At 36.6% G+C, this 109139-nt stretch overlaps 4 protein-coding genes across 10 annotated transcripts; 2 read left to right on the top strand and 2 right to left on the bottom strand.

Annotated features, from left to right (window-relative positions):
* Positions 1 to 1297: 1297 nt before the first annotated feature.
* On the bottom strand, positions 1298 to 14017 carry LOC139151702 (transmembrane protein 130-like). The gene is made up of 7 exons (XM_070724662.1): positions 13792 to 14017; positions 10064 to 10375; positions 9016 to 9200; positions 7290 to 7425; positions 5718 to 5802; positions 4514 to 4734; positions 1298 to 3947 (listed from the first exon to the last, which is right to left on the bottom strand). The coding sequence occupies exons 1-7, from the start codon at positions 13877 to 13879 to the stop codon at positions 3685 to 3687; spliced, it is 1290 nt and encodes a 429-aa protein (XP_070580763.1). The 5' UTR covers positions 13880 to 14017; the 3' UTR covers positions 1298 to 3684.
* A 1442-nt stretch (positions 14018 to 15459) lies between these two features.
* On the top strand, positions 15460 to 24355 carry LOC139151701 (leucine-rich repeat-containing protein 14-like). Of its 4 annotated transcripts, none has more exons than XM_070724658.1 (5): positions 15460 to 15610; positions 17616 to 18089; positions 19060 to 19200; positions 20493 to 20665; positions 21945 to 24355. In XM_070724658.1, the coding sequence occupies exons 2-5, from the start codon at positions 17669 to 17671 to the stop codon at positions 22722 to 22724; spliced, it is 1515 nt and encodes a 504-aa protein (XP_070580759.1). In that variant the 5' UTR covers positions 15460 to 15610; positions 17616 to 17668; the 3' UTR covers positions 22725 to 24355. The 4 variants fall into 4 exon arrangements, with proteins under 4 accessions (XP_070580759.1, XP_070580758.1, XP_070580762.1 ...); XM_070724657.1 differs by having other exon boundaries at positions 15473 to 15800; XM_070724661.1 differs by having other exon boundaries at positions 15481 to 15610; positions 17619 to 18089.
* Positions 24356 to 26640: 2285 nt separating this feature from the next.
* Positions 26641 to 30485, bottom strand: LOC139151700 (dynein axonemal light chain 4-like). The gene is made up of 3 exons (XM_070724656.1): positions 30243 to 30485; positions 29168 to 29251; positions 26641 to 28114 (listed from the first exon to the last, which is right to left on the bottom strand). The coding sequence occupies exons 1-3, from the start codon at positions 30318 to 30320 to the stop codon at positions 27950 to 27952; spliced, it is 327 nt and encodes a 108-aa protein (XP_070580757.1). The 5' UTR covers positions 30321 to 30485; the 3' UTR covers positions 26641 to 27949.
* Positions 30486 to 33737: 3252 nt separating this feature from the next.
* LOC139151699 (endonuclease V-like) lies at positions 33738 to 103242 on the top strand. 4 transcript variants are annotated; one of them, XM_070724653.1, is made up of 9 exons: positions 33740 to 34507; positions 35291 to 35462; positions 36027 to 36161; positions 36507 to 36546; positions 43052 to 43164; positions 43906 to 43974; positions 58030 to 58158; positions 82911 to 82982; positions 102738 to 103242. In XM_070724653.1, exons 1-9 carry the CDS (start codon positions 34404 to 34406, stop codon positions 102801 to 102803), a joined length of 900 nt encoding a protein of 299 aa, XP_070580754.1. In that variant the 5' UTR covers positions 33740 to 34403; the 3' UTR covers positions 102804 to 103242. The 4 variants fall into 4 exon arrangements, with proteins under 4 accessions (XP_070580756.1, XP_070580753.1, XP_070580754.1 ...); XM_070724655.1 differs by lacking the exons at positions 82911 to 82982; positions 102738 to 103242 and adding an exon at positions 58536 to 58914 and having other exon boundaries at positions 33738 to 34003; XM_070724652.1 differs by lacking the exons at positions 82911 to 82982; positions 102738 to 103242 and adding an exon at positions 58536 to 58910 and having other exon boundaries at positions 33739 to 34507.
* Positions 103243 to 109139: the final 5897 nt, after the last annotated feature.

Below are 109139 nucleotides of genomic sequence, written 5' to 3'. Positions count from 1 at the left end.
TCTTCATTTTTCCTGTCTATTTGTCATATTAGTTAACCCTTTGAGTGCTGTAACTTTTCCCTCCAAAATTTTAGTGCAACATTTTACCAAATTTTATGAATTTTTATGTAATTATTTTAATAATTTTGGACCAAATGGAAATCACCTTTCCTTGGCTACAGTTCTTTATCAAAATTTTGGCAAAAATCTGAAAAAAAATTGACAGAGGTATATTCTGTAAAGGTGACAAAAATTGACTTTGGCACTCAAAGGGTTAAATAGTCAGATGTGGTGACATAGTCTGTAAGTTTTTCTGATACTTGCAAATACAAAAGAAAAACAAACCACAAGCTGTGTCAATGCAGCTGATTATTACTAAGACCAAATAAAAAATATGTTTCCCGTAACATGAATCTGAAAATTTCGGCAGGTAGATCGCAGGAAATCTTTTAAAATTTTTTGCTGGCTGAGACCAATAAAATGTGGTAAAATTTAGAGAATTTAGTCAAAATATTTTTAAAATGCAAAAAAATGCAAAAAGGTTTGCGGGCTTTTCTCGGGTAGGTAATGTTACGTGAAACACACATTTTTTATTTGGTCTAAGGCAATGGATGCTTTCCTTCATAGTCAATTGAAGGCTCAGTGTTTATTCTACTGCATAGGTTGGTCATTACCATTTATACCAGATATTATGTAGCCAGGAGAATGCTGGGAGCTGGCAAATGATATTCATTAGCTGAATTCTGCGGCAGTGACAGAACATATTATGTAATATGTAATAATAATAAAGGATATTTATTGTGCGCCTAATCTCGCAGAGCTCTAGGCGCATGGCTACAAAAGAACTCTCATCAGTGTGTGAGATTTAAAAAGGTGTGTTTTAAGAGTAGAACGAAATGATGCTAAAGATATCAAAACTGACAAGCTCTCCCTCTCAACTTTAACATAATAACACAAAATTCAGCATTGATGAGGCACATACATGTATTAGGTATGGAAATTGAGGTTGAAAATGAATCAATGATATCCATTAACCTATTAGACAGAAAAATCCGTCACTCGAGGACACTCTCTTCGCGCCCCCCCCCCCCTTTAACAGAGAGCGCCCTCAAGCGACAGATTTTTCGCTCTGTAAACCAATCTGTTTTGACAACAGTATCTGATGGGAGACATGTCTGAATCAGCAACTGTGTAGATTGGTTTAATCATTTCTCTTATCAGCCACACAGTGTGTAGTATACAATGTGCCAGCCTGCAGACAGAACCGGCTTTGAGCCTGTCAAGTGACCGTAACTAGCTTCAATAAATTACTGAGTAATTACAGGTGTACATGCATTTTATTATTCATGGGGAAATATAATCTCCTCTCTTATATAGACATTGCTAAAACAATACTAAAAGTTAAAAATACACATTTGCTATGAAATGTGCATTTTGGAAATTGCATACCACTGTTTGCTAAATGGAGCAGAAAGACTAGAATCCAACACTTTTCCATATTTTTAAATAAATATCACTTGTGTAATCGAGGAACATTGAAACATGTTACAGAGGATCATGGTAAGCTATATTATACAAAGTTTAGAGTACTTTCCTGAACATTCTGATGTAACCTCTGTGTAATAGTACAAGCCATGATATATACGGCAATTTTACATTAGGTACCACTGGTATATGGTTCCTGCAATCGTAGAACCAGTTTTTAACACACTATGATTGTTTGTAGTACTTGCACATGTGTACAGATATTGTTCAAGGCGAAGCCAAAGCCCCTTTAAGGTAGTACATGTCTTGAAAGTGAAAGGCCTTAAGTTTGCTAAAACTTCCTTCACTGAAACTTTTCACCGTATTCTTCCCAATATTTGAAATTCAAAATGGCTTCCATCCCTGTGTGAACTCCATGGGAAAAAATAACATTTACAATTTTCGAAAAATTAAAACGGTGAACATTTTTCCTACTCAAAGAGCTTAAAATAAGCCTTAACAAGTGGTAGATCTGTGAAGTATTTTAAAACTTTTCAAAAATCTGTCTGTGAGGCGTGTTCTACCTTAAAGCAAAGATTTCTTTATCAAATTCATGATTTCAGCAACCTGCTGCATAAATGTAAATATATTTTTCTTGAATTTCCCACACAATTGAGAAGGACAGCTGTGAACACTTGATCCGCATTCATTACATGGAGATCACAAGAAACAAATCCCACTTCCTGGAATGTTGAAATTTCAGGAACCACTCTCCCTTTTCCTGGAATGTTGAAATTAGCAGGATGAGTCACTAACAGTATGCTCTTGAAGAATATCCCTCCAATTTTTACTGCCTCATTTTTTAAATTATGTACTGTTGAAAGATCAAGCTATAGTAATTCAAAAATTTACACATCTGGCATTCTCTGAAAACCATCCAAGACCAACTGTATATGTATACTTATAGTCCATAGACACTCTTCCGTTCCAATGTCTATAATCAGACACACATCTCTGCATGTGTGTATTTATATAGTAGTGATGAAAATCTAAGTAAAAATTCTTGTGTACTTTATAAACAGCGAGGCCAACTTTTTATCAACCTATATTTAGGTCTCAAAGAGAAAATAAAAAATTTTTCTGCCCCAAAATGGCTATGCTAAATATAGATTCATTCTTCCTGAAATAGCATTTTCAGAATGATATGAGCGGCAAGTTTGTTACAAAGGGTTTACTAAAAGCAATCCCATTTTTGACCGAGTCCAAAGGTATAACTTCTATGCTTTTGCAAATTTTATTTACAGTACAAAAGCTACATAGTTTAATTTGATTAAACTTGGAAGAATAAGTTTTTTTGCAATCGGCTCCTGCTTACAAATCCACTTTGTTATGGAATCATGTCATATTAAGTAACAAAAAACATGGTGGCCCTAATGTTATGCAAGTGATGAAACCTTTGAGATATTCATCTGCACACATGAATGTATGTATACATGTGATTACACAGTCTGCTTTTCAAAATGTACGATATAGTCATCCAGAATAAATATTTAGTGTATCAGACTCTGATACATCAGGATATGTTATATATTATAGCCCAAACAAGAGACTATGTGAATGAGGGTAGGTGACCATTTGCACGGCATCAGGAGGGCAAATTGTCTACCTCGAGGGTACATAGTCACTTCTGGGCTATATTTTTATTACATGCCTCATTTTATTACATACGTTATCAACAAGCTACCATTGAATCCTATGGAGCGCACCACATTTGATATACGAGGCATGTAATAAATCCATCCCTACAGAGACATACCACTATGTGGCAGATATGTACTGCTCTGATGCCAGCTTTACTACCATCTTTTTAGTATGCAAAATACTTTGTTGGAAAAATTGCATGGGCAAGTTCAACCGCAATTATTTCACATTCTGGGATGGTTAAAATTTATAGAAGAGTATTGACTTCAACAAAAGCCTTGTTTTCCATAAACTTCACATTCAAATGCCGTACTGTGTCACTGGGGATACAGAAATGCTGATTCACTCCCACAAAGCATCTGTGTAAAGGGTGCCACCAACAGTCCAAATGCCTAGTGATATCAAAGTCACTAAAAATAGCGCCCTCAATCACTGAATATACTTATATTGTCTTGGGTAAATGTTGCTCTTGTGACCGCACCGGAAGAGCAATACCCTCTCTTTAAATCATGTAACCCTTTGGTAGCATCCTAGATCCACTCAGCAGAGGCTTCTTTTCAGAGGTCTTTTGACCTTCTCTGTCGGTGCAGAAAAGCAAACCACTGACGGTAGATTACTTCTATAGGTTGTGTTGCTGTTAGTCCGCTCCCTGAAGTCAAAGTCAGCCACCTCAACTGGCTGCAGTCTCCTAGCTCGCACGATTTGGTGGAAAGCGAATGCTGCTACAATGATGCCCCCGAGAGTTGTGAGTACGGCAAGTGATGTCAACGATACGGTCACTGCTGGTGATGGCGGCGCCGGCACTGAACGAATGAAATAGAGTGATACAGCAAATGAGCTGATGTGTCATAAACCTATCATTGCCAGTTTTCATATCCCCAACATTCTTGAAGCCCTTTTCATAAAATATTTTGGCATATCTCTACTGTTTTAATTGAAGACAAAGCTGAAACTGAACTAAGGATGTTAAATAAGTGGTTACGTTAAAGTATAAATTTGTACAACTGAGAAAGCTACACTCAGTGTTACCATTGTTTATATTGTTTGATGGTGAGAGATTTCTGTCCCTTATACTTGACAAATGTTTACAAAAAAGCTACGACAATTCCTTTGAAAAGAAAACTGATCTCCTACGGTAGCTCAGGAGGTATTACACTTATGTGCAGCATGGGGATGGAGCATACATGTAGTCGAAGTCGTAGTCGTAAACCCTGGCCTCTATATGACAGCTGCTACAGTCATTGACTGTGAGGAGTTTGTGGAGCGAAAAAAATCTGCACACAAGAATGAGTTGTAGAAGGATAATTGTAGGATAACACACCAAGAAGCTTTAAACCCTGGTACTTCGAATAGAAGGAAAGTTCTTTACCGTCTTTGACACTGATATCCAGCAGCGTTACATCCTCACTGATGTCACTGTATGCCCTGATACCAAAGCAGTGTTGCCCGGTGGTGTTGAAGTCTAGTTCAACGTCGTACCGACAATCGTCGAGCAAGGTTATCTCTTGGCACACATCACTTACACTCTCATTGAGACTAATTTCGCAGCCACTGTCTGCGCGGAAGTACCAGCACAGCATTATGGGTAAACTGTTGGTATAAAAACGAACAGAGGTGATAATACAACAAAACGTTGATAAAACACTGGGGGCAATGGATAAATTAAATATGCATATGGCAAAGGAAAGTCACTGCGTTTGCCCTAAATGAGAATTTAGAAATGCACAAACCCATATATGAGATGGGTATGATTTGGGAGGTTCACCAAAACATGGTAAATTGCTGAAATAGGCTTTGGGAAGTTAAAACCACTGGTGGGGTTTTTATTTTAGATTTCAAAAATCTAGATGGTGATTTGAGTATCATGATTTCAAGTGTGATTGTAGTACTCATAGTATAATGCAAATTTGCACACAATACTTGACATTCTCCGTAGACCAGTAGAAGTTCTACTTAACAAAATGAAAATGAATTTGTGCACGATAATTGACAAAGACCCTCTCCAACAAAACAACAAGAAAATAAATTTGCACATTAATAATTGACATTCACCGTAGACCCTTCTACTGAACAAAATGCAAATGAATTTGTGCACAGTAATTGACATAGCCCTGGCTCTTCTAAGGAAGATTTATTTCTTTTATGTTACTCTTGAACTTGTGTCTATTCACAACCTTTTTGAGAAGATGCCAGAATTTATGAGAAATTACTCCACCATATCAGCCCTATACGAGCACCAGTACGTGTTATATGCAAATATTTTCTCAGACAAAGATAGAACTTCTTTACGTCAATATTGTGGCTATTTAGCTCAGCATGCAACATGTTCCATGTTTTCTCATACAAATTTTTCGTTTGTGCTTGAGTCCAAAAATTATTCTTTGTTCGTTGAAATGTACAGTTTCACAAAGATCAGTGCTGTCACGGAGCAGTTATCCCCGCTAAATTCTAGTAACCATTCAGCATGACACATCCACTACAGAGTTCAGGGCCGCTGCATTTACCAGAAAATCTCCAAATATCTTATCAGACACCCGTCCTTTATCAGTAGCTGTCAAAGTAACACCACTCACCTCCCATTGCACGTCAATGTGTAATTTGACCTTTGTCCCAATGTCACCTCTGACCTTCCATTTATGGTGAAATCGGTGATTGGATCTACAATGTAAACATAAAACAGTATTGATTAATATAATTGACGTAACAATACATGGTTCTGATAAAAGGACAAGGACAGTCTTTCAAAAGTTTATCTTCCCAACTTGCTTTGGTTTTTAATCTGTCGCACAAATTTTTACTCCTGTTTGCCATAAATTTATAATCATTCCAGAGGTCCAGTCATGGTTATAGACAATGCTGAATTTCAGCAAGCTGGATTTTCTATGTTGTACAGAAATGTAAAAATTGATTTTTTAATCTTTTGTAAAGTAAAATAAACAATGTTTTGGTACTACCGTGCAAGGCTACCTTTAGAGTGAAACATGAAAAGCAAGATTTATGATCTTTATACAAACTTTAAAACTGTTTTTTTTTTGTACAAACGTAATCTACAAGATTGCTGGGGTACCAGAAAGAAAACATCCTACACACTACTTAAATGCCTGCTTTTATGAATAATAAAAAAAATTGAATTCCAAAGCATCCAGCTTAGGTCAGCTGATCTTTTCTTTGTACAACAATTACTTTTGACTTTGGTGGCTACTTTCCTCATTTCATCAGTAACAAAAAATCTGGAACTAATTTTTTTGTTGGCTGTGACACTTGTCTTGTACTTGTCAGTCATTCAGTAGCTATCCGCAGAATTATAATTTGTACTTTGGTTACCAAATGACAGATTCTGGATCACTAAATATCACAAGTTAAGGCACCACCCCCTATGTGCTTTCAACTGTTGAGTTGGACAAACATTTGGAGAAATGGGTCAGGGGGGAAGGACTTTCTGAGTATCTTATTCAGGAAAGTGACCTGTTGTTGTTGACACTACGAAAGACAGGCAACACATGCTCTGACATCAGCCAGATTACAGTACCGATATCTCCTGATAACCTAAAACCTTAAATTGACAATGGTCAAAGTTTGCCTTGTCACACAGAGGAATCGATAGTGTTTCAAGTGTTTACATGTAGGTTACAAATAGCATGTCCTTCACTGTTTTGGAGTATGATGTCTACGTGAGCCACCTTTCGTGTTGGTTAATTATGCATATTCTAGGGACTATTTTTAACTTCTTTTTGCCTTGTTCTCTGTGAACGGGTTAAGCCTTCTCAATGAAGTAATTTGTTGGAAATTCTAATTCATTATTTACTGAGCCAATCGCATTATCTTACAAAAACAAGGTCAGCCTTGACAATGTTATTGCATACACAGCAGATCAACAGTGACTGTTAATAGAACTTATCTCATTCTTTTGGCATCTACCGGTAGTAGAGATAATCCAACCCTTTCACTTTCTATTGACCATTAAGTTGGTCAGCCTTATCTATTGAAAACAATCGGATTGTTCCAAAACTATTACGGCGGATAAAAAACATAAATTTTTGCAAGGAAAGTGTGCAACTTTAATGTAAGTTCTTTATTCATTTGGATCTTGAGCATTCTTATTCAATGAAAAACATCAGAATGTTCCAAATCTATTTCTTACATACCCATAAGCCGTATAGTTTGTTCAAACTGTCCGGTCTTTACATCAAAGCTGCCATAATCCTGGTATGGAACCAGTGCTGTGAGGTTTACCTTGACTTTGTAAATAGCTGCCTCTCCGTAACTATGAACTGTATGTTTCTAAAACAGAACATGACAATTATTAACCTTCACAATCCTGGATTTCCTTTGCAAAAGGTCATGAATGTAACAAGAGACCATTGGCATTGCAGTTTTTGCTTATAAGTATCGTCATACATGTAGGTAATGGTTTCACATCCACAGATCCCTGTGACTGGACCCTCATTATTGAAAACACTGGGTTAGGGCTACATCATCATGGTCAAAGGCTTAAACCATCAGGATATGGGTGTGGGTAGATACGTCACTCTCATCCTGATATGCCATGATTATTACTATGACAAATACCAGCTACATTTAGGAAACTTTATATATCACTCCTGTTCATTTAAGTCCATGAGGCTTTGACAACAAATATTTTTCATTTGAGACAAAATAATTTGTTTGTTGAATTAATTTGATACAGGATCAAAAGTCAACTTCAGATTATTAATTTTCGATTAAGTTGGCTTAAAATGGGAACATCTTCAACTTAAATCTAATGTAAGGGACCTTGGTAGAGGTTGATACGCGTGAGAAGAATTTTCTTTTCCCAAATCTACATGTAGATATTTGAATATCTATAATATTCAATAAGACGCCAAGAAATAAGTTTTGTTTCAGTGTTGTCATGTTTATCACTTTGAACAATTCATAATACGGTGTTACTAAAATGAGTAGACTGAATGCTTGGAGCTTTTCCTTTCATGCCTGTGAAATGCTTCAAAAGGAAGCAAAACTATTCATCTGTAACTGAAAACCACAATATTGAGGAAGTCTCATACCACTGTGGTTTGGGGCAGGGGAAGGAAAAAGGAACTTGTGTCAGTGCACCAGTATGGCACGGTAAGGTGCGTACTACTATGGTTAGAAGAAAAATAAAATAACAAAAATGAAAATTGTGTCATTGCATCAAAAAGAAACAGTGTTTTTTCCCTTGACTAACTTTGCCTTTCCTGTACATGTTAAGGTAAACAAGAATATCTTGCAGAAGATTGAATGCAAAATCCAAATATACATGCAGGATGTTCTTTCTGATCTTTCCATAAATAGTAAGCACAGCACTTTGTTGCGTGGTTTACAAGTCATTCCATATCTGTGATAACTGATGAGGACGTGTACGACAAATGAGCATGTGAGAATAAATCAAATCTCAATGTTTCAAAATATCACCATTCATGGGCACAATCACAGATCTGTGAGTGTCATATATGCAGCTGAACACTTAAAAAAATTGTTAGAACTAATTTGGGAGAATAGGATATTGTAATAATGATGGTTTAATCAGCAAATTTAAGTTAATCTTTTTTTTGCAAATCACTTGTTTTCACGGGTAATTTGTAATATTGCAACTTTTAGCAATAGGGTACCTAATACTTTAATTTGAATAATTTAAAGATCCTATTCTCCGAAATTAGTTCCAATTGAGTTAAAATTACAACAATTTTTATCTTCCACTCAAACATTAGCAATACTAAACCTTTTAAAACAGTCACATTTTGCTATGACCAAAGTTACAGCACATTTGGGTTCCTGTATAGCCCAGTTTAGGGTGACATGGTTTCATTGATTCTGCTTTCTCTGTCAGGCTATTTCTAGTCTCACACTTACTTGAGTTGTGTTCTTTGAGATTCTATTGCCAAAGTCCCATGTAAATGACAGGTTTGCATCTCTGAAGTACTGGCTGGGATCATAAATCTCAGCGATGAATTCTATCTCTTGATTGGTAGCAAATGATCTGGGTTTGCTTGAACTCACATTCTTCTGGACTGCTGCCAGACCACCATTGATGTATTCTGTCAAGAGGCAGGAACCATTAAGTGGTTATCTCTGGCTGTAAAATCAGCAGGGGGAGTCACCTGTAGTTTGACCATTTTTTAACCAAGCTGCCCTTATCTCCAAGCGACAATGGAATGAGCAACAGTCTCTTAGCGTAACAGTCGAATTTCATCTATAACGTCGGAGGCAGATTTCAAACATATGAAATCTACAAGAGTTTCATGACAGTTTTGCAACAGCTCATGTTACAGACAAGTAAAGAATTCCAAAAGTCTTGAATTTTAAGTATGTTTCTCTATCGATCACCAGCGTAGCTATAAAACTGATATTGTCAAAGAAACTCCTGTTTGTATAAGTGGTAACCAAGTCTAGAGTATGATAAACAACACACAATTGGTCGTTTGATTGACAGTGACCTTGCTTTTACATTTCTATATTATCCCTTTTCATCCCTGCCATAGGATGATGTGTGTTCATAAAGTACACGTATATCAATATCTAACATACCATGTGAACACTAAGTTATGAAGTCTGAAGAATACATCAGTGCCATTGGACCATAACTGAATATCTTATGCTAGTGAGGTCATGTCTGTTTTGTTACAGTATTTGGTTCTCAAGACACCGTCTGATTAAAGCTGGTGTATGACCATACAAAAATAATTTTGTTATTCTAAAAAGAACAAATAAATCTGGCAAGATGGTATGTGTTCACATTATCTTTCATATATGGAAATATATCTGAAATGATAGTCAATGATAGTAGAGGGGGCCTAGATAAGATTCACTGATCATTGACTTACAGGGTAGAAACATTTTAAATCTTGTCTAGAGAAAAAACACTTCCTAATGATGAAACAAGGGATGCTTGATACAGTACCTGTAATCTCAAATGACGTATCTGCAGATGCCACTTTGCCTGCATACTTGAACACATCAACTTTCATTTTGTGAGAGCCAATGTCATATCTTCTGTCATTGTACTTTTCTGTGAGATTTGTGTACACATTTGCATGCTGCCATTTTCTCTTCTTTCTTGGTATATCTTCTTTCCACATGTACAGATAGTTGTCTTCCTCAACAACATGGCCATCAGGCAGGATCAGTGCAGCATAGAATGTGGTGCTGGCGCCCAGTATGGTGGGGCTGTCATTCTTGAGGACAAGGGTGGGTGACTCTTCCTTGGAGGTTGCTATGGGGGAAACAGACATACATGTACATGTAACATCATTTTAAGGTGATACGCACCTTGGGGACAGATATTGGGACTCTCAAATTTTTCCCAATACTTTTCTGGTCAAAAGCTTGTGGGGTTTGTTCCAAGTTCTTGGGGTAAGAAACTTTTCACTGCTGTAGTTTTTCGAAAATCAAAATCATGTTTTCCCATAGAGTTAACACAGGGTTGGTGGCCATCTTTAATTTCAAACATCAGTACATTGTAAATGTTAGGCAATTTGTTACCTCACATTCCAAACTTTTCATGATGACCCCTGATATTTATTCTTGATTTGGTAAGAAAACAGTTGAAAGTTTCGTTGAGGAAAGTTTTGAGTAAAAAAATTCACTTTCACTATCTTTCACTTTCCTTACCTAACTTGACCAAAGTATACAATACAACAAAATGTGATCTTAAAAAGCATTCCTAAAACTGAAGAAGTGAGGGGCTGACTCTATGAGCTGCATTTAAGTTTCAGGGGACCTATATTTGAAAGTTGTCATCTTTGTATGCTTATACCAAAGAGCAATTAGCATCGTATAGGTTCTCCTTCAAATCTTCAAGAAACTAGCAAGAAACATGTACATGTACTCCTGTCATATTCTTCCATGCCATTATGATCACAATTTTCCCCATAATGGGGAAAAATTTAGTCATAATTGCTGCATTATTGCTAAACCATACACATCTAAAATTTATTGGTTCTGGTCTAATTAGTAATTGATTGCATGGAAGGACACCAAGTTTTCTTCAATCTGATCAGCAACATTTGAGAAAATGGCGCCAAAACAGACACCAAGACAGACAGACAGATTGAGAGATGCATAGCATGACAGCATCAAATCTTTTATGTGCACATGAGAGCTAAAACAGCAGACAAATCTGGCACCAGCTAGAAAGCTGTTGAAAAATTCATCAGGTGACAGCATTTTCATGAAAATTCATATCCACTAATTACTATCCTCATTTGCACAATGGCAAATCTCTGATGGCTGACCAAGCTGTTTTGTTTGTTCATTGAAAAGAACACTTTATGTTTAAACAGCTGATCAAGTTCAACTGTTGTTTAATTTGTCCAAGTTGTTTGATTTGTTCCTTGAAAAGACCACTTTATGTTAAAAACAGCATGTACTTATACTAGTGAAAATAGACATTTTCTTAGCATTGAAGGACTTCACTTCGTCTGGGAAGATAGTACTGGTACTACAAATATGAAAAACTCAACATCCAATTGGCACAGACATTTCATTTTTGCCTGCATTTGAGTCCTGATCTGTATGTCCACTGATGGTCTAAAGGCCAGGACAGTTTATAGTAAATGACTTTGGTGATACATGTAAAATGACCTTCATGATTTCGCAATGGCTGAAACTAACACAAATCATTCAGAACTATATTCAAGGAATACAAATCATGGAAAGGAAAGCATGATAAATAACCCCTAAAATACAAGGCATGATGTATTTAATTGCTACTGCTGTATTACAAGAAGAAAATTGTCCATTACTAAAACTGGAAATATCAGATATCAAAAGCAAGAGAACATTCAAAAGAGAAAATAAAGGGTAAAGACATGGAAACGGAGTCGTGTCACTGATTTGGTAAAGGAGATTGGATATTCCTGCATATGTCAGACCTGAATTATATAGCCCCATTAACCTAAAAGTGAACAGACCCCTCAGATAAAAGTATACAAAAAAAGTATACAAAAATATTGGAAAGTATAATATTTAATGTCACAGCTATTAAACAAATTGAATACTATATTCGTGCACTCAAGATGGAAGCCTGTGCAATGAGCTTTGTATGTTATAATATATTTATGTTCACAAAGTGAAATGACAAGTTTCAAGGATCACAATGGGACTGCAATGACATCTGTGATTAGTGAACACAATAGTCCAATACAGTTTAATGGCCTGAAACCAGTGATAATCTGGACGTGTGTGATTAAAGTTTGAAAAGAAGCCATACACTCTGGAACGGTTCCAAAATGCAATTTCCAAATTGGAATCATTCCATTCCAAGTTTTTAATCATATGCAAAGTACCGGTACTCCATTCAAAAAAGGAAGACAGTTACAAATTCTAAAACGACCATAAACAATAGTCTCATTAAAACTACTTGTGCAACTTGCAAAAAAATTTGCATGATGCATTTACAATAAGGTGTGGCAGAACAGATGAAGTTCACATACTAAATTTCCTTCTGCTACCACCGCACAAAATTGTGGTGTTATGTATTGAAAGTTGATTGGCAGAGAGATCCTGGGCTATTTTTTTCTTAATTCAACCTAGAATGTTTAGCCTGACAAGTAAAAACTGCAATAAATGACAAAGAGTTGTTTGAATTTTGATAGCAAAACTCAAAATGAAACTTTTACCTGTAGGTTCACAGATTTAATCTGAGCTGAGCTAGAGTGTTTAGTAGTCCTTATCATTAGATCATGGAGGTAGCAGTGAATACCTCCATGATTAGATGAAAGTGATGATCATAAGATGTGTAATCTATCAATGAACTGTGTGGGATGGGACCACCAACAATCAGATAACTACAGATAAGTATGAATTTAGTACGTGAACATCTGTTCTGACACATCTTATTGTACAGATAGCTAAACTAATATATGGTAAGACTGTCACACTATAGTGACACTAATTTTACATTATACGTTACTAACATATAAATACTGCCCTTGACACTGTCAGCTACACACCCTGATAACAAATGGTAACATCTATTTATTGTGTCAACACGCGTATTATTATTGTAAACCGAAACCTGAGCTGGTCACGTTGAAACGCGTGCCTACACAACGTGACGACGCGGAATCTACAACGGTGATTTACTGTGCTGTGCATAGACAATCTGACCTTGACAATATCATTTCACTCGGCCTTCACTTTCTAGTGTTGAAAATTCTACTGCCTATTTCGATAGCAGCACTACATTTCATGAGAAAAAAGTTCCACATCACAGTAGGAGCCCGCCAAAGCGTACAATACGGGCATATCAGACTTAATAACTTACATGTATAAGTCTAGACATGGAGGTAGTAGAGAGAAGGAATAACAGACGTGAGAAAGAGGAAGTATGTATGCAGTGCATTCAATTTCAACTAGAAGCTACTAGGTGACAATGTTATAGATTTTCCCGAACGGAACCGAGGACGCTTGTCCAACATTGCCCGTGTCGGTGTATTTCCTTCGGGCTATTATGGAAGGTAGAAGCGAAACTTCGCTTTTACCCCCCTGATAATTAAGGTTTTTCCGCCTGCCAGGATGGTTGACAAATCGCCGTCACCTTTCCAACTTTATTGTTATGAGAACTGTAACATGAATAAACTATGCACCGTTGCACACGCAAGCACACATGCATATTGTAAACATTACCTGTCTTGTACTTCGTCGTGCATTCTGCTGCGAGAATCTGAACAAATAAGATGACCAACAAGGAGATTACATTGTTCGCCGATATCATCTTTTCAGCTGGCCAGACTATAACATTACCCTGATTTCTTCCGCCACCATGTCAAAACCGATTTATAAGGTCGCAGACTCCGAACATACATGCAATGTCTTCTTCAGACCAAAGTAGCAGTGCATGGTGATGCTGAAGTTAGACTCGGTTTCGGATTCGGTTTCGGATTCAGTTTCGGATTCGTTTCGGATTCGAGTGACTGAAAGAAATTTTAGATTTTCAGCCGATTAAGTTATACTGTGGAATACTTTATTTTCACTTGGAATTTTATTTTCACTACCTTCGCCGGACCTGTTTTTCTGCTACAATAAAATCCAATCAGACTAGACAAAGTGAAAATAAGACAGTGAAACAACGAAAATCTGTTTTTCAGCTGAAATAAATTCCAGTGAAAATAAAATAGTCTTCAGTACTTTCGTATGAAAAGCTAAATACTTGTCGTCAAGAACAAGTTTTTACTGGATTACCTACCGGCATATGTAGTATATATTTTAAAGTATAAATTGTGTGCATATTTTCACAAAATGGTAATAAATTGACATTACAGAAAACTTCGAAGCACTTTAATTCGGAATTGAAAGGAAGTGTCGAGCAAGGACAACGACATTTACAAAAACATTTATACTTTAATTTTTTTATATGTCACATGGTATAATGCTAATGTGCTGTATTACTTTGCTGTTTTGGTTGATGTGTTCTGCATAGATTTCATTTTAAATGTACCATACCAAACTGGACTAAACTATCATTAATATGTTGTATAATAAAGATTGCATTGAATGCATTTCTTTGTATTGTGCGAAGTACTGTTAGCTTGAATAGTCTAAACTGCACAATACCAATAATTGCTCATGAGTTGTAACTTTTGACTAATTTTCCAGCAGTTTTGTCTGGTGTATTCATGCACTATAGTTTCTGCTCTACTGCCTAAAGTTTTTTGTATTTTAAACTGTATAAATTATGATTATGTGCGAAACATTTATGTCATGAAATATATACTACATGTGCAGTAAGGTGATCTCCTTGTGTATATCAACTTTAAGGTTTAACTGTCCGTTTCGGGTACCAGAAACCAGAATTAATGTTCGCAAGTACTCTTTCATTCCATGTGCTCTGTCCACTTTTAACGAAATTGCAAAATATAATCCAAATATTGATATTTTTGACAGATTTAGTCTTTTTAAAAATAGCGTAAAGAATTATTTTTATACATGATCTCGTTTGTGAATCGCAATTGTCTGTTTTTATTGTATATATTGTTTTTATTGTTTATTTTGTGTGATTGTGCTTGTATTTCTTTTTATGTCGAGCGGAGCCTGTAATTGGATTTTATTCCTATTGGTCTTCCGAATAATAAATAAATAAATAAATAAATAGATAAATATCAGTAGTTATCATATTTTCGAAAAAATAATAACATAAGCTGGAAATATACAACTATTCTCAGTGATTCGAATCCGAAACCGAATCCGAAACCGAATCCGAAACCGAATCCGAAACTGAGTCCAACTTCAGCATCGTCAGTGCATGCACATCTCTGTAGATATGCACATATTTCCTCGCGAGGGCGCTGGCTTCCTGTGTCATGTGATCAGTCAGGTGACTGTTCTAAATGCAAAATTTAGCTTCGCGTACGAAATCAGTCGAGATTGTTTTTTCTCTCGATCTCTCGCACTCGTAATAGTATGCCCTGTTCAAACAACATGTAAAGATCATGTTTTAAGTTGTTAGGTAAGCTTAAATGTTTGTAAACCTGCGAAATAGAGCCGAATTTTTTATCTTGCATTTCGAAGGCCGATGATAATGGAAACTAACATTTTGAGGAAGTTGGCCTACTGAACAAGGTCAGTGCAATCGGCCATACCGACGCTGAGTCACCAACTGGCGGAAGCTGTCCGAAGTCGTCATCGAGATAATCACGGTATTTATAAGGCATACACGGGCAGTTGACGTTCACCGGTACCACCTAAATACGAAAGAACGTACTCAAATACTCAACAGATACTATTTTTCACGGTACACGGCTTGTCAACAACATGGCCACACATATTCTCTGTTCACTTCGAGGACACACGTCACAATACATTAGTAGGACCAGGAGATCTTGAGAAAAATGTGAAAATTAACCGCTGAACGCCGTAGCTTCCTGTTGTTGTTTATCCCCGAGTTTTCTTTAGTAATTGTTCACCGTTTATAAGGTAGACAGGCGCTTGAGACCTAACCATGGATGTACAGTTCCTCCACCAGATTGTGCTCCATGTTCTAACAGGGGTCAATGTCTCACTGGAGATGCATTAAAGTGCCCTTGCGAAATGTGCTTATCACATGCATGAGATATACAATGTGTGGGAAAGTCGAACTTTGCAGCTTATGCCACTATACTATAGCTGAATTCAGTGGGGGTCCATTTTGCTAACCGTCTACCCAAGTAGCAGCGTTGTTAGCTGAGTGTCTTAGCTATGCTGATGGTTTTCTGATGGTTCTGTCTCTTATATGCTGATTTTAACTTTGATGGCTCTTTGCTGCCATCATGAGGGGAAGAAGACAGTAAACCAGTCGGTAAACCACCAGCACAGCTAAAGGCCCACAGCTACAGTGTTGTTTGCGCATCAAAATTTTGGTCACTGTCTTTTTTCTAGGGTTTGTTCTCTGATGTTGCAATTGTATTGGTCACAATCCCTTAATAGGGACTGTGTTTTGGTGGAGGCTCATGTGGGACTGCCTAAACAAAACAAGCTTTGGAAATGGTACGTCTGTGCTAGAGGTGTCACAGTATCTCTGCAAATTTAAACCATGGGACACAGTGGGTTCAAAAAGGAAATATGTTTCCTAACAAATGAAATCACTGTTTATAGTGAAAGAACAAGACGATGATCACTGTTTTGGCACTAAAGAAGTTCAGTGTGGTATTTTGAGGAATTTTTTGTCCTTTTTGAGAACAAACAGGCAATTTCAAGAACAATTCTGAGTCTCCCATGCCTCAATACCTGGATACTGTGATACACGCAAAAGTGCGTGCTTTATTTGTGGTGGGACATTGTGACCCCTTTCACACACAGAACTGAAGTGTTCAGTATGAGTTACAAAGTGGACTTTGGACCACTGGTCTTGTTATCTCTGGTGTGCTGACACCAATCTACTTTGTAACCATAGAATTGGCTAAAATCTGCTGAGTTCAAATCTGCAGGAACTGTACATGACTGACTTGAAGGCTTCATTATCATTTCAGAGTAACCACAGACAGTCTTGCTTACTGCTATCTATGGTGTGACACAGATATAACAAGGACGCAGCTTCCACAACCAGAGAACTCCACAAAAACTTAAAAATTGTACTCCTGTCACAAACATAGGAAAACGGTCTAACTCTTAGTCATAGGAATCTTGATAAAATATCCAAGTGTTATCTGGAAAATAACATGTGGTAAAGGTGTTTTCTGCATTTTGCAGCTTCTACAAGTCTTGCAAAAACATCGTCAACTTATGAAAATCTTTGGCCTGGTGCTGCCAGGAGAAAGGTTCAATACACAGTCATTTACTGTGTTTTCTTGATCAGTCATTAGAGTAACTTAGTTTAAAACAGTTATTTTGTATTGTGACTCTTTAGGATCAGGAATAACCATCCCCTCATGGCCAAACTGTATTTTTGTCATACAGAAATTTAAGGTCATGATTGATTTTACAGTATGATTTTAACATGTGTATCGGCACTAATAAATATCCCATTCCTTTTATAGCAGCTAATTTGGAAGATGTATCCGTGTGGCTAACTTCAGGAAATGTAATAACCATGAATGTCTTGAAGAGTTTGGATGACGTAGACTATAGGGGCAACACCCACTGTGGCTGTGCCCACAGATGTACCTACTATGCAAAGAGTTTGTTGGACATCAGCGCTTCAGTTTTGGTCAGAAATCTGCCGGCCATAGAATATGCAGTTACATTCATGCCGGCTGAATTATACGAGCCTCTGATGCGGGCTTGTGTGCTCGGCAGCCATCTGCTGGCGTCCAGGGAATTGGTGTGGAACTGGCCGTTCCGGGTGATGAATTTCAAGAACCTGCTTCCAGCCGACAACCCGGTGTGCCGCCAGAAACTGAAGTACGCTTTCCGGGAATATGAGAAGTGCATAGGGTCCATCATCATTAGGACCATTGGAGATTTGAAAAACGAGAAACTTAAACTTGTTGACCTTCGAGACTTTGATCTAGGTGTGTAAAGGAAGGCATATTACCCCTCATATTTGCTCATTTTTGACATTTTCAAGTGCATTCAAGAACCAATTAGCCCAAGGGTGGAAGTAGGACACACTTAAGCTGGAAATGCATGAAATACATGTAGCCCAGTATTTGAGTTAAATGACTTTTAATTGTGAGACAAGACAAAGTGTACTTATGTGATCAGTAGCAAATCAAAGCTTTATTATTAAATGAAGTTCAGGGAATTACTAAAAGTAGAGCTTTAGTATTGAAGTTTATAAGAGTATACATGCAGTGTTGCAGCCAGGATGCACCCTTGCGACAATTTCCCCAAAATGGAACCCCTTGTCCTGCATTGTTGCGCACTGTGGGTCACCTTGGGCGCACTCATGAGTCGACTGTGTTCAGTGGGCGTAGTCTGCTAGTAATATCTGTTACTGATGATGGCCCTTTGTTTTCTGTGATTATTTTGAGGCTTATATTTACGTATTTTCGAAGCTGTGATTAAAAGTAACTAAAACTTTGCACTTGGTGGTAGTCCCACTGAACCCTGATTGGAGGCAGATACGGTCTACTGTTACAATTGCTAAAAAATAAAGCATATCGACGTGGTCCCAGTAGCTTGTATTTTGTTTTGAGAAACTACTTTATAATAAAATAATACAAAATTTGATGGACAACTGACACATTTTGTCCCTTAAACATGCAAAATGTCCCCAAAAATAACGATAATGTGACACAGTGTCCCCTGTTTTAAAATTCCTGGCTGCAACACTGATACATGTACTCTCAAAAGATGCATTTTGATACAAAACCATCATCAAGAAATGTTGATGTTTTAATCATTTGGTGTTCCATTTCCATGATGATTAATTACCCAGTTATATTCCAAAAATATTGCTCACTTATGAGATGCGAACATCGACTCCTACAGCGATTCACTAAACTGCGATTTATGAACGCTATCCATATTTTCCTTCAGATCAACGAATGACAAATGTGATTGGCCTGATCGCGGCAAAGCCATTGTTGGAGCGTGATCAGGTTGAAGGCAGGGACCGACTCATAACCTTGGCAGAGAAAGCCATACGGCTTCAGCCTTTGTCCGAACCACCTGCTGAAGGTACGAGCTATTTCAGAGTTTGTTTCTCATTCACAGCAGAAGAATGCATCCCAGAGATTTTAAAAGTGAAGCGTACTGTAAAAGTAACAAAAACATTGCTAGGACATTGATGTAACCCAAACCGGAAAGCTCTATCTTGTGTTCTCGTATCATAGTGTCTGTCATTCTCCAGGAATCTTTCATTAATGACAGACCTTTTGTCAGAGTGTCCCAATAATTGTCTGGGTCCAGAACTTATGTAGAGTATCCGTCATCTCTATGTTCTTCTCCTTAGAGTGACAGTTGATTTAAATGGGAAGTTACATGACCATGGGCACACAATAGGGGGATTACTGATGACGTAGCCATTTGTATAGACTGGGCGGGAGTTTTTGAATTTTCATAGCATCGCTTTGACCATATGAGAAATTTGAATAGTCATGATGGGCACTTTTGCGACATATGCAAATTGTGGTACAAGGAACACATTTGAAAACATACGTGTTCTCCGACAACTTACGGAACATTTTTTCAGTTTATTTTCGACTCAAGTTTAGTCGCTATATTATATTCACAGACATCATATGCAAGATTCAGTGGCAATGAACGCCTGAAACATAGCAAAATTATGGGATTCAGGGACCAAACACTGCACGTCCGATCAGTAGTGTGGCTTTTTTTACATTTGCATAGATTTACGATAATCAGGCTTTTATAGGGGAAGTTCCTGTTTAAAGCCCCAATAGCTGCCAATTTTATCCAATTTTTTCATGATTTTATTTTTAAACCACAGTTGGTTTGTGTTAATGTGCTGATTGAAGGACTTGCCGGATAGAAGTATCACTGCTCGCAGATTTGGACCATGCCTACATGTTTTAACGGGTTAAACAATAAACGGGTGCCGCACTCATAAAATGGTGCCCCACGGAAAAGTACAAAAAAGCAGTATTTCCTGTACATACATGTTGTGATCATAAAAGGAACAAGCCTGATGCCATTTACCTGAATGCACAGCACACGTTGGTCAACATTTTGTTGCAGTAATCTTTATTTTCTTTGTCACATCATTAGTTTTTGAAAATGGCGGGAAATCTAAAATGATGGCATTATTTCGAAATTCTAGATGGCAGCCATTCTCTATTCCGAAAAGCTATCTTTTGAATCTCACAATAGGAAAGAAACAGCACAATTATCTTCCATGTCTGTTCCAAAGTCACTCTACCCAAGCTGTGGTGGAGTAAGTCGGGTAATAATTAGATGGTTTTGATTCCTGTAAGTCAGCGCTGATGTCACTGTTTTGTTCATTTCAACAGATCCTCTGATACTTCATGTGGACTGTGTAGTTGAACAGGACAACGTGGACGTTGTCACCGTGGCGATGGCCGTACACAGAGTGTCTCCCATTAGCATGAAGTGCTGTAAATTAGTTGCTAAGCACATCGGGTTCATGAAGCTGATTGGTATTCTCAGGTCCTTGGATCCAGACGTAAGTATTTCCCAAACATTTTACACCAAGCAACGATAGTTGATGAAGAAAGAGGATGAAAATTTGACCAGAGTATGCATATGTCTGTGGTCTGATCATGAGGTAGTGAGCTTAGTATAGTACCACATCAAAATTAAAACTATGGTTGCTTTGTCTTCAATGTAAGGGTAGGATAAGGAATTTGAATGGTCAGAGATAGGACCGAATTCAGTTCATAATCCAGCATACATATACGTATATTTAATACCACAGGTTTCTACGTATACTTTGTGTGCACTATCAAATTTTTTGTTTTAGAGTCGTGTTAGTGTCTGTAAGTATTGGAATAACCAATATATTTTATCATCTCAAGGTTTGAGACAAAGATCTGTCACTCGAGGGCGCTCTTACACTCCCCCTCTGAGAGCATTGGATCTTTCAATCTAGCAAGGTTTTCAGTAGATATCTTTTTATTTATAGGCACAAAAAAGTGGGGCAAAGATTCAGCAGGAAAGTTATGAAAACCTTGTGTTCCCTGTGTTATATATCAATTTTATGAAAAAAAATATTGATCAATATTGATTCCCGTAGTTGCAATCTGAGAACAAAAATATGTTTTCTTCTCAAAACACAAAGTTGAAAGTGAGTACTTACTGGGGAGAATATGAGAGGGGTTAACCCTCCTCTCATATGGCAATTTAAAAAAAATTCTTATCTGCTTTGATGCTCTTACGTGGAATCTGAGTAAAACAATTGCACAAAATATGGAAATTATGAGAGTGGGTATACCCCTGTCGTATGTCAATTTTGAAAACAACTTTTACCTATTTTGATGCAGTAAGGTACAATCATTGAACGACAGCTGCTGACAAAATACATATAAAATAAAATGAGTACTTGCTGGGATTTTCAAAAAAACTAATGTTTTGGCCAATGAAGTAGGATGCTACCATAAAAAACAACTGTGGTTACTATTGATATTGCTGTTTCGGTGAAATCCAACATAAGAAAAGTATAGTATTGGCAGATTTTCAAGCAAACAGCTTGTGAAAAACTGAGAACTGATGATACTGGAAGATCCTTTTTGTCTGGCAGCGGTCAAATTGCGTATTTGGTAAAATTATTGTTTCATCCTTACATTTATCATTTATCCAACCATCATAGATATTGTTGATACCAAATTGTGATTCTGAATAAGAGAAATTGATCCATTAAAATGAAAATTTTGAAGTGTGTGAAAGCTTTGCACTATGGTTGGTATTCTTTTCCCTTATTGCAATATACTTTTTCATACTTTTAGTATTGCCAAGGTGTTAATATCACCATGAACAGTCTCCAGTGCACAGGACTCTTGAATATCTTGCCAGACTTGGTCAAACTCAAGAAGCTGAAGGCATTAGGAATCAGCTACAATCTCCTCGACTTCACCAAAGAGGGCGCTGTTTTTCAGAGGGCTGCAGGCGCCCTCAAAAACGCCCTTGCTGGCTTTCATTACTTGAACAGACTGGATCTCAGCAATAATCGCATCGGAGGCTCTCTGAAAAAATTGATCTCAAACATCAAACAGCGTCTTGAATACCTGGATTTAAGCATGTGTTCCTTGACTGATGATGACCTGGAGTACCTGGGTACTTGTGACCGCATTGGGGTGCTCCGAGAACTTGACCTCAGTCGGAATAATCTGTCACGGGAACCGGAACTGCTCTACAAGCTGATCAGGCACATAGAAGGCTCGGTGGAACACCTGTCCCTGAACAGGTGCCAGCTCTTCAAAGTTGATCACCTCGGACATAGGCTGTCTCTGGCTTGTCGCAGTTGTCTGAAGCTGAGGACGATCTCGGTGATGCAGAACAGACTGAAAGAGGACGACTATCTTAATATCATGGAGAAGTGCACATTGATAACATCTGTTGATAATTTGTACATATCCATGCCCGTTGATCACTTTGATGGTGAAGGAAATCTCATCGAAGAAAGGAAAAGACAGTTTTTTGAGAATGTCAAACGGGTCCTCCATGAAAATTCCTCCACAGCGAATCAACACTTCTGTTTGAATATGGATGAACAGGATCAGGACTAGCAGAAAACCTAAGGGAGCTCATTTGCAAGTGAGCTCCACTAGGTCAGATGTTAAAGGTTATATCCATTCACTGTATCAGCAGCTTTGCCATTGGAGCCTTCAGACTTTCAGTTTTGACCAATTCTGAGAAGTTTGAATTTATCTTCACTTTCACATACGTTTTACAATGTTGATACCTTGCAGTGCATTTTATGTTCAAAGAATGAGGATATCATTAGTTCATGTGTAATCTTTATATTAATGTTGTAAAGTTCAGAAAGGTGAACTTTGAAACACAATCCTCCACTGTCTGTGCCCACACCTATGTGAAATACATGTACTCATTTTGATGTGCTAGCACCAAGAAATTTGGAAAATTCACTGGAATGAAGATACTAGGATGTCATTGTTGAACACTGAACATTTCAGATTAATGTAATATACATCCCAAAAGCGAAAGTTAAACTTTTGTGCAAATTTTCCTCACAGAAACTTTCAACCATTCTCTTACTGAATCAAGGATGACATTTGGGGTGACAGTCAAAAATCTGATACTGGAGAAGCACATTACCTGACATTTACAGACAATAGCACTGATCGCAAATGACGTCACTGTTCTCCCTCATTAATATGCATAAATAAATATTTGTCTGCATTTTCCGCGTGAACGAGGAAAATAAAACCTGCTAGCGTTACAATGGTTACTAAAAGTCACGCTAGTTCGTGGTATTTTATGGCTCAGACTACAAGCTGCAACAACAAAGTTTGTCCGAATTTTAGGCAGCGTTGTCTGAAAGTCGCGCGCGCGTGCAGCTATGTTTAGTAACAACCCTGAAATTGCGATCAACGCTAGTGAAATTCAAAAATGGCCGCCATCCCACAGACCCTATAATAATGCTATTGGAAAAATTTGAAAAAATTAAATGTTCGATTTTCAAAAAACTAAAACGATAATAATTTTACTCACTCGATCAGCTTTGAAAAGTGCCCCAACAAGTGGTAGACAAACAAAGTATTGTAAAGACTTGAGTGTCCAAATATCTGCCCTCAATTTTATATCCATGTAGCAATGTGTAGATGCAATGTGTATGGAAATTTTTAAGAAGACTTTACCCAACAATAGGATAGATTTGCTTCTACATGTCAAGAGAGCCATTTGATGGGATTGGTGATATTGACCTCTCCCTCTCCACACTATAACCAGGCAGACAATTTTTTTGTGATTTACAATAACTTGTAGCTATGATAGATGTGAAGAAACATTTCATGAAACATTTCTTTCCAACTAAAATTGTCATTTAACTGACCAATTCCCATTAAATTATCGTTCTGTAATAAGGTTTGTAATCAAGTGGCACATTTACCCACCCCTTCCCAATACATGTTTGCTATGACAACAATGATATATAAGAATTAAGATTTAGTGCAAGAAAATGACAGTACTTTATATTTAAAATTTTGTATTGCACAAGTATCCCTTTATCTTTTGTTTATTCATTCTAAAGAATAGGTTATTGTCAACATTATTTTCATCTACAACTCTAGATTTGTATATTAATCTTCTACAGCCTATTGCAAGGGTAAAGATCTGTGAGAATGCAGATAATGTCTTTGCATTGGAAGTAAAATTAAAATATGTTTCAAAAAGTTTATCAGTGCATCCATGTGTGTGTGTGTGTGCTTGTGTGCTGGTGTGTTGACGGCTCATTTAGATATCATATACAGAGCTATTCACTTTGGCCTGAAGTGACAGATGCAAGTACGTTTAATGGGTGCACTTTGCATGATGCCCACAAGTTTTCTAGATGACGCACACACACACAGATACACACACAGATACACACACAGACACACACACATTTTGTGTTAACCCAAGACAACACAATGTGCAGCTTACACTTGGCAGATAAAGGGAAGCCAAACTTTGTACACAGACACATATGTTGAGCAATACAGCTGAACTGATACACAGTCTGTCACATATTTCATTAATACTTGTGATTTCTGGGGTTTTCCTTTGCCTTCCTTGTTTGTGTAGTCTACCCAATACTGTGTCTGTGTCCAGACAGCAAAAAATCTGAGTTCAGTGTTATTGAAACACCCTGTTAGCCAGTTCTTGGAATGGTCTATCAGATCAAAACAACTTTAAATTTTGCTTGTCTACAAAAAAGCGTATCTAAAATATGTCTGTATCAAACAAATCTTTAAGAAAAGGATGTAAGATACATGCAACTGTCAGAGTCTCTACTGAATATGCCTGTAAGTTACTATGAGCTCTCTGCTTTCTTGTATCTGTCAATACATTAACAAATCTCATTTCACAAATTCCAATTTCACAGGCCTTGTCGATTACTTTCAAGTTTCACCTAACACCAACACCCCCAGTCGAAGACTTGCTACATGTACATCACCACATAGCTCAATATACACGGAGAAGTCTTCTCTTTTGGTATCATTTGGAGGTAAAAAAAACAACTTTGACCACATGATTGTGAATGTCTCCAGAGAACTGCCATTAAAACAAAAACACCATAAATTACTGAGCTTTTCTTTCTTATCATACAATTTTCTATTATTTCTCAATATTTATGAGCATCTGTAGAGTGCCATTGAGAGCTTGCCGCAATAGGTATGACCATGCCACTTTGTGCAAAAGATTTCACCTACACGAACAGCATTCACTTTTCATTCATAGGACTTTTCAATCTTGAGCCACAATTTGATTGTCATGGACAGAAAATGCAGATTTTCATCCTCTACAGAATCATCCAATGCTGAGTACAGTCTGGAATGCCGCAATGTACCGGGGTGTGTATCAGTTAAAACAGCTGCCTGACACTATATGCATGTGTATACATATACTGTAAAATCTTGCAAATAAGTGTGACTTACACAGAGTTTGAAATTAGTGGTACCATATAACATAGTGCTTACTCCAGGATTAGTATTTCCAGCTTTTAATAACGTGAAGAATGATGCGTTATTCACATCTAGGTCAGCTGAGGGCGTGTTTTAATGTTTGTACATATATACACAACATACACCTGTTTTATACAGACAAACACACATGCATTTATACATACATGTACGTATAATATACATACCCATATAAAAATGCATACATGCATAGACATAAAAATATGTACAAAGCGTCTGCTAGATATATAAACATTGTCTCATACCAGAATATTGATAGCACAAATACTGTGATCTGATTGGTTGAGACATGAAAATAACCGTGCTATATTCGCTATGTGGCATGTTTGGAACAGGCATGAGCTCTCCAGGTAGAGAAAATTCCCTTTTAGACATTTCATGCCAAAATTTGAATTTGACATTGTTATATTATAGCGATAAACCACCTCAGCAACGGGTATATCACTCAATTTTGACCAGTCACTCCATATTTGCACTCGCTATCACCTGTGCACATATGTTGTGAAGTGATCAAAATATCGAGGTATACCATCGCTGGGTGTGGTTTACACACATAGTGTTTCATGGGCTGCAGGATTGTAGGATTCCTGTAGGTTAGCCGGCCATTCCCAACTGTTGGCAGCCAGGCAACAATGGAATGAGTAAATTAAACAGGTTTCGAGCAAAGATAAAATCTCATTTGCAGAGAAGTTTTATAGCATTTATTAGTAGCTCACAATTATCCTGGGAAAACCTTTCACAGGTACTAACTATACTATTTTTACCAGCAGCAGGTCAGTTGATGCATTTTCACTGAAAAAATCCAACGGGTCATGATGAAACAGTTCATTTTCATGAAAGCCATAGAATCGAAACCTCTATATGAATTTCAAATCCCTTTGTAATAATACAAGGGGCAAAATCTCCCAACTGTACCGGTATATATACCACTTACAGGCTACATCCATCCACCCATCCATCTATACATACATGTATACACAGCTGCAGGATTGATGAGATATCCAATGATTGAATAAATTTATTTGTTCTTGAATTTGAAAACAACAAATGACAGCATAGGCAGGACAAGGATAATACATAGTCTAATAAGAAGGATCAAGATAATTTGAAAAATTAAAATGTACAAAAAAATCAGGCGTACTAGTCCATCTATTGGATCACACTTACAAAGACAAATACAAGAAAGGACGGTGAGGCTAGCTCCCTAGACAGACTGTGAAACGCTTGTCCCTGGGATACACCAAACTTGAAATGCCATCAAGGCCATAGTATGGCTGCAGTATAGAGACGAAGAATGTTGCTGCTGTTAAAAACATTATCTCTTGCTTTGGTACTTTGAAATGTGGTTGAAAATACATTAAATCAACATGTTATGCCTGGCTGTAGAATATTAAAAAGCACTGTGCTGTGAAGCTGAACGTTGCCCTGATGGTGAGCCCATTAGTCCACATCTTGAAACACATTGGCAAGAGCCAAGTAGGGCATTTTTCTCGAAAAAAATAAACTGGTGTAGAAGTTTGCAGTGAAGGTTAGAAATGCTAGCATACACCTAACAGTATTACATTTGTTGTATGTTGCTTTCAGACATCCCTATTTCTGTGTTTGGTGGTCTAACATCATAAATAAATACAATGGGCTCATACTATAATGTGGTTGTGGAGGGGTAATATCTATACACCAGAATACAGGCTAATTTGATTCTGCTTTTCAAAGATGACAGTTTCATGGTCTCTCTTATCACTGAAAACTCTGTCTATCACAGGAGAGCATATTGCTCTAACATTTGAATGTAATGATAAAATTGTTATTTCCATCCTGCACTGGAATCCCTTACGTCATGAAAGCAAAAATTTAAATGTTTCAAATAAGTCAGTTTTAACCCCTGTCGGCCCATTTCTATACAAAGAAAGTTTGCCAACAATATTGAAAGTAATGGGTTGAACCAAATGTACAGATGAAAAGGGGCAGAGGGGCAAGTGGAACTTCACAAATGATAGTTTCTGACAGACGCACATTTCATCGGTTTTGCTTCAGGAAATAGGTGCTGCAAATAGCTTGTTTTTTATATATACAGTGTAAAAAAATGGTCTGTGACTTCTGATAAACATTAAAACTGCACTTGTCTTATCTCTACTTGCCCAAAATGAAGTAAACAGAAAATTCTTCATCTTGGTCAGCTTGTCAGTTTGTTGTCTGACCACATCAACTTTCGTGTTGACAACCCCTCCCCTCCCTCCCCATACCAAACTTGCCCCTCCCTGGATGAATATTCAAAGTCCTCTTTCAAAAAGCATCAGTTGTACGTGTCCTTATGAGCATTTCCAGACTGTGATAGCAAGGTTACCGCCAAAGAACATATAAATGATATTTTTGACTTCATGTGTAATCTCAAAGCCGTAGCCTTCTCCGACAATGGCATGCCAGGATGAACCGAACTTCTTGTCCATGCTCTCTTTAATCATTTTCGCTGCATTCTGTGCAATGGAGAGTGAGAAAAAAAAGTCTGTCTTAATTCTAAACCATGGAGTATGACATCAATATGGTGATTTCACCATTTATCAGTGATCAGTAAGCATGACAGTCTTTGTACATGACAGCCCCATGAAAATTATGACATCTAATTAAGGAAGCTCTTCGTTTATATAGAAGAGAAGCATGGTTCTTTGAATAAATTGTGAAACAGGATAAAGTTGGCATGTTCTACGACAGTAAAACTCATATTTTCTGTTAATACTATCAGAGAGCAAACTACTCCTCGATGTCACAATAGCATTTCCATTACCGCCATGTTATCATAGATTAGTGTAAATCTTTATATATATTTTCAGTGGCACAATAATGGAATACAATTTTATATCTTTGCTGGAGTGTCAGGTGATGACTAAGGGTACATTTCCCTTCTGTATTACATTTAATGAAAGGAAATGAGCTGATGTGTTCCTTTGAGTCTCTCAATTGCTGAGCAAATTAATCCAACAGATTGACTCATTCAGGCATAACTAAGCTGAACATTCACATCGTTAACCCTAGACAAGTAACACCGTGCACATAACATTGAGATATCATGTGCCTTGAGATGAATTCGCTGGAAGATTGTTGACTCATCCATTGTAGGGATGGATGCATATATACTAATCATCTTTCTCCCCTCAAAAATTGCACATATATGATTGTGAACACCCAACAATAATTCAAATCACAGATTTTAACAAAGTAATTACAGTGGGAACAACATTGAAAGCAAAGGTCTGGCTGATGTAATATTCTTGGTACGATACTGATGGCCTCTAAAAATTGGTTGGCTGCATTAGTTTATATCTAACAAAATAAAACTGCAAATTTCTATACAGTAATGTGAATCACACATCCTACATTTTTTATATAAAACAATAAAGCAGGTCCTATCTCTGTTAACACTTTATAAATCTTCCTAATAACTGATTGAGCGAAATAGCCTAGTCCTGACATGGGATGTCTTTTACTGTCTCCAAATGAACATGACCTTCTCAGATACAATGATAACCTACCTCGTTGTTACTCGCAAACTTTTCACAGGCTGTCACACACAACTCCATCGCCTCCGTACGCATCTCATCATTCATGTCTGAGTGCTGTAACAACAAAAGGATGACATTTTTCATGAGTCAATTGGATGCACACTAAATAACTATATCAACATTTTGCAACTGTGATCTTAAAATATTAAAGTATACACATTTGCAAAACTGAAAATAAAAGTTAAAATCAAAACAACTAGGACATTGCCGTGTTTTAAACACAATGACAAATAATAGATTTAGTCAGATACTACCGAAATCATAACACTCTAAATGAAAATTCTACCATTTGTTAACATTTTTTCTTTTCAAATTGTCAAACAAATATGTTAATTCTGAACTTATGATGATTTTTCATCTATCTTGACTGAAGCACACCTGGAAATTTAAGTAGCTCAATTTAAAGACCATTCTAATGCCAGCTGGCAATTCGTTGCTAAGTGTATGCAGGCTATTACAATGCAAAGGGTTCTTGCAATACTGAAACTGAATAGAAAATACAACTGTAAATTGAAGCATGCTCCATAATCACATTATTCACGTGTAAATGAATTACGCAAGTGAGATAAATTAGGAATGTCCTCAACTTAATACTTTCAGCGCAGGCTTGATCAAGGCAGAGTCACTCAAGGTTACCAACGGTCTACTTGACATAATGCAACGAATTTCTAGGCATTTCAGATCATATCCTTCATGCGGTCCAATCGTTTTATAATGCAAGCATGATTCATAACTGACGTCTTTGTTTGCCGTGCACCTGACTCGTCTGTTTGCTTGTGCAGATGAATCTGCTTCTGTTTCACATCACGTAGTTATAGTAAAGTCACATTCTGACGCCGGGCACGTAGATGGTGATTGTTTGGAAATAACAAAAACGCACTTAAAGAAAGGAATGGATACGATCTTGCAAAGATATCAAAAGCACGTAGCCTTGAGGTGTCTTTGCAAACATTATGGAATAGTTATGATTCTCGAAATGCCTAGCTTTTGAAATTATTTGTCGGTTACGATGTGACATTTAGAACATTCGAAATGCTGACATTACCCTGATAAGCGGATACGTTTGTAGCCTTCTGATGTCGGTTTCCTTTTCTTCCTTCTTGCCCTCTGCTCCTTCTTCCATCTTTCAAATTTTAAATACACACTCTGCAGTATAATATAGGGAAGTTATCTGTGCCTATAAAGGTACTCAAAGTCGTTTGTGTCGACGTCAAATTGTGGCAAGTTCAACGAAAACTTCAGCAAGTCGACGGGTATGCAGCAAAAGGCTTGTTGTTAATGGTAACCATCAAGGACCTTTAACTTAGTCATGAAAGTATAGTATGTGACAATCTTTCTTATTTTTGTTTTGAAAAAATATGGCTTAATTACAATTTGACATTTAAATGTCAATTTCATCATTTCACCTCAATCTTTTAATTTCACGGTAACGCTCCAAGGCAGGAAGAAACGTCGCCATGAAGACAACTTTGATACCTTTTGTCACATCGCTAGAGGTGCCACAGTAAATAAGTTTTTGCGCATGTCCGAAATTGTCAATGGCTGCGACGATGCTGAAGTTATTTTCGTATTCGTTTTCGTATTCGTTTTCGTATTCGTATTCGTATTCGTATTGGAGTCACTGACAAAATTTTTTATTTTTAGTCCAAATTTCGTACGTATTATATAAAAGTTCTGTCTTTACAGAACTTAAAGTGCTTTTTATATGACAATATATCAATACTTCAATATTTGAGAATGTAAGTTGAAAAAGATCCAATCTTTTATATCCTAGATTGAAAGATATCGTTGCTATAATTAGAGGAGAGATTTTAAAAACAAACGGCCAGTACACAGGCACTCCTTAGCTGGGTAGTCTGTTGAATAGATCGATTTTCGGTTCGATCTATCGATCCCGAAGTCGATATGCGCGCCATTGTAACCAAAATACTCACTAGGTTACAGTGGCGGGCATACGACCACGGGATCGATAGATCGAGCCGAAAATCGATCTATTTAGCAGACTACCAAGCTATTAGCGCCTGTGGGCCAGTAGTAGTCTTTGGAGGAAAGATTTTTAAACAAACATCATTTTCGTTTTCGTATTCGTATTCGTTTTCGTATTACATGTAACTTCTATCACAACAACCAATTCTGTTGACATCATTAGTATCGATAATGGAAATTTAGCTGACCCGCCCAATTTGACGAGTTGTAAACTTAAAAGGTAATTTTCTTGTTTTAAACTGATATCTCTGAGAAATTGATCGTCATAACGACAGTGAATGCAGGACTCAACGTTATCGCATGCCCCTAAGTCGATGACATTCTATATTTAGACTGCTGTCGCAAAGAAAATATCATCTCATATGATGTGGGAAAGCGTCATAAAAGAAAACGAGATGAATAAAATGGTATCATAGGCCTATGTCCCGATCGGTACATTTGTTTCCCTAATAAAGATTAAATTAATGTGTGAGCTGTTGTCAAGTCTTTATTTCAGTACGGCCCATCTCTTTTCTTTCCTTGCGTTTGCGTCAACTGTCATTGCCAGAACATGTTGATCAACTTGCGTTATGATAAGATACACCAGAGTGCATGGAATTAATTTGTATCGCGAAATATCGAGAAATACCTGTATTCTATGATAAATAGACTTCAGCTAGTCTAGTAGCTGTCGCAACTGGCTCGATCGGTTTCCGTCATTTGTTACTGTGCGATCCAGTTTTAGTGTTACGCAGTTTGCCCGCTCTTCAACTCCGTTCTGCAGGTCACTCCAAAACTTCCAGCAGTACTATTTTGGGGACCAATCAAGCCGCTAGCCGGTAGATAGCTACTTTTTTCAACAAAAACTCTGAATAGAAATGCAGCAACTATCAACTTTCGATAGATATTTTGTAGGCAAGAGAACAAAACTCAAACGTATATGCGCATTTAATCCTAGCTGTGATATCGAAGCGGTACTTGTGGCGTGTATCGAACTCGCTCGGGTCATTGAGGTCATCGCCACAGTCCCATCCATGGTCTGTTCTCTACTACCTCCATGGTTCTACATAATTGCAGTCGCTACCCGGCAGATTTGCCATGATATTTCAACAAAGTTGCTTGCTATTGAGATCTAGCTGAAAACAAAAACCTTTATGAAACAGGATAATCCAGTACAAGCTTGATGAAATCGATGCTTTGATCTGCTTTCCAAAGGACGATTTCCGGAAATGGTCTAGCCGGTCACATGCCACTAACGCACATATTCATTACGCATGTGAACGCATGAAACATGTTGCAGTTACTGGTTGCTTGTTTTCCCTTGTCAGCTATATTTTGATGACGTTTTATGCTTGGATTGTGATTGGTTCAATTGAAATGATGTGACAGCACTAAAACTGCTTCTGATACTGATACTTGATTGGATTGTAGTAAAATTTATCATTAAATTCATGGGATATTTTGACAGATCATTCAAGATAACATCAGCAGACACATTGGCAGCGCTGTGCAGTGGAGAGAACGCGCTCAAACCTCTGAGTAACTCCGCTCAACGGCATGCTTATTCAATGCGTATTTTGGGGTCGTGGCCTTTCAGGACAATGCTCCGTGAACACTGAGCGAATATATGTTGTATTTGATCACGTATACGGTATGGAGAATGTCTTGAAAAAAATTCAGTCGCAATCTCATAAAATTTGGTCGCCTATGCGACTGAAAATGGTCGCTAGTTTGAGCCCTGATTGAATGTAATACATGAATTATCGGTCGGTCCGTTTTTATGTTATTATTGCTCACATCTTTACTCTGAAAGATACACTACCTATTGTCATTGATTTCTGTTTCTTTCTCCCCTGTAGCAGCACGTACAACTTTGTCGTAACTTGCAATTTTGTAATTTTTGCCTTACCGCACTCCCTGAGTTTTGTAAAGTATTGTATTGTATTGTTATTATAATTTATTTCAGGTCTACGTAGAGCCATATCAAAATCAAGTAAAATACTTGAAATACAAATTGTAAATGGATATGATCATTCTAAAGTGAGTCCAAAAGGATGACCGGATATAACAATTTTCACATTTTTTTATTCAGATGGTTGTCCTGGACAAGTCCCCCGTTCATCATAGCTTTCAACAGTCACCCGTTTTGCAGCGCCTCACAAAAATCTGCCCTCCTCGCAATACAATGGTACAGTCCAGGGCAGCTCCTTTGCATCCGCTCTCACGAGTCCCATTACTTGGCACTGACCACCTGATTTCGGGGTGCATCCAGCTGCCCGGTCAAGAGACATTGGCAAGCGAAGATGCTGCCTTACCAGATCCCAACCGATTTTAAGTATTTTTTTCAAATAAATGAAGTGAACAAAATTCTTTAAAATCTACAAATGCAAATTTATGTAAATTTAACCAAATTTGGCAGATGAAATTACGAATCAAATTATCACAATATTTAAACCTCAGTAAATATCGTATATTGCACGTTTCATACCTGAAACCTGGACTAAAAATAACAATTTCTGTCAGTGACTCCAATACGAATACGAATACGAATACGAAAACGAATACGAAACGAATACGAAAATAACTTCAGCATCGTATGGCTGCGCCCATCCATAAGAGTTAGAATTCTACTGTCAAACATCTCCGTACACGTAAACTTCTCTTCTGCAATCTTCATAACACTACATTATCGTACCATACTCTAGCTTCTCTAATATATGCTCATGAAACAACCCAAAAGTGGTGTTGTTCGCTAATTAACTGACGGCAACAAACACATTCGATCGTGATTGTGGACGGACCTCCCACCACCGCAATCCACATTGTGAGCCTGAGCCCGAGGTAAACATTCGTTATTGTAATTGTGTAGTATACATCATGCGCTGGACTCGATGAGAGTGTGCATGCAGACAAAGTATACCATGGTATCTTTCCCACAGCTGACAGCATCGTGAAGTAATTTGCCGAGGGGAAAAGAGAGTGCTGACATTCATTATACGACATATACATGAAATGTAAACAAACCAATCCAAGAATAACATCGTATAAACCGGCTTTGGAAGTTTGAACTGTACATCTCCAGTTAAAAGTGCAATATACATTATTTCTCTGACAAATACTTGCAGTCACGCTTAGTCCTGTGACATCGAAGGTATCGCATCTAGCACTATACAGCAATCCTTATAGAAACATTCAAATTGATTACACAGTAGTAAGACTACAAGCAAATAAATTGTTTATTATGGCATCAAGTGATGGTTGCAAAATCAAGGACGTACCTGATACTGGTGGTGGAAGTAGAGCAGAAACACTAATAGCTGAGGAGTTGAGAGAGAAATGGGAGAGGTAAGGTTTTGAACAGGAGTTAGGCAATACACATCTTGGAAAGTGACAGTCAGGTCCGGAAGGGGGAAGCAAAAAGCAGAAAAAAGAAAGCCTTTTAGAGTTGCTATCTGATCCTCAGAGAAATATACTACAATGGAAAGAAATATTGGATTATATATCAGTTATCTCTCAAAATTATAACTCTGATATCTCTGTGAAAGTTGTACAAGAAAAAACTAATATTATTGTAGCCACCATTTTTGGAATGGCTTTTATCTTTGGTAGCTCTACTGGAAGGGGGAATTTCCATTGCCTGCAAGGATTGCAGCGTAATTTTTTCACCCAATTTCTGCCCAACTAATCAGTGCAGGTTTGATCGGTTCACCGAAATGAAAGGTATTGAGCATTATGATGAAATTGGGCTATGATGTCCCTTCATCGGCTATGCAGTAATGGTATCGTCTGCCCAGAATTTGATCTTTTTGTAACCTGGTTCAATGAACTGGTGCATTTTGCCAACACATTTGCGATTCCTTATCCAAACTGTTGAGGATACTAATGTAGGGCAGAGTGAAGAAACTGCACGGCTAACCAGGGACTCTGAGAGATTGCTCAGTCCACGGTCCCTCCACAAAACGACCGTTTTGTGGAGGGTTTTGTGGAGGGATGGTGCTCAGTCTATAATGAAATATGAAAGCTTAACTACCCCTTCATCAAAAGGCAGTCTTGTGTTAGACTCAGTTGCTAATACAGTTGAGAGGGGGTCTTAACAATCATAAACAAAATGTTTCTTTATTCTTGCAGAGAACAAAATGAGCTGAAAAGCAAGATGATCAAAGCTAACTCTGAGTCCTGGGAGAGTAGTGATGACTTTGATGGTTTGGAGTACATTGGTGGCGTTGATCTTTCTTTTGTGAAAGGCGATGATGTCAATGCATGTGCTTCCCTTATTGTTTGTTCATATCCAGAGCTGAAGGTGAGAATTATTCTGTGCAGCCAAGCCTTTGTGATGAAACAGATGAGAAACAAGATAAACCAGTTATGCATTTGATTATCTTAGAAGGAACTTTCTCTTGTAGAATGTGTATTACAACTGGTGACAGCTCTTTCATATGTTTCCTTTTTGCCATCACTTTCAAGGGATGAGTTTTAGGTTTGGATGAGACAGGCTATGAACATAAATAGTAAGCAGATGACATTAGCATATTGTAACATTATATACAACTTCTAACTCAAATTCCTTTTCCAGTCTCTCTCTCTCTCTCTCTCTCTCTCTCTCTCTCTCTCTCTCTCTCTCTCTCTCTCTCTCTCAAAGCATTTTGGATAAACGGATGAAATGTTTGGAATGGTCAGCTTGTACTTGTTTGTAACAATGGTACTTCCACAAAATGAGTGCTCATTTGACATCTTCTCTATGGCTCTTTATACAGGACATTGTTTGAGTTGATCACCGAGCCAATCTGATTTGCTGCATAGTCGTATCAAACTAGTGCATATGCCATGATAAACTTATTGTGTAAATTAACGTGTCCATTCCTAGGTTGTCTATTCAGATTGCACCATGGTCCAGTTGACTGCTCCGTATATCCCAGGATTCCTTGCATTCCGAGAGGTAGAGTTTTTAGCAGATTGTGTTCATAGGTTAAGAAAAAAAAAGCCTGAAGTGTCACCCCAGGTGAGTTGTTTCCAATCTATTTTCAGTTTATATGAATTATCATTGCTTGTGAGTGGCTACCAGCCAGTATCATATTTCCTCAAGTGGAAAAGTTTCAGTTACATTGAAGTTCAATTTTTGATTGTCTGATCAAAGTCATTGCCAACATATATCCACAGCTCCTCTATAAGTATGTGCAATGTAGGCCACAATAATCTTTTTGAGGCACAAAAGGCTGTATCGCTGATTAGATCAAACAGCAAGTACATCTTTTCAAATTGTTACAAAGGTAAGTACTGGTATAGCCAGCAATAAGTGAATCAGAGTGAAAGATATGCTTCCTGACCTGAGCATTGTCTGTTACAGGTGATTCTTGTTGATGGCAATGGTTTGCTGCACCCAAAGAGTAAGTTGTACGTCAGTCTTTGTTGCATGTACTAATCATGGCACACTGTATTTCAGTCCACAGAACATGGGGAGGTGCTCACTCTCTGCCAAAAATATCCAAGTGCAAATATTGATGTCATAGTGGGCTGTTGCAAGCTAAACGTGCCTGATTGGGTGTCAAAATCATGAAAAATGAACAACAGTTAACAAACTGGCTACTTATAAAATCAGTTAGGTTAGTCTTTCAGGTACATGTTTTGGGTATTGAAAAGATAGTTTAAATAGTTTGTGAATAGGAATACACGTATTAACATTTGATGGTAGAAGAACTCTTCGGACGGGACAAATTTCCATTGAGAAGCGAAAATGAACCTAAATTAATTATTTTTTATTGTGATTTTGATTAGAATATCTCTGTCTTGGCTGGAACCCATTTTTCAGACAATGTAGATAGCTTCTCATTATGATAAGAATATAATGTAACAATTTTAGGAAGATATATCTACAGGAAATATAAGTGTCACGTTGTTGCATTTGTTCCAATAACACAAAAATGCACATTTGCTAAATCAATCACTGTCAAAAAACTTTAATGCAAGCAGTATTAACAAAAATTAGTGAAAAACCTGTTCAGTATTCATAACAAAGTTATACTGCAATCAGGAAATGTATGGTACAAATACTCTTCGGACGGGACACTCAACTCTTCGGACGGGACAATGAGATGTCTGATGAATGTCAAAGGCACAAAGTTGCCAACTTTTGACATTAGTGTTTATTTTATTTTTAACATTATCTATGTTGTTCTATTCACTGAAATGGGCTCTAAGAGCAGTTATTACAACTCAACTCACACCCTTTAATGGACATTGTGCATGACTATGGCGCGTAATCAAGGCCAATATTCAAACTCCCCATTTTCAACTATACAACTCAACATTCAACATTCAAACTCCCCATTTTCAACTGTACAACTCGACATTCAACATTCAAACTCCCCATTTTCAACTGTACAACTCGACATTCAACATTCAACTCCCCATTTTCAACTATACAACTCGACATTCAACATTCAAACTCCCCATTTTCAACTATACAACTCGACATTCAACATTCAAACTCCCCATTTTCAACTATACAACTCAACATTCAACATTCAAACTCCCCATTTTCAACTATACAACTCAACATTCAACATTCAAACTCCCCATTTTCAACTATAAGCTTACAACTCAATATTCAATTATCGAACTCAACATTTTGGATTCGTATTCCCCATTTTCAACTTGAAATATGGACCAGAAACACTTGTGATGCTATCAAGATTTACCGCCGACCTCCGCCATCACTTAGGCCTAATTCGGTCGCTGTCATGTCGTCTAATCAAGAGCATGCATGCGTGGCTCGCCATGGCTTATTTTAAAATTAACAACTCGCTTGTTAATTTCCACACTATTACAGCCAAAACACAACTCAGACACTAAACTAGCTCTGCATGGCAGGGCTGTGTGTTACCGGCGTTATACGGCCTCCCACCACATGTAGTGGGAGGCCGTATAACGCCGGTAACACACAGCCCTGCAATGCAGAGCTAACACTAAACACACCAAAGCACATACAAGACGAGATGGCTGATGTGTGAAGCCACTTTCCCTTTATTACACCGTGACCACTATGTTCAACATCATGTATTTCACATTGAGCGGCTTGCAGTACGCTCACTACACATTCCAATGCCACTTAACTGTGACAAAAGTCTAACAAGACTCTCACACCTACGTGACACATCTCCCCGTCTGTCGGGCTGGTCAAGGTCAAGTAGCAGCCTAGACAAACTACCACTGACGTGGTCACTAACGAACTCGGTGTCGTCCAAAATTAACTGCGAGGTCACCATATGTTTGGGACCCCCTAACAAAGTGATAAGTAGTTTCATGTAAAATGACACCGACGATTTTTTAAAGTCGTATTTGACTATATGTATGCTTATTTTGGCTTGTGTTCGCTGGCTAGTGGTCTAGGGGGACCTATGACTTCGATAGTTGAAAATGGGGAATACGAATCCAAAATGTTGAGTTCCATAGTTGAAAATGTGGAGTTCGAAAGTTGAATGTGTGGAGTTCGAAAGTTGAAAATTGGGAGTTCGAAAGTTGAAAATGTAGAGTTGTATAGTTGAAAATTGGGAGTTCGAAAGTTGAAAATGTGGAGTTGTATAGTTGAAAATTGTGAGTTCGAAAGTTGAAAATGTGGAGTTGTATAGTTGAAAATGGGGAGTTTGAATGTTGAATGTTGAGTTGTATAGTTGAAAATGGGGAGTTTGAATGTTGAATGTCGAGTTGTATAGTTGAAAATGGGGAGTTTGAATGTTGAATGTCGAGTTGTATACCAGTAGTTGAAAATGGGGAGTTTGAATGTCGAATGTTGAGTTGTATAGTTGAAAACTGCGAGTTCGAATATTGGCCTTGATTACACGCCATACATGATTAACTCATTGAATATTTTAATCATCGGAGAGATCTTCACTATCTATTGGATGAACGTAGGGTATGTACGACGGCGGTGGAGAAATAATCAGTGCGCGGCATTTTTGACATCGTTGTTAACCGATGTGTCTCTTACGTGCACTGTGAATCTAATGACATACATGTATGGTCTCACTTGTGGAGGAAAGGTTGGTGGGAAAATATAGTTCTGCATACATGGGGTAATAAAGTTGGATTGAAAACTTTTGATAAGTGTAAACTTTAGTTTCAGACGTCGTTTGTTTCGTGCGAATAGGATGACGAGTTCAACTTCGATCCATTGCGGAGAACTGGTCAACTGGGACCAAGGCCGACACAAAGTGTCCATACAAGCGAATTTGCGTCGGCCAAAATTTTGTGTCAGCCCGGAACCCCCTTCTTGACGGGACCAAACTATGTCAGCCCTAGGCTGACGCAGCATGTCCACATTGGTTATTTTACTTTGGCCCAGGCCCAACACCCATGCTACACCAAAGTGGTCAATCTGAATGATACATGTTTCAAGTAAACTAAAAGGACCAAAATAATGTCCAAAGTTAGTGGCTTTGTCTCGTTAAGTTGGTTACTGGACATCATCCATACAATAGTTAAGTCATTCAGCAATATTTTGTAACTTTGGATGGGACGCTCAGCTCTGAGTGAGCTCAGCTTTGAGTGAGCTCAGCTCTGAGTGAGCGTGTATTTTGTTTGTGTTATGAGTTCAATAATGTTGCTCTAATTTCAAAATATTTTTCATAACAACAAAGCCATGAAAGTGGCACATCAGAACACCAAAAGTTTTTTCATCTGAAGTTCGAGCAAACAAATACATTGATCAATTCTAGTTATAAAATATGAAAGCAGTAACAACAATTCATCACAGATTATAAATAAGAAAGAGAATGACAATTAGTATTCATTTGACAAAAACCTACAGTATAAGGCAAAGAAATGGCCTTTATATTCACAAGAATCTATCCCTGGTCATTACACTGTGAGTGGAAACGCCTTTTACTCAAAGATTGTCTGCAAATGCCTTTTGAAGGACATAGATGTTATTTTTGATGACGTTTTTAAATATTTCTGTTCTGTAAATCAAATGCATGTCCTTGTCCTGGTTCAGGTTCCCAAATTGTTTTGAAATGCCCAGAGTTCAACTCATTACTTCAGCCAATAAATTTTTTTATTATTTACAATTGAATTAGTCTGGACTAAAATTCAAATATCAACAATAACAATGCTGATATCAGCTGTGTTCACAAGATGAACACTGAACATTTCATAATGCCTCAGGCAAGTGATTAATTTAAGAAAATACAGTTGATATACATGTAACTTTATGAAACCATGCAGGGTATTGTAAAGCTATTACAACAATAGTTTATCCTGAAATGTGATTTATTTCTAAAATTTGGATGAATTTTCTGGTGTTACTTAACATTTTGTATTGTGTGCATTTTGCTCTTCGGACGGGACAGTCTGAATTTTTGAATAAATTTTAATTTTTACAAGGTAGAAACAATGTATAAGGATATTATGTATGCAGCATTATTTATCACTTCATAGTATTTTTTTTCATGGTGAAGTTTTTTGAAATGCATAAACAAAAGCGTATAGGCAACAAAATAAAGTTTCACTCTTCGGACGGGACATTTTTAAATTTCTAAATAATTCTAACCTTGTAGAAACTACAAACAATTCAGCAATCTATAACTATGTTGAATTATTTACCAATGTGCAATTGCTAATTGTGATGATATATTTACAGGGATTGTATCATGGAGAACCAGCTGGTATTCCAACATGTGTCCCGTCCGAAGAGCTCTTCGGACGGGACACATTTTTGTTTCGGAATTTGGTTTCCCTTTTGTAACTCAGGTCTATGTATGTAAATAATTTATATATTACAAACAGCAACTCTTGACATCACTCCGAAGTCAAACCAATTTCTATTCTTATCTCAGTGTTCTTTCTTGGATTTTCAGATAACATTTTTCAATTTGACACCATGTTTCGGAAAAATAGATTGGATTACATTTGCCCTAAAATGAACATGAGAATAGCTCAGGATCAAGGAGTATTTATAAAATTCTAAAAAACATGACTGCTCACCATTGTTCTTGGTTGATGTTCACTCACCATGGTCACAAAGCAAATGAGATCTCACAGATTTTCAAACATGGTTTTTTTTTGTTTTTTGTTACACATTACATACAACATTGCACTTGGGTAATTTGTTGCACACACACAATGAATTCAACAGACCCAGATTTTTTTTTAATGAACACCTTGAACTGTCTAACACAATGGACACAGAAAAAAAAATTGTTCCATATTCCTCAAGTAGGTGACCTTAACAAAAAGTCATGGGAAAACCTCTACAGCTGTTACAACTGAAAAACCCATTTTTGTGACCTTTGAACCTGTACAGGAAAAAAATTAATTACACATTGGCATTTAAATTATCTCCAGTAAAAAATCATAGGAATCCCTAAAAAATAAACCTTCATTTACATTTCAAATAGAATATCAAATAGGGAATTGGACCAAAAACCCACTTTGGCACGTTTAGCTTGCAACAGCCGTAGTCTTTATCATTGGCACCTAATTGTATTTTAGTACACTGTATCTCCGTTCTTATTTAAAGGGGCAGTTGTCAATCACTGGTTCTTGCATTACTCAAAGTTGACATTTGGTGTTTAAATGGTGTTAGCCCTTTGTTTTCTATTGAAATATTTATCAAATTGGTCAATTTACTTTTAGATAAAGCTGATACATGACCTGCCCCTCTAAAGCAGCCATCTCTATTGCATGTCAGTCTTTATGGTAGGGTCCCATCTAGGAGATCATATGCTTGCCCACAGACGGTAGAGAAGCCTACTGTCTATGGCATGTCGTTGTTGTAGATGACCCCATCTGTGCATATTGTATTCAAACTTTTGTTGTGAGTGTCCATCTGGGCACATTATATCTTAGTGTTTGTTTTGCACCCATTGAGGCACATCGTCACTCAGACCGTATCACCACAGTTTTGTACTCATCATGGAAAGACATAATCTCAATCACTGTCATCCTGTCCAATTTTATCATCATTCACATGGATATATTTTGATTGTACCCTTAATTTCTGGTTTGGCCAGAAGTGATCAAAATCTGGAAAAAAGTGGTATCAATGTGCAGTAAATTTGACCATCATGAAAAATGGCAGACCAGAAATGACTTCAGTTTGTAGTTTTATGGATGTGTGAGAACAAGGCAGAGTAATTTGCACAGCATACCGTAAATAAGGTCAGAGCAAAGCAGTTTGAGTGGTTTGGTAGAGTCATTGCCATCTCTTCCCTAGGGAATTTCATTGTTGCATTTTATCTATGGATGGTGGGGAAAATATGGAAGATTTTCATGCAACTCTTTTTGCAGACAAAATAACATACTATAGAGATCAAAATTTCTAACTAATACTAGGCTTGGGTACTTTGTGCATTTAATTATACAAAAGCAGGCAGCATTAATTTCATATTGAAAGTTATGATGTTGTTATTGAATAATGTCTTCCATGTTGAATGAAACATGAGTATATATTTTGTGATGATTTATTGCAGGTCAATGCAGTGTTTTCTTGAACAAAATAACTAGTTTTCACAAGTCTACAGACTGTAAATTCTTTAAAGGAACAAATGTTTCCTCAGAAAATCCTTTCATCATCCCCCCTTCCTTTCCATCTGTTGACAAAAATATTGTAAGGTCTATCAGTCAACAAAGAAGTAATGGAAATATTACAAAAACATGTGAGTGTACACAACATGAGCAAATGATTTTATTGTACATCTTTAAGGTACATGTTTATCAGCTGTGTTACATTGTGCAGGTAGGCTCATGAGCATCATAGTTATAGCGCCCTCTGTAAATCATATCTCATAACTTTTGTTTTTATGAATGTCCTGAAAACAAAAGAATATTCATTTGTAGAGTGTACGTCCACGCCTGGGTATTAAGAGTACTTATTTCTTCCCTTCTGTATGGCAGAGTTTGGTTTAGCATGCCATCTTGGTGTTGTAACAGACATTCCATGCATTGGTGTGGCTAAGAAGTTATTCCAGGTCGATGGTCTCGAGAAGAATTCTACCCATCTTGAAAAGGTATGAATTCCTTGTCACCTTGTGTCATTCATAAAATTTGAGTTCCCTTTAATCTCGCTGTCACCTATTTCCATGTCAAATGAATCTCTTGCTTTATATAGTATGCAATCAAGCTATCTAAATGAGCAAGATGTCGTCATTTAATAATTAATTTATGTAATTATACTTCATATACACAGCAGGAAAACAAACCTCATCGGTGTTTATTGTTTGGTAATGACTGTATAATATTTCACTTTATCCGGAACATCAATGACTTAGTTCATTTGACAGCACTTCCTACATGAATTAAACTTTAACTTTACTCTTAGGTTTATGTTCGGTGATGATTTTTTTTTCCAGAAAAGAAAGTGCTGAAATCAGTTTGACATCCATTGCTCTCTTCTGTTGGCCATAACACATGGACTTGCATAGGATATTGTATGAAAAATTATCAGAAACCATGAAGCTCAGCTTTTTCACACAATGTTTTCAGTGAACATCTGTAAAGTTGAAAAACAAAAGGAAACAAAATACAGAAAGACAGAAAAATGATATGAAATCTGTGCAATTTTAATAAAAATGTAATATTATCATTGTGCTGCAGTTTGTTGTATTTAGGCACACTGTCACACAAATAAGACTTAACCATTATGCAGCAATGAAAGGGTTCAGTAAATGGATCAGTTGTGTGGATCCCAATGCTATTACTTTAGTCAAATGTCACCAGTACTCTCAAGTATTCACCTTGTGTCTCTACAGATTGGTCAACTCAAGAACGGAGGCGATACATTCCCCCTAGTGGGTGATTCTGGTCAAGTTCTTGGAATGGTCAGTGGCTTTGAGCATTTTTTTCGATTCTGACTTTAAATTATCTTAAATGTGATTGTACCTATAAGTGTAGATGCCCAAGTCTCTTTGCTGTAGGCAGTATATCATTCTCGGCAGATCTCAAGGTGAACTCCTGGTTCATATTACACATTCCTTTTCACCACGCAATGTTTTCTGTGACTGAGAATAGTTTTCATTTACTTTGCATAGAAATAATATTAACAGGAGAGTGATTGCATCAGTGGTTGAACACAGATACAAGTGAAATAGATCAGTTAAGAGAAAATTGTTTGTAGCATATCATGATCTTTAATTTAATACTGTTGATTTGGTTATTTTCCGTTGATATACATCAACACGTATCTAATCTTGAATCCAGTCCATTTTTTTGTTCGTTTTTTTTTTTCGCTTTTCCATAGTAGCTATATGGAAACACATAATCGCTCTCTGCAGACTGAACAAGATTGCTGACATGATAGACAAAGCCTATCTCTCTCTTGTTACATTCGTATTGACAGTCTAGACAAGTTGCTGTGTGGTTGAGGAGAGCCAGGAGACTTCTAAAAAACAAATTTTACGACATCAGTGATATGAGGTTTCTGCTTTTCATCTGCTATCTCTCACATCTAATCTTTATTCTTGATGATGAAGTTTAAACAAGGATGTGGAGTAAACATAAAAGTTGATTTATTTGTTGTGGCAAAATTTCGCAGTCCATATGATATGGAGTGTTCAGGAAAGAAAGCTGGACGATAAATGTGTTTCATTATTGTGGGGAAGAATGCCAAATGTAGGCTTTTAGTCTCATTTGCCAGTGTTTCAGTTGCAGTAGAATTCAAATGAATTGGTTTGATTCGAAATGACATTATTGGTTCTTCACTAATATGTTAACCCTTTGAGCGCGAAAGTCAATTTTTTTTGTCTGTATAATATACCCGAGTCAGTTTTTTTCAGATTTTTGCCAAAATTATGATAAGAAAGTGTAGCCAATGAAATGTGATATCCATTTGGTCCAAAATTATCAAAATAATTTCGGAAATATTCATAAAAGTTGGTAAAATGTTGCACTAAAATTTTGGTGGGAAAAATAACAGCACTCAAAGGGTTAATAATGTTGGTGCATATTGTACAAGACTTTCCCAAATTACTCTTTTATCAGAGTTAACTGTCACAGTTCGTGGTCAGATACCGGCATGTTATTTTTATCATTTCCATCACATTATCATTGATGACAAATGGCCAGTTTTTGTCATTCTTCACTGCACACAGTGGTGATTAGAAAATGAGGCAATATCAAGAGCCATTTTCAACAATGTTGTTTTTGATAATGTGTTTGCAGACGGCAGATTTGATTAATTGTCACAGCTGGATGGAAAGCTTTGACTTTTTTCATGAAATCTGATCTGCCTGTGCTACATGCTTACTAATCGATCGTACCATCTCCACCGTCTTGGAAACACTAAATGCATCAAGAGTATCTGTTGGTTCCATTCAAAATTTCTAGGGCCATAAAATGTTTTTGCACATTTTACCATTAAGTCCTCCAATCTAAAAAGGACAATTTCCATCCACTTTGATCCAAAATGAACTCATTAGATGAGCAAAAACAGTTTTAATGATAAATTTCATAAAAATGCTTCAGGCAGTGTGTGCATACTGGATGACCTCAAATGTTGACCCGACTCTTGTAAGCTTGAAATACAACACCAGATTTATATATCCCCATGCTGTAATGATCAGATGGAATCCCTGATTGGGATGTAGCCTTTTTATTGGCATCTGTAATTGCTATAAACGTTTTCCGATGGTGATGTGAATTACATCTAGAAGCCATTATGTGCGGAAGATTTAATCATACCAATTAGCAAATTAGCTTCTGTGGAGCATACCAACTGTGATTCAAAATAGGCCTGCGTGAAAACAGTAGCCATACTTTAGTACTCACTCCAATACTATTCATACCAATAGATAGAAACCATAAAATACCACGTTGCCTTTTTTCTACAACCCTCATTTCTTTCACGGCAACTTATTTTCGAAATAGACAATATCAAAAAGTACACACCCACACAATGAAAGATGTGGTGATTAAATTCAATAAAGCATGTACATTTGTATAAAGAGGGAAAAAAACACTATTTTTCAGTTCATCACTGCGCAGATTACCTCGCCTCTTCACAGCTGCTGAGCGGCTTCTTGTGTTTATCATGACATGTTTTTGATAGTCGTGCAAACATGACATATGAAAAATGCCGCCGTATAGTGTAGAAAGAATCCTAGGATTGTGACTCGATCAATGGAATGGCTCTAGCAAGTCTGAGTATAATGCTTTTGAGTGCAGGCCTTGCCTGTCCTACGTGGTTGGTTGTGATGGTAGAGTTGTTGCAAAATCATGTGTGCAACATTTCTCCAGGCAGCATTTCAAGCAAATTTTATGTGATTGCTATTATTGGTACAGCAAAGTGGCCTGACGTCACTTTTATGATGTTCATCAAAACTTTGGTACTGTCAAAGGAGCATTTGTGTCATTGTTGTACTTGTTACTCAGGAAATTCTTGGTAAAATTTAAGACAAATATTTATTTGTACTTGTATCACTCACAAAAGTATAATGTCCTTCAGAACCTGGCTTAGGACTGTCCCTGACTTATATTGTAGACAATGCATGATGGTAAGTGGCTGTCATTTATATGTGGTAAAAATCTAATTTGTTCCAAAATTTCTTGATTTTTTAATCTATTAATATTTACATTTAGCTCAGAGTGAGCTGGTTGATTGCCAGTGTACCCTGTAAGCTGATTTGATTTACAACTAAGCCACAAGTGATTGCTTATAGTTAGACTCAAGAAAAGTGTATAATTATATAATTGTCATGATTCTGTGTTTAAAGGCCTGTGCGGGCATCAGATTGTCTAGCAGGGAAATCTACTTATTAGATTACAATTTCAATGGAAAACAAAAAGCTATGACACTCCATAATCCACTTATAGACTAAAACAAACTTGATCCCGGGGATCAAGTCCCTGGCCTTTAAAGAAGTTTTCAGAGATTCCAAACTTGTAGTCTTGTATTAAATCAGAAAGCACTATCTGTAATAAATAGCCATGATACAAATCCAATGTTTCAATCCACTTGGTAAATGTTTCGACAATACTGGTATTAAGATAGCAGTAACATGAACTGTCATGTGAGAAAGTTGCATCCTGGGAGTGGCAGGTGACTTTGGTAATTTGTAACATATTTTACAAGTTTTTCAAATCATACCTGTTGTGATATTTGCCCACCTGTCAGTCCTCTGGTGAGAGGTGACATCCCTTCTACTCACTTTACATACTTCCCCAGGGCAATCAAGTCATGTACTATCCGGTGAGACTGTGGCATGCGACTGAATAGCTGTGATGAAATTTTGCATGAATCATGATGCCGAAGGTCAAGTGTAGTCTGATTAGTGTTGCGAAGAATTCCGATGGAATGTCATTTCGGAGGAGAGAATGTGTATGTGCGTAAACAGCAAAAAGTTTATCCCACATATTTCTGATCTAGGGGACTGTGATAAATTAGTATGCAAATTTAAGTTATGCAAATTGTTTTTCTAAGATATTTGCATATTAAGGCTGTAATGTGGATCAAATGTCAAATAAAAGACAGTTTCCACATTCTTGCTCTTTTCCATTTAGTAAATGTCTTAATATTTTGAAGTGTACACAAATTACACATACTTCATTCATATACCATACAGTAAATTCAGTTTTGTAACTGGGAGGCCAACTTCAGTTGATAGTCTTTCAGCTACTGCACACCTTTCTGCTTATTGCAAGTCAGTTCTGTTACTTGACTGTGGCTAGACAGTTAAGTGTGTGATGTTACATCATTGGCAGTAAATGTTATCATGGTGGGAGATGTGCCACTATCAGTACTGTTTGTATATTAACATCTCAAGATCTCCATACAGTAGAGGGGACATGGTGGCATTTGTGCTTATTTTAAGAGGGAGGTAATTCAAACAGCCAGAGGGATTTGCGCAATCGTGCCCTCTAGAGAAAACATCGGCTTTTGTCAATTTCATTCACAAGAGTGTTATCCTAGCATTGTAAATGCAGCTGGCGGTACAGGGTGTGACAGAAACCAAATATTTCAGTGATTGAGAAGGTGTGAAAAGGATGCCCAGTGTCTGATTTAGTGCCTGGGGAAGAGTCTGAGGTCACAGGAAGGAGTATTGTTAAGTTTCAATGATCAAGATGAAAAACAAAATTTCGAATCCATGAAAGGGACAGGATTTATGATACACAGCAATTATGGACTACATTTATTGTTTTCTGAAAGCGATGTCTGGTAATCTGTGCAATCCGATGAGTGTTCTGCTACAAATGATTGAAAGGTTTTTAGCAACTGCAACTAATTTACCAATTGCAACTAGCGGAAAAACATCAACAGCTCTTGGCAAATTCAGCCTCCTCCTTTGTGCTCATTTAGGACACTCTGTCGGGGAGGTTTTTGAAGTCGTAATTTTGTCTGTACAGGGCACTTCAGGCAAGCTAAGTGATCGAGCTAAACATCTATTGTACATGACAATAGTCTTATCAAGACTGTTTGAAACGCCAAAGGAAGATTGCTGTGGTTTTTGAGACTACAGTCAGAAAAAAAGGAGAAACTGTGTCTCTGTGCGGAAGTTTATAATTCCGAACATCTGGTTCCGTGATTTAAGGTAGAATGTGCCTCGGGGACAGATATTCAGACTCTCAAATTTTTACTTCTCTTTCATTACCTACCTCATTTTGGGGCTCATTTTAAAGCTCTTGGAGTAAGCAAAAATGTCACCGTCCAAGTTTTTAGAAAATCAAAAATTATGTTTTTCCTCATAGAGTTAACACAGGAATGGCGGCCATTTTGAATTTTAAACCTTGGTAAATTTTAGGAAATTTGTTTCTCTAGTACCAAACTTTGCACGGTGACCTAATAGTTTAAAGTTTCATTGAGAAAAGTTTGAGGAAAAGTATAAGTCTTTCACTTTCGAGGAGCGTATTTATAAATTAAAAACAAGTGGTCCTAAAGCAACTGTTTCCTCACATAGTCTATTTTGATAAGACTGAAAAGGTTACATTTCACAGTTTTGTGTCCTGTCCAAGATGTAGGAGAGATATTATTTATATCCATAACCTGTGTAATGTGTAAGATGAAGAGAGATAGTGGCAGAAAGACTGAAGAGAGATATCGTGGCTGAAAGACAGTGCATGCAGTGACTGATTCATACAGACAGACACAATAAGAAAACTGACAGGAGAGAGAGAGAGAGAGAGAGAGAGAGAGAGAGAGAGAGAGAGAGAGAGATGTTGAACTGACTGAAGAAATATGACTTCTCTGTGCATAGGCTGATCTGGAACAACTGTAAGTCTCATTACATGATGACATAATACAGACCTCCGTCACGTTTTACAATGTAAAGCAGCGACATCGGTATTTCGCTCTACCCTTGACAACAGTAAATTTAAGTTTTTTAGATCAGCTCTCTGTGCATAGCGTGGACTTAAATGGATCCAACCATAAACCTTATTATGTGATGACTTAATGGAGACCTGCGTCACGTTTCACAATGTAGGGCAGTGACACCCGTATTTCAGCCCCGCCAGAGATAACGATAAATTTCAGTTTTTTTCCGATCCGCCACTCTGTACATATTATGATGAACATTGCGTGAGTGATTCACTTAGCAGCTGGCTTATCTGAATAGAAGCAGATGTCACGCATGTACATACATGTACATGCCCAGCACTTGTGTACACATTCCATTTTGTATAGTCTCCATTGTTGAGATGCCGGGGGAAAAATCATCACATATTTTCATTTATTTTTTTTTCAAAGACTGAGTGATTTCCAGATGTGAAAAGTGGTGAAGTGGTGTGTGTGGTAATCCGTTAATAAGTCAGTCGTGTCATTGTGATGATTGTTAAGTAAAACTACATCCATGTAATTTTGAAATGATAAACTATATTTGCTATCCTGTTTCATATCTGTTAGCTTCATTTTATTGTTGTCATGATGACAAGCTCTGTCAGGATCCTATTCCTGATGAGTCAGGTACCATTGCTGTCATGTCAGTCTCCAGACAATTCATTGATAGAGTAGGCAGTGGACAGCCGTTTGGCACGCACCTACCATGGAGAGGTGCACTTGTCCTCATCGGACAATCGTCTGTAGAAAAATATGAAAAGTTGGCGTCAAACGGAAACTGATATATGAATACGTAGTTTAATTCCCAATGCTTCAGATCCATTCATGTGTATTGCATGCACCTGAACATACACACTGGTACATTATTACATGTATATCTATAGATGACATATACGTCTGTACATACAAGTACATTACATGTAAATAAATATTTTTATTTACTGGTACTGCCTCTTTGTAAACTATAGATACATTTATCTGTAATCGCATGATTTGCACGTGCACCAACCATCTGAGAGAGTGAGTGCCTATGTGTGTCTGCTTATGTTGCAGTATCTGCATGTATATCACACTTTGTCTACCTGTGTGTCTCTGCATGTCTGTATGCATGTTTTTTCCTTTCTTCCCTTCCCCAACACCTGATTATAAAATTCAGTTGGTTGTGTATAACTTTAGCAGCATCCATAACATTTCTGTCCATTTCATGATGTCCATTCTGTGCCGCCCATTTCATCTCGTTCATTTTGCTGTCAAGTCGCAGTAATTACCTGCGAATCCAGAATTTAATATCTTGATAAGAATGGGTCACTACTTCGTTCATGTCAAAACCAAACATGTGACAGCCAACCTCGACTTTCATGATAATTGATATAATTAAGGATATAACCAGATGGCCTTTGACGTGCCTCTTGATATGCATCCTTGCAAAGTGGAATGACATCATCATTCTCCTTCCCAACAGCGGAAAGTTCCTAGGTCTTACCGAAGCCCGGAATGGATCATAAAGGAATAAATTGTGATCTTGATGAATTTTCACACCCGGATGATTTTCCTTATCTGTGTATTTCTGCTTGACAAGAGGAAGTAATTGCTTGAAGTTGGTCTCTTCTCTGTGATCATGTCTGGCCTTTGATGAAGGCCTGGACTATTCTCTAGCTGTTACTGTGTCTATGCTTCGCTGACGTATGCTTTGATTCAGGCTTTTGCCTCTCGCAGCATTTTTTGCCCATGTTGTTAAGTCACGACCCATCCAACTCTGTGAGTCGTTCATTGACTTTGTCACGCGTCGAATTGAGCGTGTTTTCAGCCGTTTGATGAACAACTGATTACTGTGATGGAAAAAAAATATGGTGCTGAGCTAGACAATATTGTCGGTGCTGTCTCAATTTTTGTGTCAAATTAGACTCCATGTGCCCAGGTTTTTATGCAACGATTTAATCCAGAAATGACAACATTAATTGCTTCCACTGAAATATCGTGTATAAAATCTTCCCTTTATACATAACAGCATGTGTTTTGATAGCTTTCCTCACGTGAATTATCAATCCAATAATATTTCAGAAAGTTTATTACAGAACAGATGTTTGCTTAGTGATGTTAGTAAATGTTGGTATTCTGCCAGGGGCCGTCAATCATAAAAACTGACACTTGCATGGCATATGCCTTTATTTTGGTGTAATTTCCTTTACTTCCAAATGATATTCCTTGTTGCAACATTAATTTTGTGATATCCGGGTCGTTCACCTCATATGAAGTTAGCTGGCCTAGATTTGATGCACTCTTTCTAACAATGTTTAACACGCATGCAATTTTGCATACTTCAGTCGTTCAACTCAGGCAGTCCAGCATGTGCTGTTGTAGGCTTATTCTTTCTTTTTATTTCAATGAGTATAAGGTCCTGGACTGGTTTTCTCCACAGAACTCATGGCAGATGAAAAACATATGCAATCAGTAGACAGAGTTAGGGTTGAGGTGACAAGATTTTACCACTAAAAGTGTGTCATCTCAGATTGTCTTAATTTTTGTATTACGTTATCCAATGGCACAATTACACAAATTTCATGATGGACTTTTTCATTCACTATCAATTGACTCAAAGTTTTGTTTATCACACACTTGTTTTACAAAGTAGAAATCACACCTCTCAGACAATACTTTTATGACTTTATACTGCTTTTTTGGGCTTATTTGAATCTCTTCAAGTAAATAAAGTTTTCATCATCTCATTTTTGTGAAAATCTATAGAGTTTAGGACAATGTAACATAGGGATGGCGGCCATTTTGAATTTCATATATCAGTAAATTTATGGTAATTCGTTTCTCTAGTTCCAAAATTTGCACGGTGACCCTTATTTGTATTCTTGACTTTGAAAGAGAATGGCTGAAAGTTTCTGTGTAGAAAGTTTGAGCAAATGTTTGAGTCTTTCAATTTTGAGGTACATACTGCCTTAAAATGTATTTTGTATATGTGTAGGTCAATATATAGTCCTTCCCATACATTTTATTTGATGCATAAAAAACATAGAAGCTCCCTTAGCACTACCAACTTCTGATCTGTATTTTGCAGTGTTTTTGTCGTCTTTGACGTGTACAGTTTCTTCATCAACTCCTAAAATCAAACCAAAATGCTAAGTGTGCAACTTTCCAACACATCATGTAATACAATGTGTTTAATGTCAAGTGTATTTGATGAAGACTGAATTCTAGTCCAGACTAGCATTCACTTAATTCCAACAATGATATTCATATTGAAGCTAATGTATTGTGTTGTCAAGGCTTACTGTACCAGTATACTGATACAGTAGAATTCACCATACTTTTGGGAGATGAATAAATAGTTACATAAAAACAAAAATTTCTGCAAAAGTCACCAAAAATCAACGCTATTGTCCCTTTAAGGGATGATGCGCACCGGTTTTTTTGAATTCGATTTTGATATATTTGGCACTACATCTATATTTAGAATATTAAAGTACAGAAAAAATGCTATCACAGAAAACAGACAAGAATTAATGTGTTTAGAAGATCGACCCAGAGAAGTTTCTTCTGGTTTGAGTTTTTATGATAAGAAACCTTCTGAGAACACTCCAGTTTGTCTGTATTTTGTTCAGTTTTGATTCCTATGCAGTAAAACTTTGATTTTCTGTTTCTTGTAGAGGTCACCTCTGATTTAATATGTCAGTTTTTACTTCTGCGACAATGAATACTGCATATGCGAGAGAGAGAGTATTAAAAGCAATGAAATTTCCTCGTTGCATAATCTACTGCTGTTATTTGTTTAATCTAATGTGACCTGTTCAGAACAGCGACCTTAGTAACCGCTGCACTTTTTGAATTAAACACTTCAAAGTTTTCATCATCTGAGGAACATATGAAAAACGTCAACTTAATAGCGAGTGACAAATATTAAAATGCTATATAAATAGAGCAAGGCTAGAATCAATTTATTCTGCATATAAAAAACACCATTCATCAGGATTAGAATTTTTTTGATGTTTTTGACTTTCATATTTATGCGCTTTTGTGTTTCTTCAGTCAACTATGTGACTTGACAATAATGGCTGGCTATTTCAGATGTCAGTTTGATGCCTGCAATTGTAAACATGTCATGTGACTAGTCATTCTAAAACGATATCATTAGAGAAGAGATTTAAGAACCATTGGTACTCGCAAAGCCATATTTAAAATGTCTCTTGTAGCATCAGCCATTATCATCATGGTTTGGAAGTGTTTACTTACTAAAAAGGAATTTAAGTTGCGTACTACGTATGAGAAATACCTTTTGAATTTCCCATTTAAAAGCTACATACCATGGCAAATATACCCATGCTTGTAACTGAATTTAGATTTAAAAACTGCCTCCATTGTCATTATCTGTTTGTGTCCACAGCAATTAAATTCTTAACAAATAAGTTATTTCTCAAAAGTTTACAATCATTTTTAAAATTCTGTATCTTTTGTAGAGTATTTTGGTGAAAGTAAGGGTGTCAATCACATTTTTAAAAAGAAGTTTTATTATTTTCTCACAGAATTGACACTCAGAATGATAGCCAATTTTGGTAAAAATCTGTGAATATTTTGATAGAATTAACTTTTAAAGTGGTGGCCACTTTGAATTCCAATTTTCTATTAGTGCAAGATGCGAGTATAATGATATTCAAATATGCAGATTACATTAATGAGCATTGTTTCGGTATTAAAATTATATGCTAATGACCCTTAATCAATGTGGAATATTCATGTACCTCGGATCTTGCATTGTATACAGTGTGCGAAATTAAGAGAAAATAGCTTCAGGTCTTAAGGGCCTGCACCAAGCCAAAGCTTCAGGTCCTTACAAAAAACTGCCGGTCCTCAATAAATGCAGTTGTTAACGACCATTAAAAGTCAACTTCTCCACCAATACTATGCTTTTGAATGTTGTAATATTTAATTTTTCATGTCCTTTTATCAATAGAGTCAGTAAGTATTCACTCAAAAGGATTATTGTTCACATAGATTGCAGAATAGTGTAGGTGAATGATCATGAATCATTTATCTACATGATCTGGAATCTGAAAAAGATCACAGCCCTCATCTTCCTCATTGTCATGCGCACACATTTATCAATGTTTTCCACCACGGGGGAGGGGGGACTATGGGACTAACAAGAGAATTTGACATTTTTTTGGCCATGTCAAATCCCAAATCTCGGACTATAACATGATGTCAGACACCCAGGGGCCTGGGAATACAGGCTCATGCACCGGCTACATGTGGCTGATGAAAGCGAGAGAAATGTCTCTCATGACTTCCTATGGGGAATGGTGTTCTCTACATTGCTGTGTACAAATGTAAACTACACCAGGGCATGTGATATTGTGATTTTACACCAGGGCATGTGATATTGTGATTTGAAAATGGTTGGCGAACTGAAAATCACTGAAATTAGCCAACACGAGTGGTAGAAGAGTCAGTGAATAACTTAGTACCTTGGAAACAGTCATAAGTGTATGAATAATTTTTTTATGCAACCATTGATTACTACGTCTTGTTTAAACAGAAGGGAGAAAATCCTTGGTATGGATTACTTTCAACATTTTTAAAAAAATAAATATGCTTAAATGTGGCCTCTGTTGTATTCATGAAGAAACAGATGAAGTTATACTTTTAATTAAAAGGACAAGTATCGTAACTTTTTTCTCGATTATAGAAATTGCAGACAACATGAATGGTAAACACCACTCGCGGAAATGAATGCATATTTTCTGATTGAAAAGTTTTGCCTAAGCGATCGCTGGGTCTCATCGCCCTTTGAAAGCTTAAAGTCATTAAAATGACTCTGAAAAGTTTGACAGACACTCGATACTGCTGAAAACCATCGATAATGATACCGTAAAATCTTAAAGACGTTTTTTTTGCGACATTTAGGCCTACAGCCCAGGATGACGGTGAGTTTTGCATGCCTGTCGTAAAACGGTACAGTTATACATAGAAACAATTTGAAGCCCTACTCTCGGCCTCAGCGAGTATACATAACGGATCGTGCAACTCGATAAAACTGTTATGATAAGGCCGCTCTGTTTTATAAAATGCTACACTTATTATCACGTCGATATATCGTAGTAACAGTCGGCCTTGTGAACTTTGGTTAAAGACCAACGAGCAAGCAAGATGTTCTAGCGGTCCACAAACAAACGCAGCGAAACGTGAACTTGATTGTCGACTGCAAGTAGCACTATTGGGCTGTCGTGTAACATCTGGTCCTTGTATCGGGCGTAGTTCAAAACCATACAGGTAAAAATATACCTCCATGCTCAAAACCAATTATGTTTATTTTAGTCAACAGCACTGTTCTCGTAGTAGGTTTTTGTCTTAAACTCTTCTATGAACCGTTTATGTTTTGAACGCTTCAATGGAAAATCAAAGCAAAGAAAACGGAGTCAGTTTGATAAAATGAAGGGCTGTATTATGTACATTTGTGTACATGTAAATTCCGAACTCTTAAAGTGTAGAACTAGTGAAGTGATACTGGGTGTTGTTGTCATATGACACAGATATGCTACCATTACCAGGGTTACACTTACAAGACGAGTATTATTATCATGTCGTATTATTATAATATTTCATTATTGCACCTAAATCAATTCATTCCATTGCTAGAATCTGGATGCACGGACGTAATTCATAATGATCTGAATTTAATCAGCTGCACCATGCTATGCGCGTCGATCGGAGGGATTAGACTCTTCGTAAATAAATCAATCAATCAATCAATCAAAATGTTATTACTCAACACACACTGACAGAGAGTGTGGTATGGTACATTTCAGATGAAAGAAAAACATGTCCAAAACTGAACACCATCAAATGGATATTAAAATCCAAGTAAATTGAATTGAAGTACACATATAACTCTAACTGTAACCAGCTAACTGTAGGTAGTTACTGCAGGGGTCAGCAAACACCAGAATTCCTTACAAATATAGCAAGGTTCAAAAAATTCTGTTCCATAACTGAACATAGTGATATTTTCATAGTGATAGAAAAATCTGTTCCGCTTTTCTGGCACAAAATTGATCTCTCAGAAATATGACACTTGCATGTGAATAAAAAGTGAAACTCATCATCTATACTATCACATCTCAAGCAAATTCTTTCATTTAAAGGTAAATGAGGTTTACATTTCCTACCAATTTCAACACGCAAATGATTATTCAGTCTATATTGTGTTAAACTTCTACGTAACCCGAAATCTGAAATATCACTTAAATATTTTTCAAAACCAAACTTGGTCTTGAAGATTCTATAAGTGCGCAATTGTTACCACTTCCATTCTCCCTTGAATTATTGAAAAGAGTTCTCTTCCAAGTTTCTAAGCAATGATTTTCATACTCATGTTTTGACTTCTTACATAACTGAGAATAAGAATTTACTCGAAATTCACTGAAAACAAAACTGTGATTGTGACTTCTCAAAACGTGACGAAGAAATTTTGCCCATGGAGAACTGATTTGTATATTTTCTCTACGTGCATTTTTCAAAATATGGTCTCCTGGTAAATTATTTAATCTACACCAATATCTTATCACAGACATATTGAGCCTAATTTTACAAGGGAATCTACCTAGCTAAGATCTAATACCCTCAAAAGGGGTGCGTTTACTTACTCCTAAAATAAACCTGAGATATGATATACAAAGACTTTCAAGGCCGTTATCAACACTTGTAAATACAAAAAAATTCGCCAGACAAAAGTTACTATGTAGCGACATTGTCAAGCCCCACCCGTTCCCCGTCTGGCATATCATAGAGATTGAATTCCCCACTACCAGGACTCGAAGTGCGATCAATATCCCTGTTGCCCGGCTCTCCCACGGTGGAGAACATTGATAGGTGCATGACATTCAAGTCTGAATCATTGAGAGTCAGTGATCATCTGCATCTGTTACAGGTCTTGACGGAGAAATTTTTATCATTTATTCCATATTTCAGTCGGTCATCAGGACCGACATGTTGCTAAAAACTTTCGGCCCGACGAGAAATCTGTCGGTCTCGGACCGTCGGACCGACATTAATTTCGCACACTGATTGTATACCAATTTTTGTAAAACAAAACATTACAGTGTATTATTCCAGTAATGGGTAATTCAAGACAGCCATTGAATTCTGTGACTGATCAATGTTATACATGTCGTCCCAACACATTGCTTTTGATTTGAAGGGTGTTGTGGTACAATTATAATGTGCCCTCAAAAAACAGTATGAGAAACAGCTCAGGATGTTCATATTCAAGGCACATGCTCTATGCGTGAAGAATTTAGGTCTTTAACTCTTTGAGCGCCAAAGTCAATTTTTGTTGAGATATTTGCCAAAATTTTGATAAAGAACTGTAGCTAATGAAATATGATGTCTATTTAGTCCAAAAGTATCCAAAAAATTACAGAAAAATTCTCAAAAACTGGTAAAATGTTGCCCTAAAATTTTGGTAGGAAAAAATTCTGGCATTCAAAGTGTTAATAGAAAGTTCATGAGAAGGTCATACAAAATGCTGACAGTGCAAAAAACTGCACATTTTGAAAAAGGTACAATTTTAAAGAGGATAATTCATTTTCTTATAATGTCTCAGACTCTCAGAAGTTGTAACAAGAGCACCAACCCTGTCTACGTGTCTATCGGCCACCGCATTGCTCTGGAAACTGCTGTGAGATTAGTGCATCGATGCTGCAAGTATAGGATACCCGAGCCAATCAGACAGGTAAGGCAGCAGCGAATTATTTCCAAGTGACTGAAATTCGTGATTGGAAACTAAAATTGTTATAGCCATTGAATTACTGTACATCATCTAGGAATGTGGAATTTCGGTGCAATTATAGAATTAAGTAATTCTTATTATTGAATACACCTAACAGAAAAAAAAATTGCCCTACACTTCAGCCCAATCTTTGTTATCCGTGTACATTTCAGTGATGCAATATTCCATGACAGAATGCATGGCCATGCTTTCGCATAACTTATATAAAATCAATTGCCTCCAAAACTGTACTTTTCGATGACCTGAACACAACATGAATAAATTAAACTGAAAGTGAATCAAGTGATTCAGTAAATGAATTTTTAGTGTTTTCCCGGAAGAATGTGTTTCAAGACGATGAAGATAAGAAATTTTTCACACAAGGAGACATGCACGCGGGCACATCGGTACCATTGCTGGCATTATTCAAGCATACTTTCATGGCAGTAAAGTCTTCAATGCAGATGGCAAAAACAGAGTTCAAGGGTTTTGATTTCCCACTGCGTATCAGTTGAGGCTGGTATATCCCGATGAGAGAAGTTTCCTGTGGGATGCTGTACTAAGGATTCATGTGAGGTGTGAAATAAACAAAACCTTTGAAATTTCCTAATGATTTTCTTTGTATAATGAGGTTCTTTGTAAATTTTATGTTGACGATGCCATGTTTTTTCAATGATTTGATAGATGCAGCTTCTTCACCACTGACTTTATGTCATATTTAGGTATCCAAGTAGTAAAAGGACTTGTGTTTGGCCTATTACTAGAATACTAGAATATTTTTTTTGATTTTTCATTCAGCTGCTTCCTGTTCATTGGTCAAATCACAAAATGGAAACATCTTTGAAATTCAAATGAGTAAATGAAAGTACCAAAGAGAAATTAAAAATGACACGGTGTAAGGCATCATCGTACACGATGTCTGGGATAGAATAATTTAGGCAAAAAATGTTATTTTTGTCGAAAAACATCTGCATCAAGGAACAAGGTCTCTGCATGAGCACTATTCATACCGCCAATGTTAGAATTTATGGAAATTTCTTCAGATTTGCCCAATACCATTTCTTATATCGTGCAAAGCTTCTTACATCACGTGGATACACTTGCAGTTTATGTCAGCGGCACATGGTACATTATGTATGTGCCTGGACAGCAAATCTTGGATAAAAAAGTAAATATAAGGATTAATACCATCCATAGTTTGCAAATGTCAGAGCAATCGCTGTTTCACAAAATGTTCGCGTAATCTCATCCCTCATGGATTCTGATTTTTAATTGAGTATTTTCTCTGTATTCTTGAAACGAGATTTACACTGAGGGGAAAATGAAAATTCAAGTCATCCTCGTACAAAGACTGTATTCAAAGTATCGAAAGTAGAACTGTATGTAGAGCAGATGTGACCTAAATCAGATGATTCTCCAGGCAAGGATGGGATAAAATCTTGGACTGCTTAAAATGCACTGCACAGAGATGTGCAAAACACTCATGAGTCGTGACTTTATTTTGCTTTGTTTCACAGCAGAAAGACATTGGAAATATGCGTTAAAGGGTACAATTATACATAGACATGTATCTCAAACAGAATGCAAAAAATTACTTTCTGAATTTAAATATGTCCAACCATACTATAATTTTCCACACATACACACACATCTAATGAAAATAAAAGATGTCATAGCTTGTTTAGAGTGGTTTTGCTTTATCTGACACTAACTTCAAAATTTACATATGTTATATACATCATCTCATAGTACATAATATTTCAGGTTGTGATACAGTCATTGCTTAAACCAGTGTCATTTCCAGGATCCGTATTAATTGTCACACTGAAAGGAATTGAAGCTCCCTGTGAAACATACTGGGCCTTTCACAATTCTGTGGTACAGGTCTGTGTATCCCTTCACCCTCCATGTGTTTTTCTGGAGGTCCACATTTAGCATAGAAAACAACAGGATCGGACCAAGCCAATTTGGAGAAAGTGTTAAGATGGCACATTGCTGTGTTGGAACTGTGAGATGTGGCAGCAGTGTACACACTGCACTGCAATACAGTGTTGTCTACAAAGGCCTATGACAGAAGCTAAATATTTCTACCATGTACATGTAAGAGTTCTGGAATCTAGAGTAAGAGTTCTGGAATCTATCGTTCACAGTGTGCTGGTTAATTGAAAACTATCATTAACATGTGACGTGTTGTGAAATGCTTTCCAGGTGTTACGTTTCCACATGGGTGCATTCAATAAATGTTGCACATGTCAAAATTAATTTGGAAGCTTAGCTAGGCCAGTACGCTTTGTTGATGTCATATTCTGTATTTTCTAGAAACTTTCACAATCCGAGCACAACAGGCCCTGAAACTCAGCACATGATAAGGCCCTTTATCCATACACGTATAGCGTTTCAGTTTGCTGGTAGTTGTTACCTGTATGGACACTACCAGAAATAACACAACTTAATTATTTCACTTCTGTATCATCAGACCTGCCCCTTTCACGTGACTGAACCCAGGAAAGCACTCTAAATTGACAGGGCCGGCAGCAGCCGGTTGTACTTCACATAATCCTTGGGTAGCTGGATCGAGAGAATGTTATTTCAAGCATGTTTAATAATCTGCCTGCGGATTTCTTGCTCGTGTGCCCCATTTGTAAACTTTCATTAAATGGAAGAGGTAATCACAACAGTTTCCTTCCTTTAGAAGGTCATCTTTTGATCTAGTCCGAGTAGGGTCAGGAAATGTGGGGCAGCTTCCAGCTAATTAAACCCTCTCTTATAGTAACAACAGGAAAACATTTGTCAGGTGTCTTTGAATTTAGTCAGTTTGTTCCTTCAACCTTAAAGGGACAAAGTCGGCCAGTTTTCATGAATTTTGTTTGATACGAGATACTACTTAATTTTACTAATTAATTTACTAATTAATGGTCATGACCATTAACTCATTTTCGCAATGGTTTCATTTAATTTGTTTAAAGGTCGAATATATGCATGGTCACCTGTTCATTCAGTATCTTTCAACATGTCAAACAATATAAGTATCTTGCATCAAACAAAATTCATGAAAAATGGCCGACTTTGTCCCTTTAAGTTGGGCACAGTAAATGTAGCCTTGCAGTGCTAAACAACCATCAAAGATCATTTTGTGAAAAGATTGTGTCAAAAAACATGCTGCTTATATTATTATCTCTGGTCACACTCCATTCTTTAGGTATCAATCAATCAGTCAATCAATAAATTAAATAATCAATCAATTAATGAATCAATCAGATAGCCACAATTTCACCGAGTCCTAGTATTCAATGGTTGTGATTAGTGTTCGATGATTTATGAGCTAATTCACTCTGGAGAATTTGAACTTGAAATTCCAGCTCTGAATTTCTGGCAGCTGTAAAACCTGGTATCAATTTGACAGATTGGGCAAACATACAGTTTTGTAGTTCACAGAGACAAAAGATGGGAGTTTTGGCATTGTTTCTTTCAGATCCCCTGTTCCTACTAGGGTGCTTTATAATTTCACATTATTCAACTGAAAATACTGTGTCTTAATTCTGGTGTACAGGTGCACCCAGGGGTGGAAATGTGAATTTGTTTAAATGATCATATCAGTGTCAAAAATATAACCAGATATGAACTGAATATGCTCACGTGTTTTACAACAGGTTCATTAATAGTAGTACGCTTCACAGAACAATCAGATATCTGTTATAACACTATATGTAGCAGGTTTTATCAACTTCGCACAGTACTCTCAGAGTTTAATCACTGATTACAAAACTTTATTTAATATGCAAATGAGCTATTAATCAACTTGACACTGCTCAATGCTTCATGGGACAATTAGATATCCATCAGATCAACATTTGTAGCATGTTTCATTAAATTTAATGCTGTAATTTTAGAGTTATATCACTAATTATAAAGTTAATTAAATATGCAAATGAGCCCTAAATTAACATGACACTGTTCAATGTTTCATAGCACAAATAAATATTTATCAGATCAATATCTGTAGCACGTTTCACCAAATTTGGTGCCATAATTTCAGAGTTATATACCTAATTACAAAGTTTATTAAATATGCAAATGAACCCTTAATTAACTTCACACTACTAAATGCTTTACAACACAGTTAGATATCTGTCGGATCAGTATATGCAGCAGTTTTCGTCACATTTGATGCTGTTATTTCAGAGTTATAGGACTAATTATAAAACTTCATGAAATATGCAAATGAGCTATTTATTAACTTGACACTGCTCAATGCTTCTCAGTACAATTGGACATTTATTAGATCAACATATGTAGCAAGTTTCATCAAATTTAATGCTGTAATTTTGGAGTAATATCACTAATTACAAAGCTCATTAAATATGCAAATGAACCCTCAATTAACTCCAAACAACTAAATGCTTTACACCACAATTAGATATCTGTAGGATCAGTATCTGCAGCAGATTTTATCACATTGGGTGTAGTTATTATGGAGTTATATGACTAATTACAAAACTTCATAAAATATGCAAATGACCTATTTGTTAACTTGACACTGCCAAATGCTTCTCAGTACAATTAGATATTTATCAGATCAATATCTGTACCCGATTTCACTGACTTAGGTGCCGTAATTTCAGAGTTATATACCTAATTACAACGTTCATTAAATATGCAAATGAACCCTTAATTAACTTCACACTACTAAATGCTTTACACCACAGTTAGATATCAGTCGGATCAGTATCTGCAGCAGATTTCATCACATATGGTGCAGTTATATCGGAGTTATATGACTAATTACAAAACTTCATAAAATATGCAAATGAGCTATTTATTAACTTGACACTGCCCAATGCTTCTAAGTATAATTAGATATATATCAGATCAATATTTGTTGCAAGTATCATCAAGTTTGGTGCAGGAATTTCAGAGTTATGTCACTAATAACAAAAGTTCATTAAATATGCAAATGAGCAGACAATTGACATGACACTCACAGTATCATCATAATGTTGTAAGATTGTCATCTGTGAAAAGTTTCATGAAATTTCGTGCAGTGTTTCTTGATATATGTCTATACTGTCATTACCGTCTCCATAGGGAAACCGTGGAAACAATATTGTAGAACTTCATTAATATGCAAGCCACACTAACCAAAATCTAATCAGTTCTTGCAAGTAGCATATGGTACCTGTCTACCAAATCTGACTTGAATCTGTTCAGGCATTTTTGAGTGATCATGTAAACAGACACACACACACACACACACACACCACACACACACACACACACACACACACACTAACACACACACACAGACAGACAGACAGACAGACATCGCTATGACATTAGCCCACGTGTTCACACGTGAGCAAAAAATGAGGTAAAAAAATTTGAAAATCGTGCAAAGAGCTAAAAATCTGTAACCACAGGCCAGATTTAGTTGAAACTTGATATGCAGGTTCTTGCATGTGAGTTTAGTTAGACTTGTTCAAATTATGGTGAAATTTTGATAGCGGTATTTTTGGGGCAATTTTTCCTGTTTTTGGTCAAAAAATCTTCTCTGAAACAGCTGGTCCCACTGCTTTGAAACTTTGTATGCATTATCCTAGGGTTGGCCTCTGTCAGATTTGTTCAAATTGTGGTGAAATTTTCATAGTTGTATTTTTGGGCAATTTTTCCCACTTTTGGTAAAATCATTTTCTCCCAAATCTTATTGGATTGCTTTGAAACTTGATATTGTTGATAGTAGGGTTGACTTCTGTCAGAGGTGTTAAAATTGTGATGAAAATTTTTTGGGGTAATTTTACAAAATCATTTGCTCTGAACTGCTAGTCCGATTGCTTTGAAACTTAGTATGCATGTGACAAGAGGCAACCTTACATGAGTGTCTTCAAATTGTGGTGAAATTTTTTTGTGTTTTGGGGGCAATTTTGGACATTTGTGGTCAAAAAATCATTTTCTCTGAAATCGCTCGTCCAATTGATATAGATATGCATGCTGTTCCTAAGGGTAAAATTAGCTAGGTATACTCACTGTGACCTGCCGCATCAAACCAAGAGTGAGCCAAGTGTCATTGACACTATGTTTCTCAATCTTTGTCGTATACAAATTAACTTTTCAATCCAGTAAATGCAGAAATTTCAGCCATTTTGATTTTTAAATTTCAGTACTTCCGAAGTACATGTAATGTTGCTTCTCTGATCCAGCATTTGCATGGTGACCCATGACTTTAATTCATGAATATGAAAGAGAACAGTAACAAATGTTCGTACACCAAGTATACACAAAAGTTCAAATTACTCATCTCAAAAGTACTGTAAATGGTATTATTAAACTGTGTACCACTTCTCATTATAACCTTTACAATAATATAGCTGGTAATATTGCATACAATATACAGATTTTTTGTTTTCACAACTGAATTCAAGTCTTGACACCGAGTAGCTTATCACAGCATTCTCACATGCATCCATACTGATAATTAAGTCATGACATTGAAAAAAACCAAAAAAGGTAATAGTAATATGCTGTAGATGTTCAAATACAAGTACAAGGCTTTCAATACTAGGATGCTTTCTTTAAGGTGGAGCTGCATGTTGCCAACACCAATTTTTTTTCAAAGAATTATGTCTCATCTAAGAATACAAGGAAACCCCCTCATACCAATATATTTTCAAACAGTAGAGAATCTAAACTTTAGTATAGTAGCAATAGTTTACTCATAGGATGAAAGGGGATATATATTTGGGGCAAAAAACCTCAATTTTGGTATTAATGATAAAAATTAATTTAAGTCAGAAACTTGATACTATTTTCTGAAATGCAATATTTCACTCGAAACAAGAGTATATGTAGAAAAAAACGACTATTTTATTTCGAATTATCTTGTTTCATTCTAAAATGGCATGGGTTGGAGGACTGACACTCAAAAAGTGATTAAAAACATGATTAGCAAACTTAAAATGCCTCTTTTTCAAAATATAGGAACTTTATTACCAAACAAAATAGTGCTTTTGTAATACAGCATGTGAAGAACATAATGTGAAAATTTCAGAAAATTGGACCCAGCCAGAGTGGAGTTAAATTCTTTGAAAATCTTTAAATTTGGAGAAAAGAGAAGCCAGGAAATCGGGTGATTTGCATACATTTGCATAAATTAACACTTTTTTATCACCCAACTTCTGACTGCTTGACAAGCTAAAAGGTGAACCCAACCAATGTTTTAATCTGGGGTTAACAAATTAATTAAAATTGAATGAATATTTGCAAAAAGGTTATTTTGAGCAAAATACACTGAGTTGGGTGCAGCGCCCCCTTAATATCACTTCTAAAATTGTATGAAAAGTAGCAGCTACTTGGAGATGAATCCATGATATATGATATCAATATCTAAAGTCCAAGCAGACTTATAGTTTGTGTTCTATTTTCGTTGTAAAGATCTGTGAAAGGTCTAAAAAGCTGCTATTAAAGTATTTGATAAGACTTTTTTCAGTTTGTCAATAGAATTCATTTTGTCTTGCCATATGTGTGAAGAAATCCAAATAGAAACAGCAATTATGATCAGTGTTCTTCATACCGTGGAAAAGAGGGAATTAGAACACATTGCCTGTGTCCTTTTTGTTAGTGCTATTGAATCAAATCTTTGTGTAATATTTCTTTACCAGCAGAGATAACAGTCTGAGTGGTCTCTTAGCTTAATTAGGTTCAACGACATTTTTCAGTCGTCTCTCCCCTAAGCTTTGTACTCGCATTCACTGACTTGTAACCAGATCAGAGCTGCATGTCGGATCTTCTACATTCTGATGTGTTGCCTAGCTGTGGCCGAGTTGACGCTACCGCCATCTTGTTTGTAAAAGTCAGTTTTGGAGAATGCATGCGCACAGGCAGATGAAGATGTCGGTCTTTGAAGAATGTTGTTGTGGGTTTCAAGCATACAACATTCCACTGAGGAAAAACAAATTACACATTAGCATTCACAGCTGTAGGCTTGTTCCTGCAATGTCTAGCAGCTACCACCCCTGTGGGCAGTCAGGGACACGATAACAAACTAGTTTCTACATGTCTATTGGAGATAGATATTGTACAAAGTGAGTGAGTTGCCATGTTTCACAGTAATGATTTAAGGTGCAATGATAGAGTGTAGAGGGAATTACATGACAACCTCGAAAAAATTTTGAAAGCTTTGAACATCAACTTGAAAGTCTTCTCTGTTTCATCCTCTGTATCAAATCTGTATGCAAGGTCAATAAGGGCAAAACAAAAGAAATAGGGCCTGACAAAAAAAATATCGATTCTCAATATTTTTCACAGGAAGGTGTCAGAAATTATGAGGAAGGTGTTTTTATATGTTTATTTACAAGGAGGTAAATTTCACTGATAATTTCTTGACATTGGTTGTTGCTTCAAGTTTATATTATTGAATAGAGATGAACATTAATTATGGTTTCAAAGAAATGAATTCGCAGTGTACTATTAAAAACAATGTAAATATCATCACAGATTAAAAACTCTAGAATTTGCAACATGGAATTACCAGCGAGCAATTTTCCAACATTTTCAAAAAAAGTTAAAAATTTGGAAAAGTAGAAGCACTAGGTGAGTCCTAGACCAATACAACTGTCTCTCTATTTTGTCCATGGCTTATCAATACAATATAGTATTGAGCCTGCTGCTCCTATCTTTATAACTCTTCCTCCTCTTGCCAAAAATAATGACAGCTCCCTTAAAACCATAATTTGCAAAATTTGAATCATACTGGTAAGTCATACCGGTACATATAATGGAGCTCAGAGAGAAAATCTCTCATGGGAACACAGCCACTCATAACTAGTGAATAGCTCATCAGTTTGTCTAGTTGAACGATATAATGCACTACTTTTGTATGAGAAAATCAAATTATATTCCCATGAGGTGCATGTATGCATATTTGTCATTTCTGCTGTTTGTTTTTGGCCCTTGTGGGCAGATGCCTAAGGGGGCATATGTGATCTCTCTGTCAATTGGTGTGTCAGTCTGTCTGTCTTCCATCTGTAGACTGAATTAAAAAGATGGAGCTGATAACTCAAAAAAACTACTTGACCAAATAAGATGATAATAGGGATATGAAATATTAGATTGAACATCCAGAAGTGAATGGAGTCTGGCAGGTATACCTCCTATAATTAATAAAAAATTGCGTAAGTGTGTTTAAACATGCAATTAACATTCCTAAATGTTGAAGAATAACATAAGGTTTACAACTATTCCATTACTGTAACAATCTCAATGCAAAGTAGATTGCGACGCCATACAAAATCTCACCTTTCACTTTCAAGTCAAATTGTCAGAATTTCTCTTGATGTCGGATCAAGGTCAACATTAATGTGATTAATCAACGCAAAGTTAACAACTCTATAATTGTAAAAGCGTGTGTTGTGAGAGAGGCAGTGACGCTTTAGTTACTGTCATGGCAACGACAGGCTTAATATGAGGTTTTATGAATAACCACAAGCAGGGAATTCATTTTGAGAATGTTGATCAGCAAAATGTGCAACTTATGAGGAAAGAAGATGAAATAATAGGAGACCATATTTTTAGAAAAGTGTAGAAACTGTGATTAGCCTTGAATGAAACTAGGTTATTGTGTCGAGCCGCGTCATTGATTTGCTTTATTTACAATGTTGACCATGATCAGGTATATGAAAGGCTTAATTTGACTTGCAGATTAATGGCTAACCCGATTCATTCCTTGCAATAATTGGTCATGAGGGACAGACCATTAGATGTTGGGAGGGAAGGCCACTGTTACAAAAATGTTTGCCGAACAAAATAAAAAACGTAAATAGATGTATTTGCAGCCGTGCCTTGCAAGACTTGACGATGATAAAAAGTAGGAATTATCGGTGGAAAAATTTGCATGCTCTGCCAGTTCAAAATATCAGATTCTGCAAAAGCAAAAAAAATAAATGCACCTCCGGTTTGCAAACATCCACTTCCAAGATCCAACTGTTTATCCCTTGTTCATTAGCTTATACATCCCTACAGCTTGACGATTATTTAATTAAAAGTTGCCAGAATGTTCAATAAATAATTCAATATTTGTGGTGCCATTTTTGAATATTTGAATTCCAAGTTTATTTGTACTGTTCTGTTGCTGTTGAAAGCAAGTTAAAATACAAATCAGTGATTTTCTTGAAAGTAGTGAAAAAATCCAGCTAAATTATAAGTAAGTGTTGTAGTAGTAGAACAACTAATATTAATGATATTAGAAAAGGAAATTTCTTTTCTCCATTTACGCGCATAAATATCGAGAGAATATTTCTGTAATGATTACTTGTTTTGCCATGGACAGAAAAAGACCTTTCTTAACTCTTGTAATTATTTTTTCAACTTAAAGTGTATCTCACCTATTTTTGTATGTCTGAACTTAATTGGATTGCATAAAACAATATTCATTATTTCAAAAAGTCCATAACGTTGTAGTGGCAACTACCGTATTTCTATAGTAGTGTATTTCACTGTTAAAGTTGTGAAAAATTCACCCTGTCTCGAAACATCCAAGTTCATATTCGCAGCGTATTGGTCGCATGGCATGACGTCAGAAGTGGCTAACGTTTGAGAACAATCCCCTGAGAACAATAGCAACACATTGGGTACCAACTTTGAGAAGATCTCAGGTAGCTCACTATGCTGAATAGATGTGTGGTTTGGGGCTACAACAAAACAAACCTGGATGGTTTTAGTCTACATTTGTGCTGTTGATTTGGTGGGGACTTAGAGATATTTCCATGAGAGCCCGGCAGGGTTGTGTGTTGAGTGTCAGTGTGATAATACCAGCAGCCGACCCACGCCAAGCTGGCTCAACCGCTGTGTACTGTACAGGAATAGCATGCCCGGACATGGAGCCGACCCACTCAGGATATTCTATGAGCGAGACTCAAGCCTTTCATGATTAGTAGCTCCCTAAACTGCACTACTTGATGAACTGCACTATGTTATAACACCTAAAACACTACAGCTGTAAATCTGTTCATCCACCACACCGACACTGGACGTATTGCGTAATGAAATCAGGCTCGCCAGCTCAGTTAATAAATGCATTGTGTAAACTTTGCACTTTTTTCCCAGGCTCTATATACAGTGGTTTCGGTCTGCTATTCGTATCATTAATTACGAAACTGTAATTAAATATACAGAACCAAGCAACCTTGAGTTCACCGTTTGGCAAGGTCCATTGTGCAGGATACAGCAGGGCCTCGAATAGACAACCAGCAATTTTCAATCAACCTTCCGATGGACTGCATCCTGCTGTCAGTTTCAGGGTTGGGACCCTCTTCAGTTCGTATGCTTGGGTATACAAGAAAAAGCATCCTATGCTCAAATCATGCTCTAAAATGTCCTCTTCCATTAGAAATGTCAACAATGGGATAAGTCAATTTATCGGCGATAAATCAAAACGTGGGTTGGCGGCCATATTGGCTCCGAATATTTCCTGCATCGGTGTCTGACTAGACTAGCCCCAAGTTTGTGGGCATACAAATATCAAAACAGAATGAATTGAAGGACTTTGACTAAAATCAATCGACTGTCACGTTTGTGGTGAGGTGACATTAAAGCAATGTACTCTGGTAGGCTCATTGTTGATCAAGGAGAGGGGGTGTCAACGCAATGGCCTTGGCCTGCTGTTCCGCGCACCGAGAAAAAAAAGCCAAGCGACCTGGGTCAGCCTGGCATGTCAGGTGTTTTTATTTATGTACTCCAGGAAAGTACAGGATCAATTCCACAGGCAACAAGGCCTGATAAAAGTAATATTCTGCTCTAATAACTTTTGTAAAGAACAGGGCAGGTAGGTCAAAAAATTTTCTAGATTTCTTGTGAAGCCGTGGATTGTTTGCGTTGACCTACTGACTCGTCTAGCAGTTGACTGGTCCTGGGAGACATTTCACGCAGAGCGAACTGAGCTGAGGTGAGGCACAAAATCTATCTCACAATATTTCCAATGGAATCATTTTTAGCTCTCATTTGGTATACCAAAGAGAGCTTATCGTATAAGGTGAATCATTTCATTTGCATCTCATTTACATGTCGTCTGTGTGTATGCATGTATGTATGTATGTATGTCTGTTAGTCCGTCCAGATCAAAAACTCCTAAACTACAGCAGCTACCGGCTTAGTATTTGGTGTACAGGTGCACCCAGGGGTGGAGATGTGAATTTGTTCAAATGAACATGTCAGTGTCAAAAATATGCAAATGAGGTAAAAAAGGAAAAATCCTGCAAACTGCTAAAACTCAGTAACCGTTGGTCAGATTTGGTTGAAACTTGGTATGTAGGTTCCTTTAGGTATTCTTAATTAGGTGTGTATAACTGAGGATGATATTTGCGTGTTTGTATTTTTGGGTAATTTTTTCCAGATTTTAGTAAAAAATACTTTTTTTCTGAAACAGCTTGTCCGATTGGTTTGAAAGTTGATATCCATGTTCCTCAGGATGACCTCAGTCAAGTTTGTAAAACTTGTAGTGAATTTTTAGCTACTATAGACTATAGTCTATAGAAGCTATTGGGATGGGTATCCGTCCGGCGTCCGTCGTCAGTCTGTATGTATGTATGTATGTATGTATGTATGTATGTATGTATGTCCGTTTGTGAGGCGTCCGTCCACTCTAATATCTTGAGAACCGCAGTACTTACTGATTTGATATTTGTTGTGTAGATGAAAAATATGATTTTGAGAAACTATTTTTTTTAATTTTTACCTCTCGTGTCTATTTATAGACAGAGAAGGTATTAGAGTTGAAAACCAGTATGCTGGTGTCAACTACTTCCGTCTGTCAATACTTCCGTCTGTCAAGATCCGTTGACGTCATGCCATTGTGATGGGTCATATCATAAACTGGTGGGGTGTTCATTGTTCAGGTTGAGGTGTAGGAGACGATTTTGAGCTGTGACAAAAATCAAATGGGACTTAGCGGCATAGCCAGTGTTAAGCCTTTCTCCAAGGTTTCTTAGTTGACTACTATCTATTACAGACTACTGAGCTGACGTTAGGGGTACTCACTTTGTGTTTGCTCACTCTGTGTGCGCTAGTGTTTGGTACTGAGTTGCGTGGATATCCCCTCATGGCCTCACGTGATATGGGCCTGTTGCATAATCTGCAGATGTTAGCCAGTCGGCATTTTCCTTGCATTTTTTCTCATTTAATTTTGCAAAATATCGGCGAGTATCTCAATATTTCAAGATAACTCTTTCTTGCCAATCGTTTCCTGGAGTTTCAGAGTCATATGAACGAAAATGAGTGAAAGTTTTAGACAGGAAAATCGGACGTCGGCCATGTTCAATGTTTACAGTACAATCAGAAATTTATGTGGAGGAAATATAGTAACTAACAAACACTGTTCATGATGCCCGCCCTCTAGAGGCAGACCTTCCTATATGAAGTACCACATTTGATGCTTGTGGAAAGCTTGACCACACAAAGGAGCCTTTTAACTTTTAGAAAATGACAAATTGAATAAGAAGGTATTCTGAAAATGTCAAAAACTGAGGAAAAATGCGCAAATATTCAAAATAAACAGGTTAACTGACTGGTCAGCTATAAAAAATGAAAATGTTTATGATCAAAAGTTTTTGAGATGCGCACATTTTAACAAATACAGAAATTATTAACATTATAAATATAAGACCAAACTATTTTTTCAGGGATGGGAGAGGTTGGAAATGAGGGGTGAGAGACAAAGACACTCCTATTGCTGCATGTGGATGCAGCCACACCATTTCATTTACAGCATACTTTATATTCACTGTGTTGTGTTCAAGTTCCATATTGTACTGACTGTCATACAAGGATAACATAAGCAAATCAAATCAAATTAGAAAAGGATCAATGCTGTTGTGTGGATTTTGCTGAACATGGCTGATTTTAATATTTCGCCCTATATATTTGGTATCCAGCAAAGGCATATTTTGATGTAAAGTCAAAATTAACACTACATTGCTGACAATATATGTTACCATTTCTGCATGAACTTTTCTTTTTTAATTTAAATTATAGTATAGTAGTACTTCGAACAGATTAACAATTATCGTGATGTCAACCCATAATTTTACATCACAAAGACTGTAATTCTGCCAATTTTTTTATTTTTCAGTGATTTTATAAATTTTGCACTGCACAAGATGATTGAACAAATTGCAATGTTTGAATTTGTAAACTCAAAGAATAAAATCCTTTGGTCACAGATTAAATTATTTTTTGAAAAGAAATTTACTCTTAAACACTTATTTAGCATATATTCTTTACACGGTCATGTATTTCAAGGTAAATATGCCTATCAAAAACAGTAATTTCTTCACTTTCAATTTTTTTTCAATACTATGACAATTATCAGCCATGAGGTTTTACAAACACAATACCAGATAAGCGTTTTTTCATCATTTCCACAGGACTCTTTGGAAAATCCATTTAAAACAGTTAAAAGTGACTTAAAATGATCACTTGGTATACTGGTACATGTAATTTATAGATGCCAGGTTGTGTATTTCACATGCACTCAGGTCAGTAGGGAAGTGCGTCATTACTATGTCTGGATTGTTAATTCTTATTTTTGAATTATTTAACTTTTTTGCACATTGAACTATCTTTAGGCATTTTATACTGTGGGTTAGAATTTTTCTGATTGATATATTTAATCATCTTTTGGGTTCTTTGGGTCCATATCCCACCTCATGCCCCTACATCATCAACTATTTACCAACAACTCCATGCCAACAACCAATTACCTGACCTGGCCACACATTAGAGAAGGTACAGCGTCATTGACGGTATTTTTGATATTGTTGAAATATGCAAATTAATGCCAAAAAGGTGTTTTTGGTAAAAAATCTTCTTCTTCATAACCGCTGGTCAGACAGCTTTGTTATTGGTATACAGGTCCATAGGGGTAACCCAACTTAGACTTGTTCAAATTGTGATGAAATATGCAAATCTGTATTTTTAAGGAATTTTTTGGTCATTTTTGGTCAAAATTTGACTTACATTGTATGTAATTCTTGTACTGTATAAACCCTATCAATTCACCCAGAAAAAAATAATTAATATGATTTTTAAATAATTGAATTAATTAGGAAATCATCAAAGCCAAAATAATTTTAGTGTAGAATTATCAGAAAGTTCAACTTTTTTTGACAGTTCATAGTGAAATGCTTACCATCTTGGAGGATTAAAACATGTAAAGGCAACTTTCCTGAATCCCAACTTTGACATATTCTGAACCATCATTTATTGTGCCCTGTATGTTATCTAAAAGAAATTGCTCAAAATAGTCAATAGAGATAGAGATAGAGATAGAGAAAGTTCTAATTTCCATTTATGGTTGACTTGGTAAGGATAAAATAAAATTACTTTTGAGGAAAAAAATAGAGTGGTCAATTAAAAGAGTGGTCAAAGTGATAGGGTTTTTATGGTAAAGCTGGGCTGTATAAAGATTCCTCATGTGCTATTTATAGCAATTATGCAATCTGTGTAAACAGTGCAATGAAAGTGTAACATGATTCCTTATAATGCTTTTGATGACCTTGAACTTCTTAAGTTTCAAACCTTTATCTCTTCAGTGTGCTTTCTCTGAGTATGTACAGTCTCAACTTATTAAACAGAACTCACAATGTTAATCAAAGATATCCACCTTCTTCATCAATACATGTGTCACAAAAGGTTATTCTCTACATAACACAGCAGAGCTCTGTCAACTGTTGAGTCGCTTTTTTTTTCAAAACCGCTGGTCGGACAGCTTTAATATTTGGTTTACATGTCCCTAGGATGACCTTAGTGAGATAATTTCATACAGTCAGGAAATACTTAATTTTGTATCAATGTCTATAGTAGCTTCAGGGACTTTGGCCCTATGTTTAGTATTTGACATGTAATTTTGGGGCAATTTTCCCTATTTTTGGTCAAAAATTTTTTTCCTCCAAAAACTACTCATCTGATGCCTTTGGTATTTGGTATTCAGGTTCATAAGGTTGATCAAAATGAGATATATTCAAATTCCTATGAAATTTGCAACTTTGTATTTTTTGGGCAATTTTTTCATTTTTGGTCAAAAAATATATTTCTCAAAACTGCTCGTTTGATATCTTTGATGTTTGGTATACAGGTTTGTAAGGTTTATCTTAATATGATATATTGAAATCAGGATGAAATCTGCAATTTTGTATTTTTGGGGCAATTTTTGCTATTTTGGTCAAAAAATTTGTTTTGCAAAATCTTTTTTAATAGCTTTGATATTGAGTTGAAATTTTTCTATGTATGATCTTAATTTAATATGTTCGAATTATATCTTCTTCAATTACATATTTTTGCAGCTATATTTGCCATTTTGGTCTGGCTGACCTGAAGTGTGCTGTCAAAGATTTCCTCCTTCATCAACACGTGTCGCAAAAAGTTATTCTCTACATAACACAAAGGAGCTCTATCAGCTGCCAGGTCGCTTGTTTTAAATTTTCAGAGAAACGTCTTCAATTTCCTATTTTTATGAAGCTTCCTAATTTTTTTATGGAAAAAACTTACAGAAATAGTCCACAGTATTGATTCCATAACTTATTCATGTTGTGTTGATATGAACAAAATTAATAAATATTTGTGAAAAGATTTTCTGATTTTTGGCGATTTTATACCTACAGGAACTAAGAATACATAATGTGGTGATTTTGTGAGCATTTCATATGGTAAACTGTATTTGGTGTTAAAATGTGGTAAAAGAATCATTAGAAAGCACAGCTGAAGGTGATTTTAGCAGGCTTGGTTTCCAACAAATATTCCAAACTTTTTTCAATGTTTGAGAGAGTATCAGGGTTATAATAGCTCTTACACTTCCTGTCATTGTATCTCTTTAAATAAACATTGTTGATATAAAAGGGTGGACCATTTGATATCCTGATGGGGGGATCTGGAAGATTTTCAGGAAAAAAAAGATTCCAAGCAAATGTCAGTGAAAAACGAATCTGCCAGAAAAGGCTTGACTAAAAGAAAAGGTGGAAGAGTGGAAAAAAATACTGTACAGTGGATCAGGTAGAAAATAATGCTACCTCATCAATCTTCAGACCCCCCCAGAATATCAAATGGTCCACCCCAATGTCTTTGTGCACACATTTCACAATGCACTGTATCTCAGTTGAAGATTCCAAGTCAGGTCAGGATTTGAAAGGAATAGTCAAGTTCACCACAGTTAAAATTCTTAAGTTGATCTCAGTGCCATCACCCTTGTGACATATTGTTGTTATAAGTTATTCCAAAAGTGGAAGCACCAGTTGCACTGGAAGAAAACAATGTTTACTTTTCCCTGTAGGGTTTCTGAGTTAATGATTGTATGTTGAAATCTCTCTGTGTATCTGGTGTATGAGCAAAATGTAAACATTGGTTGCATGTTGTTAAGCATTTCAGTCAAGGTTATCTGTTGTTCATGAAAATCAAGAAAAGGTAGCTGCTTGCCTGTATTTGCCAACACATAACTGTCTTGCGTGTTTATTGTCTTAAACATTATCACATACTAAGTAGAAAGAGGACAAGAAACTAATCAAATTGATGTATAATATTCACCCTGAGTGCCTGTATATATAACTATTTTATCATTACATCCAGCTGTTTGTTATATATTTATCACTCTCCATGGGCCAAAGCACACTAAGAAGCCAATGTCATCACAGCCAGTCTGTGTATGTCAGTCTGTCTGTATGTCCATCCATTCACCAGTCTTTCTGTAGACCAAGTTTGTGGAGCTCATAACTGAATAATTTCCATATTAGATGTAGCTAACTTCGGAATGCTTACATGTAGATGGTTATCTATAATCCAATGGAATCTGTAGGCGTTGATAAAAAAATAAGAAAAAAAACGTGATTTTTTCATAATCTGCAATTTATATTGATAAGAGAGTGATTACTTTATTATTTGGTACGTATGATAGGAGGAACAATGTATGCAATAGTTTGATTGAGAAGCATAAAATTTGTATATATGTATTTTTGAATTTTTTTCTGACTTTTTGTCAAAAGTTTCGTTTTTAAGAGTCACATATCAGATACCAGGTATCAAATTTGGATTTTAAGTTCTAAGGATCATTTGATTACCATGTATCAAATATTGATGAAATTTGTATAAGTACATATGAGCGAATTGGAAGACAGAAGTTTGCAGTGCAGCTGGCACACTGTTTTACAAAAAAATTAGCATAGAGCTACATGTATCAATATGTTGTGTTTAAAAGAAGTTTTGGGGTACCATGTTTTGCATGTTTTATGTTTTCAAAAATGCCAAATATGATATTCTTGAAGTCCCTGGTCTAATTGCAAAAGATTGAGAATTGCTGCATATTTTACCTGTGTATTTGTGGTAGATACATGTACATGCTCAACTGTAAAATTATTTGTTCAAATGAAATCAGGGTTACTAAAATGCTACTGAGCAACAAAAGTGAAAACTAAATGTGAATAAACATTGGTCAGATTATCTTGGCAAGGCAGCTAAAATACCACATTGTACAAAAAGTGTTGCATGGAAGTTGCTATGAGTGAATCTAAAAGAAATTATGGTGTACAGATCTTGTATACAACCAGTCTTTCATTTTCAAGATGCAGGACAATATAAGTATATTCATGTAAGTGTCATCTGTATAGTCAGTAAACTTTGCTGCTTAATCCAACAAGATCAGGTTATTAGTTACAAACTCTTACAGCTGTGGATGTAAATATGACAATTTTGTGTGAAAAGAAATGTACCAACTTTGATTTGAAAGGATTTTGTTTTTTTCATTGTCATATTGTATATTTATGGAATTGCTTGTCTGTGAAAGTCAAGTAATGGCTTCTACACAAATCCCTGGTTTGATGCTTTGAAAGTCGGTTAGAATAGCTTTAAAACAGATGTACATATCTGATGCTTCAGGTTTCTTGCTATATGTTTGTGTTTGGAAATTTCCTCATTTGTCTATGTCACTGCAATGCTTGTTTAACTTGGTGGCAGTTTGGGACATACCATTATCATGTAGGTGTGGCAGCTTCATTAACAGTGGAAGGTGAGAAATGCCCATTATTACCTTAGTCTTCGATTGTGCAACTATAGACCGTAGAGAGACCAAATATTGTCTACATATGATTAATTTTATGCATTACAATATTATAAGGGACACGTTTAGTTTGGTATGGCTGATTTTATCACTAGTTATGATGTACTAGGTTGCATGGTATTGTGTAAGTGTGTGTGATCAACAGTTGCAAGTTGCCAACCATTTCATACTTCAATGGACGGTGTATCAAAATTTTTGCAAATGCACTAGACTATGAATATCACAAGATAAGGTACATAGAAGCTATTGAATATCGTGTATACACTCATTCTGGCTTGCCACATGTAACCAAATGCGATCAAAGTGTCATTGACTCTAGTTTTAACAGTAACACCAGACTCTTCATCACTGGCTACCCTCTAAATCCATCATTCCAAACAACATTCTATTGCAGGAGTGATTGTCACTTTCCAAATTATAGACAGAACTTGAGATAGATGCCATTCTGCAATTGTGTGTATAGCTTCTCCGTTCTACACTGAGTCTCACGAACGCCACTTATGACATCACAGAAATGGACGCGTTCCTAATAGAGGTTTTTTGTCAAGCCCCGAACATTTTTCATTCTCACAATGATTTATCAGCAGAAAAATGAAAAATGAAAAAACACACACCATTTAGCTTAGAAACAGTATTGTTATTCATTGACAAAAAATTAAAAAAATGTTTTCAAGGTGACGATTTTTAATAAAATCAAATTTATTGATTAAAATCAAACTCATTTTTTTACCTTGATTTTACTTAAAGTTTTGCTGAAGGAAAAAAGACGCGCAAAATCTTGTAATTATTTTTAGAGTTAATGTTTTTCCTGCATCTTCATGTTCCTGTGCATCTATTCGTTATAACAAAACTACCATATTTGCGGATATTGAAAGCAGACTGGTGGTGTCCACACCTTTGCAAAGGCGTTACCCATAGAATCGTTGGGGGACATGAGAATACCCCACATAATGCATTGTATGCAGCCACAGTAAAGGTTAATTACACTAATTCTCGAGAGAATTAATGTAATTCTTGTCAACACATATACTAGATCACATATACAAAAACTTACATGAACATTGAAAAAGGGCGGATGTGTCATCAAAATATATATCATGGATCTCATTATCTAACCCATGGGGTCAGAAAAGGTCTATAACCTTTGACCTGTATCTTGATTGGTTCATAGTTTTGATAATTTGCATCTTATTCCCATAGATACCACATCCCTTAGAAGAAACTTACATCAGTGTTTTGACACCTGCAGACCTTGCAGAGGAAATTTCTGTTTTGCTTATCTATTCAAAACACCCACTGCTTCAGCAAAGGTAAATAAATTTTCTGATTGGTTGATGGTTTGGAAAATCATTTGAATATAATTCAGATAAAACTGTAAAACAAACTTCCTTCACTGTACATGGGAAATTTCCATCCAACTTATATGTATACACATTCTATCTCTCTTACACATACTAAAGATGCACTAAATACTGTTGGGTGATTGGCTGATAGTTTGATAATCATTTGAATACAATTAGCATAAAAACCATGGCAAAGGAAAACACTCACACTGACGAGGGGAAATTTCGATCAAACTGGTCTGTATGCTTCTTGTATTCCTCCTACTCAAAGTCAAAACAAACAAAAACTGTAGGTTGACTGATTGAGATTTTGGTTATATATCTCCAATTATTTAACATGAAACTGCATCAAATGAAAGTCTCTCACATTTTAAAACCTTGACAAATTTAGTGGCAAAGTAGAAATTTCCATGTAACTGTCTGCACACACAACTGGGTTCATCCCACACAAGGCAACATTGAAAATAAACTTATGCAGGATTTTTTGAATAATACTTTCACAGGTACCTCAGTCACGATATGAATTTTTTTAGATTGATAAACACGATACCATATTTCATAGATTACAGGTAGACATGGACAAAACTGCAAGCACTATTTCATTATTATAATGAATGATGAGAATGTAAATTTAACTCATTATTTACCTTGATTTTTATAAATTTTTGCCTGGACAGCAAAAGACCCTTGCAAAATCTTGTAATTATTTTTAGATATGTTTTTTTCAAATTAATTCATTCTTTGCCTTGATTTTTTTTATCTTTGCTTGGACAGAATAAGACCCTTGCACAATCTTGTGATTATTTTAGACTATGATTTTTTAAAATTAACTCATTTTTTACCTCCCTTGAAGTTCGATATGGTTCTATTTCAAACTGAGGTGTTTGCAAGAGAGGGGGTGTGAGTGGGTGGTGTCAGTTGGGAGGGGGGATGAGGGGGTGAGATGAATAGGCTAGAAAAAAATTGGCAATAGAGTAGTATTTCTAATGATCACTTATATATTCTTTTCAGCCTTTTCCATGGCAGATTTGCAATTATTCTTGTGCATGTCAATTTGAGCTATCTTCGTACATTTTTTACCAAATGAAAACATTTATTGTAATAAATAGTTACTGTAATGTTCACAGTAGTATGCTAACCATTTCAGAAATTATCAATGCATGTATGATCAAATATACACATCATATAGTTGTTAACAGTGAGCTTGTCATTGATATCTTGTCCACTCTCAAAATTACCACTGCATGCAAACAGTGCAGTTCAGTTGTGTTCATGTTGATGGATGGTGCAAGCTGAAAGAAACACGAAAATAAAACGAAATATGTAGGCAGACCTTTTTTGTTAGACATCTAGAATGAGAGACAAACCTGTAACATGTTTTGGCTTTTAATTACCATTTGTTTAGACTGATTTACATTCTCATCATTCACTTTAATAATGACATAGTGCTTGCAGTTTTGTCCATGTCTACCTGTAATCTGTGAATGTTGATAAAAGATTTCATGGCTTTGTAAGACAAACTGCTGGACTCAGCTACAATCTTTACTTTAAGATGCTGTAATTCAAATTTATATTGTATAGTGTTTGTCAATATAAAAAATAAACATTTCATGACTGAGGTACCTGCGAAGAATCCTGCATTTTTGTTTACTTTGATGGTGGCCTTGTGTGGGATGAACACACTCATGCGTCAAGATAGTTAAATGGAAAGTTCTACAATGCCACTAAATTTGTCCAGCTTTATGTGGGGGACTTTCATTTGAGTTTTATGTTAAATAATTGGAGATATGTAACCAAACTCAAAACCAATCACCCTACGTTATTTCCTTCATTTTGACTTTGTGTAGGAGTAACACAAGGATGTTTATAGACCAGTTTGATGGAAATTTCTCTTCGTCAGTGTGAGTGTTTGCCTTTGCCATGGTTTTATGCTCATTATATTCAAATCATTACCAAACTATCAACCAATCACCCAACAGTATTTAGTGCATCTTTAGTATGTGTAGGAGAGATAGGATGTGTATACATATAAATTTGATGGAAATTTCCCCTGTACAGTGAAAGCAGTTTTTTACAGTTTTATGCTAATGATATTCAAATGATTTCCAAACCATGAACCAATTAGAAAATTTATTTACCTTTGCTGAAGCAGTGGGTGTTTTGAACAGATAAGCAAAACAGAAATTTCCTCAGCGAGGTCTGCAGGTATCAAAACACTAATGTAAGTTTCTTCAAAGAGATGTGGTATCTATGGGAATAAGATGCAAATTATCAAAACTATGAACCAATCAAGATACAGGTCAAAGGTTATCGACCTTTTCTGACCCCATGGGTTGAATAATGAGATCCATGATATATATTTTGCTGATATGTCCGCCCTTGTTCAATGTTCATGTAAGTTTTTGTATAAGTGATCTAGTAATGATGTTGATGAGAATTACACAAATTCTCTCGAGAATTAGTGTAATTAACCTTTACTGTGGCAGCATACAATGCATTGTGTGGGGTACTTCTATGTCCCCAACGATTCTGTGGGTAACTCCTTTGCAAAGGTGTGTACACCACCAGTCTGCTTTCAATATCAGCAAATATGTTATTTTTGTTATCGAGAATAGGCACAGAGGAGAATGTAGTTGCTGGTTGATGTCTGCTGTATGTCAAATAAAGTACATTGCCAGTTCTATCTATCAACCTTTCGAAGTATTGGGGATCCCTATTAAGAATGTGTACATTTTCCAAGTCCACAAAGTGATCTGGTGCTTCAATGTGGATATGTTGGTGTCAAGGAGGCAATTTATATTCATGTTTATAACCAGCCATCTCTTAATAGAGACAGTGGAAGGTATAAGTTACCAAAAGTCTGTGACACAATTTTGATGTCAAGTGTCTGAAAGGTCACGACATTGAGATCGGGTTATTCTGCTCACGAAGGTTGTAGTGCTGCAACTGAAAATTTCAAGTAGCTAAAATCTAGCAAGTTGAGATCAAAAGTTCACTTGACAGTAATCAGCTAACAACACAGATGAATTTCCATGCAAAAATGAAAATATGTTGGCAGATCATTTTTGTTAGCTCACATTTGTTAATTGTACATATACCAAAGAGAGCTTATATGGTAGGTTGGTGGCATCTGTATGTCTGTATGTATATATGTATGCATGTATGTTAGTATGTGCGGATGTATGTCCGTCCACAACAAAAACGAAACTGCTGCACCTGCCATCTTAGTATTTGGTGTACAGGTGCACGCAGGGGTGGAGATATCAATTTGTTCAAATGAATATGTCAGTGTCAGAAATATGCAAACTAGGTAAAAAAAAGGAAAATCCTGCAAATTGCTAAAATTCTGTAACCACGGGCCAGATTTGGTTGAAACTTGGTAATGCAGGTTTTTATACTTAAGTTATATTTGTTCAAATTGTGGTGAAATTTTGAAAGTGGCATTTTTTGGCCAATTTTTCCCGTTTTTGGTCAAAGATTCTTCTCTTAAAGCGCTCGTCCCATTGCCTTTAAATTTGGTATGCATGATCCTAGAGTTGGCCTCTGTCAGATTTGTTCAAATTGTGGTGAAATTTTCATATTGTTTTTCTTTTGTAGTTTTTAAGCAGTTTTACCATTTTTGGTAAAAAAATCATTTGCTCCCAAAGTATTTTTGGATTGCTTTGAAATTTGATACTGTTGATCCTAGGGTTGTCTTCTGTCAGATGTGTAAAAATTGTGGAGAAATTTTTGTATTTGTGTTTTAGGGGCAATTTTTTGCATTTTTGGTCAAAATGTCATTTTTTCAGAATTAACTATTATGATAGCATTGAAACTTGGTATGCATGTACCTAGAGACATACCTACTTGAGTGTCCTCAAATTGTGGTGAAATTTTGAAAGTTGTATTTTTGGGGCAATTTTTCCCGTTTTGGTCAAAAAAACATTTTCTCTGAAATCGCTCTTCCGATTGCTTTGAAACTTGGTATGCATGTTCCCAGGGGTAAACTTAGTGAGGTATACTCACTTTGGCCTGCCACATCAAAACAAATGTGAGCCCAGTGTCATTGAGGGTACTTTTATACATCTAGAATGAGAGACAAATTTGTAACTTAGTTTGGCTCTGCATGTTTTCGTGTTCCCAGAGCAATTATTAATAGGTGGTGCTATTGATGAAATGTAGTTCCATTTATCAAATGAAAATTACAATATTCTATGGATTAATAATTGTCTCCATCTCTTCCTACTAAGGCCTTGCTCTTCTGCAGATAAAAAGGTCATTCACCTTGCTCTGTAATTTTCTTTCAACAGTTTATCTCATCACATAAGCCACCAAAAATGGGATACTCCAGTCCACGTGGTCTTGCTACATTGGATATACCGGTATGCCATGAAATTAATCTATCATCAGCTTATTGAGTTCAGGACATCCAGCCATTGTTGAAAAGAGGTAGATGTAATATTGCCACTGTTGAAAGCATCCTTGAAGATGCTGCTAATGGCCACTTATGTTGAATTAGGTATCTGTTTCATTCAAGAAACGAGGACACATGGCTATCCTGTTATTCAGTATGACAGGACAGAATGACATACACTGTGGTGCAAAGTTCTAGTCACTGCGTGAAACATTTTAAACCAGGCGGTTTGGTACATCAAATACGGATGCAAACTATCAGGGATGCAAAATTCCAGTGTCAAAACATGTCCTTTCCTTGAGACTTTGAAAGGATCTTTACCCCATTTAGGGCATGAGGATCCAAGCAGTTTTAAAATGTACATTGTGTGTGTGTATTAGTGTGTGTAGTGTGTGTGTGTGTGTGTGTATGTGAGTGTGTGTCTGTGTGTGAGTGTGTGTCTGTCTGTCTGTTTAAACGATAACTCAAAAACAGCTGGACGTAAACAAGTCAGATTTGGTAGACAGGTACTGTATGCTAATTGCAAGAACTGATTAGATTTTAGTTAGCGTGGAAGTTATGAACTATTATTCTTTTAGCTCACATTTGGTATAACAATGTGAGGTTATTGTATAAGCTTAAGTCGGTGGCGTCTGTATGTATGTGTTTGTATATGTATGTATATAGGTATAGTATGTCCGTCAAAATCAAAAACTAACAAACGGCTGCACTTCTAAGCTTGGTATACGGTTGTGGATGCATGCTCGGCTATAGATGGGATTTCGTTCAAATGAAATTTGCATTGCCGAAATATGCAAATGAGCTTAATAAATGTGAAAATGGTCAAAAATTACTAACTCAAGAACTGCTGTTTTGATTGCTTTGAAAATTAGTATGCAAGTACCTTAGGTGAACCTGATATAGTTTTATGTATATCGTGAAGATATCTTCAATTTTGTATATTTGCTGAATTTTTTTGCTATTTTCCTCCTGTTAAACCCTAATTATTCTTCTCTGAAACCTCCAGCCCAATTGCTCTCAATTTGGGTTGGATGTTTGCTAGGGTGTTTATCTTTCTAATTTGTTGAAATTACGACAAAATTGGCAAAATTACCATTTTGGGGCAATTTTTATCATTTTTGGTCAAAAAATCTTAAAAAATCTTTTTTCTTTAAACCCCCTCGACAGATAGCTTTTATATTTGTTATACAATTGCCCAGGGATGACAATAGTTGGATGTGTGGAAATTGTCCTGAAATATGCAAATTTGCATTTTTAAGACAATTTTGTCATTTTTGGTCAAGAAAACTTGTTCTCAAAAACAACTTGTCTGATAGCTTTGTAATTTGGTATAAAAGTCCCGAGGGATGTTATTAGGTAAAACTTTTGCTCAAAGTGTTGGGAAACCCCCAAATATGTATATTTTAGGTAACTTTCTCAGTCTGTGACCTTAAATGACCTATACTAACCCAGGATATGTTGGGAGACAGTGATGAAGGCTGTGAACATAATTTTGTCATATTTGTTTTGAGTTTGTAGTAAAATTTGAGCCAGAAAACAAAGCTTAAGTTAATCCTTTCATTGTGGACCAATTTTTGCAACTTTTCCATGTAAGACACACAAGAACTGATAAGAAATTTGGATCAAGGATAATTCCAGATGTCATAATCGACCCCCGCAGTGGAAGGCATTTCACAATCTGTAAATAACTTAAGTGCTGTTTACAGTTGAACGATAGCACTGACAGCATTGATTGAAAATTACCCAAGGTTGTAAATAGTTCAAATTTTTACATTTCCTGCCATCAAGCCATTGTAGCTCTTTATGTAAACATGGTCAATACCAAGGGGTGGAACGTTTGATATCCAAAAAGGGGGTTCTAGAAGATTGATCAGGTAGCATTATTTTTTTCATCTGACACTTGGTACATTATTTTTTCCCCACTCTCCTACCTTTTCTTTTTGTCAAGCCTTCCCTGGCTGATTTTTAGCAACTGTAGACTGTAGTCTACAGAAGCTATTGGGATGGGTATCCGTCCAGCGTCCGGTGTCAGTCTGTATGTATCACCAAGACCAAAGCATTGGTTTACATGCCGATATGAGTGATTACATGAGTGTGGAACTGAACGATCGAGCAGCACGCTCCTGTTGCCGCTGGTAATGTAGTCAATACACACTTGATAATCATTGGTTTTTTGTGAACTTTGCTGAGATCTAATCAAAAAGTTTTAATTAAACACAATTCATGGCGAAAACACATAAATATGCCTCAAAAACGCGTCCCTCTTACCAGAGGTACAAACATTTTCAAAGAGTCAGGGCAGCTGGGGATATTGAGCGACTAAATATTTTTTACCTTCTGAAATGGTTCGGATATCTATCACTAGCTGTGTAATCAAATTATTCAGCGGGTTTAATATGAACCAAAGTGTAGTAGACGATCGACTACGGTCACCTCGTAGAGTGTCTTGCCTGAATAAAAACAAATGTTATGAATTGCGACGGACGATTCTATTTGCTACTTTAATGCTTACTCCTATGTCGTGACCTTTCTATCCGCCAATGAAAATGTGCGTACTACTCCCGCCAGTCCTCATAAGCTTCACAATTAGCTTGGTTTACCTCTGATTCTGAGCAAGTTTGTTGCCAGACCATTGCTTCTTAACAGTTCCTACATAAACATATGACAAAATTATCAACAGTATTACATTCACTGGTTACACGCAACAACATGTGAAAGCTCAAAAAAAGACCAACTAACAAATTTTAAGCCTCCAGAGGAAAAGAAAACCTCCACGTACACAGTTAAGAGACATCTGTTTCTGACTTCAGACTTATTTTTTTAAGATAATGTCACAGCTGAGCAAAGCTACAGTCAATTAACACCTACACCAGAGTCCATCTGGAAATTGACCTCTTGTGATTCAAAACAATGAAACATGCTTCAAGAAACCCGCAATTATGTAATGAACTATGCAAGTTGTGAGACCCTTGGAAATTAAACCAAAGCTAAAATCAAAACACATACCACTAGCCCTCTAAATAATTCATTTTGATCTTTTTTATACATCACGTAAATGTCACATAACATGCTATTGTCAAGTTTTTTCTCAGAGCAATTTTGGGCAATTCTTACCAATATCAATACCAGACTCCATTTCCTTACAATCCTATAACTGCTGTAATTTAGGAAGAAAGAGCAAAATTTAAATTGAAAGGACAAGGGAGAACTGCAGTGAACGGATATAGGAGGTCTGGAATAATGTTACCATGCCCTGTCCATTGCCTTTTAATTGGTCGAGCTGAACCACGTGACTGCCCACAAATACACAGTAATGGTTTGTTTTCATGCCTGTGAATATGAATAATATCGTAAACATAGTAACTTTTCAGCTAAAACGAAAAATTGTGATTTGTACCAAATTCATAATCAACCATCAAATAAAATAGAGCATTTGTGGGCCAAGTTTAGACGCTTTTTTCAAAAAAATCTCTGGATTTGCAAAATTTTTGCAGCGTGCGCACTACTCACTGACAGGTTCTAGGGCCCCGTTGTCGTTCACACGGGAAATTTTCGTAAATTTTTTCGGGGTTCGTTGATAATATAATTGAAATAACAGACTCCGTACTGACCATTAACGTTTTTTCATGGGCGCGGGCGAGAGGAAAGCCAAATAAACGGGCTCGGCAAGCCTCGTCCATTATTTTTTGGCTTTCCTCTCGCCCTTGCCCATAAATAAATGTTGAATGGTCAGCGCGTCGTCCGTTATTTCTATATTACTATCTGGTCGCCTAATGTACAGTGTAATCATGATATAACTACACTCAACTGTTTGCATTTGCTTGAATGATCTTTGATTAAACATCACTTTATATTCAATTTAAAAAAGGATGCTACGGTCAGTCACTTCATGATCATCCATAATGAAACTTCACTTTTTCTGGCTAAAATTTCCTGCACCATGTCACAAAAGTAGTTGTATTATCCATGCCAGCTAGGCAAAATTTATGTAGCCTATATGATAAACAAATTACAAGATATATTCCATCACAAACTGAATTTGTTGTGTTACGTATAACGCTTTGATTTTCAGCCCTTTAAGGTAGTGAAAAGTGAAAGACTTAAATAATGCCCCACCTTTCCTCAAGGAATATTTCATCCATTCCCTTTCAAAATCAAGAATAAAAATCGGGGTCACCATGCAAATTTTGGTACTAGAGAAACAAATTACCCAAGATTTACCGATATTTGAAATTCAAAATGGCCACCATCACTTTGTGTTAACTCTATGGGGAAATATAAATTTTCAATTTCTGAAAACAAGTCATTGACAATGACATAGTCCCCACTTGTAATAGGAGTATTAGTCTTGAGGGGCAGGGAAATGAGGTCATTAAGAAGTATCACTAAGTGTATATGTTCAGATCTATGGACACATAGGTCTATGTCATTGTTCCCAATTTGAAACAAGAGGCATGTCTAAGTTATGGTTCTAAATCGGGAAAAAGATCAAACCTCTAGCTGTATTGGCCAGCCAAGAAATACATATGTGCATAATAAATGAGGTACAAGATGTGACATCTTAAGGTCTATTATCCTATCAAAATTGAAGCGTCAAGAACTTGTGATTACTGAGTTATGCATATATATGCATATTCAAGGTCAAAGGTCATCAAGGTCACGTGACATTTTGAAAAAAACCATTGTATTGCTAATTAATCCATATATGCCAAAATTCAGACCTCTAGCTCTATTGGCTTGCCCACAATTATATATGGGCATAATTAACGAGGTAAAGCATGTGTTGTCATAAGGTCTCCCATCCTACTAAATATAAAGGACATAGCACTTGTGGTTACTTATTTATTGACATAATCGTGTATTTTAGGTAAAAGGTTATCGAGGTCACATGACATTTTGTCAAAAAATTTCTATCCTATAGTCTATCCCTATATACTAAAAATCATACATTTACCTCTATTGGCTTGTTCAAAATTAGATATGCACATAATGAATGAGGTACAATATGTGGCGTCATAAGGTGTCCCATCATACCAAATATGAAGGGTGTAGCACTTGTGGTTACTGAGTTATGGACAAATATGTATATTTGAGGTCAAGGGTCACCAAGGTCACGTGACATTTTGTCAAAAAAATTGTATTGCTAAGTTATCCCTATATACCAAAAATCAGACCTCTAGCTCTATTCGCTCACTCAAAATTAGATATGTGCATAATTAATGAGGTACAATATGTGGCATCATAAGGTGTCCCATCATACCAAATATGAAGGGTGTAGCACTTGTGGTTCCTGAGTTATGGACAAATGTGTATATTTGGGGTCAAAGGTCACCGAGGTCACGTGACATTTTGTCAAAAAAATTGTATTGCTAAGTTATCCCTATATACCAAAAATCAGACCTCTAGCTCTTTTGGCTCGCTCAAAATTACATATGCGCATAATTAATGAGGTACAATATGTGGCGTCATAAGGTGTCCCATCATACCAAATATGAAGAGTGTAGCACATGTGGTTACTGAGTTATGCACAAATATGTATATTTGAGGTCAAGGTCATTGACATCACTTGACATTTTGTCAAAAAAATTGTATTGCTAAGTTATCCCTACATACCAAAAATCAGACCTCTGGCTCTATTGGCTCGCTCAAAATTAGATATGCACATAATTAATGAGGTACAATATGTGGCGTCATAAGGTGTCCCATCATACCAAATATGAAGGGTGTAGCATTAGTGATTACTGAGTTATGGACAAATATGTATATTTGAGGTTAAAGGTCACCAGGTCACGTGACATTTTGTCAAAAAAATTGTATTGCTAAGTTATCCATATATACCAAAAATCAGACCTCTAGCTCTATTGGCTCGCTCAAAATTAGATATGCACATAATTAATGAGGTACAATATGTGGCGTCATAGGGTGTCCCATCATACCATATATGAAAGGTTTACCACTTGTGGTTACTGAGTTATGGACAAATATGTAGATTCGAGGTCAAAGGTCACCAAGGTCACATGACATTTTGTCAAAGTGTCTGAGATATCTGCGTGAACGGATGGACTCACGGACTGACATGACCCAATCTATGAGCCCCCTGGACTTTATCTGTGAGGACTAAAAACTGTGTCACTGCATCCTTTTTGCAATATGAATACGATGAGAAACTAAATTTTTATTATCTTGGGAGCCTATGTACTGCCTTATACATGGGAGTCTATGGACTGCCTTATACATGGGAGTCTATGGACTTCCTTATACATGGGAGTCTATGGACTGCCTTATACATGGGAGTCTATGGTCTGCCTTATACATGGGAGTCTATGGACTGCCTTATACATGGGAGTCTATGGTCTGCCTTATACATGGGAGTCTATGGTCTGCCTTATACATGGGAGTCTATGGTCTGCCTTATACATGGGAGTCTATGGTCTGCCTTATACATGGGAGTCTATGGAGGTGAAAACTAAAAAGTCCTCTACCACGGCCAAATTTGATCGCATTGTGAAACAAATCGACGTGCATCTGTATGAGGTATGGTACTATCCTTGTACCAAGTTTGAACGAAATCGCTCCAGGCGTCTCTGAGATATCTGCGTGAACGGACGGACGGACGGACGCACGGACGCATGGACGCACGGACATGACCAAACCTATAAGTCCCCCCGGACGGTGTCCGTGGGGACTAACAAGCTAAGTCAGTGAATTTTTTTTACACCAAGAGCTTTAATATGACCCCTCACAAGTGGTAGATCGGAAAAGAACTATAAAAATTTGAAAGTCCAAATATCCATCTCCGAGGCGCATTCTACCTTTAAAAAAATCTGTAATCAAAGCGTCACCTTGAGATAAGTCCTATCATTTTTGTTGCATTCACTGTGCTCCTGCTGTTTGAAATCATATAAATGAACAGTGATCAGCCCTAGTGTGTTCATCCAAACCTTGCATCTCTCTATTCATTCCCTTTATCCTATCTTCTTTTCTCATTTCAAAATTACTGCAGAGGTGTGAATTTCTATTGATGTGCAATGTGACAGATGTGTGGTCGACTTTGTTTCCCTTTTTTGTCACAGAAACGAAAAAAGGCTACTTTGTTTCCCTTTTTTGTCACAGAAACGAAAAAAGGCTACTTTTGAAAATATGTAGCAAAGTGCAATCTGACCTTCAAACTCAAACAGATTCAGTGATACAAATGCTTTAATAGCTCCTTAGGGTTTTTTTTCAAATTAACAGTTCAGTGACAAAATTATGTTTACAATGAGATTGTGTAAGCTGGCATACCCTTAATCTACCTGTGTGTGAATTATTTAACACAAAATTAATACCTTGAAAAGTGTGACAATTTGTGATCAGGGTGATCAACTTGAAAAAGAATTGCTCAATGTTGCTTTACTGACAATAAAGGCCAAAAAAATTAAAATATTTCTTGTCCTTTGGTGAATTCAAAACTAATGTGTCATGGGAATTTCTTTTTTTGGGGAAAAAAGTGGCCAAGCCCCTTTTGGGGGAATTCAAACATGGCCACCATGAAGTAAAATGGCTGCAGGCCTAGGTAAGAAATATTAGCAAAGCGTACGGTCCATATCGTCAGGATGGAATTCTAGATAGCTAAGCTACGAAGTCCCACCTATGAGATGTAAAACACAGATAGTTGATGACAAAATCTAGATTGTCAAGACGCAATTTTGACGATTTTTCCCGTCATACATGCCGTTTCAACATGGCGGCCTAGGATAACGTCGATGCGAAGGCAGCAGTCGTGGTAAGTTTTTACCGTTATTTTTAGTTTTGAAGTGAGAAATCGTGAAAAAATGTATCGCCTTCCGGGTCAAATATCATGGAAAATGCCCTCGTGAAGTATTTTTGTCGAACGTTTGGTATTTTTAGATAAGATAGATGTTAATTGCGGACTGCTGTGGGTCTGCTAAGCTGATCTGTGCGATATCCATAGAAAACCACGTGCGTATCAGTACAAGTATGGTACACGGTATGGTGCAGTGCAGTGCAATTTAAGATCTCAACTCGTTGACTTGGTCGTATACAACATGCGACTTCTACCATCTGATCTTTGAGATTACCGTATGTGCAGGGTCTAGCTTATTAAATGGTACTCATGCAAAGTTTGCTCTATTTCCTATTAGTATTTGCAAAATCGCACAGATCTGCTGGTAGACCCACAGCAGTCCGCAATTAACATCTATCTTCTCTAAAAATACCAAACGTTCGACAAAAATACTTCACGAGGGCATTTCCATGATATTTGACCCGGAAGGCGATACATTTTTTACGATTTCTCACTTCAAAACTAAAAATAACGGTAAAAACTTACCACGACTGCTGCCTTCGCATCGACGTTATCTTAGGCCGCCATGTTGAAACGGCATGTATGACGGGAAAAATCGTCAAAATTGCGTCTTGACAATCTAGATTTTGTCATCAACTATCTGTGTTTTACATCTCATAGGTGGGACTTCGTAGCTTAGCTATCTAGAATTCCATCCTGACGATATGGACCGTACGCTTTGCTAATATTTCTTACCTAGGCCTGGGCTGCCACGGAAAGAAACAAACCCGTGAAATATTGCAGAACATTTATTGAACGTATCAACTGATCCATGACATGAATTCACATGAAGATGTTATGTTTCTGCTTGTTCCACGATTTTTCTTTTTTCAAAATAACAAAAGTCGTGACGCGCATGTTTTCACATGACGCACGTGATGGGAAACAAAATGCTTTTTTTTTACCTAATTGTCTATTTTTTCTTGCACTGTTGATGTTGAGACTGTCAACTGCAGGCCCCTCTTGCATTTGTTTCAACCACCATCAAAGCCAGTCATACTGTCTCATTATCTATGTGCTTCACACAAGTGATAAAGTAACGTACGCAGGTGATGTAGGTCCCAAATGTCTGAACACTGCAGATTTTCACATGGAATTTTTGCAGCTAGAATTTACAGCACAAGGCAGGTTGGAAGGTGTTGGCAGTGATAGAAAAAGTATTGCTTTCTGTGTCGACTGGGTTCACAGGGATAAATTTCAAATCCATTTAGAGAGAAATTTCAACTCCACAATCCCCGGGGAGTCGCCGAAACCATGAAGCCCACATGATGTGTTCTGATCATGATCTTTGAGACTTGCCATTGAACTTTAATTTGTAGTTTGACCCAAAGTACAAGCGATACAATTATAGTGAAGTACATCACACCATGTGACATGCAATCATCACCAAATGGCCTTCGAATTTCCCTGCACTCGACTAATGGGCTAAATTGAACAGATGGACCAAAATCTGCTCATTGAATTGTAAGACTTCACTTTAAACCTAGAACAAAATGACATATCTTACACTTGATCTAATCTGACTGAGGTGAAAAAGAGTCTGTTAGGGGCAATTAGAGTCTTCACTTATTATACAGAGTGAGCATAATTGCGATGACGACGTCAATAATTTCACAGCTTACTTTTTTCTTGTGGTAAGTCAAAGGTTGGCATGAAAAATCTGAATCCCTGTCTAACATTTCTTGAATAGCACTCTGCCACAAGATCATTGCTTATTTGTATGCATTTAAGTAAATCATACCTATCCCCTATACCAGCAATTAGGGATCTCTCTACCATTGAGAAACGATAACTGGATTGCTTAAAGTCCGAAAACAGAACAAACATTGTACAAAATTGGCTTGTTTGATTGGTGTAGGGTTAGGCTGAGTCACTGATTTGCTGACTAACTGGTTGGTTGGTCAATGGCTTACTGACAGCAGGCTATGTGCGGCTGAAGGCAGAGCTGCAGTGCCGACTAGCAGACCTAACTGAATAGCTGAAGAACTAAACTGACTAGCTAGCTAAGCAACTGATTGACAACTTGGGATAACTGACTGACTGATCGACAGATGGACACGAACTGCCCAACTGACAGGCTGACTGACTTCGTGACTAACTGGTGACTGACTGACTGACTCTCTGACTGACTAATTGACAGACTGGAGGACTGGATAACTAGAAAAACAGACCGCTTGACTAATGAATCAACCAACTGAACAACTGACCAACTGGCCGACTGACTGATCTACTGACTGACAAGGTGGCTGACTAATTGGATAGTAGGCTGCCTGTATGACAATGGGTGGTGAACATGCACTTGGCTGCAGCAGTTGCTGCCTTGCTGGTTTCTTAAGTCTTTAATAGTAGACATTATTTCATTCATGGCTTCTGTTGGTAAATACAATGGTTACCAATCAGTTGTTTCACAACTTCAGAAGTTAACTTTCCCTGTCATCCATTGATGGCAGTGCAGTGTTCTTTTCTTTGACATGAGACATGCAGTGACGGAACTGAAAGCAGCGATATCTATGACAAATCACCATGTACTAAGTGGAATTCCACACACCCTGCAGATTGAATCAATTTGTAAGCTGGGACTCATGGCCAGCAACATGCCATGCGATTGATAACAGAGAAGTCATCTTTGCCAGCTTGGTTTTGATTTAACATGGAACATTTCCTCAGTTCTTTACCACATACCGCCACAGAACCTTATCTGTAACATTAATTAAAGGCTATTGTGCATCCCTTGATATCCATTCAGAATGGTCATCATTTCATTGAACACACATGCTCTGCACAACACCTTACTGGAGCAAATATTCAAATAAATGAACAAGCAAATGAACAAAAGAATGAATGTAAAAATAAATGAGTAAATAAATATGTTTGTATATATGTATGCATGAACATGTATATGCAGAGTACATATCAATATAAAAATCACTTCCAGTACAATTATATTGACATTCACCTTGTAAATACCTGTGGATATATATATATATATATATATATATATATATATATATATATATATATATATATATATATATATATATATATATATATATATATATACACACACACCACACCAGTAAATAAATAATGAAATAAACATATATATATGTGTATGCATCAATTTTGTCAATGTTCGGTTATACTTGTAGTTATGTAATATTTTTGTATAGTATGTGGACAGAATCACTGATATAAATTGTACACCTGCATGGTGACCTGAATCCTGAAAGGAAGTAAAACAGTCAAATCATTCATTATGTTCAAAGTAAATTACTGCATTAAGAAATAGTATCCAATCAATAGCCATAGGGATTTGCGGTCACAAGCTTCTGTGACAGTGAATGCACCAAGAAAAGTGTTACAGGCTGAACTCTTTATTTGATGAATGTGAGTTTAAACAGTTGGGAATGTTTCCATTAGTTCATTAGTGAGAAAGTTTCCAACATAAAAGCCTGTCCTTTTCTAGAAACAACACATTTACCACAGTTAAGACTTCTGTGGGAAAACAGTTTGGTCAAAACCATCGCAAAGCCTAGATGCAGCTCTACCATTTCAAGTTGATCAAATTCATTGCAACATCTGAATGCGGCAGCACTGTTTCAATCACATTCACGTCCATGATCCTTAAATGAAGTTTTGTATTTTAATTACTAATTCTGCAGGTCATTTATCATTATATGCACAGTAGACGATCTGTAAAATAGAGAAACAAAGTGTTCTTTCTCGAGCGCAATACATTGATTCTGACTGCTTTTTATCCTGTTCACCCCAATGAATGCCATGACCCCAGGTCCATGCATGCTCCTTATTGATAACAATTGATTTGAGTTTGATGACAGGGTTAAGATAGTATGCGCCTTGAAAATGAAGGACTTAAAACTTTTGCTCAAAATTTCCAAAATGAAACTTTCAACCTTTTTCTCACCGACTCAAAAATAAAATTCAGGGATAACCGTGCCAAATTTGGTACTACAGAAACAAATAAGCTAAAATTTACCGATATTTTAAATTCAAAATGGCCGTCATCCCTGTGTTAACTCTTTGGAGAAAAATTTAACTTTTGGATTTTCAAAAAACTAAAGATGGTAAAAAGTATAATTACACCAAGAGCTTTGAAATGCATGCCTATCAGTGGTAGATCAGAAGAAAATTATCTAAGTTCAAGAGTCCGAGGATCTGTCACTGAGGCGCATTCTACCTAGCTGTGGAAACGCAGCTATCTGTTGGTGGGGTAGCGTACGTAGCTATGCGGGTCAAAGGTCAACCCCGCCACGGATAGCTGCGGGCCAACTACCGGCGAAAGTGGGTCCATTAGGACGACACCACTTGTATCAGAACTTTGAACAGCAAAATAAACCAAAGTGAGTGTAATTCAATAAAATGACCTATACCTGCCTGAACTCTGATTATTGCTCATTCCCTTACTTCTTTTGTGAACAAAATTTCTGGTTCGTTTACGTAATTCGGCTGATTTTCCGAGGAGTACTCAAGATTTTCACTCCAGCAGCGAACTTTGACTTCAATTGATAGGCTAATAAGGACGTCGTGCGTTCGAACGTGAGTCCCTATTAGCATATCAATTGAAGTCAAACTCGCTGCTGGAGTGAAAATCTTGAGTACTCCTTGGAAAATCAGCCGAATTACGTTCAAAATTGCGATACAAGTGGTGTCGTCGTAATGGACCCACTTTCGCTGGTAGTTGGCCCGCAGCTATCCGTGGCGGGGTTGACCTTTGATCCGCATAGCTACGTACGCTACCCCACCAACAGATAGCTGCGTTTCCACAGCTACATTCTACCTTAAGAATCACAGCTAGCTCACAACATAAACAGGCAGAGCTCTATAGCTGACTCTGGCAGACATGATCATCTGTTTGTAAGTTTGACTTACACTGCACTGCAATTGAAAGTGATTATAATCATGGTCCCAAGAACAATATTTAAATCACATGGTGTTGTTTGAAACATGATCAATGAAATATTGAGGACCATACGATTTACATAATGAAAGTAAACCACACATGAAATGCCGACTTCTAATTTCCAGCTAGACAGCTCATTTGCAAGAAGTATTGAGGAAAGGTGCAGTGTATTATTTATCTTCCTGCATTTGATTCACAAATGACAAGAAAAAATCAATCTACAATTCGACGCATGCCCGTGATCAATAAACAACCATAAACATTTGATACTTGACTTATCTCACTCTTCAACATTTGGTGACTTTATCAGCGCAGGTGGTCTGGAGACATGGTATTGGGCAGGGATGTCATTTCATCAACGTCTAAAGAGTCAGACCATTCCAAATAAAAACCACAGACAGTCTTCTCTTGTCGCACAGCAATTAAGAAGACCTGGTGTAATCTGGTGAAGTAACTGCTGATTAGGGAAAGACCAACAGTGATTCATCCCCTGCTGAATATCTATTTAAAGTGATCTGATTTCTATTTCTGACTGCCTTGAATATTTTCAGCCCCACTGACAAAAAGAAACATATTACTAAAGAGAATCATAATATCTGAATGTTAAATCTGTGTCTCTAGGTGATTAGCGGGAATCTTCTCATTTGCCACAGCTGTGTATGTATTGTACACGTGTGCATGTGTCCACGTGTTTCAATTATTTGCCTAACATTAACAATCTGTGTCTGTCTGTAAATCGATAACGAACAAATTATTGCTTTATACTTAAAGTAATTCAGGTGTATGTTTCTGACACTCTGCTCTGGCATTGATCAATATCACCAAGTGATAATGCATATCTTTGTAGATGTGTATGTGTACTTGTTTGTATTATATACATGTAAATATACAATACCTGTATGCATTTTTGTAGATATGTGTGTGTATGTGTGTGCGTGTGTGTGTGTGTGTGTGTATTAAGACACATCAAGTGTACATAGTTACTATAACTCAAGTTTTACACATTCTCTACTTTCAGCTTGATGAGTCTTTTAAGATTGATCCATCATTGTCATATATTCCGTAGACAATTGCTGAGACACCACTAATATTTTCTAAAGTTTGTGAGCCAATAGAAAGTGATCTTATGCAATTACACGTATGCATTTCCTGGAATAGACATCGAGGAAAAATACTTGAATGGTGGATGAATGAAAACTACATGTATGGCTAAGCATGTTGTTGAGACATGGCTTCCATTACTTGATGTAATACTCAGCTGGCAGATGAGAATGCAACATACCCATGTAATAAAATGGAATGTTATATACTCGGCAAGCTATCCTTCACACTTGCATACAACTGGGGTGTAATTGCACTTCTACGCAGCTAGAAAAGACAGCCAGTTTCATCTCAGAAAACCTCCAAGAACAAACAGGCTCGAGATATGTGTACAACATGTCCAAATACATGTAGCACTCTACTGCAAAGATTATTAAAGTGATTGTCACAACGTCCATGATATCACCTTCATGACTGAACAAATACATCCTCGTTTGCAATATGCTGGGAATGTAATGATATCACCTTCAGCTTTAAATCAGAGTAATGGAATTTCATTATTAGAAGGGTGAAAGCATTGAAAGAGTTTTGCACATCAATGCCAGATAACTGCCAAGATTGATTTCATTGTGCAATGCTGTTCACCCTACTACACTCAAAATATTATCGTTTTGGGAACGGGGGATTGTGGCTATTGAGGCCAAATTGAAATCCTCATTTTTTTCAGATCAATCAGTGGAAGCACTTGAGGCTTTGTGCACTCCCAAGGTCTAGTTGTATTTCATTTATCCGTCTGTCTGTCTATCTGCATGTGTGTCTGCCCGCCTCAATCTCCACGCACTCAGCTTTTGCCATGCTATTCAAGACTCTGGCAATATTATGGCAATTTCACTCTTTTTTAATGCATACAACTATTACTGCAATATATATAATTCAAAGTTTTTCATGAAACATTGAAATCATAACCAATTCAAGAATTCATTATTAGAAGGGTGATGGACTGAAAAAGAGAAGAAGCTGACTTGTTTGATAACTTGGTAAAATTTTAGAGCAATTGCCAGGGATTTTTGTTCCCCATAAAATTCAGTAGAAAGGCTTGCTCTGCATAAAATTGGTAAAATGGAATATATTATATTCGTCCATTTAAATGGCAAAGACAGCTTTTCCTTATAAGTAAAAGAAAATGTCAAGAAAAAAAATATTTGACATTTAACTGTAAAACTGCAAATATAATAATGATGTTCACTTCGTATGTCATTCCACCTTGGATTTATGCAAAGACGAAGTGTTGCGCATACATAAACAGTGCCTGGGGGCACACAGCATAACAGAATAACATATGACAAAAAATGTTTATTTTTTCCTGTCCCATTGGCATCACTAGCCACTCCCTGTGAGTCTTGCTTGATATTTGCTGCTGTTTGTTTTAGCTTGCCATGCACAGCCAAGTCAAGCAGGGGAAGGTTGCATAAAAAAATATCCAATGGCAAAACCCTCGGCCTAAAGGGAAGAAGGAAAAATATTATTTCTCTGACTATCTCAGGAAGGCAAAACAAACGGCAAGCAGAATTTTAAGTTATCTTTGAGAACCAGCAACTTCCTGTATTTCAACATCAATACCTTCTTTAAGTTAACAGTTGAAAGATGATCTAGTGCTGCAATTTTATTTGACATACAGCAGACATCAACCAGCATCTACATGTTCCTGTGTCTCTATCCATGATAACAAAACTACCGTATTTGCTGATGTTTAAAGCAGACTTGTGGTGTACAAGCCTTTGCAAAGGAGGTACATTTATTTTTAACCATAGCATTGTTGTGGAATATGAGAATACCACACAATGCATTGTGTGCAGCCACAGTAAAGGTTAATTACTCTAATCCTGTCTCGTGTTAACATCAATGCTACCCAACTTATACAAAAACTTACACACATATTGAACAAGGACAGATGTACCATATTATGGAATCTTCTACCATTGATCTTACTATTTGGGGTCAGAAAAGTTTGATAACCTTTGACCTGTATCTTGATTGGTTCAAAGTTTTCATACATGATAATTTGTGTCTTTTTCCCATAGATGCCAAATTCCTTATACAGAAACTTACATAAATGTTTACCAAGTGCAGACCTTGCTGAGGCAATCTCTGTTTTGCCAATCTTTTGAAAACACCCACAGCTTTAGCACAGGTAAACTAAATTTTCCGATTGGTTGATGTTTTGGAAATCATTAGCATAAAACTGTGTCAAAAGAAAACAGGGAAAATTTCCATCAAACTTATATGTACACATACTTTTATCTCTCCTATATATACTAAAGATGCACAAAATACTGTTGGGTGATTGGTTGATAGTTTAGTAATGATTTGAATACAATTAGCATGAAAAACCATGGCAAAGGCAAACACTCACACTGACAAGGGGAAATTTCCATCAAACTGGTCTGTGCGCATCCTTGTTTTCCTCCTACACAAAGTTAAAACGGACAAAAACTGTAGGTTGATTGGTTAGTGTTTTTGGCATTGTTGAACTTTCCATTTAACTATCTTGATGCACGATTGTATTCATCCCACACAAGGCCAGCATCAAAATAAACTAAATATGCAGAATGCTTTGAATAATAATTTCACAGGTTCTTCAGTCACTACATGTGTTCATGTCAAACTAAAAATGCCAGGGTTTAGTGTTTAAAAATAGAGACTTTAGTACTTAAATGAATTTTGTTAGATTGATAAACATCATACTATGTTTAAATTATGGCATGTTAAAATAAAGATTGTATCTGAGTCCAGCATTTTGTTTTGAAAAGCCATGAAGTCCTTGATCAACATTGAACAAAACTGTTTACACTATTTTATTACTATGGTGAATGATGAGAACTATGGACCAAAAGAAAATCTGTCCAAACAATGGTGACACAGGTTACCAGAGCATATATCTTCTAACATACAGCACAGTAATCCATCTGTGTCGCTGCTAGAAACTTTGATACTTCATGACAGTAAGATGATAAATTTGAGAAATATTCATGTTCACGTTCTGATGTCCGGACAGGACTGTTGATCACTCATGAAATCCGGACAGGACTGTTGATCACTCATGAAAAAGCCAAAGCATGTCATCTTTCTTTGTCATTTTGCAATTCGATCCCATACCTAAATGAGCAATGCTTTTTATGGTAACATTGTTTTTGTTATGAGTGAACATGCATGTTTTCAATTTCCGATACATAACTAGCTAACTGCAATCGGATCCTATGGACTTGAGTTTACAGACAAAGACCATTTTTTTCTCATTTTTCCTATATACTGAACAGATAAAAAAGTTAATTGACATACCATTTTGTGTTTATTGAACTGAAAGTTTGAAGGATATTTCAGCCTTTTCAAATTTACAAGTATTTCTCATTGTTATTTCAGTTACCATGGGAACCATTTTCCTAACACAGTCACTAATGTTTTGAAAGGTTTCCTCAGAAGGACAGTATGTTGATTTGGCACAAGATTTTAATGAGGAGCTGTGACCTCGCACTGCAAGGGGTTTCAATTTCAATGGGGTCAGTCACCGTGATGAAAGGGATCGTATGAGTCCAAAAATAAATAATTTGCATGTATAGGCTTCGAGAATTTCATGATTCCCTACCTAGTATACTGTCACTGTCTCGCACCTGTGAAGTTATGGTTGTGTAGGATCACCAGAGAATCTAAACTGTCACTTTGTATATCAAGCCCAGTGCCGGGAGTATCTGCCTAGAATTTAGTTGGGGATCACACTGATTCAAAAATTGTGTTTTCTGTATTCAACAGAATTGCATGCACTATGTATAACACTCAAAAAGTACCCAGATTGACACAGAAATCAAGCGAGTATTGCCTTTTGGAAATTACAGAACTGACTAGACTGCCGGTTTATGGGTACAATTTGCGTTGCATTTCCGGTAGATATATAGGTGCGTATCATTGGACAAGACAAGATTCACTGCCATGAAATGCAGACTTTTGCCTAAAGTTACTCATTTTTACCTTGTTTTATGAGCCAAAAAATGCAACTTTAGTGTAGAATACTACGTTACGTTCATTTTTTGCAATACCTGACACCACTCCCTAGTTTCTTGATTGTACAGTATATTAAACCATCTCTACACAATATGACTGTATTTGCAAAGTGTTTTCTGTCTTCTTGTCAACTTTCTCTCATATTTCTTTTATTAGATAAGTAAAGTTTATGTTATTTTCCCATTATTGTGGTCATCAGCAGCAAATATAGAATCCATTATTTCATTGTTCTTGTGAAACTGAATATGATTGAGTAATTTGAAGTGTTATAGAAACTACTTCAGAGTATTTTTAATTCTCTAAATAATTTGAGGTCCTGTTGTCCCTCCTGTCTGTGAAATGCCTGTCCATGGTAAAACCTTGGCTTTCAAAGTGTTAAGACAAAAAAACTCAGAAGCAACCAAAGAGCAGGTTGATTCATATTTGACAGCAAAAAGGAATGAGCGTCCACTACTTTCTTTATTTTTCCAGAACGACCTGTGCATTTTCTGCATTAATTATTTCTCATTTGTGAGAGCTTTTGGGATCTAATGGTAATATCATGGCTGCTACAGAATGTAGATGTATGATATTTGATCTGTTTATGAGAACAGGAAACATAATTAGCATTCGGAAGAACAGTCATTTCATCCCGAATCTCAACATTGTATTATTCTTATAGAACCTGTCCCGTGATCGGCACCTGCCATGGATGGTCACGATAGCCAAGCGGCGTCACTTTATTAACAATCCCACCTATTGCATGTCTCAGAGTTGAGTGGGGTAATCAGCTATTCCATCATCTCCTAGGGCCAATTGTATTTCCAGTTCATTCAGTTCCATTTCTGTATGCCAACTTTTAGATAAACTCATAGAGTATATGAAATAGCAATTACAGGTAGAAAATAACAATCACTGAAGGATTTACTGTGTCGATTTTTATGTTTAACCCGACCTGCATGTAAATGCTGTAGATGAAAAGATGTATAGTACTGGGGTTCAAGTGCATAGAACAGAAGTAGTTGCCACTGCCTCATTGTTGTCTCTTTACATGCAGGTGTAGAAAAATAGACTTGTCCTTTCATAGTGATCCGTTGGGTGAGAGAAAGGGTTTTGAGATGTCAGTATGTTTTCTGACTGCTCCTTTTGTTATGAAAACTCGTCCTGACAAAAAGCCATCAGTTTGTACCACACACAATAGCACACCCAGCATGATCCATTGAAGGCTGCTCCTAGTAATTGGAGAATCATCAGAAATTACTAAATATAAACGTCTTCTGATTGATTTTCACAATATGATTTTTTCACCGAAGAGCAAAAGAGAGGGAAACGCACAAAAAACAGTTGGATGGCGATAATTGTCCTCCGTCCTGTCCTTTTCTCATGCAGACAATAATTGACTCGCTGTGTGCCCTTGTTCTGATGATATCGAATGAACTAATAAAAATCAGCACATTAATTTTTTTTCTCCCCACAGGGTCGAATATTATCCAAATGTAATCTTTGTTCGCTACAATTTAGCTCATGTAGATTGACACATTGCAATATTGTCTGTGAGATTGGCATCATAGGAGATTGCCAAATCAACCGCAAATGCTCAGTTGCGTAGGTTGTTGCAAGCAGTGCTGTAACATGGTCAAATTTGTCTCTCACAGTGTACAGACACTGCTTTATCATGTCAACCTTGTTAGTAATCTGCTGCCTACTTTCATTCACGTCTAACATTGCTGATGACGACTTATTTATTAAACAGAGCAAAGTACACCCAACATTACACTTGTCGCAACTCATATCTCTTGAGTGTGTTGTTCTTTAACCTAAATCTGACACTAAACGGCTTACGCAGACATTTCATATTCCACTCTGTGCTTGTTTCATTGCAGGCTGATATACAATCCAGGGAGTACTTGAGACAGAATTTCCATTCCAGTAATGCCGATGAAGATTAACCAGAGATGAATCTCAACTGTTGTCCATAAAACACTATCAGCATCTGTCCAACCGTCATTTACAAATCTAGACAGCTTCTTGAAAGCCACTTACATGTATCTCAGAAGATTTCGTAATAGCCCTTTCAAGGTTCATTTTAAAGTGAAAGACAAGTCATATGTATATATTTCCTACTGTGGTAATTGAATGGTTTTAAATTTAGGAGTGGGCATGACACTTCGTCATTTCTATAATAAATTTACAAATCTAGAAAGATTCTTGAAAGCCACTTACATGTATCTCAGAAGATTTTGTAATAGCCTTTCAAGGTTCATTTTAAAGTGAAAGACAAATCATTCATAAATTGTTTCAACCCATGGTGATTAAATGGTTTTAAATTTATAAGAGGTCATTGCACTTCATAATTTCTATAATAAATAGCAATTTTGTATTCCAAAATTAACTCGTACCGCAGTATTTATGTGAAAGGTGTGTGTGTGCATTTCTGTATTCACCATCACCTTTTGATTTCTCTTTTAGTACACCTAGCTCTACAGGATATAAGCCAACAGGGTATAACTTCATTTCTTATGAAAACACAACACACTTCAAAAGTTTCTGTCAATTTGAACACGTTTTAACTCATTTGAGGCGAATTTATTTAGGTCCTTACACAAGTTTTTTTTTTATATTCGTCAACTATGTTCTAGATCCCTCTAGGTTGCAGAATAACTGGAGTTTTTATCATGTAGGAAAAGGTGTGTGCAGAGCAGTCATTGTGCACTGTACTTTGATCTTTTCTCATAAAAATTAGAATATTTTATGTCTGTACATGAATAAATAAAACTTAAGTATCAGCCATATTGGATATAAAAACATCGTATGGGAAATGAACTTGCAATGTGCAGTACTAACGCACCATGAAAAGAGTAATGCTGGTGAATTCTTTGCTACGCTGTACCACAGCTCACAAATTATTCAATCATTGAGATACATTGTTGCAATGTTTTGGTATGAAAATAGCTCTCTGTGATAGCGTGACCTGTACTCAGATCTAGAGACAATAATATGCAAGCCTACTGGATTGTGTCACAAAGCAAGTATAATGTTCTGACATATGTTTTCAGTGTTTGGACATGAACACTAAGTGAGTAGAAAGTTCTGGCATGGCTTTGAGATAGCTGTGGACATGAAAAATTGTATCATTACAGCTAATAGTTAGTAGGTATGTGTAGCAATTTACGTATTTTACATGTCCGAACAATAATTGTTAATATTCGATGAAAATTTCTGAAATGATCGAATGGAAGCCACATTTGAAACTGGATAAACATTTGTATGGTGCAATTTATCTTCACCAATAATTAGTGAAACCCAGGCATATTCGAACATATAGCTGCTGTAAAAATGGAAAGTGGCTCACTAGTGACTATGTTATCATCGGTTTATGTACATTCAGAGACCCGGTATGCAATGTATGATTTGCTCTAGAAGAAATTAGCTGGAACAAGCCAGCGCAGTGGTTCTTCTCATAAAAATAAAATGACAAGAATTTCCACACTTCTAAAAAAGTTAATATGTGCATATACGAATAATAGAGGCTAGAATTAACATAGTAAAACAAATGGACACGCAGTGGCTTCAGCGAAATTTGTGAATTTAATCTTATTCAAATCTACTGTGTCCAAGACTAATAGTTACTGACGTTAAATCCCATCATTCATTGGAATGTAAAGGCTTGCTTGCTCGACTAGAGACCGTAGTAAAAAACCATTGCTTCCTCGACAGATATGTTACAAGTGAAATGACCGTGAGCCAATGAAAGCGGAGATACTAATCATTACCCTTAACCTTGTTAGTATATTATTAATACAAGACTGAGGAAATTGATACTTAGTGTCTGCTTCACTTAAGAACCCAAGAGATTGAGCGCATTTGTGAAACAGGCACTGATTAACATAGCATCATGCATCAGTTATCATAAAAAACGTGTCAGACAGACCGGCCATCATTAACTGTACTACTGGACGTTGGTAACAAGACAGGCTGGCCTTTTGCGTGACTGGGGACCAGAACCGAAGCTGATAGTAGTTTAACATATGTCAGATATCATTAGCAACGACATCTCAGTATACCATATGTTGTATTTGGTGATTTCAATCTTCTATCTGATGTCAAATGCCAACGGCATCCTGGTAACCATACGCGGTGTTCGAGAATTCAACACATTTCTAGTTCTGTACACGGTGAAATGATATTCCGCTTGGTATTCTGTCAAACTTAGAGAAATGGTATGGCCAAATAAAAAAAACTTGAGTGTTTCTGGTATGAACATGCCTTCGAAAATTAGGATAGGTAGGTCGGAGGAATATTTTAAAGATCCATTAGCTGTAACTTTGGTCATTTTTTTAATTTTGTTTGTTTCTGTGTATCATCTACAGTGTGTGGTGTGAATCCCTGAACCATGGAGAAATTCCTAATATTTAGCTCATAAATATACCTTATATGCGTATAATCTGCATTGTTATTGTTAAATTTTTTGTATTCAGGTACGGACTAGAATACATTTATCAACAATAACAATGGTCATTTCACATATACAGGCTGTGTTAGCAAGCAAGACACTGGGTATTGGTCATGATGATCAGATTATAGTAAAATTCTGTAGTTGATACATTGAAACAGAGTAGTGAAAAGTTAGTCAACAGTTACAGCTAATTTCCCTTTAACTGTTAGTTTTGTTGGTCGAGACCAATAAAATATAATAAAGATAATTTACTCAATTTTTTTTGGATAATGTGAACAAAATATCTCGTATCGGTAGTTTTTATAGGGTAGGTCGGGTTACCGGAAACATTTTTTTTATTCGGCCCAATGCATTTCTCTCCACTTCATAGGAAAATCCATTGATTCAGAAAAGAATGCGAGAGACAGTAAACTTCACAAGCCCTTGTCTAAATTACACTCCAACTCTAACCGTTTCGGTGCTCTAAACCAACTTAGGCATGATTTTTATTGATTTTCCCCCGTTTACTAGTACTTTACATTTAACAGTCGAAATTTGAATACAGTACAGTTGTATTGCCATATTCGTTGACCTTATATCTTGCGGAAATATCGACGGAAGCTCAATACTTGGTAATTCTGTAAAACGAATTAGCACTATGAACATCTTTTCTCTCATACTTGTTCCAGATGGCAGATCGTAGTCGATAAATCTAAAAATATTTTCTGAAATTTGTCCCACCTACATACTTGCTTAATGATCAGCAGTGATGTACCAGGCTAATAGACATCGCCGAAGTTGTCATACTTTTAAAGTTCATATCTGGAATTCATCGTACTCTCAAAGTTCATCAAGGACCATTGACCGTTTCAACCGTTTTCTTTAACCATCGAGAGTCACGTAGGTAATTCGAAGACTGTTGATTTCGACCGACATGGAAAAAAAAACCAGCGGTGCAAAACGTTGGTGATGTTATTAGCCCAAAAGAGTGGCCGGAAGTACGCCTTCCGAAGGTGTTGCTATAATAGGAAAAGTTAAGCTTAAAATCATGCAGATCCACGCTAGTGTCGAACTCTGAAATCAGCTTTGATGTCTGATGAATTCACAACCGTCATATGATTAGTATTTGGTATCAAAGAATTTAATCTGAACGCATATGACACGATAGTCGAATGACTGTGCCGCAGGTTTAGGTTGCTCAATGCAATGATTAATAGAATCAATATCTTTTGATTTCGTTACCCACGGAAGAAAAGTTCAATGCCAGTACCACTGACAATATTATTATAAATTTCTATTTTTAAGATGGTTTGCTTTTGAACTTAACCTTTAAACCGTCCCGGTCCATGTGGGAACAACATTAGTATAAACTGATTAACGTAGCCTAAGGAGGTTATCATTATTCGAGAAGTCATATGCATTAGCATGAATTCTATTCCGCATCAAGCCAGGCGTGATTAACTCATCATCTTCCTAGTAACACAAGAAGCAAGACAGCCAGCAGTTGGTCAGCTGGCCTGTGTTTCTTGCCCTGAAAAAATCAACTGACTTGCCTTATCGTAGCGAGGCTAAATTTGTATTTATTGCAGCGTTCCGATAAAATGAAAAGAAAAGGCAGAATTCAACTGGAAAATATACGCTATCTTCACAAAGGAGCTTTACGGTTTCAAGCGAAGTATGTGGGATTTTTTCCAGTTATATGTATGTACTATGTGAGTAAGCTCAATGTGTATTGTCAAGCAGATATATGTCATTCGGCTGAGCCAGCAGTATCACCATAAATTCACACCTTGCCAGCACTCCTGTTGTTGCTAAATATGCATTATAATTCAGGGCAAAGTACGATTATTTGCCGCATATTGAAACCATGCGTTGTACGAACCCGTGTAAATACAAAACGTGGAGGCCACATGGTTCCTTGTTTGTTAATTTGTATCAATTTTACTCAGCAGTGGCAACATATGTGTGATATTTGACATTCTAATAGAGATGAAAAAAAGATTCCTGAGTTGGCAAATCACCAAAATATCCTCATCTATTCCAGGAGCGACAAGAATGTCTGTCCGTATCTTGATATTCCTCCAGGATGAAATGATACCATCACACAGGAAGCTTCCATCTGCAATTGTGATGGACAGGTGTAAAAATTCATGACATTTCTTGAAAATCCGTAAATGGATATAAAGCTATTTAAGCCGTGACTTAATTTCGTGCTTGATTTTCATAATCAAAGTTCGCCCTGTATTTGTATTACGATAAATTAACAAATTGATATATAGAATGATCAAGAAGTATCATGAGCCCATATGGCCGAGAAAAAAATCTAGCAATATATATGTTAGAATTAACACTCAAGGCTGTACACCCTTACGGCCATTCAAGTACTGTGTTAAATTTCGGAACAGCGTCATACATCAAGGTAATAGGAACAACGTCTTTTCCGGTCAAATCTAATACTGTGATGAAAAAAGTCGATTGTGGTGTCATTAGCGTGATTAAACTGAGCACTCCGAGCGCTTTCTTGTAATTGGAAGGAGATTCTTTTAAAGGTCGAAAGGAGGACTATTGTAGCTACAAAAATCTTGGATGTATGGACATATCTATCAAACTGTGAAAGAAATGTCTATTGCCTAAAATACTGAAATAAAACCAAAGTTATCGAGTAACAAGTATGAGATATTAGTAAGATATTTCATGCTAATCAATAAAATTATAGAACATCAAACTATAAGTATGACAAAACCTGTATATGCTCATGTCTTGTGATGTGAAGATTTCAAAATGAGGATTGGATATTAGTTTTCTCTTATGAAATTGTAGATCATAAATCGTTCGAATTACTTTTTAGTGGCAAAAAATCGCCTAGATGTGAGCGAAAATCTTCTTTAGCAGGGTGCCGGCTATCTTGAGGCCCAGTCGCGAGTTAGGATGTGCATATTCTCGGACGGGATTGCAAAGTTGGTGGATTCATACGCTCAAGTGACTGCTGAATGGGCTTTGATACTCTAACCTTTTTGTGTTTGTCATATTGCATAACTTACGGTAGGCACTGCAAAGCCGGCCTATATTACCGTTCAGCACATAGCTCTCCAGCTGACATTCTATTATACATCATCTAGTCAGTGTATCAGACGTATTTTAATTTAGGACCTTACAAAATCATCTAGACATCTTACAATTCAAATTTGATTGCTATCCAAGAAATGTGACAGGCGCCTGTGGATTATACTAGACCTTCACATGAGCATTGATCTTACAGGTTTGGATTGAACATGCCAAAAGTCAGGATTCAGCTACTCAATACATGTTTTTATGTCGCCAGTATTCTTTAAGCTACATTAATTGGCACTGACGCTTCAACCATTGGACCTAGGACAACGTTAGCATTCACTCACAAGACGACTCAGAAATTTGGAGAGGGGGGTCAACAACAAAGCCAAGACTATCATTTATCATCATTTTTCAAATAAAAGTAGCTATGCGTTATATATACGCTGAAATGGAATAATCACTCTAATTAAAATCAGATATAGGATTACACCGTTTCCAAATGTGGTCTGAAGTTAAGAGGTAAGACAGCGGATGTCGAAGGGGGAAATGAAATCAAGGCAACAACCATGGCACATCTATTCATCTTATTTTAATTCGATTAATGCAAAAGTAACTTCAAAGAAACTACATACCGTTCCCAATAGAGTTCTGAAGGCAACATCGAACGAAGAATATGTGATGTCGCTCAGTAAGGATGTATATCATAATAAGGTATTCTAACAATAGATAAATTTCTGCATGCCCCATTCATCAAAATTTAGGGGGCAAACTTGACATTTTAGGGGGCAGAAACAACATC

The sequence above is a fragment of the Ptychodera flava genome, chromosome 15 (assembly GCF_041260155.1).
Source record: "Ptychodera flava strain L36383 chromosome 15, AS_Pfla_20210202, whole genome shotgun sequence".
In the NCBI taxonomy this organism is placed as follows: Eukaryota; Metazoa; Hemichordata; class Enteropneusta; family Ptychoderidae; genus Ptychodera; species Ptychodera flava.
The sequence above is the reverse complement of the archived record's forward strand: the minus strand, read 5'-3'. Positions and strand labels throughout refer to the sequence as shown.

Bases quoted from the DNA above. Each gene is read 5' to 3' on its own strand.
- LOC139151702 (XM_070724662.1), bottom strand. From the start codon at position 13,879: ATGATATCGGCGAACAATGTAATCTCCTTGTTGGTCATCTTATTTGTT. The intron at 9,201-10,063 runs GTACTGTATCAA...GCCTCTTGACAG, and splicing joins TACGTCATTTGAGATTACAG to AATACATCAATGGTGGTCTG. The intron at 5,803-7,289 runs GTATGTAAGAAA...TTTACATTGTAG, and splicing joins ACAAACTATACGGCTTATGG to ATCCAATCACCGATTTCACC.
- LOC139151701 (XM_070724658.1), top strand. From the start codon at position 17,669: ATGAATGTCTTGAAGAGTTTGGATGACGTAGACTATAGGGGCAACACC. The intron at 19,201-20,492 runs GTACGAGCTATT...TCATTTCAACAG, and splicing joins GTCCGAACCACCTGCTGAAG to ATCCTCTGATACTTCATGTG. The intron at 20,666-21,944 runs GTAAGTATTTCC...TCATACTTTTAG, and splicing joins TCAGGTCCTTGGATCCAGAC to TATTGCCAAGGTGTTAATAT.
- LOC139151700 (XM_070724656.1), bottom strand. From the start codon at position 30,320: ATGGAAGAAGGAGCAGAGGGCAAGAAGGAAGAAAAGGAAACCGACATC. The intron at 29,252-30,242 runs GTAATGTCAGCA...TTGTTGTTACAG, and splicing joins AAACGTATCCGCTTATCAGG to CACTCAGACATGAATGATGA. The intron at 28,115-29,167 runs GTAGGTTATCAT...TCCATTGCACAG, and splicing joins AGTTTGCGAGTAACAACGAG to AATGCAGCGAAAATGATTAA.
- LOC139151699 (XM_070724652.1), top strand. From the start codon at position 34,404: ATGGCATCAAGTGATGGTTGCAAAATCAAGGACGTACCTGATACTGGT. The intron at 34,508-35,290 runs GTAAGGTTTTGA...TTATTCTTGCAG, and splicing joins TTGAGAGAGAAATGGGAGAG to AGAACAAAATGAGCTGAAAA. The intron at 36,547-43,051 runs GTAAGTTGTACG...TCTGTATGGCAG, and splicing joins TGGTTTGCTGCACCCAAAGA to AGTTTGGTTTAGCATGCCAT.